General features: G+C 40.3%; 3 protein-coding genes across 6 annotated transcripts in view; all 3 read right to left on the bottom strand.

The window, feature by feature from the left end:
- Positions 1-218: 218 nt before the first annotated feature.
- slc12a2 (solute carrier family 12 member 2) lies at positions 219-65,005 on the bottom strand. 2 transcript variants are annotated; one of them, XM_062483808.1, is made up of 27 exons: positions 63,959-65,005; positions 44,575-44,694; positions 41,888-41,963; positions 41,430-41,525; positions 27,249-27,388; positions 26,550-26,660; positions 26,275-26,383; positions 24,358-24,482; positions 24,185-24,269; positions 23,905-24,071; positions 23,636-23,743; positions 23,376-23,499; positions 21,027-21,128; positions 17,397-17,552; positions 16,232-16,331; positions 14,924-15,035; positions 13,657-13,797; positions 11,937-12,043; positions 11,133-11,212; positions 10,232-10,375; positions 8,498-8,545; positions 7,272-7,394; positions 6,786-6,897; positions 5,575-5,661; positions 4,921-5,056; positions 4,452-4,519; positions 219-3,700 (listed from the first exon to the last, which is right to left on the bottom strand). In XM_062483808.1, exons 1-27 carry the CDS (start codon positions 64,523-64,525, stop codon positions 3,565-3,567), a joined length of 3,480 nt encoding a protein of 1,159 aa, XP_062339792.1. In that variant the 5' UTR covers positions 64,526-65,005; the 3' UTR covers positions 219-3,564. The 2 variants fall into 2 exon arrangements, with proteins under 2 accessions (XP_062339792.1, XP_062339793.1); XM_062483809.1 differs by lacking the exon at positions 8,498-8,545.
- Positions 65,006-93,079: 28,074 nt separating this feature from the next.
- Positions 93,080-117,768, bottom strand: LOC134038455 (cortexin-3). Of its 2 annotated transcripts, XM_062483821.1 has the most exons (3): positions 117,516-117,768; positions 117,104-117,157; positions 93,080-94,570 (listed from the first exon to the last, which is right to left on the bottom strand). In XM_062483821.1, the coding sequence occupies exons 1-3, from the start codon at positions 117,544-117,546 to the stop codon at positions 94,203-94,205; spliced, it is 453 nt and encodes a 150-aa protein (XP_062339805.1). In that variant the 5' UTR covers positions 117,547-117,768; the 3' UTR covers positions 93,080-94,202. The 2 variants fall into 2 exon arrangements, with proteins under 2 accessions (XP_062339805.1, XP_062339806.1); XM_062483822.1 differs by lacking the exon at positions 117,104-117,157.
- A 13,788-nt stretch (positions 117,769-131,556) lies between these two features.
- Positions 131,557-144,179, bottom strand: part of prrc1 (proline-rich coiled-coil 1) — a 13,295-nt gene continuing 672 nt past the window's right edge. The window contains exons 2-9 of one of the 2 annotated variants that reach the window (XM_062483818.1): positions 143,748-143,856; positions 140,243-140,665; positions 139,781-139,926; positions 139,057-139,159; positions 138,462-138,625; positions 137,961-138,064; positions 134,637-134,739; positions 131,557-133,237 (exon numbers count right to left, since the gene is read on the bottom strand). In XM_062483818.1, coding sequence (XP_062339802.1) covers positions 133,028-133,237; positions 134,637-134,739; positions 137,961-138,064; positions 138,462-138,625; positions 139,057-139,159; positions 139,781-139,926; positions 140,243-140,665; positions 143,748-143,844 — 1,350 coding nt within the window. In that variant the 5' untranslated portion in view covers positions 143,845-143,856 and the 3' untranslated portion in view covers positions 131,557-133,027. Of the gene's footprint in view, positions 133,238-134,636; positions 134,740-137,960; positions 138,065-138,461; positions 138,626-139,056; positions 139,160-139,780; positions 139,927-140,242; positions 140,666-143,747; positions 143,916-144,179 lie in introns of both variants that reach the window. The other variant, XM_062483817.1, reaches the window with a different exon arrangement.

Raw genomic sequence — 144,179 nt, forward strand, 5'->3', positions numbered from 1 at the left:
ATTTTAAAACCTAGAATCCCAAAGCTCTTAAGTAAATATAATTTTGATGAGCCACATCAGTAGACTGAGCTTGTTCACAGTGAAAATGATCAGTAGGTGGTGTTAAAAGGTGCATTTCCTGACAGAAGCTATTCATGAAAGCTACTTATGTACCACTGTACAATTTGCTATATTGGCAACAATCGAAGAAAAAAAAATCCCAGGTGCTTCAATCAAAATTGATTTATTTGATTTATTTATTGCAATAAAGATGTACAAAGTATTAATAACCTTAAATGTTAAAATGTTAGAAAAAAGCATATCTGTGACAGTTAACAGTACAGTATATCAAAACATTACTGTTTCAACCAGCTCGGTAAATCCCGTTGAACTGCTTTTGTCAACACAGCTTTTCTTTGAAGGCATATAAAAGATAGAAATGTACAGACTGAAAAAAGAACCCAAAAGACAAAATTTCTAAAGATCAAAACAGAAGAAAAATTACATGCAAATTAACTTGAAACCAAACAAATATATAAAGAAAATTGAAACTTGGAGAAATTGCTAAACTAAAATAAATATATATTTCTCCATATTAATTTGCCATTAATATTCCTCTCCCTTAATTTATCTTGTTAGACGACTACATTTATTTACAGGTTAGCTTTTTCGAACGTTTACAGTGTGAACTAAGGGAATTGTTTAGTCATGAGTTTGACCATTACTTCTCTTCATTTATAGTCATGGCTCACAATTCACAACACATGGAAGTGAGGAGAGGGGCTTTGGCTACAAATACATAGAGGATGAAGACGTATGAACATGGCATTGCGGAAATAAGTACAGACAACATTGTTGGTCTTTTAAACAAAGCACAGTAGTGTCAGGTCAGCTAAATAGATTTTGGTGGGGGGAAGGCTACAGTATTGAGACTTCTTACAACCCCCACATTCTAAATGTGTGACTATACAGTAACAGAAAAACACACACCCACAAACATTATTTGGTTGTGACATATCAACGGAAATATTTGTTTATGTGACATCTTAAAGACAAAGATACCCTAACTTTTTGTATGTATATATATATATAGATATAAAGAGATGCAGAGTAACCCGTTTTTCAATGTAACATTGTTGCTTTGTAACAGAAACTGAGGGAATATTTCACACTGAACAGATCAGTTAGTAAGATTGTACCATCTGGAATCCAAAAAGCTGTTACGATCCCACTCAACCCATAACAAAATGATAACCAATTGCATGCTTTGCACAAACTTAGTCATATTTTGATACACTCGTGTGTACACACACACATTCATTCATAATGGCATATTCATTGTCTACATAATGGATGGGGAGATGCAGTTATGTCTGTGTAAATCACACATTAACCTGAAATACAAAGCATTTTCCATGTGGAATTGAAATGGAAACGGCTGTAGTGTGTGAAGACGAGGTGAGGAAACCCGCACAGCAGAAGTTAAATAAAAATAGAAACTCTGCAGATGTTAAGACCCCAAGTTAATCGCCCACTATGTGTTGATCAGATGTACATTCAACTGACCTAAACCTTGCGCCAAAGTCACATTCTTCTTTAGAAATTGCATAAATGGGGACTAGGTAAGAATTGGATGACAACATATTTGACGTACAGTATTTGACCTATGGACAGCGTGTAAGGCATGTGCATTATGAACAGAAATAACCCTGTTTTGATCCAGTAGTTTGATGGCAGTGGCTATTCTTAAAAATACCTTGAAAAGTACATTACCATAGCCTCCTCCTTTGGACCCTTTGCAGCCCTGTGAGAAAGGCCCTACGTGGTTCTTTAAAAACCAAGATTTCATTGTGCAGACACATTTTATAACTAGCCTAAATGGTCCAACTTGAGTGTGAGGTGAATTTACCTTTAATATAAATGAGAAATTGGTATTTGAAATCAGAAATACTCATATACAACAGTAGCTCAACTGCATAGAGGTATATATCTGTATCCACTTCAAAACATGCTTATCCATAGCTTCCACTTGCACCCCCTCCAATTATTCTAACAACTAGGTACATCTGTCTGGCAGACAAATAGCCCGACAGGCAAATGGTCAAGCGTAGTATATGTCCCGGACCTTTGTTTGTTGTAGAATGAGTTAATGCCACTCTGCCGACAAAAAAGGCATCAACACGAATCAGCACTTTCTGAGCAATGGCCTAACCTGCAGCAAGCACAAATTCCAGTCTGCGCTATTGTAACACACTAATGGGGGTGTTCTTGAAATGAAGACAAAATAATGATGGTTTATACAATACATGCATACACAGTTGATTCAAAATACTGGATAAAGACTGACATTACATTTCTGCTCTACTCCTTCATAGCTAGCTTTAATATACTAATTAGTTCAATCATCCAACCAGTATGGCTTATAATATAAATAAAAAGGACAATCAACACTACAAGCATTAAGGCATGGTCTTAAATAGGCTGGCTGAAGGGCTATACCAGTTTTAGAGTCACTTCAATGAAGGGACATGAAGTTCAATCCAAACTTGTGAATTCAGGTGGCATAAGATAATGGGGCATTCTTTAGTTTGATTAAAAACACTGTAGAAGGCAACTGGCAAGGCCAATCAAAAACTGCTGGCCATTTCTTAATTACATTTTTAAATGTTAAATTAAGAATTATCTTAGGATGGTACTTTAAGTTTGACAAAATATGCAATTCTGGAGACATTACCATTTGAAATTATATTTTCTATTTTCAAGATAGCAGAAACACTGCACATTTTATTTAACAGCTTTAAGGAAGACTTAAAATATCTTTATTAAACTAAATTATAAACCAAGGCCCAGTAAAGAAACCAACTAGAAAGAAAAAAGCTGTTTCCGTCAAGTGAACCATCCGAGTTGCCATCAAGTCAGCAAACCTTGCTAATTCTATACAATTAACTTGAGCAAAATAAAATAAAATGAAAGATAAAGGAAATCCCAATAACAAATAACTATTAATTTATGTGTATTTCATCCTGGCAATATCTGGGGAGAGTGTAATTAAATTTGATTCATTTGGAAGGCACATCCATAAGGCTATAAAAGGTGTTGAAAAGCATTCTGCATGGTTCTCTCCTGACAAACAAGGAAAAAAAGGTGATTATTGCTATTAAAAAAAGCACTTAACTTAGAGTAACAGATCTGAATACATGAATAAATATATTAATAATAATTGGTATGTCAACTCTGTGTATAGGTGCTTTCATGCCAGAGAAATTATTGGAGTATTGGAGATCACATAGCTGAGGGGTGCAAAAACGAACCCCACCTTCTACAACCACCATAAAACAAATATATATATTTTTTTTATATCAGTGAGGGGGTTAACTATCTTCACCCACAGTCCCCTTTTCACACATGGGGAAAGTGGGGCAACATTTCCTTAATCATTATTAATATCATCATCTTCATTACTCACATCAATGGCTACCTGTATTTATCTTCAATGGAGTGTGTTTGTGGTGCATATATAAGTTAAAGCTGGAACTGGGATAGTAGGTGTGGTCAGTCCCAGAGGGAGCACAAGTGTGTGTGTGTTTAAGAGTAAAAGGTGAGGACGCTCTGGTGGTTGCCGCGGACCAGGAGGATAGGGGGGAGGTCCTTGGACAGAGTCTCCAGCCAGGACATGTAAAGAGCACTGGACACGGTTCCCTTCCTGGCCAAGGGCATGCTCCTGTTGGAGGTCCAGAAGAAAAAAGGAGAAGTTATCAGATGGAAAGACAAAAATATTTTACAGAGTTTGTTTATACTGATGGCCCAGGCCATGACCACAACCCACCATTTCTGTCTAAGAATGCCTGCAATCCTGCTATTGAAACAACATTTAGTGTTATGCACAGAAAAATACAATTCAAAAACTAATTCATTTTCACTTAACATTCATTATTACAAAATAACCAGTGCCACACTGCCAGGCCAATCCAGGTTGTTCTACACAAACAGTGTAATCCCTACATCCAGCACAGTATCCTAAAAAACACCCTGTCTACCCATGTGATTGTTTATGTTGTGACGACACTTCTGGAAGTGGAATAAACAAAAGCAGAATCCCACCAACACTGATAAAAGAAAAAAAGGTCCCATTTAAAATCTAAAAGTGTGTGTGTGGAAAGAAGAGGAGGTGGAAGAGGGTAACTTATGGGAATGGTGGAGTGCACAGCTGTAGCTCGACATAGGCGCGCGCGTGTGTGGTGGGCTACGAGCTTCTCCGTTTACACGGAAGCCATATTTTTCAATTGGCGCCTGGTATTGACAGAAATGCGAGACCTTTCTCACATCTGCAGATTGCTGGGGGTCAAAGCCCTAATGGCATCAGATATGGCATGCGATAAGTGGAATGGTATGGCTGTGTCACACACATAAACCAATAATGATACCTCTCACAAACACACATCGCCTGAATAAGGGCCGGTCAATGAACTTACATGACAATAAGGTTGGCTGTGCTCGAGTGCTCCTTCAGTAGTTCGTTAAGTCGGACCTGGCGATTAGTCTGTGAAGCCAAAACAAAAGGTCCAGTTAGATACCAGTGGTGTCAATTTGGCAATGAAACCATCTAAAGCAGTGCTGAGATCAGCTTCATTGTAGACTGGGACTCATTCTCTCCCCCCCCCCCCCCCCCAAATAAATGCCATTCCTTTTTTTTTCGTCCCTTTTCCACAAGTGCATTTTTACAGAACCAACAGGACTAGATGGGTATACACGGCATTGGGGAAGGCTCTCTATGATTAGCTAAACAAGCTTGTCAGATCGGTTGTTACAAAATAGTATTGTTACTGCGTGACCCCCTCTGCACCAAAACTGCCTTAATCACTGAGTAAAAGTAACCCAGACTCCTTATTGAAATATATTTGCGTAATTTGGGATTTTCCAACATCCCCATAGCTGGCTGACCTTGGCCCTGTAGAGCTCCAGCTCATTGTCGGTGATCCTCCAGGGCTCGCTGTTCTTCAGCCTCTCCGCCGCCTCCTGCTCCATGTCATCCTCCTTCAGCCGGAATGGCTCAATCATCTCCTCAAAAGTAGTCACGCTGGACATGCAAGAAGATAGATGCGTTATGACACTCGAAGATGCAGAGTTCATGTTGATCGGTCGATGGTTTGTGGCATTAAGGATGCATTTATACGTTATATTACACATCAATCAGCTACTCCAGGGAAAGGAAAAATGAATATAATCTTCTTTATATATAGCATGTTCCGATCATGTGGTTGAACATTTCAGCCAATTTCCAAGTGGGACGCAATGGCACCCACCTGCTAATAACCTCAATTGTGTGCTAAATGTTGCATTTTATGCTCAATGCTAATATCGGCCAAGATGGTGCCCAAATCCCACCAATTCTCAATTCTCTCAGTAATTAAATACTTTCCTGGAAGCATTTAAATGGGTACACACATGGTGACTAGCAGTGAAACGCATTTACATTTTTGCATTCTGTATTATTAACCCATACAGGTTCAAGATTATTTATTACTGGGGGGAAATAAACACAAGTAATGAAATAAAGACTTTTAAAACTATTTTCGGTCACAAAAACCAACTTACTTCTCCTTGGCGGGTTTGGTGTTGATGTCTCCAAGAACTGTGATATCAGAGAAGTCTATCCTGAACTTGCTAAGTAGGGTTGCCATTCTGGAGGACGAGAAAAAACAAAGCCATAAACACACAAAGTTCCTTCCAAACCACTCTCCATCCAAAGAGCATTTGGGAGATAGCAGCCTCCAGCCACTTCCAGGGGCACAAGATGCCAGCCTGAAAGCGGGTTTGTTTGAAGTAGCAGTGCGTACAGGTGCGTGCAAAATTGAAACTTTTGCAGCTGGGTAAAAACCTAACATCTTTAATTTTAAGCGGATTCTCTTATGTTAGGTATTCTAGCTTTCTTTGAAGATAAAGCCCAGGGAAATTAATAAGAACCTCTTGAATTCCCCCCCCCCCTCCCCCGAGTACAGGAAATAAGGACAAATTTATCAAAGGGATATCTAAATCCTCGACAGCCTGTATTGAAGGAGAAGAAATGACGATACGGCAGCCGTAGAACGTTCCCGAACAATCCAATTTTAAATCAGTGATGAAATGTCTGGTTAGGAGCTGCTAGTCATCAGCTCAGACACACATTATAGACACACAGCACATGGCTTTGTGATTACACACACACACGTTGATAAAAGGTTTGCATTGCTAGTGCTAATTTTAGCTAACAAAGGGAGGCAGTAGGCAGCTGGGAGGGACAATGACAGAGGGGAAGACAGACATTTGTTAGACAATACTACCATGTGGGATAATAATATGGAGAGAGAATGAGAGACAAACACAGAATTATATTTTAAAAGAGACAAACATGCCTCTGATTGCAAATACTGAATCTGCATACGGATCAGGGGTTTATATAAAAACAGCATGCAACTTTAATGTGGTGCTGCACGGGCATAATCATGTGGTGGCCTGAAACTGACTAAGCAGGATTTTTGGAGGGCAATGCGACCAATCTAAGCGTCTAATCAAAGTCTTGGAGGGAGGGTGACAGAATCTCATCACTACCAACAACACAGAATATTACATTAATTAGCCATCAAAGCATTGGGGTAGGGTGGCGAGGGTTAGAAGGTTCAATGAGACTTAACAAGAAATTTGATTAGTTAATTTTCAGGTCAAAATTAAAGTCCAAATTAAAGTCCATATTGTGTTCAATAGTTCTTAAAATTACTCTTCATACATTTTTTTTCCCTCAGAATGTGAAGCCAGTCCTGGCTACTTACGATCTGCGGTCGTGGTCAATCCGGTTGATCTTCCCACCAATGAAGACGCGGATCTTGCAGTCCTTCCACCTCTTCTTATTGGTCAGTAGGTAGGGGATGAGCAGGGTCAGGCCTGGGGGGAGGAATCAGGAAGACATGGTCACAGGTGACCAAGTGGAGGGTTCTGGAAGTTCAGGTTTATATTGTACCGCTGTTCAGACTTCTGCCTAATCTTGACATTTTTCCCAGAGAACTGTAATATATAGAGCCATCAGCTTTTGCCTAAGGTTCTGTGTTGTGGTCTCCTTAGGTGTGTAGCGTGTTTTTTCAAGAGAGACCACAAGGTGAGGGTCATTCCTCTACCTCAATCTAAATCCTTGAGCCAGGACTTTGGAATATCTTCACTCAGTCACTACAATCCACTTCCCATTACAATGACCAAATAGACATGGTTGTCAACCGGTCGTAAGGTCCAATTTAAAATACCCTCCAGAGGGCCTAACTCACCACCGTCGTCAAACAGCCACCATACATCCACAGTGCCCTTAACCTGCTTCTTCTGGAACTGCTGACTGGCCTCCAGCAGCCTTTGATCTGTTGTGTTCAATGGTAAGGTGGGGCTCTTTTTGTCTGAAGGACAAGAAACACACACACGAGAGGAGCACACCCACCAAAAAGTGCAATGTTAGACACAGTAAACTCAGGAGTGACATTCTTACTCTAACGTAACTGAGCATTTCTCATGTCAGGTGGCTGAGCGGTTAGGGAATCGGGCTAGTAATCTGAAGGTTGCCAGTTCGATTCCTGGCCGTGCAAAAATGACGTTGTGTCCTTGGGCAAGACACTTCACCCTACTTGCCTTGGGGGGAATGTCCCTGTACTTACTGTAAGTCGCTCTGGATAAGAGCGTCTGCTAAATGGCGAAATGTAAATGTATGATTCCATTTGTGCCTTTGGAAGTGATGCAAATCTTAAAGATGTGAGGAAGTTGCTGTTTAGCTACACTAGTCATGGAACTGTGGAAAGAATGCCTGACATAGTAGTTTAGGAATGTAAACTGTCCAGTGAATGTGTTAGGAACTCCCTTGGTCTATTGGTGTGTGTACGACATCCAATCAGATCAACAGATAGCAAAGTGTCACTATTCAACAGTTCCTGGAAATTCCACAGGCATTGCTTGAGTCAACAGGAGACAAAAAGAGAGAGTGAAGCCATCCACTCTAGAACGACACGGACAGGCCTAAAAGAGGAGGAGCGGTAGAACAGGATAGTGATAGAGCACTGCACACACTCAACTCCAGAGAGAAAAAGCAGGCACTTAGGACAGGAGAGGAAGTCACAAGAACGAAAGGGTTTAGAGGAAGAGAAAAAAACACATCGGGTGTGCCAACCCACACTTAAGAAGAAGACATTGTTGCAATGATATTGAGCACATAAACACACAGTTTCTCAGACTAGGCTCAGCTACAGGAAGCTGGAACACGCTCGGCATAGAAAGAGGACAGGACGTGGGGGGAAAAACCCAATGATGTTATTCCCAGAGCCAGGCAGGAAAAACTAGTAAATTACAAGAAAAACGGGTATGAGCGAGGACCTTAGTACAAGAAAACTGAAGTGGGAGATTGTGTGACAGAAAGAGAGCAATATGAGAAGATGAAAGGAGAGAACAAGTGAGTGCATGCGTGAAAGCACAAGAGAGGAAAAAAAGCAACTCAATAAAGTGGGCTGCCTGCCTTTTCTCAACAGGGGTTGCGTCGGGGCTTTGCCGTCATCCTCGTCATCTGGATAATTGTAAAAAAATAAAAATGAAGGGAGGGGTTAACATTTTGCTGCTGTCGCAGTGATGAGAAACACGTGTAGACTACGAGCTACAATGAAAGGTCTGTTTTGAAGTACGTCAACTGGCTCAGAGGCCAATTAACTCGGGTAGTACAGGGAGACCATCTATGAGGCCTCACTGGTAGAAGCCACTCATCCTTAGGGTTCTGTGAGATGACAGCAAGGTATAGAAGATAGAGATGTTTATAATTCCCACTGCCTTTAGTGTATATTTGGTAATCACAAGAAAGCCAAAGGTTCTCAGGGCCAATGTTTTTGGTGCTTTAAAATCCATGGGTATCCAGGTTCTTTTATTCTATTGGCCCACCAAATGAATGGGCATTAGCTAGAAACAATGGGTTCAGTCTGAAGTGGAGGCCAAGACTATGGGGGAATATGACAGATCTTGACAGGTTAAGTTGTTGCAATAAAGGATTCAACTGAAGGGTTTGATGAAGCTCTACCTTTTGACAACATTAGAGTTAGAATAGGAAATTATTTTGGAAAATTACTCCATCCATAAGCACTATGTTGGTGAACACATTTCTAAGAAAACAATAAAGGGGTCCGTATTAGCATTGCTTTCCGCTAAGAGGATTGCCGACATGACATTAATCTTCTATTTGCCGGTTTGGGCCAACAAAACTCTACCTATGCCCCCCCCCTCTGGAATAGAGCACATACAATGATGGTTTTCATTATGCATAATGGTAGTGAACTGTGAGAAGTGGGGCTTTGTGGCCTTTGCTGGTCCTACAGCAAGGGTAGGAGAGGGACTGCAGTTCTTATGGGAAGGAACAATGAACTAGGACTGGAGTGTAAGTGTGACGCTGAATGTATATCTAAATACTGTGTCATCATAGAAGTTCCCAGACTGTTTGTCCTGTACTGTGGGAACAGTTTCCTGTTTGTTTGGCCACAGTGTGTAGAAGGCACACACACACACACACACACACACACACACACACACACACACACACACACACACACACACACACACACACACACACACACACACACACACACACACACACACACACACACACACACACACACACACACACACACACACACACTTTCATGAGCAAAAGCGCACACTCTGGGGGAGTCACTTCGGCCTGTTTGTTTGTACTCTCATTACCCATTCTCCCTCTTTTCACACACATACATAGTGTTGGAACCATCTGTGGGCGCTGGACTAACAAACGGGGCCCAGTGGGACTGCCGGGGTCAAGGGATCAGAGGAGACTTCCTCTCCTCACAGCTTATTGGAGGGGGGGGGGGGGGGGTTGCTGCCCAGCCCACTTGCAGAACAACTTAGATTTGCTGCAGATCATTCAAAGATCCCAAGTTATTCTAAGAATGGTGTTAAACTGCTGTCCTACATCCTCCACCACAAAGCCATCCCATTTTCAACAGGTAGAACTTAAAAACTTCAATTCTAAAAAAGTGTTTGTTTCAGCACTTGCTTCATATTGATGTACACTGGTCTATACCCTTCGCTCACAAGACCATCTAGAAGGTTCTACTTTAGACCTACAAATACACATTACTACTGTACTGTATTGTGTACTCGGGTGTTTACGTACAACATAATGTTCATATGGATTTACAATGTGTGTGTGTGTGTTCTGAGAGTGACCCCTGACCTTTCTGGATGGCAGGGCTGTTCTGGACGCTAGTGGCCTTGGAGGAGAGCTTGGAGGAGTCACCATCAGAATCTTTGCTCATGTCGATTGACACCACCACGTCCTTCATACCCGAGGTCTTCTCCTGGGAGGACAGAAGGTCATCTGGGGGAGGAGAAGGAGGGAGGAAATAATGGAGACAAGCAACACGCTTTTAAGCAATACAGTCTAGTGAAATAGACATAATCAAATGACAAAACTGCTCATGCTCTTTAAGTGGGAAACAACAGTTCCTTTGCGTGTTGAATACACATTTGGACAAACAAGGGCTGTTCCACTTTTAACTTATCAAAGTTGAATCTAGGAGAGGGAGGTACTTATTGACTGAAAGGGAGCAATTTTCTGAAATGGCTCAGTTGCTATTTTATAAAACAATTAATGGTGAATTTGAGTCGTCATTTAAAGTCATCCTGTTCTTGACTTATTTTAAGTAAGGGTGATTCAAAACAAAACAGTTGCACAGGGATAGGGTGAAAATTTACTTTCTTTAAACATAATGTCCAACATGTAATTGGTGTGGGCTTGCCTCTGGCAAGCACCTTGATACCCATCTGCAACCGACGCAAGCACACCCCACAATATCCCCAGAAATTGTACCCTCTCTAGTTGTCATTAGAATGCTGATGAATGTTTGAGGTCAGTTGTGATCACTGTGCCAACTCTGTCTTTAATTATCTTTGGAAGCAACTATTCAACAGCAGCTTATATTACCTTTGAATGATCTACTGACACCTAACAAAATGTGTTCCTAATCATGATTAGTTGTTCTTATTATTAATTACCCTTACTTCCTTGTGTAAGGTTTGCAAAAAGCAAATGACACAAATGGGTGACTAAATGGGTGTGTATTTGTGTACTGTACCTTGTCCTTGAATGTGGGACACATCCAGTCCTTCCTTCAGTCGGAGAACAACTGCACCATACTGGAAATCAAAGGCATCGCTGAAAAAAAGAAAAATAATCAAATCTCTGGTATTTCACAGGAAGCAGTTTGAGATTGACCATGGTCTCGCCTGTCTTGACGTGCTACAATAAACTGTACTTTTCCACTTGGAAAACACGTTTACGCATAAATCAAGCATGCACAAACAAACAAGCTCATGACACTCGGCCAATGACAAAGGTCAAGGTAAAAATAGAAAATCTCTATATTTCTTCTAGACTGGAAATACCCAAGAGATTCTAAACATGTAGATTCTGCATGGTGACTAACTAAATTTTTGGATGTGGACTGGAAAACATAGGCGGTAGATTTAAAGTAAAGAGCACATTCCTTAGCATATTAGCACTTTTAATATGCTGGGTCTGAACCATCCCTAACTTTCCAATCTAATACAATAATCCCTACACTTGAGCCAGGAAAAGATTCAGCCTAAATCCATTGACCATAATCTCACGTGACTTGTTAAGGTTGAGGGGATGAAAGGGGTTTTAGATGACCAATCTAGATTGGGGTGTGTGTGTGTGTGTGTGTGTGCACTCATGCTCCTCCAAGTATACTACTCATTATTCCTGTGTCACAGCAAATCAACTCAATGTCTCAATAACATCATGTCAATGTGTTTTAAGAGGATGACCATTTTAAACCAAACTAATCTTTGGACACCCTTTTGAAGAAGGGATTTGATGGTATTACCAGCCCCCCCCTTCCCCCTCTGCTACTCACTGGATCATTTGGATGTAGGTCTCCACGTTGTTCATGTCACCATCCCTCCAGTCATTCTTGAAGCCCACCACCAGAGTATTGGGCCTCAGACGACCCAGTCCAGATGCCTTTGGGAAACATTAGGATCAGAGAGAGAGCACAAGACAAAACCTTTAGAAAAGCCACCACACATCTAATCCACTGGATCCATTTCACATGCTTCTGCACCAGATTACACAATCACTTTTGAAGCGTAAACAAGCTGGCTTGGGGTGTTGGAGTCAATCTGATTTCAGTTCAGTGCACTGGTTATTCTTTGATTTTCACCTGCTTCAGTATCCCACCCTCATGTGAATAATTGTTGGTAATTTAATAGAAGCTCACAGGTACTCAGTGCCTTCCGTGGGATTGTTTCAACGTAATTACGGTGTTCATTTTAGGACATCCTCAGATCTCAGACTCAAGTGTCAGACTCAAACAAAAGGCGTCAAGTCTCAGACCAAAAGTCGTCAGACTAAGGCGAAACGGCTTCAGTCTCAGAAAAACCTCTGTCATTCTCAGACAAAACGCTCTCAAACTAAACGGCGTCATTCTCAGACAAAACGCTCTCAAACTAAACGGCGTCATTCTCAGACAAAACGCTCTCAAACTAAACGGCGTCATTCTCAGACAAAACGCTCTCAAACTAAACGGCATCATTCTCAGACAAACGCTCTCAAACTAAACAGCGTCATTCTCAGACAAAACTCTCTCAAACTAAACGGCGTCATTCTCAGACAAAACGCTCTCAAACCAAACATCATTCTCAGACAAAACGCCCTCAAACTAAACTTTGTCAGAATTCTTTTTGTCAAAGCTAGCTAGATGAGGGAGCTGTTGACTAGCTTTCTGAATTAGCTAAAGTAGCAGCTTTTAAAGTGAATCAAAGAACTTATACCAGAGCCCATAGGTTTGTTTGTAGTATCCATGGCAACCAGAGGACTACACATGGGTTTACTTTACATGAGTGAACTAGCTTGCAGAAAACAACCATTTTGTATTATATCAAAAGTACGTTTTCTTGCTGTACCAGTTAGCAGAAACAACACCATGTTATTCACTTTAAAAGCTGCTACTTTAGCCAATTCAGAAAGCTAGTCAACAGCTCCCTCATCGAGCTAGCTTTGACAAAAAAATTCTGACAACGTTTAGTTTGAGGGCGTTTTGTCTGAGAATGATGTTTGGTTTGAGAGCGTTTTGTCTGAGAATGACGCAGTTTAGTTTGAGAGCGTTTTGTCTGAGAATGACGCCTTTTAGTTTGAGCGCGTTTTGTCTGAGAATGACGTTGTTTGGTTTGAGAGCGTTTTGTCTGAGAATGACGTTGTTTGGTTTGAGAGCGTTTTGTCTGAGAATGACGCTGTTTAGTTTGAGAGTGTTTTGTCTGAGAATGACGCTGTTTAGTTTGAGAGCGTTTTGTCTGAGAATGACAGAGGTTTTTCTGAGACTGAAGCCGTTTCGCCTGAGTCTGACGACTTTTGGTCTGAGACTTGACGCCTTTTCGTTTGAGTCTGACACTTGAGTCTGAGATCTGAGGATGTCCTAAAATGAACACCGTACGTAATGTGGGTTCGTTTCTTGTAGTTGTTTACTTCAACGCAAAGACTTTACTAGCTTGGTATTCCAACATTTCAATTATTGTTTGATGAGTCGAGTTGATAGTGTTGATGAGTTAATAGTGATGATGAGACTGGAGAGATCTCACCTGGAGCAGGTACTGGGTGCCCTGTCTTATGTCCTCAGCATACACAGCCGTGTAGAAGGCCTTAGTCTCATTCCTCAGAAGCCAGCGCTGGTAGCGCACCTGGTCATTGGCCAGCTCTTTGAAGTTAGGCCTTCTTGAACCCTGTGGGAGACACACAAATAACAAAATGTAGAGAAAAGGTAAAAAGTTTCTATGTTTCAAAATTCACAAGTGGATTCATTTCTCACTTTTCATCCAAGTATCTTGCTTTGTTTGCAGGATTGTATCCTGTTAACTGATTCAAATTTCAGAACAGAATTTGGTAAAAGGGCTTTTATGTACTCTGCTGCATCTGCTTGGAAAACCTTCCAAATTAGTTTTTAACTGTAGTAACATGTTAAAATAAGTATATATATATATATATATATATATATATATATATAGTGATGACATAATGGTTTAGTGCTGCCCATGACACTCGAAAAAGAGATTGAGACAATGAGCCTTTTAAGATTTAATAAAATATAGTGTCAAACTGTCTTGAAGTTAAAGGCTTGAATTAAGCAGCATCTTCTGAAACATGGGTCATTTATGATACAAGTACTTAAGTGTACAATGCCAAGAAATTGTTCTGCCATTAGGAGAGTGTTTTTACTCAGTACAAACTCAATTTTTCACTAAGTGCTAATGGAAGAACAGAGGCAGAGGGACAGAGGATGAGGGAGATGGCAGAAGGGGGTATTTACTGAAGGGCACAGTCTTCAGTATGCCCAGTGGATTTGTGGGATGTTTAGAAGCCTTGTCGCAATCAATCCAACCGAATATGCTTTAGGTTAATGCCGGTGACTTGCAGTACTATTGGCAAGGGAAAGTCTGTAAGGTGGTGCTATACAGCAGACACGGAAGAACAACAATTACATCACCACACAGTCTTAATGGAATGGTCATTTTATTTGTCTTCTGGTACTTAAAAGTACAGGATTTGTACTTTACAGGAAAAAAATGGAAGTTAGAAATAATGAAAGGGGAGCATTGGGAAATGTACAACAGTAAACAGGGGTCCTAATGAGGTGGGGGGGGGAACCTAAAAGCCTTTTCTGTTTTGTTGTGGTTGATAATTGTTTCAGTAGGACAGTTTGAAAGGTTCCAATTTCCTCTTCTTTAATCACCGGTCACAAATCCCAATGACATTAGTATCGAGCTTGACAACAATGTTTGAAGAACATCAGGAAGTGGTGTCGAGGCAAATTGGCTAATAGATTGTGTATTGTTTTTGAAGGGAACTTACCGTGCGGACATGGCCACAGATCATGAGGCCCACGTTCTTGGTGAAGGCATGGACCAGGTTGAGAAGAGCTGGGCGGGAGTTTGGGTAGCCAGTCATCACCAGGCACTGGGGTCTGTTGCAATCGCCCAACCGCAAATAAGTTTATCATTTAGCTAATATCTAAGCCCAATACAGCACACGTCCACAACTTTTGCACATCATTCTCCAATCACATGGACACAAAGCTTGGCTTTTATCTTCTCTTGTGCCTTCTCCTGACCTTGAGAAATGTATTCATCCCTTTCAATAAGAACAAAAATGTTTTAGGAGTAGCGCACATCAAAGCAAATATGTTAAGAGCCTGGGATTTGAAAAAGAGTCAGTTGGAGGGGGTGGTGAAAAGGGCTAACAGTGACGTAGGAATTCCAAAGACAATATCAGACACTCCCTAATCCCTGCAAGGTGTATTGTCATGGGAACACTTCCAGGAACATTTGAAAATGTCTATGGCAGGATTGTATGCTGTGGGGCAGAATTTGTGTAATCTGCTATGGTTTTGATATGAAGACAACGACGAGGAGCCTCCTTTTTTATACCATTGTTCCTAAACATTGAACCTGGGGACCACCTGTGTATTCATTGTTTCAATCCAACAGGGCACCAATTACACACCAATTAGTATGTCAGGCAGTTTAATGGGAATCATTAAACTAACTAAAGTTACTGACAATTTCCCATTCAAGAAGTATTTGGAGTTCTCATCCATGTAACTGAGAATTGTTATAATGCTTACAGGATTTACAGTACAGTCAAAAAGACTGCACGTTAAGGAACCAGAAGTACTTATACAACCCCTACATCCATAAAGCACCTAAACAATACACTTGATGGAACAGAGGTTATTCAGAATAGAAACGGGGGAGAGTCGCGGAAGTGTGAAGGATGCAATCTGCCACTGTCTCATGACTTTGGAGCCCAGGGGGTGCCATGCTGCGAGAGAAAAGCCACCTCTGCAGCTTGACTAATAACAGGCTCCTGATCCCCTGCTGCTTTGGCTGCAGGTTACTGCCTTCCGATACCTGCATGGCTCAGTGACTTCATGTTTGGGACGAAATCAAAGAGTAATTAAGCGAAGGAGCCATTATCAAAGTCGCTCACATTCAAAGTAGAACCAAACATTAACCCTTTTGAGATTAAGACTTGGGCAAATTGTTCTACTGTAGTCCTGAGACAAGATTTCTTGATAATGAGTATTGGATCAGCGGGTGACTTCTCTTGCTAGTTGCTAGTTGGACTTGAGGAGATTTAGGTTAGCGTTAATGGTTTTACCTGAAGTTCTTGATATGGTCCTCAACTCCACTGAGTTGCAGACTGTGAGTTAGAGCCTGATGATAGGTCAGAGCCTGGGTGGATGAGCCCCAGTTCACATCTGTAATAGAGAGAAGACACATACACACACTTATTATATGGGTGGTAATCTCATGCTATGATATTGGGCCAAGGGCCATGTTCCATGTAGTGTAAAAGTCAGAAGGGCTGCTGTGAATGTGTGTGTGTAGCTGCATGTCAAACTGTGTATTCATGTGGCTGAGGGAAGTACTGCAAGTCAACTGTGCATGTGTACACAAGTGTTATTGAGCTGCATGCCAGCCTGCATGTGTTGAGCTGCTAATGAGTGCGTGTGAGAAGTTGTGTTTGTAGCTGTTGACCGTGTGTTCATGTAGTATGCATTGTGCTCAAATCTGTGTCTGTGCTCCCCTGGGGTCTTTCTGAGAGGGTCAGGTGTGTTTACACAGAGCGAGCGTTGGGTCCTCGTGTGGGGATGCCTACCATCTGGGGACACAGTTGGGCAGCTGACCCCCATAGGGACATTCACTGTAATCCCCAGCCGTATGCAGAAAAGCTTGATAAGCCCAACTAGCCCGGATAATCATAGCCCTGCAAGTACTAGACTTATCTAAACCAACCCTTAATTATCCTGCTGCCTTGTGTGGGTTACCTTAAGAATGAAGTTTTCCTTCATGCAATCACCATAGAAACACTGCAGGGATCATCTACAGTACTATTTATATTATGCTGTAGGGTGATGACATTCAGAAATATGTATAAATCCATATTATATACCAATTAGTTATCATTTTACAAAATAAAGTATAAAGTTCAATTTGATTTATGGGTTCATTTTCACTCTGTTAGACAACTAGACATCAGTTTCCATAACACTGCATTTTCTATAAATACATTTCAGTAGTGTTGGCCTGCACAACAAAATCTTAATTGTTATGCTAATACCACAACACTTCTAAGGTCTCGTTGCATTCGGTTTTAAAAGTACATATTGCCATCAGGGCATGTTGCTGAGTTTGCAGTTTAAAAGGAAAATGGGCAGAAAAAGCAACACATTAAGTGTTATGGGGTAATGAGTGTTTTAGATTTAAGGATAATGCATGATAATTCGACATCCAAGCTACATTCCATACCAAGCTTAGCTCACCTGGCTTCTTGTAGCTGACATAGATGTAGAGGCCCATGACTATGACATTGGTGAACAGGGCAGCCCACCAATTGATGACGAACATAACCACGCAGCATAGCACAGCCCCAGCCAAGGACACCCACATGTTGTAGTACTTAAAGCTGGGACGCCATCCTAGAGTAGGGTTGGGGAGTGACACAATTGAACATCCACAAGCGTAATTAGAAGCACTTAACACGGACCATATAGCTCAGCCTGGAGCATCCAAGGCCATTTTAGAACCACAAAGGCTAACACTGTACACACTGAGTTTCTATGGACGAGAACTATTTCAACAGTGGCATCACATCAAGGGGCATAGGTTGTAACCAAAAGTCTATAATAATTCAAGTTAACAAAAGACAATACTTGAAAATAACTTACAAACTGAAGTTTTGTATGTATACGTTACATTTTGCATCCTTGCATTGTTTTAAGTTGAATTACTGAGTAATTAAATGAAGGCTTAATACAGCTTAATGACTTATTAGAACAGCATGGATATGTACTTGGATTAAAACAATGAGTTAGAACACATTATATTTTTTTTAGTCATTTAGCAGATATAGTGTTACATCCACTACAGGATAAATTGCTTCATTGGGTTCTAAATAAGACTAGCCAGATTTTAGTAAACAATGGGATACCGTTTGGTTGTGCATTATTACACAATGACAAAAACTACCAAAACCACTGGACATAAAGGGTACAAAGGAGTGACGCCATTTTTGCCCCATGCAAGTTTTTACGTGTGCATGTGGGACAGGAAAACTAGGCTCTAGGTGGCCATAAAACACCAGGATGGAAACAGACAGTTTGATTTTCCAGAGGCAAACAGCCAACAGTGTATTTTGACCTCCTTCCATTGAATCATGTACCCTTTAAGTCCATGTAATTGAATAAGCTGCTGCAGAAAAAGCCAGAATTGGATTGAGAATCTGTACCTGGTGTTCTTCAAGAGCTTTGGTATTAAGGGAAAAAATATATATTTATACAAATTCTGCCATGAGATACCACAGAGGATTTGAAATGCTAAATACAATACATTTTAAATATTTCACTTGTAAAATTAAATTAATAATTGTAATAAAATGTATTACAGTTTTTTTTCAAATGCTTACACACAAATTCCTTTTCACACAATTTCTGAAACCTGACACTCAAACACACCTCAAATCTGCAAAACCATACGCACATTTTGGGCCTTTGACTCAGTTTTCAATTTCATATAACACTTTTTGCAAAACACAACACACAATTCTCCACGTAACACACAAAATTCTAACAGGAAGCATCTTGATTTCCTTTTTTAAACACAACCAATCAAAATGGCACACAAATTCATCAGTGCCTCACACGAACTCCTCACGTGCAAACACTTTTCTCAACACCAACCAATCATGGCTTTAGAATAGTCCTAGAAATAGTCTAATTTGAGTTGATTTACAGTGGTGGGTATAATTTGAACCTTACTGTAGAAATGATAACAGGTGTGTAACAATCTACTGTAATGTACACATGTTCTAATGTACACATAATAGCTGTTTCAGCACAACACATGGTATACTATACACAAACATATATTTTAGCATCCATTGACTGCAATGCACTGCATGATTGGTCACAGTCTGGTGGATTATTGTATCATACTGTGCAACAGTACAGGGACTGTAAGAAGACATTCTGACAATATTGTAGAAAATAGTATATATTACTGTATGCTACAGTTCATGGCACACACACACTTCCGTAATCTCCTATTTAAAAATTAGGTTTGGTTTCTGTCCTACTACACTTTCTTTCGTACTATGTAATACTGTATTCACAAACACATACAGTAAAAAAATATGTTTGGTTTCAATCTTGTTTTCATGTTTACCATGAATTTTTCATCATCTCTGCCTTAAAATTTAGTCTTGTACAGAAATGTACATAGGAGCTCATGAAAGAAAATCTTTAGGTTTTGAATAACTGTGTTTCTTATATACTAGTGTAATAATTGGACCAATACGCTGTTCCTACGTTGCATCTGCTCGGCAACAAAGTATCCTAAAAAGCCCCCAAAAAAACCTAAAACAACCAAATATGGTTTTTGCACAGGTCCGCAAACGCCCCGCAATCGCTTCCCGTTTTAAAGAAGTATCTGAAGCAGACAGAAGACGAATTGATGTTGTTGATATGTTGCGTTGGAGATGTAGTGACGTCACCAGTGCAAGTGCAGCTGATTGCTCTGACAACATTGCGTCTGCTCCAGATTCGACGTGTTTGATTTGGGATCTTCCCACGTATTGTTGTAGTATATAAGAAACTAAATGTTTACAGCAAACGCTTTCTCGCCTCGATTTGTTAAAACGATTTGACCTACGGTCTCGGTTAACAAACGTTTTAACAAATCTTGGTTTACAAAGGCGTTTGCAGACCTGTCGAGGAGTAAACATTTGCAGTGTATATGATATATCCAAAAATAAGTAATATAATGGTAAAAGTGTTTGCAACATGAGACAAATGTTTGCTTTTGAGACATTGAAGATGACCCACCATGAAACAACCCAACTATGTGACAAACAGGACAACATTGTATGAGACCTCCATTTGACTGACAGACCAACTAAGAGACAGCATCTGTCACTGCTAGAAGGAAGTAAACAGCATCAATCTTAGTAATGGTAGCACAATGTGATAATAAACAGCAATGTACTGTCATGACAATGCTGCCCTAGACATTCAGGCTGAGCCTTTGGTAATTTGAACTCCAAAACAATCACATCAGTAAAAGGAGGGATGCTAATGTAGCATATATACTAGTTGAATTGGATCCAACTGTGCATGATTCTTTACTGGTGCAACAACAATTAATTCTCAGAAGAGTTTGTTACACTTAGCCTAACTGTTTAGACCACACTTGTCAATTCTCTTCAGAAGCAAAACAGTCCTAATCTTTATAAGCCTCATTAGTTTTTATAAATAATAAAGTATTTCCGTATATGACATGTTCCCAGAACTCGGCATACCAGTATCTCCTTTATCTGAAATTATATGAAGTATTTAAAGATAAGACCCCATGCAGCACTTACCACTACAGACATGCATAATAAGCCAGTCCAATTCACTAAGAATGACAGTGGAGACTGGGCAACCTTCCACTACAGTGTCAAAATGGTTTGTACGCAAGGTCATTTGCCAACTCCAGCACAGCTCTACAAGACTATACTTGGTTTTAGGGAAAATATGATTGCAGTTAGATCTACATTGCATAGAGTATTTAGGTAGAACTAGAACCATCTTAATCCTTCCCCACCACTCACCCCCCAAACTTTTCCATGTGCTTATCCTCTATAGTGGTCTTGAATTGACTTGTGAACCCTCGCACATAAGCCTGTTGAAGTAGTTTGAAGAGACCTTAGAGGACTCTGGTATGTGCTGGAAATAATTGCTGTGGAGGTTCAATCATCTCCTATCACATCTGCTATTTAAGCGGATAAGTCTTCCAATCTTGTATTTGTGTCATTATATCAGTGGCCTTAACAGGCTTCTTGAGCTTCCACCCTTTCTGCAAGCAAAGAACTTTCATTAGAACACTAAAGTGAAGTTGTTGTGCCGTGGCCTTACCTGGAGAGTTGGCCAGAGATGCGTGGAATACTGAGAAATTGATTAGGGCGTAGGAGGCCAGGAAGAAGTTGGAGATTATGGGAGCAATAACGTTCAACTGAGCTATGGAGGAAAAATAAATAAATTAAGAGCATTTTACAATAAAACATAACACCATACATAGTTTTACGCAAAAGTGTGGGCAAACTTGGTTAAAATGTATGTTACTGTAAAACATGTCTAATATTTTAAGCAAGTTAACTTTGTTTAATCTTTTACAGTATTAAAATAACAGAAAAGGGAAAGGGCCCAAAGCCAAAGTTTGGGCATCCTGCATGGTCAGTACTTAGTAGAACCCCCTTTGGCAAGTAACACAGCTTGTAAACGATTATTATAACCAGCTAAGTCTTTCAATTCTTGTTTGGGGGATTTTCACCCATTCTACCTTGCAAAAGGCTTCAAGTTCTGTGAGATCCTTGGGCCATTTTGCAAGCACTGGTCTTCGAGGTCTACCCACAGATTTTCAATTATGTTTAGGTTGGGGGACTGTGAGGGCTATGGCAAAACCTTCAGCTTGCACCTCTTGAGGTAGTCCATTATGGATTTGTAGGTGTGTTTAGGATCATTATCCTGTTGCAGAAGGTATCCTCTTTTCATATTCAACTTTTTTTACAGACTGTGTGATGTTTGCTTCCAGAATTTGCTGGAATTTCATTGAAGCCATTCTTCCCTCTACCTGTGAAAAGTACCCTGTGCCGCTGGCTGCAACACAAGCCCAAAGTATGATCGATCCGACCTCTGTGCTTAACAGTTGGACATGTGTTCTTTTCATAACATTCAGCACCCTTTTTTCCACTCAAACATACCTTTGCTCATTGCGGCCCAAAAGTTATATTTTAACTTCATCAGTCCACAGGAATGTATCTGGCTTGTTTAGATGCTCCTTTGCAAACTTCTGAAGCTGAGTTTTGTGGTGAGGACACATGAAAGGTTATTTTCTGATAACTCTTCCATGAAGGTCATATTTGTACATGTGTCGCTGCACAGTAGAACAGTGCACCACCACTCCAGTCTGCTGTTTTCCTGACGGTGAAGTGGGGGTTTTGATTTGCCTTTCTAGCAATCTTAAAGCAGTTCTCTCTGAAAGGTGTCTTGGGCCGAATCCCAATACTCTGTCTTACCCCTACCCCTTACCCCTAGCCCTTAGTTTTGCGCGTTCCCTTGAGAGCAAGTAGTGTCCCAATACTCTTTTTGATCGAGGGCTAGGGCTAAGACGAAGGGGTATACACCCCTTAAAACCAAGTGAGCTCGGGAGCTTACTTGAAACCTAGGGGTATGTGAATACTGCACTACCTGCAACAATGGCAGACAGATCATCCAGAGTCCCATAAATGTAATATTTTCGGCTTCAATAATTGCTTAAAAAAATTATGACAGTCTTGTTTTGTGCTCTACACAGTCCTGTACATATGTATTTGCAACCATGTTCTTAATTGAAACGTTTTTAAAAATCGCTAGTTTGCTACGCTAACGTTAAATTGCTGATTTGAACAACAGTCCCGCATTTCTCTGATTAGCCTTGAATGGACTCCATGCATGTCTACAGTTTTAATTAAACTCCATTAGCAGCGAATTTCAAACTAATTTCATTTGATATCAGTGCATAACACTACTTGCTTTGGAGACGTAACCGTAACCAAGTGGTGTCTCATTTCATAGGGCTATGTAGCCCTTACCCCTCAGTTTCGAGACACAAGGGCTAGGGGTAAACTAAGGGTAAGAGGTAGGGGTAAGACAGAGTATTGGGATTTGGCCTTGGTCTTCCAGACCTCAACTGTTCCTGTTAACTGCCATTTCTTAATTACATTATGAAGTGAAGAAATGGCTACCTATAGCCTTCTCCTGCTTTGTGAGCATCAATTATTTTCATTTTTAGAGTGCTAGGCAGCTGCTTAGAGGAGCCCATTGCTACTGATTGTTGGACAAGGTATGAGGAGTCAGAGTATTTATAAAGATTTGAATCACCTGGCCTTTCCTATAGATGATTGTGAACAAGCCATAATACTAACAAGCTAATTAAGGTCTGAGACCTTGGTAAAAGTTATGAGAGCTCAAATATGTTATAGGCCCAAACCTTTGCGTGGTGCTCCTATTTTCTTTCACTCAAATTGTACAAAACAAAAATCTATACTCACTTAACTATTCACAGTAACAGAAATGTTGACCAGGGATGCCCAAAGTTTTGCATAAAACTTTAAAGCTCTCTAGGTTGCAATTCGATTTATGCATCTTCCTGAATAGTATCTAGGGATAACATTTCAGTATGTGCTCCAAGTCAACAACAACTGTGAGTCATCGTAATATACAAACCGATGAGGATGAAGGCCAGAGCAATGCAGAAGGTCAGGATGTAGCCTCGCAGCGGCTCGTTGTTCTTGCCGTAGCCCTTGGCAAACATGCTCAAGCCAGGGTAGATGTTATCTTTGCATAGAGCCTGGAGGGGTGAAGAAATACACTTAAACCAACGTTTTATTGAACTTTAAGATGAAAGATGCTCACCATGAGACAAGGACCAAAAAGTTTTCCCCAACCAGTGTGTTGAAAGGCCAATATCATAAAAGGTAAGTTACCTGGAACACTTTGGGAGCGCTGACCAGAGAAGCCAGGGCAGAGGAGAGAGTGGCAGAGAAGATTCCAGCGGTTATGACTGGGCCAAAACCAGACACAACACTCATGACCTAATAAAAAATTTGAAAGCAACAAATTATTGAGTATTCAGCAATATCAAATTTGCTAACCATCCCACCTTCACAAATCTCTAACGCTCTATCACCATTTGTACCAGATGCTCCATTCACTTCTCCTTGCAGCCCACACACACCCACGGCTCCCGACATACCTGGAAGTCATTCTGAAGTCCATACCGGCACGTGGAGACCTCTTCACCATTCTTGCAGGAGGAAAAGTCAAAGCCAAATTTGCAGGCTGCGTCGGTGCAGTTGGCCATGAACTGTGAACTAACTGTGTTGTTTATACTTCCTGTGGCGTCTCTGACGATGCAGGAACCTGGCAATAGACAACAAAACCTCATCCTAACTGTACTGTTTATTGTTGCTTCTTTTCTCACAATCTGATTTCCTGTCTTAATACAGCACCCTGCAATTATTCTCACCACACACCTGTAGAAACAGCAACACCAAGATAGACGATTCCTGTTATTAGAATGGCCAGGAGTGTTCCTTTAGGAATGGCCAGTTGTGGATCCTAAAACAAAAGTCCCAAGTCCAGAATGACCACAAATGATAACATTCATATTTTGAGCAAATTAATTAGGTGAGTATTTGCATCTTACTGAAAGATCTCCTGATATGTTGGCGCCAGCCAAAATACCAGTGGCTGCTGGGAAGAAGATGGAAAAGACGGAAAAGAATGTCTCGCCTCGGAAGTCCGGACCCATGTTCTCTAACATGATTGAGCCTGGAAAAAAAGGTGAAAATGAAGAGACACGTAAAAAGAGACAGCTAATTCACTTATGCCTCAAGGTGATCATGTGTGCTGTGCACAACAAATCAGTTAATCTCAGTGAGCAATTAAATTGATTAATTCAATTACCGTAATTTTCGGACTACAAGCCGCGCCTTTTTTCCCATTTTTCGACCCTGCGGCTTATATAACGGTGCAGCTAATCTAGGGATTTAAGTTAAATGATTGTGACGCTATTAACTAATTTTGCTGGGGAACCCCTAGCACTCCCTCAAGGACTAAGTTTAAGTTTGAAAGTTGAAAAGTTTGTGCGTCTGAAACGCTATGTGATACAGTACAGTTTACACAGCACAGTATAGGCCCCGTCCACACTAGCCCGGGTAAATACAAATACGCGTATTCGAATTGAAAACGATCTCTGTCCACACTAGCGTTTTCATATCTTTTTCCAAATGTTTGCCGTCCACAGTAACACGGGTATACATGACAATCGTTAGCATGGTTACGCCACTCCTGCCCCTCCCTCCCGCTACGCTGCTCTGTTTACATACTCCTCGGGCAATACTATTTGGTGTTGTAAAATTGTCCCACCAGCTAGCTGTTCAGCCAGGTCTCACCCAGAATCGCCGCTCTATGTTGTGGTTTAAACCGTCTTGTCTGCCTTGTCCCCCTATCGTTCAGGCACACCGAGTACAACGCTCGCCTTCTGCGTAGGAGTAACGCGTATCTATTAAGTGATAATACTTGTACCTGAAGTACACTAACTAAACTGGTAAATAAATTATAGAGATGGAGCAGCATATTTCTTTCACTTTCCATGTTCATCTTGACATTATAGCTATAGAGCGCAAGCTACCCCCAATGCCATGGCAACTGAACGTCATCATATCTTAAAAGCTCCGTGGACCCCGTCCACAGTACTACGCGAAGCCGGCGTTTTCAAATGTCTCCGGCTAGGGGAGCGTATTCGAAAAGCTCAATTTTCAGTGTCCCAATACGCCGTATTAGTGTGGACGGGAGGTGCAAACGCAGACATATGTATGCGTTTCTAAATGTACCTGGGCTAGTGTGGACGGGGCCTAAATGGTAACACTTGAATAAATTATGCAAATATGCAATGTTTGTTGAAATGTTAATAAATGGGAGCTTCCTAAAGCAGCCATCTCTTTCCCGACAATCCCCTCTTTGCACAAACCCTTACACATGGTAAGTAAACATTAAAACACCTGCAGCTTATAGTCCAGTGCAGCTTATATATGTACACATCATTCAATTTAGCTGCTGCGGCTTATATTCAGGTGCGCCTTATAGTCCGAAAATTACGGTACATTTACATTTAGTCATTTAGCAGACGCTCTTATCCAGAGCGACTTACAGTAAGTACAGGGACATTCTCCCCAAGGCATGTAGGGTCCGGGAATCAAACGAACAACCTTCTGATTAATAGCCCGACTATTAATCAGAAGGTTGTTGGTTCGATTCCCAGCCATGCCAAACAACGTTGTGTCCTTGGGCAAGGCACTTCACCGTACTTGCCTTGGGGAGAATGTGCCTGTACTTACTGTAAGTCGCTCTGGATAAGAGCATCTGCTAAATGACTAAATGTAAATGTAAAACATTTCAGAAGAAACGACTGGAAAAGGTGGGCATTGACTTCATATTCTGTAACGTCTATTCACAAAGGAATGTAGAGAATGTTTGCACCGATGCAAAATGTACTATACATTTTTATAAACCGACCTTTGACTATCAGAGTCATGGCATTGTCAATTGTCTGTTGTCTTACCATCATATCCAAAGAATCCCATAGCTTCTTTAGACTTTACGGGGATGAAAGAACCGATGAAGTAGTTGAAGATGGCTGTTATCAGAACTATCAGCAGGAAGATCTGAGCCTATAAAAACATAAAAACTGTTTAGATTGAATTGATCTTTGCCTCCTAAACCCAAGCAAAAAAGATCTATGGGAGGAATTGGACTTCTTTAGGGTCAATTTGACAAGGTCTCAACAGTAAACCCCTTCCTTTAGTACTGAAAGCACAACTTGATGCTTTGACTTACCTTAGCCTCCCACTCCATCCCTGCGACAGAGATACCCAGGAGAAGGATAACTGTGATGGTGCCAATGATTCGGACGTCATTGAGCTCATCTGTCATGATGGCATCAACACCCTTTGATATTTTGTGGGGATACAGTAACGTTAGTGGACAGGCATCTCTAACTCAATTGGTGACATTAATAGTTATAACTACAAATATTTCATTTCAAAAACATAAAAAAAATATGTCATACATCATACTTCAGTTAATAAAGCCATCACCTTAGTTTGGAGGTAAAAAGCGAACTAACGAGTGCAAAACCATTTTCTTTACATGTATAATATGTAAAATATAACAATTTAGATTTTTCTATTAAGTCCAAATTGGTCACAATGAGGTTTGCAGTTGACACCGATGGCATTCTTCCGTTATCTAAGTACAGAGAAACTACATCCAGCTACGACAAGGAAGTAACCAAGGCTAGGTGGGTGTTGGGGGGCTGAACCTTGGTATAAGTAGCCTACTTCACCTTGAAGGAGTAGAATCATGATAAACTTTGCATTAGTAGGCTCTAAAAATGTATTAAGGGTAAAGTAACTAACTGTAAACCACCATACTACTGAAGGAGTAAACATCACCAAGCCAATTAGAGACAGAAAACATCTTAATTTCCTAAATAAGTACATAAAAACTAATTTGCAAAATGTGTTAACAACTTACTGCAAGCAGCTCCACAACAGTTTCGGCAAAGCCAACCACGTACATGGCAACGGCCACTGCATTGGCAAAAGCAAAGATCAGACCGATGGATCCGCCGAACTCTGGGCCCAAACTTCGCGATATTAAATAATATGCCCCTCCTGGAAACAGAAATTTAAAATAGTATTATTAAAGTATTAAAGTACTTTAAAAGGAGTGGGGCTTACTGATTTTCTACAACAGTAAATACACACAAGAGTGCAGTGTAGCACACATATACAGGAGCTCTAAACAAATCAAGTGGATAGAACTCCTCCAGACTTTGAGCAGAATTAATTAACATAGCCTGTAATCGCCCATTTGCCTGAGCAATTCTTCTTTGATCCCACTTTATGAGATCTCTGCTAACAAAACTGGAGATCCAGTTTTCAACATCTCAAGAGCTCGTCAAGAACACAAGTGAGCTCAAGCTTAAATGCTTCAGCAAAAAGTGTAATTGTTTGCGGATAGGTCAAAGAATAGAGAGAAGAGATAGTGCTTGAGGCTTGAGTATTCTTTTCCTGCCTTAATATGTCTGGCAACACTTTACGTTAACTTCTATAGCAATGGTAAAAAAACATTGTAGGTATTGCAATGTAATTCAATTGTATAGGTTATGAAAAAAAATTGTGGGGAGGGATGTAAGAGGAAGTTGAAGGTTACATTACCAAAACAAGATCAATGATAATTCACTTTCCCCTTGGAAGCCCATTCACCCCGATAACAACTTTCACAAGTCTAATAACTTGTTCCACCAAAACGCAAAGTGTAACTACATAAGAGTCCCTATATAACAGCAATGTTGTTACTATAGGTACTGCTATGTAGTTGCATAATACTAAATGTAACCTTAATGTAGTGTCACCTCTACCACTAGCTTAAGTTCCTTACTAATTAAATGATTTCATTACTTTAACAATACATTTTCATATGAGGGATTTGCACTATAAATATCTGAAATTCCTGGTACAAACGGTTTTATTGCATCATACTTCAAACTTTGTTGAAGGTGCATTTACACACTGGATTGAACTTTCACTGTGGAAGAGAGCAATTTAATTCATTTATATTATAGCAAGAGAGAGGTTTTAGTTTGAGTAAATTGATTATAAAGTGAGATTAAAGTCTCTGAACATCAATTATTCTTTCAAATAAAATGATTTGGTAGAGGAGCTGATGTTTAAACAAGACAGTGTGCATTGCTTTGGTTCCTGTGCTGTTCCAGTCAAAACAATAGCCACAATATGGAGCCTCCCTTGCTGTTTGCAACTGAAAACAATCCTGCAGTTGTAGACGTGACACTACAAGAATAGAGTGGTCGACAGGAATATTAGGTAATGGCTGAAAATACAAATACTTCTTACTATAGTGTGATTTCATCCTTTTTTCCTCACCAGGACATTTTAAACAAAATTGAATACTTTGTTTTCTTTCGCCCTCGCCCATGTCCAGGGAGAACGTCCTGATATCCATTTCAGACCTCCCTGCCAGAGCTGACTGCTCTCAGTCACTTGAGGAAGGGCCGCTACAATCTAGAAACACACTATTGAATTTCCCTTCATGCTGCGACAACTGGGGGCAATGTGGGGCCAGTGTTTTTCTACTCCTTTCATTTGAGTCAAAATGAATCAGGTGAGGTCTTGAGGTGTCAAGGGATAATACAACTTCAGTTATTTGGATGGGAGAAGAATATTACATCCAGCTGGTAAAAATCATACCTGTAGAGGCTACAGACTTCCATTTCAAAACAAGCAACTGCAAATGTATGGTGAGAAGATCAATACTCAGCCGGGTGTATACAAAGGCATGCCTGCATCATGCCTCTAAACAATTGTCTGCTCTAACAAAGCTATTCAAGAAGGTATTTCAAGATTGACATGGATTTGGAAGACGTAAAGACATGAATATATTAGGTCTAACTAGGGGTGGACGGGATGAACTTGGCCTGCAATAAGGATTTTGACTATACCGTGCAAACCGCAAGAGCCTTCCAGAAATAAGATTTGTCACAGCCCTATTCACAACAGGGGCCTAATGTACGAAGGCACGTAGGCCTACGCATGAAAATGGGTGTAGTAACATGTGTATCGGTGTTTCTACAGAGTTTCAGATTTATGAAAAAACACGTAGATAATCATTCATTGTTCACAATGGGTTAATTGAGAAGTCTAAATTAAAAAATAAATTAAACAAGACAAAATATGGGCGTTTCAACAACCACGCAAGGTCAAATATGGGAGTTGACGGGGACAACAAGCTCGTTCATGAGCGCACAACCGCAAGTTAAGTGGAATCTAGGAAGACAAATGTAAGATATCGGTCGCGTACGCAGTATTCATAAATCTGAGAAAAACGTTACGTATGGAGTTCTCGTTCTCCATATGCAAAGCCTACTTTCCCGCTATACCTACTGAAATAACCCATCCACTTTAAATATTGTCTTTTTCTTAGTTAGCTAGCCAGCATTTCATCAGTAAAAGTCTTGGATTTTTTGTATCGCACATCAATAATATTGTTCCTTTGCCTGTTTTCGGCTTGCTATATATCCATATCGTTTTGGCTCAAGAGAGCTATCTTAGTGCAGCTCAGTCAACTCAACATGGCCGTGAATTGACAGCTAAGAGAGCAAAACTGGCAGCATTGCACTCCATTGGATTATAAAAAGGACACCTGCAAAATATGAACTTTGCCGAGTGCACAGTTCTCGAGATAATCATGGGAAACTCACTGCCCTAAATATTCATTCCAAAAAAATAGACTGCAAGCAGACACAGATTACTGGCATTATCAGAGAGATTGTTGCCGCTAATGTCAGACCCATGACATAAGAATTGCCCTTAACCTGTCTACACACAAATGACAATGTAGTGAAGCAAATGCACTTCATTAAATTAAATAGTTGTCATAATTTTGCACAGGCTAACCATATATTGTATTTACATTTATTCATTTAGCAGACGCTTTTATCCAAAGCGACTTCTAAGAGAGAGCTTTACAAAGTGCATAGGTCACTGATCATAACAACAAGATAGCCACAAAACATCGCGAGTAGCCAAAACATGAAGCACACATTGTGAACAACCAAAGTAAGTGCCAAAGGGAAGAACCATAAGAGCATGTAGTTAAACAAGTTACAATTAAACAACATGAACCGCTATAAGTGCAAGTGTACCTGTGGAAAAAGCAAGCAACAATAATAAAAACAATATATCACAGCGAGTACAAAAATGTAAATCAGTTACCACTAACCACAAGAGCAACAAGTCTCTAAGCAAGAGTCATATTTAGGTTATTCATGGTTTCAGTCACATGACTTTTTGTTGCGGCCGCCATCTTTACGCCTGGGACACACTGAAGCGCTACGATCGGCTGCGACTGGCTCAAGGCTGTTCACACCAGACGCGCATTTCTCCGCGCCGGTCACCAAGACTTTCAGCTACTATGAGCTTTCCTTTTTCACATTACGCTAACATGGTACATAAACATGAATGCGAAGCGGCTGGGATGGGAATCAGCACCTCCAAATCTGAGGCCATGGTTATCGACCGGAAAAAGGTGGAGTGCAATCTCCGGGTCGGGGAGATCTTGTCCCAAGCGGAGGAGTTCAAGTATCTCGGGGTCTTGTTCACGAGTGAGGGAAGGATGGAGCGCGAGATCGACAGGCGGATCGGTGCGGCGTCCGCAGTGATGCGGGCTCTGCATCGGTCCGTTGTGGTGAAGAAGGAGCTGAGTCGAAAGGCGAAGCTCTCTATTTACCAGTCGATCTACGTTCCTACCCTCACCTATGGTCACGAACTGTGGGTAGTGACCGAAAGAACGAGATCGCGAATACAAGCGGCCGAAATGAGTTTTCTCCGCAGGGTGTCCGGGCTCTCTCTTAGAGATAGGGTGAGAAGCTCGGTCATCCGGGAGGGGCTCAGAGTAGAACCGCTGCTCCTCCGCGTCGGGAGGGGCCAGTTGAGGTGGCTCGGGCATCTGATAAGGATGCCTCCTGGACGCCTCCCTGGTGAGGTGTTCTGGGCACGTCCCACTGGGAAGAGGCCCCGGGGAAGACCCAGGACACGCTGGAGGGACTATGTCTCTCGGCTGGCCTGGGAACACCTCGGGGTCCCCCAGGAAGAGCTGGTGGAAGTGGCCGGGGAGAGGAAAGTCTGGGCCTCCCTGCTTAGGTTGCTGCCCCCGCGACCCGACCCCCGGACAAGCGGAAGATGATGGATGGATGGATGTGTACATAAACATGGCATAGGCTATATTTAGGAAACATGTTATTCCAACAGCATCCCAGTATTGATGCTTCTACATTGTCCTTGTAAAAATCCCTGTGCTTTTCAACTTCGAGAAATAATTTGATGTCGTCCATCTCCTTGAATTTCTCGCTGATTTTCAAAATTGACTTGGGAGTTCTCTCTCGGTAGGCTATGTCTGCACGCGTGTGTGTTGTGTGCAACGCGTGACAACTCGTTTCTCTTGAACAAACAAAACAACTACGGGCATGGTAGCGCAACAGATCAATCCGTTTATTCCATTCGTTTTCATCAGGGTAACCACATGGAAAGGCCGTTCGTTACCAACACTGTGTAGTTAGGTTTAATATAGGGTGAATATTGGTAAAGTAGGCTACGTAGGCCTCCAAAGTAATATAAAAAAATAATTATAAAGTCTACAACTTTACAAATGTTCACCGTAGTCTACAATTAATGTAGTAAAATCTTAACATGGTTTTTTATTCCAATATATCAACTAATATGGTGTATTTTATCATCCTGCAGCCGATTTCGCAAGCGTCTCGCGAAAAAATTCGACCAGCTGCCGAAACGATCGCTGCAGATCGCGGTGCTTCGCAGCCAGTGTGGTTATGGGACCGGCCATAACATGATAACATCGCTGAAAGAAAAAAGGCGGCGCTTCCAGGTGCTTCGCAGCAGATCGCAGCCAGTGTGTCTCAGGCGTTAAGACTAATTCGCAAACTCTACTCGGGTCTCCTCAGTGAGAATAGATGATGTCGCACACGAAAATAGCCCACCTTACCACCGACGAAAAGCAACAATATTTTAATAAGATAAATACTTTTGATCGTTTTGATCCTTATTTACTGACAAGTGAACTGCTTACTCCACTAAAGTATAGTAAAAACCTGCCAAATTTGACGTTTGCTGACATCTATATTTACCTAGTCCACAATCCCTCTCCATACACTGGGGAAGCCCTTAAGGCATTTCAAAGCACCGAAACCTACCGCTACTTCTCATCAGGATCCATTCATGATCCCAAAATGTTTCATTCTGGAGATGAAGAAAATGTTCTTGCTCATAGGAAGGGTCAGTGGCAGCCTGTTCATCAAGCAATATTAACATTACACAAATAGCAAATATCACTGAACTGAATTGCTATCAGATTCTGTTGTAGTATCAGTCACATCAGGACACCAAATGAAAAGTAGTTTAGCATACGAACGCCACTCCAACAAGTAGCAACATAACATAATTCAACCATATAACTGTAGCCGAGGGTTTTATATGCTAAACTTAGGTTTGGGCTTTAAAATAAGGACACAGGCTTCCAATGCCCCGGAACCAAGACGGCACTGCACTTCTCACTTTATTTAACTCACTCCGCAAGACTGTCAGAACAATGGGCCTCATTCACCAATATATTCCTAAGTTATTTCTTACATTTGTTCTTAAGAAAGTTCCTAAGAAAAGTCTACGTGTGATTCATGACGTGTTCCTAAACAGCAGAATTCTTCGCAGCTGTGTTAGAATGATGAATCCCAATATGTCGTAAATTGAAAGCTTGTGCCCCGTTGCTCCTATTTAGCATAGGTAAACGCCCAGTTAATTCCCATAAAAAGGCATGAGATGGCAGGGCCGTGTGCACACAGAGTGATGTCAAAAAGACGTGGTAAAGAAAGTGGAGGAGTTTAAGAAAAACTTTCGTAATTCGGAAGTGGAGGTACTGCTGCAAGCGAAAAACAACATCATATTTAGTAGCGTCAGCGGTGGATACAAAGCAGTAAATACGACAATTGTGTGGTGTAGTCCTAGTGTGCGGAATAGGCCTACTTTAAGCCTATAAATACCGTTATCAGCCACTTATTATTGGATTGCAAGGTTCCCCGTTAACATAATTGATGTGAATTGAAGGCAAAGCCAGGCTAGTTTATTTATATTGGCCTAGTACAATTCCTATACAATGGCAATTCAAAGTGCTTTACAAATGAACAGAAGTTTCATTGTGGTGTGTATTTCTTAAAACAACATGAAAATTGCAAAATTATACAGGAGAAATATTACATTTTTAACTAGAGAGGGTACAATTTCTGGGGAAATTGTAGGGTGTGCTTGCTTGCGTCGGTTGCACAGGGGTCCGTTTTTTTATTACATTTTTACAACTGATATTCCTGTGTATTTTATATAAAAATGCATACTTATTCTAAAGATTACATAGATTTAAAAGCATTTTTTTTGCTGCTCATTTACAACTGAAAATACGAGTTAAGTGTAGAATGAAATAGATGTCTTCTCATTTCCCCTGCAAGAGGCAGCCTCATAGCTGAATCAAAACGAATACATTTGGCAGACCGGTGTAAAAATTGACCTAATCTCTATGATTTAAACTTCCTTTTAAGTTTTTCCCTTCTCGTGATATTTTCAGGCATTTAGCCTACTCATATTGCATTCATTCATTAATAAAGAACCCCCTTTGAAGATTATTCTACGACGTTACCGGCAGTAGAAGATGGAATCGCGATTCAAACAGTACCATCTGCTAACTGAAAATATGCCCCCCAAAACGTAAATAAGCTTGACATTTATTTAGTGGAAAATCGCTCATTCATAAAAAGCTCACTGGTAGCGATCATTGTCAGTAACAACGCAAAATGCAAAATAGCCCTGTGTGGAGAAGCTGCCCCGGCAAATTGTACTACTACGGTACAGTACTAGACTACTGCTGTGTTCGTCTTGGTAGCGATTGCGTTGGTTGAATTGGATTTAACGTTCCGTTGTACGGTTTAAGCTGAAATTAATTATTTTCATGAACAGATTGACAACGTTTAGGCTGTGACAATGAAGTTCAGGTTAGTAGTTAGATAGACTTTTGATTTAAGTAAGGGGAGTGCCCAACATGTTCTGTCGCCGTTTGACTTCCTAAACAGCTGTGTAGTGTAGATGTTTTTGTAGTGTGTCTCGCGTAAGCTACAGCGTTGCAGTGAGCTACACTGGTTTGAAACCACAGGTAATGGTAATTTCACCAACAAATCGTTTACTAATGTCAGAATAAATCCAACGAAAATGTATATGTGAGGAATGTTTATTTTAACGATTGAAAACAGATAACGCTACATCATAGACCACTGTAGTATGTGTTGCCCGGGCAACACAGGCTAATGTCATGATGCTAATACTTCAGTGAAATAGTAGACTACTGTTTCCGAAAGTAGATGTACTTCCTTAATAATATCAGCTTATACTGTACATTACACGTCACAAATGTGTGTCATATCACAAAGTAAAATGAGTAAATAGTTATCACCCTGGCCTCTTTGCTTGTGGCGTTTCTGCAGCTGCCTTGCAGTAAAGCTATAGTTAGCCTAGCTATCGCCCAAGTTAACAGATGCGAAACGAATGTTCTGCCAAAGGTAGTCACGCGTGTTTTCGTGACGTTAGTGACGTAGTGACGTTAGTAACGTCAGTGACTGTGGCTAGCAAATTAGCCACCGTTAGCTTCACTTTTCACCACAAAAACTTAACTTAAGCCCAAACCATGCAACGGAACGTAAATTCCAATAGAAGCAACTCAATCGCTACCAAGACGAAACTTTTGACACCTACGTTGTCTATGTAGGCCAAATATTGACTGAGTTTTAGGGGGGCAAAAAGAATAATAATAATAATAATATATATGTGAGAGAACAAAGGTTGTGCCCTTGCCGAAGGCAAAGCACACCCAACTAGAAAAGGCTGTTCCTGCGAAACAGCAGTGAGAATGCTGAAAACCTGAATGGGGATAGCTGACCATGCTAAAAAAGCTGAAAATAATGAAAATTTAGTAGAAAGTTATAAGCTGAAGCTTCAAAGCAACCGAAAGGTATTTTTGAAAGGGGCTGGAGCAGCATTCCAACAATGATTTGAAAGGATTTACCATTACTTTTAAAGGGAGAATAATTTGCACAAAAACCTTAATATTTTAAAAAGTATAAAAGTGAGAAATGAGAAAATACCTGCAAGCTGAAATGAATTTCAAAAATGTGTGAGTCACACAAAAGAGGCAGTGTGGAAGCTGAACTGCATCATCTTAACAAAGCTAAGAGCTAAAATAGCCTACAATGTGGGAGAAGCTGAAAGCTGAACTGTTAAACAGAAGAAGAAGTAGGCTAGCTAGTCGTAACAAGAATATTATCGTTTTAACAGATTAAATTATAGTTGGGATAGTATTAGCAGTAGCAGATGTAGCCTATGCGTTTACTCGGCTTTCTTAGTTGGATTCAATGTGTTGATGGAATGAAACATACAGCAGTAGGGCCGATACAGGAAGACACGGCGACACTTTGTTGCAGAAGGATGATGGTGCAAGTTTTGTCCGTGGAGCATACAACGATTAATAAAAAAGAATCATGTAGACGTGTTTATTGAGTAATCGCATAACTAATTACACATGTAAACGGAGTAATCGTATTATTGGCATAAACCGACAATTGCTAGTAATCGCCACGGCGATGGAGCAGCTGTGATCGCTAACGAGCTGGGCAGAGAGAATAACTAATGTAGCTAGAATCCACACCTCAAACAAGTTAACCTAGACGCAAAACTATACGTCCAATCCAAAATATAAGGATATTTTCCGAGACCCAAGACTCTGCCGAAACCAGAGATGTCCTTTATATGTCTGTGCGGTCAGAAATACGACTCTACCGGCAGTTTCAAAATCTTGTTTCTTTCGCTTTCTCTGACGAATTTTACCCACCTCTCCATTGAAGTTAGTGAGAGAATTTGAAAGGCTGCTCTCGCTTCAAGGCTCATAGCTGAAAATCTGTAAATGTGAGCTCTTTAGTAGTTACATTGGCTGAAAGAGGACAATTTTCCCTACATTTTAAGGTATAACTTGTTTCTGTAAGTTAAACTACATGAACGTTAGAGGAATTTGTTTGACAATTTAGTTGAATATCAGAAAAAGAGCAGCCTGCAGAGTGAGCCACTCTGCTTGCTGCTCATTCATAAAAATCAAGAAGGAGCAAACATTTTAATGTATTTCAAACTGTCATAATTCAAAATTGGCTGAATATTTGAAAACGCTGAATCATTTGGGAATAGCTGAATGTCTTGTGAACATTTTAAAGGTTGAATGGTGTCTCTAGCTGACAGTATGCTGAAGTAGTTACGTTTGAAAGAGGAAGAAGCTTTTTAATGATTTGAAGGGATTTACCATTACTTTTAATGGGAGAATAATTTGCACAAAAACCTTAATGTCTTAAAAAGTATAAAAGTGAGAAATACCAGAAGTCATAGCCAACATCTCCTGAAGGAGCTGAACGTTTTGATACATAAATTGTAGGAATCGGTGAAAGTATGCAATAGTATAGTTAAAGGCCAAAAAACGGCGTAAGAACTAAGAAGTTGATATAATAATAATAAAGAGAAACAGGAAAACAAGAATAAATTGCTTAACAGCATTCTCACAATAATAATAATAATAATAATAAAGAGAAACAGGAAAACAATAGTGAGAATGCTTAACAGCATTCTCACAATAATATATATGTGAGAGAACAAAGGTTGTGCCCTTGCCGAAGGCAAAGCACACCCAATTAGAATGGACAAAAACGGTATAACTACTTATTTTGCGCAAACATGTCAGCTCTCAATTGTGTGTAAGAGTGCTCGTGTGTGCGTAAATTCTGTTCTTACCTAAGAACGAATCCCAAATAAGAAAACATTGGTGAATGCCAGAATCTTCGTGAAAACTGCGTAAGTGGGGTTTAAGAACGAATTTATTCTTAAGAACATTTGGTGAATGAGGCCCATTGACTCCCCATGTCACAATGAAAGCTTATAATAAAATACCTTACATAACTAACGTTACTAATGTACATTTATATCAACGTTATACATGCTCAAATTTTAAATTCTGTTATGTAGGAGTCCAGTGATCCCTCTTGATAGCAGCAATCCATTTCTCACGATGCTCAGGGTTTTTTTGGGACATTGTAAAAGGTAAATTTATGTATTTGAGATTTGCTGGTATCACAGCCCACAGCACATAGACGGCATCTTGCAATTCAGTCCTTAAGATGGCGCCGCGACCACTGTGTGACGTCACATGAAACCCATGAATAACCGTCTGAATTACATCAGATCCCTTGCGACATCTGCTGATAGCGAATTGCAGCCTTGAAAGGCAGAAAAAAAATGGTGAATGCACAGCCGGCAGCAATTTACTACAAACAGGAGGAAAATAGCTTTAAACTCGCTTTTCCATGTGTAATTTGGAAGAAGAAAAAACTGTGATAAAACACACAAGTAGGATAAGTCAAGAAAGCAGGATCCTAGAATTTGATAGAGTGCGAAGAGACCTATTTTTTCCTCTTTACTGCGGTCAAATGACCTGCACTTGGCACTTTTAATGATTAACACAAAATCACATCCAACAACTGAGAAATTATCTGCCCGATATCGGCACCTTCACCGGATCGTGTCACAATTTGTTTAAGCTAAGCTCAATACAAACTAAGTTGTTTTGTGATCCCATAAACGTATTGTCGAAGCTACATATTAGCTCCTTCCGTGGCAAAGCACTGCAAAAGTTGGAAAAAAATCAACTCATGCTGTACCCCATCCAAATCCAGCTGAGTGCGGTAGATTAGCAGCAGTGCTGCGGATTGCATTCTATTGAAACAAGTGGACTAGAAAAAGAAAATATTTGAAAATGTATTTCATTTGTTTATGCTTCAGTCAATGGTCTAACAGTTCTGTCTTAGACACTCATTGAAAAAACTGCCACATTACTTATTTAAAGATCCTGTAAAGTAAATTCCATGATTTGCTTCTCAGTACATTATTTACGTGTGAAATGAGTTCCTGAAAGCATGTGCAAAGCGCTAAAACTTTGTCACACTGAAATGTGGAGTTAGACCGTAGAACAGTTTCTCTTCCGTTTTCAGATCAGGTTTTAATTGGTGGGGCCAAAAAGTTATCCATTTACGTCATTTCGACCCATCTACGTCAGATCACTGAATGGCTCCTCCTGCTGTACTGTTATTGCAGCTAGCTAGCCAGCTTCAGGATGTTTCCCTCCACCCGCAACTGCATCTTCCCTGGATGCAAAAACTTCAGCTGCACTGCAACGCTATTTAATTTCCCTATTGATGAGGAAAGGAAAAATATGTAGATTGATTTTGTGAAGAGCCACGCTGATGGAAAGCTTCGGATAAACTCCAACAGCCGCCTCTGCAGTGACCATTTCACAGCGGATAGTTTTAACATGGACCAGAGACAGACGGGGTTCGTGGACACACGGCTTCTCTGCAGTGGCGATTTCTTTAAGACTGCAAGGGAAGCTCAGCTTCCCCCAACATTTCAAAAAATTCATGGTCAAATATTTACTATTGTGTTAACATTTTAAATGCGTTAGAATACGTTCATATCGAAGACGAGTTTGTTCAGAATAAGCTACATATATTAGCAGGTTGACTGACTGATTTCCATCTCATACATTCCCGTAGCGCCACAGTGCATTTCCCTGTTGAAGCTCAGCTTCCATGGACTTCAATGGGGCTGCTTTGAACAGTTTTTTTCAGTGCTTCGAAACTATACGGTCATTGGATAAATGCTGCGATTATGTCCCGCCCTGGAGGCTCAGCGTCTCTGGGGGTGGGGGTGAATGGAGGAGTGGGCTGGCCTGGACGCTGGGCTTCCGCGTGATGATTGGAGGGTCTGTCGAAAGACTGCATCTCCTTTTGATTGACAGTGATTTTGTACTATAAAAAGTCACCGAAGCTATTCAAGCTCAGTCCCATCACAGATTTTGCAACTGTAGTTGAAAGACAAACGGCTGCAACCTATTTCCTGGTATTTGCTTGGCGAAATTGCTAGCCAATTTTCATCATACAATTATGCATCACATTCCTTGTTTCAGTTGAACCTAATTCCCATATTTCCTTCGGGTTTAAATATTTTTTGGTTAGATCGTTCGTTCATTCATTCATACAGTAGGCTAGGCTAGTGTCGTAGGGGTGAACTAGCCAGTGAACTGAAAATGTATATGATGAGGCCGAAAATTAGCTTCCCCTGTTTGAAAGACCAGCAGCCGCCACTGCTTCTCTGGCAGCGTGGAGCCGTACCGAGCATCGCCCCCCGGCCGTTCCTCCTTCGGTCGCACCTGGACCATCCACCGCCGCCAGCAGTTCATCACTCAGTTCTGTGTGCTTGTTATAATTATACTTGATAACTTTTCCAGAGGTATCTCTGCTATGAGTTAGTGCAAACCGCTAACTTGATATTAGGCTACTCGGTGTAGAATGATGGTATTTTGGTAAATGGTAGCTAATGTGTAGCCTAGTTGGAGAGCTCACTGTCTGCTATCTCTGGTGTCAATTTTTACTGTTACAGCTCAGGGGAACATTTCATTTATATGCATCTGTATGTTTCACTCATTGAACAAATACATTCTAATTCTATACAGTTTTGTTCGGATTGACGTAGCGTCCATTATGTGGGTCATAGGTAGCCTACTTGAGAGAGGCGGCACCTTCCAGCGAGGGGGCTGAGCTTCAGCTCCTTCAGGCGACACGCCCCCCCAGTCTCGAACAGAGAAGACTGACGATTTTCTCACAATTTCAAAGCCTAATTTAACATACTTGTTTTTTTTCCATTCGAATTTGGATGGGTAGTTAATAACACATTAGTCTGTGGTGTGGTGAACTTAATTTGTTTTCAATTCCACTTTACAGGATCTTTAATGTAAAATGTTGCCAAGACCTGTACACGAAATGTTCAGGATGATGGTCACTAGCAGGCTGGGTAAAATAACATTTCCATGACCTCTGATGAGCGCTTTGCAGACCAGACCGGCCACTCATATTACAGTAATAGTTAAATAACATTATCATTGGGGTACGTGGTTCCTATTTTCCTCAATTCTTAAAGATTTTCTTCACTATTTTGCACGTTTCTTACACTGACTAACATGTAAACCAACAGATACATTTATTGGGCCACTTCCGGCTATGTAATGATTTCTGCTAATTTGCAAGAATACTGATTTTACTAAGTGAGGGGTTGTTTTATGCTATTATACAGGTTTTATGCATCTGAATGCCAATATCCATGAGTGATCATGCATCTCATTATTGGTCTGGCAAAGACTCCTTCCTGTCAGGCTCTTGCTGTGCAATATCTTGACCTTCCTCAAGGTAATGAGATTAATGAGCGGAGGCGATGACATCTAGAGTCCGTAAAAGGGGAGGTCTAAATAAAGGCCTGTGTGCTTTTTAGAGGTCATGCAAAAGGTAGAATGAAGATATCCTTGAATACCTCAACGGGAGGTACTTTGGTGTTGATGAGAGATGAGAAAATGCCAGACTATGAAAAGAAAAAGTACTTCTTGGAACGAAGAATGTTCTCTTTGGGACGCATTTACATAACGTATTGCAGCCTATGGCAAAGCATATAATGCATAATCATCCAAATATGTCTTAGTATTTTCTGGCCTGGAAGTGCCAACTATGTAGCTGATTAACACACATACACAATTATCAGGATTGTGACAGCCTTAGTAAGCTCCATCAGAAACAGCTGTGAGGCTTAGTCAAGGTAAACTGAATACCCGGCTCCATTGACCCCATGGCATCCATGACTATACCTGGATAAAACTCTTACTGACAGAATGCATCCTAAAGGCAGATTGAGTTACTCTCACTTCTTGCAATAAATATACCAAAGACCTGGTTCATTGTGCCATTATAAAAAAGGCTTCTACTAAACAAGATGACTGTACTGTCCAACATTGATCCTTTACAATTACTAGTTTACATTTAATATTATGTTTTAACGAAGAGCAAATGTGCCACAGTTATCTAATGGCAAAAACATTTTAAATTTGATTTGTGACAAGGAGGATTTGGTTTTGGGCAACTTGGGACAGAAATATGTAAATGGTAGTATTTACCTCCTCGTACAAATCCGTTGGTAGCAATTGCAGAAGTGGAGAGTCCAGTGATGGTTGTCACAACTGTTGCCATGAGAACAATCACACAGGAGAGAACTGTGGAAGAACATGGAGGACAGGATTAATTAGGGACACATTACTTTAAAAACAAATTCCTGAGAGGAAAATAACAAAAAATAAAACATCTATTTACAGCTAACCAAGATTCTCTTGTATAACCCCTTACTACCTTGCTTTTACACCTCAAGGGATAAAAATATATTCTGGGAGCCCCTGTGAATAGTAGCGGCAGCACTTAAACTAACTGGTGTGTGATAGTCGACCACGTGTCACCAGATGTCAACATTCCACATCTGAATGGCGATTGGTTGAGGGGTGATGAGAGGTAAGGTGGAGGGATGGATGTGTGTGAATTAAAACAGTAATTCACAAGGACTCCGAAAGTCTACTCTCCTTACCAATTCCTGCCTGGCCCACGATCCAAGACATGCGAATGAAGAGCATCACGCCCCAAATGTTCAACATGCATCGCACCTGCAAAGAGAAGGGTTGTAAGTTAGTATGCATGTAACTGGAACACCGAACTGCAAGACTGGCCTTGAATAATGTCAGCTTGAGTCCACAAACTGTGACAATACCAAGGTTTAAACATAAAGATGGAGAATTTCCCAGGTTTAAAAGGCCAGATTGAGAAAAACCCTTTGGGGGTAAAAGCCCAAATAATTACATGTCAGTTTGATATGTCAAAAAAAAGTTACCAAACATAACTTTGAACCAGAACATATACCAGTCAATGGTACATCTAAAGAGTGATATTTCCCCTTTGTTATTTAATGTTGAGTAAGACTATACAACATCTTCCACTATAACCAATTGAAATGATTTATCTTTGATGGTTAAAACACATGGGTGAAAAATAAGTACAATATTTATACTGGAGAGGAAGGAAAGTCTTTTAAAATGTCAAAATACAAGCTGTGTGACGAGACACAGACATTTGCCTTATACCTGAGACCTTGCTGCAAAACACAAGTTTAAAGCAAGTCTTAATTTAAATGAGCTCAAAGTTTAAACCACTGAGCAACTCTTTATCAGTTGCCCAGCATGTAGTTCATTCAACTCAGATGTTTCAGACCTCTAGTGTTAGTATATCACAGGCCACTGCCAAGCTTGTAGGATTAATCAGAAAAGCAATTCACACTCATGAGCCAAAAGCCTGAGCAGCCTGTGACCAACTCTCATTCATGTCTGACTTTGTTTGCTGATGCTTGTAGTCTACCACTCATTGAGCGTGGTGGTGTCAAACAAGGGCGGCATGTATTCAGAAGATTATTCACTTGCTAGTTGCTATGCCAATTATCTAGTTTCACTCAGACAGTAGTCAAAACCAGGACGAGCAAAAACGGCAGTCTGCATGATCTAACCGGTCTTTCATCCTAGTGGGGTAAACATAAAAGATTTCTAGATATTCGTAAGAGACATCAATAATAAACAGTTTTATTTAACAGGTTTTCAGACTGCACTATGCAGAATATATGGGCTGTGAATGTATGTTTATCTTGATGTTAAATATTATTCCCCATAAGACTGAGTGATATTACGTTATATATTGTGTGATCGTTTCATATTGTTGTGCCGCAAATTTGATCGCACAGGAGTTGCATTATATGTAACTAGACGGCTTAAATATGTGTTATAGTCATCTTCCCTCTCTTAAGCTCTTCACATTTTGCGTTCTAGTTAGCTCCCCATCACGTGACAACGAAGCGCAGTGAAAGGAAGCAAGTGATTGACAGCTAATATTAACCAATCTAAAATCTGCATTAAAGTTAAGAATGTAAAGATGAAGCTTATGTTTTAGTTTAAGTTTATGTAACGTTGGATAGAACGATGGACCAGACACTGTATCCGCTCACAGCAGGCACATACTGTGCAGTAATTAGCGAGCGTTTTTTGTAGAGAAATGAAAACAGCTTGTACCACAATTATTTGCATGCGCACAAATGCTATTTAGTATGGAGGACTAAAAGTGCCACAATGAATTAAATAAATACACCATTAAATAATTACTTAAATGTGTCATTAATTAATTAAAATAGGAATTAAATACATAAATGTGTTTTTAAATGTGTCATGAATTCATTAAAATACCAATTCATTTTATGTAAAATACATATATAATTATTTCACTATTTAAGTATTTCATGGTCCATTTACAAACGCTAAACAGCGCCCCCAGTCGATTGCATTTACATTTCACAACGTGTTGCATTTACATTTCACATTTACATTTCACAACATGTCGTGTTGCAGTGCTTCATTAATTGTGTTATCTGTCAAACTCGCCCATCAAAGTCAGTGGGTGGGGCTAGCGCGAATCTAGTCTGATCCATTGCGTTGGTCTGAAGTAGAGTGCCTGGATAGAGACGATGGAGGATCTTCATGAACTTTCTAGGGAGTTGGTGAGAGACGTTTTAGACTTAGCTTAGGATGTGGAGGACCTGCTGACCCAGAGCATGTAGCGAGTAAAGCAGAGGAACTTATTGAAGTTCTTGGAGTTATTTCCGCACTTTCCGACCAAGATAGTGATCACAGAGTGACTGCAAATTTAGAGTCTGGTACCAGGGTGCATCAGCATCTTCCTCAATCAAATTCGCTGCTTCTCTCAGCAGCTCCAGGCAAGTTTTAGACATTTGGTCCTGCACCTCGCACGCTGTCTCAACATGGGGGCTAGCAGGACCGAGTCTTCCCCTTGATTATTATCCGTTATAATTCTAAATGTCATAAGAAATTTGCCTCCATGTGGTCATTTTAAATAAACAACTTATTCATTGAATTTACATAAAATGTGCTTTGTGATATTGTTATTGGGCTATGAAAGGACCTATATCAAGATATGAGATTTGTCATATTGCACGCACTCATTTCCCATGTCATAGACTACTGTATTCCAGAGGCCAGTGCATACTGGACCTGACAATGTCATGGCTAAAAAGGGAAATATGTTTGACACAACAATAGATGCAACCAAAGGTCAGAGAAAAATGGCAGACAGATAAAATACCCCATCACCCCTCAAAAAAAAGAAACAAAACAAATGACAGATCCAGGAAATCCAAACATTGCTTGACTGTTAGCCACTCACCAGCACCCCTTTGATCCAGCCAAACTTGACCACCCCTTTGGACTCGGCTGCTTCCTTGGCTGCAGCCTCGTCAGCTGGGGTCAGCTCATCCCCATTAGCAAAGCCATCTTCAAACGGCTCCTAGAAAAAGAACAAGACCAAAAAATAGCCAAGGTCAGCATAGAATGATTATCGACATTGGAATCATGAGGAGTTGACGTCAATCCCTTAAAAAAATACAATGAACAAAGTAACTGAAATGTTAAACAATTAACATGCTTGTATAAAAAGACCATGCACTAGACTTCTGTCCACCACTTGTGCATCAACATTTATTTTGGATCTACATAACTGGACTGATTAACCGTTTATCGAGTGTTGTATTGTTACAACACTAAGTGAAGAAGGTCGAACACAGGAAGCTCCCCCTCTGAGGGAAACAATGGTGTGACGTGAGTGGCTGCCATTTACAGGTCTTTTAGGCCCAACTCCTCCGCTTTTTCCGGCTTGTGAGGTCCGATATCCCGACTCCAACCTTGCCTGCGCTTCCCTCCAGTGTGACGAAACAGTAGAAAGAAATACCCTCCTAACTGCCAAATAATTTACTTTACAACATCCCATCCTAAATACCCTCCACCTCCATTAAGGCAGCACATAAAAGGCAGCCAAACATAGGGAAACTCAAAAGCTTGACACAAAAGACAACCCCAAATGACATTTCCACATGTATGGCAAACTGATTAGCCACAGGCGGTGTGGAAACAGTGACCATCCACTCAATGCAAACATCCGCCTGTGCGCTCAGTGAAGTATTGACATTTTGCCGGTGTTCAATACAATGGACTGCACAATAAAAGATAAGACAATGAGCCACAACCCCTGTTCTGGCACAGTAGATTTTAGAGGACTTAAAATAAAATCTGGTATGGAGATAACATGGCTAAACTAGACAATGCAGGGCTTGTTTTCCACCCCTGCACTTAATTGACTTAGGGTTGGTTTTCCAAGAAGCAGCAGCTTAAAATTTGTCCTTAGGTTTATTAGTGGGTGATGACATGTGGAGGTGTTTACTGAATGTACAGATGACCTTGGCCTCATTGACTGTCTGCTGTGAGACTGGGTTGCGTTCCAGTGCAGGGTGGCTGACTGAAATGGATGTCCTCAATTTTCAGTGAAGAGAATAGTGATTCCAGTTCATAAAGTGAACCATGTTGGGGGAGCATTGACTCCTCATGCCATCAGAAAAGACAATTGATTATTGAGTTAACGAACAATGACCCTGGGCCATTCAGTTTTACATTTCCTGAATTGTATGATCTCTACATTGATACATAGGACTGTCAAGCCACAAAGCCAAGTTATAGTATTTGGAAGGTGTGCTGAAGCAGTGTGACTTTGCATTATTAATTTTTTCTTAAATGTTGATGCACTTTAAAACAATAATGTTTCACAACGGATATTGTATTAAGAAATAGGTGAGAACTGCAAAATAGGTGAATCTAGAGAAGAATAGGTCTGTAACGAGTCCCTAGTATGCATCTAGATGAGCTTAGGAACACAGCTCCCTTAAGAGCACACAGTCCCCTAAAGCCTAGTCTTCATACTTCTCATCAGTCAGACACTCCCTCATCCACTTCCCACAGTTGTGCAGAGCTGAGATGCATTCAAACACGTAGGTTGTTGTTCTGTCCCAAGTGTCCGCTTTCAATCTGATGGTAGGAGGATTGTATCTGGAAGCTTTGACGGAATCAAACAAAAACCTAATCCTCCCTTTTTGATTTCCAGTCCACTGAGATTAAGCAGCTACAGAGAGCAATGATAACAGGCAAACTGATGTGAAATAAAGATTCAGCTTAGACCGAGAAGAGACGCAAGTCAGTATTGGTCTTTTTGAGGAATGGCATCATCACAATGGGTAAATAAATTATGCACAAGCTGCCCGCCTCTGGCATGTATGCCAAGAGGGGGGCCTCAGCATCACTTTGCCTGGGCCATCTGTCCACAAGAGCTCCCTGCCTGTGTTCCTACAATGACTCAGCAGCGTTGCTGGGGTCTGGCGGTGGCAGGTAGACAAGACTATTGAAGTAGGGGTGGGAGGAGGAAAAAGGGGGACAGTATTGTCGGTTGACTCTGAGGGCTGTCAACACCCCTCATTTAAGGATTGAGAGGGGCACAGCTAGGAGCCAGGTAAGAGGAGGGGTGTGTTGGGGGAATAGGTGGAGATACGCACTAAGGGGCAGGCTAACAGTGAGATGGTGTCTCAGCAAAGATATTCTACTGAGATAGTACATCAGAAAATTCAGACCAATAAAAATACAAAAACATTTACATACCTGTAGTACGGATGCCACAATTCTCAATATAAGATTGAACCATTCGGTATGATAACCACAGTTCAATACGTGCTTGTGAATAGTATTTTCAGTTTTGTGTTTAAATCATTTCCATGCGTTTAATTTCTCTCAGAATTGGCTCCGTTCGTTTGTGCCCGCATGTCTACCAGTGGAAAAAAAACTAAATCTCACCAGAAGTCGCTATTGGCTCTCTGAAAAGTCTCAGGGATGAGACTTATGACAACAAGGAAATACAATTAGTTATTTTTATGCTGCTCAACAAAAACTGATTTTAAAAGTAGCAGAAAGTTGCCAGTTTTGTCGCTAGTCAGTAAGTGAAAAGGCAAAGTGACCTTCGCTAAATTGGCAAACCTGGAGTCTACGCGCTGAGATGAGGAAACGCCTGGAATATTATTGAATCCATTCTTCCCTCTACCTGTGAAATGTTCCCCATACCTTTGGCTGCAACACAAGCCCAACGCATGATTGATCCACCCTTGTGCTTAACAGTTGGACAGGTGTTCTTTTCATAACATTCTGCACTTGGGAAACAGGGGTTTTCATTTGCCTTTCTAGCAATCCTAAAGCAGTTCTCTCTGAAACGTGTCTTGGTCAAGCCCAATGCAACAATAAGGGCCCTATTTAAACGATCTCAAACGCAAGTATCAAAAGCGAAACGCAAGTAACTTTGTTGGCGGAACTCGCACGCTGTTGCTATTATACCGTCGGGATAAATGACTCTTGTGCCCGAATCAAATCTAAAATGGGTTGGTCTGAAGTAGCTCCATTACTGTGGTTTGGGCGTAACGTGCAATAAACCAATCAGAGCGTCATCTCATTCCCTTTAAAAGCAGGCGCACTTGTTCCATTTTCTCAAAAGGTGGAGAAAAATACCCAGGGCTTGGTTTACACCCACAAAATTCCTAGCCACTGGGGGACCAAAGGCAGGCTAGGGGAACTCATTAATGTTAAATACCCTCAAAGTGACATTTTCATGCCATGGGACCTTTAAAGTGCACATCTGTATGCAATACAGGTTCATCATTATCCAGAGCGGCTCACTATAAATAATTTGTGCGACCATATCATGTTTTGCGCCAGTGACTGAAAAAGTTAGTAAAAGTTTGCTTAATATTGGCTTAGCAACTTTTAAAACTGTTTACTGTTAATTTTAATTATTGTAAGTCATATTTTGTCGCTTTGAACAAAAGTGCTAAATACAATACAGAAACACACACACACAGCCTCCCTCCCTTCCTGAGTCCCTGTTAATTTGCCTACTCCTTACCATGTCGTCAACTACTCTTCCTTCCATCTTTTCCTCACTTGCTCCCATGGCCCTGTCATGGTCACTCTCCTCCTCCTCGGCTTCTTCACTGACCCTGTCAGTATGTTTCTGCCTCTCTGAGCCAGCTACCTCTCTTCCTTCCTCTACAGGTAATGCTGATGTTGAAGCAGCTAAAGCCCCTCCCCAAATTTTCTTTTTCTCCCTTAACGTTTCTGCGCCTCTCTTGCGCTTTGGTGGTTGTTTCTCCATTTTAGCGATGCTAAACTTTAACGATGCTAAACCAGCATACGCATTAGCGAACAGCATGTGTCTCTGGGCCTGCTGGAGGTGATATTATGAATCAGAGGAAGGGGATCCTAGATTTGATTGGGTCAGGCCAGTGCCAATAAAGATGTCAGTTCTTAAATGGGCCGGCCCGACCCAAAAAAAAGAAAGGGGAAAAAAAGAAAAGCCTATAAATTATATTGGCGATTCGGCAAAAAAATGCATCAGCCCACCGGGCAAATGCCCGGTATGCCAGATGGCCAGTCCAGCCCTGGTACAGCCCTGGTTAGCCCATAAGTCTTTTATACACTTTTGTTAGCAGCCACAGGGCTTGGAGCCAATGAGGCCAATGACTCCTGTACTAGTCGAGCAGGTATGACATAATGAAGAGATGAGCTGGCAGTTAAGCCTAAAAATAACTCCAGTAGCTGATCAGTAGAGCATGACCTGGGGGTAATGCAATGTCGTAAAAGACAGCTGTTGAGTCATGCCAGGCTGATGTCGTAAACCACCTATTCATGCGCAAATAAAAAGCAGATAAAATACTTAAAACACATCCTAGCTCAAGAGACTTGGGAACTGTTGATTTTTAAATAGGTCAAGAAAGTTTGCCAACGGCCCAGACACATAAGACTAGTCCGAAACAAAAAGCCCAGTACTTTTTTTTTTAAGGAGATGGTGACTGTATACCTCAGGGTAAACCAGTACAGGATGAACTCCATATTTGTTGTGGCTGACAAGGTCACAACTATATTGAAAACCTTTGGCTTATTATGCCTCACATTGTCAAAACAGAACATGGTTGGACGGTTGATAACTTCAAGGGTTTTGACATTTACCATTCCGCTCCAAACGTCCAGGTTATTCACATTTATGCTGTTTAGTGCCCTTACTTGTTGGCCACATTAAGCAGACTTTTAGATTAGCTTAATCAGATGTCCCTCTCACAGTTAAAAGGCATTGCTAAGGCGATAGGCCTAGGATCGGTCCCCAGGGTCTTGGCTTTCCTGTAGAGACAAGACTGGGTCAAAGGTAGTTATCAGATAGAGGCAACAAACAACAAAAGCTGTATCTAGGCTACTCAATAGTCCTGACTTGACTGAGTAGTATCATACTGTGTAATAATATATATATATGGCATAAACGGTTAGGCTATGCCACCTGTTTATGCCATAAACAATATGCAAAATAATGCATATTGAATCTGTAAATGAAGCTCCTGAATGAAAAACTCTTTTTTTTTTTTTTTTTTTTTATGTATAAAAAAAAGGTTTCTTCAATGCCTACACTGCTTGGAAACCAAAGGTGTACCAGCAGGCATTTGCATGCCACTGGAGCGACGCTGACTCATGAAAGTTCCTAATCTGCTTTCTGGGCATCAGTGACGAACAGCTGGAAGGGACTGTCGTATATTCTCTAAAAATGGTCCAGGTCATGTCACTGCTGCCATTATGAAACAACATTAAGGTCTGATGCCTTTGCATAATCATTTTTTAAAGGATAGTTTTGCCATAAGGAAGTATGGATATGTAGATTCCTGTACTGCCCAGAAAGCCCATCCCCAACCCATCAATGACCACACCAGTAATGGAATGTGACCTTTCAGTCTGATTTAGGGACATCACAGATGTAGATTTACATCACCTATATGAACCCATTGTTCAGTGCATGGCCTTTTTTATCTGATAAATAAAAGCTAACATATAACAAGAAAAGAGGAGATATTCACAGCTGGGACCACTGGAGTGTGGAAATCATCTTAGAAAGATAATTAATGGGTTTTAGAGCTATCTGGACCATGACAAGTTTGAAGTTGTGACAAGGGGATTAAGCTTTTAAAAAAGCATGGCCCCATCAAAGTTGTGTGAGCCATGGCGCCTTGGTCTTGAGAAATGATCCTTCCTGTTCTACTTTTCAGGGCTTATTGTATGTGGCTTACAAGAATGCCACAGTCCAACTTGTTCCTTCCAAAGTACAGCAAGTAGCCTACAACATTTCTGCCTCATCATTCCTCAGTTCAAGAGTTTGCAAAAACAGGCAAATCAATACAAATATTTACATATAGGCTAATGTTATAAGTTTTAGGCTCAAGTGAAAAAGTAAAATGTCAAACAAGACTGCAGACTCAGCACATTTGCATAACATGGCCAGGATCATTGAGTACCATTTCATTAGTTCCTCCCCCAAAAAAATTCTACTTTGAGTATCTAAAAAGACAGTCAAGTTCACTGACCTTAACCTGACTTGAAGAAGATGAGAGTATTAACCAAAGGATCTCACAGTAGAGGTGGTGGTAATTGAGCAACATTCTGACAATTTTCCTTGACTTTTTAGATGCCAATTTTTGCATGTAGACAACAGACAGAATCCTGCTCAATTACCACCACCTCTACTGTGTAGATCCAATCTACTGGATTAGACTAAAGGATATTTATCTGATGTAAACCAACATACAAAGATTTAGGATAAGATAATGCTTCCATAACATTTATTGGTTATCAGACTATTATATTAAAATATATGTTACTTTGACTTGTTAAATGTTTAACTAAAATCAAACACCATAGGCCTACCCTATTTTATATGCTTAAACGCTGTTAATAAGTTTGTGGACCATTATCCCATTTTCTCATAGGTAACAATACAAATCATGGCATTCAATACAGAACATTTTAAACAGGTCACAAGGCCTGGACAAATTAAACTAAATCTGTTGATATGCTACAGGAGCCAACGCTTCCTAATTCACACCATGGAACCCTGGGCGTACAAGTCAGAGGACATTATCCATGTGGGTGAAGTAACACAAAGAACAGCTTTTGACAACAATGCCAAAGCCATCGAGAGCATTGTTCAGTGGAGGAAACTGTAGTGAATTACGCCAAGAAGGACATGGCCTCTAGAAGCTGCTGAGAACAATCCAATTTCACAAAAACACAACGTGTAACATTGTTGAGAAATGGTTGTGTCAAAGTATTGCAATCAGAAGAGGCTGTAATCCTTTGCGTAACCTTTAAAGACAAGGACATTATTGTTTAGAGTCATGTCCATTTTTTGTGAATACCTAATTCTAAAACTACACACATTAACGTTTTCAAAAGATGGTTAACATTTGTAAGAGAGACTCACACTGCATATCAGTGCACTCTTGTGGGGTGTCAGCCTATCCAAGAACAGACTTAACACCTCACCTCTGCATCCAAATATTCCTGGACATACAGCTGCCATTAAACACTACATCACAGAATAAACTACTTCATGCAGCCCTTACCATGTTCCAAGTTGGCTTTTCTAAACAGGCAGCTTTGTTAGGTTGTGTTTTATACATTACCCTTATTGAGGAAGGGAGCCAGCACCATATTTAAACAGGAAATGAGCACTTTCCCTCATTCCTCTCTAATAACCTCCAAAAGGACCATCCAATCCCCTGCAACTGGCACACTCATAATGTTTCACCTTGAGCCGGGGTGATACCATCTTGCAGGGGTCAAGCCATCTTGACTTCACATTCATAATGAGACCTTTGTCTAACAGAGAGCAATTAGAAGTCAACACATCCCAGGTCCACCTTGTTGACAACTGCACTTTCCACAAAATGAAGGTAAAGCTCTAGGAAGGATAACCCGATACATGTTTAGAGGTCAGTCTGATGTTATACTGGTTGCTGCTGCTTCCCCCTTTGCTGGACAGCACAGCATCAAAGCACAATGATTCATAACCAGAAGGAAAGATAATTATCCAAGGAGCGAGTGTGCAAGCATCATGGATCAATTAGTAAAGTAGCTTTGGTAAAGCTACCAACACCAGGCAACCAATGTCTTCTCTCCATGTTGTGACGTAGTGACACACCGCATTGAGGTGGGAAATGGCCAGACTTCCTGTGTCTGTTTATTTACAGCCACCCACATAGCATACACAAAGTCTGAGGGATTATATGTATGCGTGTGCCTTGGTTTTGGCTTATTTGTGTCAAATTGCAGCATCAAGACATGCAAGATGTCATGCCATGGTCAACCATACACCAAATGCAACCCAGATGCACTGCAAAAATGCAGCCTTGTGATGGTTTCGTCAATGGAAACCACATGCCAGTGGCGTGTGCGCTGTCTGGTATTAGAGTGATTGACTGGAGTATCCAGAGGTGTGCAAACAGACTGCAAGGAGCCATTAGGTTCAATTTACAACATAGCATACTTCTTTATGAGCTGGTCTCCCTAAAATGAATGAAGTCACAGTTGTTTTCTTTCGCAAAAGAGTAACTCTTAATGGTCTAGAATGATCAACACTGTGCCGTCACTCAACCAACCCTGGCAAAGTAGACTTAGTGGTTAACCTAAACACAGCTGGGACATGCGGCTCCAAGTGCAACATTGCATAATTTGATCTAAGAGGAGTCACACATGGTAAACTACACACAAAGCTGCTGGTAATCCAGCAGTGGTCTATTGAGTGTGTGGGTGAATAAAACAAGATCACAGAGCCGATATGAAGACAAAGGAAACCATATACACAAGCAGTAGTCAGCTGCTGCAACAGGAAACAGACAGCATCATGACAATTGGCCAAATCAGTCATTTATATGGTAAGACCATTGTTTATGGGCTCACATGACGTTTGTGTGAATGCCTAGGGATCGTTAGGAAAAGGACACACATGGCAAAGAGATTAAGTGGAAAAAAAGGGAAAAAAAGGTCAAGGCCCTACTCAAAATGTAAAGGGGCACCTCACACCGGATTTGCGGTCTTTAAAATTGAACCAACATTTCAGAGTAACACTGCAAGAAATGTACAAAAAGGTGTACAAATGTGTATTGCTAGTTTGCTCAACTGTCGTTTTGCTCTCATTCCGGACTTTTGAAGTTTGTATTTAATGTATTCTGTTGATTTGCTATTCTCTGAATGCTGAATGATGGAAGATAGTCAGAGTGTGTAACTTATCCCGGCAGTTGGACAACCTTGTTTAGAAACAAAGTCCTTCATTGTTGCCGTGTACTCACTCATCATCGGTTTCAGTGTCGTTTCAGTAGCCGAGTAGTAACTGAACACAAATCAAAAGGCAAAAAAACAACACTAGGCCTGGCCATTTCAGTTTTAGAAGTACATTTTGTTAAGCAGCCTCGGTTCAACAATTGGGTACTGGAATCATGGGCGATGAATAATGAATAAAGTTAAGGGAAAATGGGAGTGAGAGACATTGAAAGCACTGTGACATCTGATTGGTCTCACAGACCTAGACTTGGGGGCAAAAAGAAAAGTATATTGAAAAGCCATAAGTGACCGTTAAGGATGTGCGCTACAGCTTAAGGAGTTAAACATTTAGACAAAAGGCAGGTAGGTAAGAGGCATCTTTACGTTTAAGGCTAATCAGTGTTCATTTCACTTGCTACAATTCAGTATCATTTTGATTGATCATTGCTCATTAGCAGTATAAACTAAACCTTAAGTTTACATAATTTCTTAAGTTTGCTTAATGTCCTTCAGAGAGTCTTTCCCAGGGACCTCTGTAAAGAGGGAACCGTGAAGTCACTTCTGACACAGTGGCAATCTCAGATGTGGTGATAAGAAACGGGCGCTATACACACAACCACTTACAAGTCACTGCCAAATGGCTTGTGTATTGCCTGCATTACACCCGCTGCAAACCATTTCTGATATTGAGACAAAGGCCGCCCTTTTCTTTCTCTAGCCTTCCCTCTTTCTGCCCCACTCCAGTCACAGTTTAGGGCAGAATGACTGTGCTTGCCTCAGTTCCTGTTTCCTGTTCACAATCTTTGACACAGCCAAAAAAGAAAAGAAAGGACAGAGTGTGTGTGAGTGAGGAGAATAAACACAAGTCCACGTGGAGTTGGCTAAAACAAGACCTCTGCACAAAGACTTCTTTGTTGCAAACTAACTTCACAACAGCTTCCCTTTTAATAAAATTGTGCAATAGCTTTACCTCATAACCAGTTTACTTCCCTATAAACTATTACAGGTAATCCACATGCCAACATTCAGTGAATAATCTTTCTTTAAGAATGGAGGGATTGATACAGTGGTTCGAGAAGCAAAGCATGCAAAATTCAAAAGTCCCAAGAAATACAAAATACTTCAACTTGTGGAACCTGACTGTGCGTGTAATGAACAAATACCAATGGAATGTAGTCTAAGAGAACAAAAACAATGGGGTCAACGTAGAGAAATATTTGGACAAGAGTGTTGAATCCAAACGTAACATTGGGCTTGTTATGGTTACAGTCATGGTTGTAGACACTAGAATTACGCAGAGTGCGTGCTTCTTAATTATCTGATCATTTTATTCCCTGATGTTGAGCCAACCATTCTGTGCCGCCCCTTCTGTGGAAACAAAATCACCTCAACAGTTGTACTGATGAAAGAAAGTTGTACGCTTCAATGTGAATAGTTTTAGTAGCAAGTGGGAAAGAAAGGAATCTTGAGTTTCAAACAGCTGAACAGGTAAACCATACATTCTGAACCTGATATTAGATCGCCTTTCATACCAGTCTCTAGTCACATACCTGCACAGATGTGGCATAGACCCCAAGATTATAATGTTCCATTTTCTACAAGCAAGGCTACTCAAGCACCATATGATGCAACGCATTATTGGTATCTACGCCACCAACGGATGGTAGCTGATTTCACCAGCTACTGTTAAGAGTAGACTAAAACTGAGGGTATGACCTCAAACTTAATGAGTACCCATCCTTCTAAATAAACTACAGTGGAATAAGTCATCCAAACTTCCTCTGACTCATCTAGTGGACTAGGGCTGTCAACGAATATATATTCGAATAGTTGTTAAAAACAGAATTTCGAATGTGAAAATTAATATTCTAATGTAAAAAAAAAAACGCGGCAGCGGTGTTGGCAGCAGCGCAACTGTCTGCTTTGCGGGTGGGCATTACTAGTGTAGGCTAGTCGCTACTGTACTGACTGTATATTGCATGAATAAAATAGACTAGATGGGCTACAACAGATTCACGCACTGGTTTGATTATTTGCCATTTCATGCCAAGGAAAAGTTCCATGTTTACCACAGCACATCTCGCTCGGAGCGTTCAATGTCAGTTCTATACTGTAAAACTTCAATTAATGTTAATAATATGTTTCAATCACTGAATGAAGCCTGACATATTTGGGACAAGAATCGCGACCTTAAATTGCTTGCAGAAAACTCTTGATCAGCACTCAGCATTTGTTTATTGAAACCCCTGTGCGCAGAGAGCGCGACGTCGCGAGCGAGCGCGTGAGTGCGAGCGGCCAAGGTCTGCGGTCTTGGCCATTATTTTTGTGTAGGTAATATGTTGTTAAATATGTTTAAACTTAAATTACCTATACAAGTAGTTATGTCTCATTGTATTAATTTGTCCTGTTATTGACGTGCCTAATGCGCAACCAGAAATTCGAATATGTGTTTTTTAAAAGGGAATATTCAAACGACATTTTTGAGCAATTTTGACAGCCCTATAGTGGTCTTCCACAGATACTGCATAACCTAACTAGCGCCGCGGGCTTGTGGGACTCCCGAATTACAGAAGTATATATCTAACAGAATCTACAGATTTTTTTTTTTTTTGTGCCATTTCTGTTAGAAGGCTTAGGCAGTGTGAGAAAAGCCTTAGGCGGACCACCTTAGCCTTTTCAATGCATGAAAAACTAGGATGCAAGGATAAACTAGTTAAAATCACAAAATCCAACCTTCATCATGGAAATATCTAGCATTCATATAAGAAGAAAGTCAAGTTAAACTTCCGGACTTTCTCACTCCTTTGCCAACGTCTGCAATTACTGTGTCAACTTCTGCTTCTGAATATGATGGTGAGTTTGTGAAGACAGACAGTGCTTAAAACTATAGCACATTTGCAGAAACGGCTAAGGCAAAGGAATTGCAACATTTTCAAAGTCAGCGCGAAAACTGTGACTATGGAGACAAGTATAATCTAACCGCATTAAAAATTAATCAGGTATCGAACAAGGATAGGTTACAAGTATGGAGCTAAGGAAACAGCTGGCAGGCTTCATTGTCACATCAAGCACCTCCTGTTAATTCATCCTCTGCTATCCTCTCTCACTGAAAGGGCCACAGGAGACAACCTGTTGACAACAGCCCTCTGCACCATGCTGCTGTCGCTACGAACTACGCCCTCCCCATGAGACTGGCATCTCCATGGAGACCAGGAGCACATAGCGTCATGGAGAAGGCTGACCCTGTGTGTGTCATCAGAACACATCTGCCATAGCACACAGCAGCAGTCAGCGTTATAAAGTGGGCCAACTGAACAATTGTTCCCTCTACATGTTTAAATTAAATAAGTAGTAAAGATGATATATATATCTGGAGGGCAAAGAAAACACTGGCAGAATGCGTGACTTTACAAAACTACAAAGGCATTGCAACTTGTAATATTGATGACAATACAGTAACACTTGATCACACGAATTTAAACGAGAGTGGAGCTTTATGGAATCTCCATTGGGGCATGACATTTAGGGTTGTTATGTTGATCTATGGAAACATGGAGGAGTTTGCTTGGCTGAGCAAAACTTTTAATCATAGCCCTTCACTAATGAGGGGCTCTACCTACATAACTCAGAAGAAAAGAGGAAATGAAGGCGAAAAAAAAGACAAAAGAAATATGGGGAACTACCGCCATTATGCATTCCTCCGAACGTATAGGACCTTCTGACATGCATTTTGAATGACTAATGACCTAACTGGTCAGTAAAACCCACGTCAAACATTTTCCCCCAAATTCTGTTTCAGATTTTTGGGTATGAGAGCTCCAACTTTCATTTTTATGTATGGATTCTACAATTCTGTATCGAGGAAATACAGTAAAGGGCCCTATAAATCTTAATGATAGTGGTAATCTAAAGTGGTGGAATTGGGACATACAGTTATGTCCATAAATATTTGGACATTGACACAATTTTCATCATTTTGGCTCTGTATACCACCACAATGGATTTGAAATGAAACAATCAAGATGTGCTTTAAGTGCAGACTTTCAGCTTTAATTTCAGGGTATTTACATCCAAATCAGGTGAACGGTGTAGGAATTACAACACATTTTATATGTGGCCCCCCCCTTTTTAAGGGACCAAAAATAATTGGACAAACTAACATAATCATAAATCTAATTGTCTCTTTTAATACTTGGTTGCAAATCCTTTGCAGTCAATGACAGCCTGAAGTCTGGAACCCATATACATCACCAGACGCTGGGTTTCGTCCCTGGTGATGCTCTGCCAGGCCTCTACTGCAACTGTCTTCAGTTCCTGCTTGTTCTTGGGGCATTTTCCCTTCAGTTTTGTCTTTAGCAAGTGAAATGCATGCTCAATTGGATTTAGGTCAGGTGATTGACTTGGCCATTGCAGAACATTCCACTTCTTTGCCTTAAAAAACTCTTTGGTTGCTTTCGCAGTATGCTTCGGGTCATTGTCCATCTGCACTGTGAAGCGCCGTCCTATGAGTTCTGAAGCATTTGGCTGAATCTGAGCAGATAATATTGCCCGAAACACTTCAGAATTCATCCTACTGCTTTTGTCAGCAGTCACATCATCGATAAATACAAGGGAACCAGTTCCATTGGCAGCCATACATGCCCACGCCATAACACTACCTCCACCATGCTTCACTGATGAGGTGGTATGCTTTGGATCATGAGCAGTTCCTTCCCTTCTCCATACTCTTCTCTTCCCATCATTCTGGTACAAGTTGATCTTGGTCTCATCTGTCCATAGGATGTTGTTCCAGAACTGTACAGGCTCTTTTAGATGTTTTTTGGCAAACTCTAATCTGGTCTTCCTGTTTTTGAAACTCACCAATGGTTTACATCTTGTGGTGAACCCTCTGTATTTACTCTGGTGAAGTCTTCTCTTAATTTTTGACTTTGACACAGATACGCCTACCTCCTGGAGAGTGTTCTTGATCTGGCCAACTGTTGTGAAGGGGTTTTTCTTCACCAGGGAAAGAATTCTTCTGTCATCCACCACAGTTGTTTTCCGTGGTCTTACGGGTCTTTTGGTGTTGCTAAGCTCACCAGTGCGTTCTTTCTTTTTAAGAATGTAACAAACAGTTGATTGAGCCACACCTAATGTTTTTGCTATCTCTCTGATAGGTTTGTTTTGATTTTTCAGCCTAACGATGGCTTGCTTCACTGATGGTGACAGCTCTTTGGACTTCATATTGAGAGTTGACAGCAACAGATTCCAAACACAAATACCATACTTGAAATGAACTCTAGACCTTTTATCTGCTCCTTGTCAATGAAATAACGAACTCCCATGAGGGAATAACATACACCTGGCCATGGAACAGCTGAGCAGCCAATTGTCCAATTACTTTTGGTCCCTTAAAAATGGGGGGGCCACATATAAAATGTATTGTAATTCCTACACCGTTCACCTGATTTGGATGTAAATACCCTGAAATTAAAGCTGAAAGTCTGCACTTAAAGCACATCTTGATTGTTTCATTTCAAATCCATTTTGGTGGTATACAGAGCCAAAATGATGAAAAGTGTGTCAATGTCCAAATATTTATGGACCTAACTGTAGGACTCCCAAGTGCCTTCCCTCAATGAATTACATTTTGGCTGGCTGCATTAGACACCTATTCCTACTTCTGTTACATAAACACAGTTGTGTCCCAAACCAAGCAATGAGGGATGCAAGTTGGGAGTTTGCTATGGCTGGTCTGTTAGGACTCAACTCTCAGCTCCAATGGTGGTAACAGTGGGAGAAGACATCAATATTTCAGCACAATCTGCTTCTGCTTGGCCGCAGAATAAATTTGCCCTGTCAGGGCTTCCTCTCTGGTTGGTCAATACAGGGCAGGGGCACACTGCTGCTGTAGTTGCTGCTGTCGGCTTTAGGACCCAATGGGAGTTGCGCAGCCCTAGGTCAGCATCATCCAAAGTGCCAGCCTTGTCGCATCTCTTCTGGATTACATCACTGCCAGTAGAAATGTATGCTGCCCTTTTTTAGTTTTTCAATTTCATTAGAGACCATCGCTTGCATCACTGAAAGGTTTGTGAAGTGGAACTGTGCCAGAGAAAGTCTGGTCAGTTCTGGTTGAAGTCAGGTAACTTTCCAATCTGTTATAAACTGAATTTTAACAGCCCTAACAATGGCTAATTGGTTCACTCATTGATTGCTTAGTAAAATGTCCACAGGCAAAAGGTTGATAGATACAGTGGAATTTCCATTCCGTGTTCAATCTGTGTGCTACACTGAACGTAATAGAAAAATAGATAACTACACAGGGATGAGAAACCATGACCTTCACACAGCCCACAACCAACTTGGCACAGGCCGATGTGTGGAGGCTTACAATATTGAATAGAAAAGTGGTAGCCTGCGTAAAAACAACAAATAACTTGCAACAAATTGCTTCACGATTATTCGCAGTGTATCACACAACAAACACACATTTAGTGCTGGCCAATAAAACCATCTTGACAAATTTCACAAAATCGTCCATAATAACGATGATACGTTTAGGGAACTTGTTTTCGATACAATTATTTCAGACTGTTTTCCTCTATCTACAAAAAAAAAATCTACGCTTCCATGGCTATTTTATGATTGGCCAGACACACACACGACAACCCTGACATGCATTTTGTGTTTATTCCGACACCTTCAGTTTTGCTAATGCTCAAATCCAAACAGTACAATTTAATTAAATATTTGCCTCGATTGACAGACTGCACTACTATTGTTGAAGAAAGTGTTTGAGTCCGTCTCTTCACTAACGGAGTGACTAAGTTCAGTTGAGAAACTGCGCTCGATGAATTTGAATTGTATTTATTTATTTACAGGTGTCAAATTAACTCATTAAAAAGTACAAGAACATGCTTGATTGATTCCAAGCACACTAAATCATATAAATATATCATATAAAGTAGGACACTTTATTTAAACTCATGACTGACGTAAATGCAAAAAAAAACACAGGAAGCAGAAAATGTCTGACTTGACGGCTGTTTTCAACTCCTCCCCCGACTGCAAGCGGCCCCTCGCCAATCTGTCCATCCAGCAACAGTCAATGTCAAACACACCCATTGTCTGACACGTCGAGTTGTCACCGATTGTCACGGTCACAGAAGCCATGATGTTCTCGTAAGAAAGGCAGCAAAGTCAGGCACTGCATTGACTCGTCAGTGCCAACACAAGCAACGACATGATGGGAAATTACTTGTGATATCTGACTATTCCAACTTCATTGCAGGATTTTTTACTCTTCCCTCGACTGCTACCGCCTACACTCAAGGCTAGTTACGTTGGATCTCGAACATTCCTAATGAGAGGGAACAAAACTAAGAAATTGTCTCCAAAATAGGGCTGGGCGATATGGCCAAAAAAGGCCTATGTGTCACCAATTTTCTTTTTTATATCAACCAAATGATTAACTCAATAATAACAGCCTAATCTCAAAAACATTTTAAGAATATTCTTCTTAGAACAGAACCTTAAAGAAATCAGAAGGGTAGTCATAAGAAATAATTTGAAGTATATTAATAACCTATCAGAACAAACAGGTGACAAACATTCCACATAATCTTAACTTCTGCACTTTGTTCTATGTTGACAAGTTATTTTGATTAAACATACTTATAAGCATGTCAACAAAGCTGTGTTGTAGTTTGTGTTCTTCTCAATTTTTACTGCAAATTAGTTAATGGGCTATCGGTCTCCCTGATACTAATCATCTGTATTAATTTTGACACTGAAAAATATTAGATATAATTATCAACATCAATCAATACAATTTTCCATATCACCCAGCTCTACAATATATTACATACAGCACTTGCTTAAGTCTAGAAGGCTGCTTTTCTACAATACTGAAAAATTGAACTAGATATTACACTTGTCACTAAAGTTGGGTTTGTATATGCTCTGAGACACTACAATTCAATTCAAAAAATGATGTTAGCCGGACTGCTGAATCACAGTGAATGCCACCACTTAAGAGTAGGGTTTGGTACCGAAACCGGGTTCCACTATGGAACCGGGGTTCCTACGCATCCGGTAGGAATCGGACCGGATTAGAACGCACATTTCGGTTCCTCATTTCGGTTCCACTTAATGTGTTGACAAATATTTTCCCTCTGTTGCTCCGAAACGGACGTAAACTATCACACTTTCTCTGTAGTCTACCGATAGATAGCTACCGTAAATGTAAGCTACTTTCAAAATGCCATATTTTCCCTTTGGGCTCACCAAATCAGACGTTAAAGCATATTAACCATTCACTGCACGTGATCGCTAGTAAACATATTACACTTGCTCTGCTAGTCTATCGTTAGCTAGCTTTAAGTGCATTTAAAATGGCTAAAGCGAAGCGGTCGAAAGTGTGTCTGTATTTCACAGCAAAGGATTCCGACATCGCAAAATGCAACAAATGTTTCAAAACGATTTTGTGCAAAGTGGGAAGCACGTCGAATTTATTGAAACATGTGGCGACACACAAAATACTTCTTAAAGTAGAGGGATGTGTTCGACAGCTTGCGGAAATCAGTCCCTGGTACCGGGACAGCCTCCCCAATTTGTCAGCCCTAACATGCCATAAGTCAGGAGAGGTGTTGCATCTTGCCAGAGAAGGCAAATATGGTCATTTTTCTGCAAAAGAACTGCTGAAGTTTGAAGCTGGTTTAGTTAGTATACCAACTCAACATTTATTTTGTTGTTACTTGTTAATAGTGCAACTGTTATTTATTGTTAAATTATTGTAGTTGTGTGTTATGTGACTTGGTTTACTTATTATATATTTAAGTAGGCTACTTCAAAAAGTTAATATATTGTTACATTTAAACAATTTTCCATAAAATAAAATAAACTATAAAAGAGCCTTACTTTCATTTTTCAAGAATCGGTTTAAGAATCGGAATCGTTTCAAAAGTACCGGATCGGCATCGTATGAATCCAAACGATACCCAACCCTACTTAAGAGTACAGCTCAGAGAAGTCCCATACCTTTCAATTCCAATACTTTCCTGCATGAATGCATGACCTTGAATCAATGCCAGGCCACTTAAAAAAAATGTATAGCATGTCAGCCATTAGACTGCCAAGTTGGAAGTTCTAAGCTTAAGCTTCAACTTGTAATGACAAGGTCTTGTTGTAACATCTAACATGTTTAGGAGTAAAAATTTAAATGATTTCTCAAAAGACATTTTCCTAGTGTCCGGTTACTGACAACTGCTTGTGTACAGTGCCACACATGCAGCCAAAAATGGCATGCTCTAATGTGAAGCATGACCGCAGTGCAGGGTGCATGCTTAACTTAACCATGTGCAAAAAAAAACACATCTCCCTTCCTTCCTGAACTCCAAGAGAATTCAACTGAATTGGTGAAAGAAAGAGGGTGGAGGGACGCTTCCTTCTTCTAAAAGTCTTCAGGCAAAAAAACAACTATTAACTGTTATCAATCAAAAGAGAACCATGTTGTACATCAAAAGGCCACCCACAGATCGAACGTTATAGTACAATGCTGTAAACTGAGAAGGGAGGTGACAATATGGGAGGCAACTGAAGATGTGGAGTTTAATCAATTCTGTAGTAATACAGGCAAGATTACATCCAACTGAGTAAGTGATAGCTCTTTGTGAATTGAAAACAGGAATACTAGGACTCAATAGTATATCAAGCTAAGAATGAAGCTATGGCCTGGATGGATACAATGTTGTCTTTCATCTTGCAATAAGTTATAGAGTTATACTGGGGGCTTCAGGTTGGCATTTCAATGCGCATGGTGTCAGTGAAATAAAATACCTTGGACTTGACACTTAATTGTGTCATTCAAGCTTCAAATAAAAAAAGTGTTCCTGCCCAAAGGAAAGCGTGGCATCATTGAAAAAGCAATTAGAGCAAACACTTGTCTGTCATTCAGAATGAAGGAGATAACACCAGTTACCAGACAGCCATGGCAAAAAGACTATACAAAAACACTTCACATTTAGAATCCTTCAGATCTACGTGCACGCGTGGTTTTACACGAGATTTAAATTCTTTCAACGCAATAAAATAGATTTGGAAAGATTTAGGCCAAATCAAATTTCGAACCTCAACAATTCTCTTTAAAATTCACAAGCAGATCATTTCCTAGTCTTTGTGAAAACTGTACTTAATTTGTGTGAGCTGAAGTTTATGTTCAGCACTGCGTAAAATCAGATCTTCAAACCTACCATGAATAGTTTTTGTTGTGCTCTATGCCATTACACCTATCCATGTGATTATCTATCGAAGCACACAGCTCATCCTCCTGACAGACATTCCGACCAACAACGTCGCTACATAATAAGCAGCCCAGCTATCGATACCCAAATCGATACCAAGACAAAAGAAAATACTTGGCAAACAGGAATGGATTGGAAGGATGAATCAGAAAGCTAGCTAGAGACACCTCACGAGCTTGTCAGTGTCGTTTCTGTTGTGGCGGTTTGCACTATAGGCTACTGCACCACGCGTGCCATGTCCCATCCCCTATTCCTAAAGCATTTGTTGCTCACCTTGTCAAGCTCGTCGTGCAGCTCTGAAAGGGTGGGTCTTATCAGCTTTTCCCCCAGTGGCGCCGCTGTCTGCCGGTAGAAATCGATGTTCGGAACTGCATCGATGGTGTTGTGCCCGAAAGTCCTCAGGTAATAGGTGTTCGTATGGGTGTCGTAGTGATAGTGATGCTGGCCTCCTGTCGAAGAATGCAGACTTCCCTCGCTCATCACAGTGTCACCATTCTGAAAGCCTTCGGCGGGCACTGCATCTGGGGGGCTCTCTGCTGCACTCGGATCGGCAAAGTTCACCACCCGAAATCGGCCTTTTGCCTCCTCGCCGCCTGCCGCTGGCTCTGAGCCCTCGGGTACGGGAGTGGCTTTATCGCCAGATGTAAGCGTGGATGCATCAGAGTTGGGTGATTTGTCATCCGCGGCGGCGCCTGCAGCTTCAGCCACAAGATCCACTTGGAAGCGACTCTGGCTAGGTGTCGGACCAGCAGGCTTCAAGCCCGCATCCACTGTCAGACCCTCGTTTTCAGGCGCGAGAGTCTCTCCCAGAGCGGGAGGCTCTGAGGATGGCGCTGACATGGCAAATATTACCGGTGTATGGACAAGCTCTGAGTAGCAAAATGTTCGGCACAGCTCGTGTGCAATACTACACCGTTTCTATAGCCAAGTTCTTCCCTGACATAAGTGGTCAGTTTAAACAGTTCAAAGAAGCGTTCAAAGAGCAAGCCAATCTGGCTCCCTAATAAGCGCAGTATGTGATTCCTATTAAGGAAAAGGCGAACGTTGTGCTGCCTCTCAAAAAGGTGGCAAAATCACTAGACATGCGGAGAGCGACAATGGAGAATGATAGCCTCGCCACAAGCTCAGTGTGGAAAACAAATCAACTTTCTGTCCTTGTTAAAGCTAATAGACAAGCTAAGAACACCACGAGACACCTCCTGGTCCACTTACTGGAAGCACACACTCGAAGGGAAGCGATTAAATTCCGTGTTCTGATGTTTCCGTGCTTTTGAGAGTGGGATGCTGTATCGACCTTGCCGCAACTCCTCCTAGTCTCTCACTGATAATCTCGCTGCTATATACACTGCAGTAGGCATCACTGTAGGGGTGGGTTCCAAACGATTGTAAAACTCGCGAGAGTTCAGGATTTTCTTTACTGAAAAGGGAGGAAGGCGTGTTATTGCTAATACTATGGATACACATTTTACATGTTACATTTACACGTTAGTCATTTATCATACTCTTTTATCCTAAATGACATTGTATAGAGGAATTTTACTGACTGTGTGTCCCAGTCATCGTCAGCAAAGTATTTAATAAGAACGCATGATATCAACAGTAACAGTAACTGTAAGTAGTGTAAGTAAGTGTGCTCGATCACAGATAAATGCATATTACATGAAGGGTAGAACGTCCGCGAGGCGTGGCGGCTTTTTTCCTCAGGCGCACATACTGTACAAAAGTTGAAGTAATATTAGGTTACATGTTCGAAATGTCAGTGGGGGAGGAGCCCTGGATAAACCAGCACAGCTGTCAAGTGTAGGGACTTGACAGAAAAAAGAAGAGGTCAAAAAATACTGACTCAATCTTGTAAACACATACACATTTTGACAACAGCTGAATTGGTATTGCATAGGTTTGCTTTCCTAAACTTTGTTAAACGCATGTTCATACACTGTAGGCAATAATAAATAACCAAGCCTAATCTATCCAAATTAGCACTTGTGAATCTCAATAAATGTCCAAATGTTTATTGATAGTAAAATTTTACTCTGAAATAAGGTTTTAGAAAATAGATAAAATGTCACATGACATTTAGCAGACGCTCTTATCCAGAGCGACTTCCAGTAAGTACAATCTTCTGATTACTATACCGATTCCCTAACCGCTCAGCCGCCTGACTCCAATGTCAAACAAACTTTCTGACAGCACAGATTATTTGCCATATTAAACATTTATGAAAAGAGGGATCTTTGAACAATCATTTATAATGCATTGATTGCAGTTACACGACACTTGGCCAGATACATAAACCGATACACTTCTTTAATAGATTATGAATCCTTTATAACTCCTTCATTAACCATAGATGGATGTTCCTGTGCCTTGCAAAACATTTTCCAAAAGTAAGCATAGTAGACTTTATTTAATGTAAGGAAAATAGTATGTGTCTAAATTAAAACTAATCTTACTAGCTCATTAGAATAATGGGTGAAAATGCATGTTGAGAAGATCTATAGGATTACAAACTGACAGTGGATGTCAGGATATTGGCCAGGTGAAGAGTCAAATGTCCATTTCTGTTTAGAGTAGAACAAGTCCCATGACTCATTAGGACAAACCCACATTTGTTGGAGACGTTCCAAGTCTCTTGCCACTTGTGTCTGTTTTTAAGTTCAGCAAAAACTATCCAGATGTATTATAAATGGCAGATCTAATCTTAGTCGTTGTTTGTGGCTGTGAATTAATTCACGTGACAACAAGATCCAATTGATTCTTACAGTGTTCCTTCTAATGAAGTATACTATGTCTCCAGAGGTCCTTCTTTAAAAAGCATGAAAATGTAAATATAATTACATATATAATGAGCAAGAATCATCTTTAGTTCAGAACATCTTTGCCCCAACAGGAAGGCTACACCAACCCGAAAGTTCCTGCTGCTCACTATGCATCTCCTCTCGGTTTCCTGTAAAATACCAAACTGGATTGACACCAACCACACTTTCACACCTACTCACATACTCACACTCTCCTTTTCTGAGGTATTTTTCTGTAGTCTCTCGCCTCCCCCCTCACTTTCTCACTCTCTCTCTCTCTCTCTCTCTCTCTCTCTCTCTCTCTCTCTCTCTCTCTCTCTCTCTCTCTCTCTCTCTCTCTCTCTCTCTCTCTCTTCTCTGAGGAGTGGTTGATAAGGATTGAATTATCATTGAGTGATACAATTGCTATGACTGCATATAATAGTGTAAAATGACAGAAATGTAAAATAGACCTTTCAAAACAGACCTTGCGGATATGTATTTTTGCAGCATAGTAATAAGCAGATTTGTATTGCCGGTGGTCTGGTGGGTGTGCGTATTATCCCTGCTTCTGGTCAGACTAAATTTCCTAAATTAATCCATTACTAGATGTTAAAAATGTATATTTTATATTTTTTACGCATTGCACTCTGATCCAACCTAAAGTACATTTGACTTTTCTTATTCATGTAGTATGAAGAACTTTGGCATATCTATGTATACCATACCATACCAACAAATACTCTACCAGGTTGGCAACTGCATGCCATAAAATATCTCTATCAAATCAATTGTGATGCTATGACGAAACAAAGAATGAATTGCGGAAAATGTTGCGGTCAATTAGGTTAATCTAGACATATCTTTCTCTTTCACTCTGCTGGTTACAATGACACATCAGTTATCATACCTCTCTTACATTCCCCAAAAATAATTTTCACCTCTTGTTCAGTATTCACAGCTTGTCTCCACCACAGAAGACCAACTCGATCCCACTTGAATGCCTGAAGTACTTTCCATAAACCTATACAGAAAATCTGAAAAAGGCACTTGCAATAGTTAAAACATTAACATGGCTTTAAGTATTACCTCAGAGTACAGAATACATCCGTGATTACAACTGTAGCCTACCTACAAATACTGTAGCACTTTCTGGAAGAATGAAAGCTAACTTGGGACTTGACAATATAATTTAGATCTCCATGATGTTTATGGCAGTTGAAGCTTCTATATTCCAGAACCTAGTTGTTTTAGGAGACTCCATTTAGAGAAAGGCTCCTTTGATGGAGTCACTGAAGAGGGGCACAGCCCCTTCGCGGGGTGATGGATGAGAGGCAGCAGGTACAAAGAACATTGCCACTGGGATTTAACAGGTCATTGCTTGTCTCCTGTCCTTTCCCACAATTAACTGACTTCTTTTGGAGCCAAAAAGAATCATAGAGATGATCCATCCTGGCCGAGAGAAAACAGACCCATCTGGACAAAACTTGTCTTGTGGCTGAAAGAGGTTCGAGTATGTATTAACAGGTGCCAAACATCAATACAGAATTTTTGCAACAATCTATCAGTGAAAAAACATTATGCTCCGATATTGTACTTGTTCTGAGACTATAATGTACTGGCAAAAACCCTAATGTACTGTGCAATGTGCAACTTATGCAAACTGTGAATTATTACTTTAATGACTTAGCTGGATGTACGTTGACATACTGCTTAGCTAATCAATTTAGTTTATGACAAAAGTAGATACATTCTTTATCTGCTTATAAAATCTGATACAAAACTGTACACTTTGAAAAGCTACTATTGAAGTTGGAAAAGTACAAATGGATTTGGGAAAATTGGTCAAAGCAGAGATGCTCTGCTAAAGTTGAAGCAAATTCCATTATTAGTGATAGAGGCTGTACTGCTTAATAAACATCTTTAATCACACTTTCATAATGCATAGAAAAGTCAAATAGTAAGTATGGTAATAGTAAAATGAAGGAAGATATCTTGATAATCAATACAGCCTCAAAACAAAGCTGTTTGGCAAAACAATAAAAAAATATATATTAATGTGCCATGGTCCACCTGGTGAGATGGTCCACCTGGTAAGATTTAACGTAATATCCTCACACTCATTCTATCTGGAACGTGAATGTGTGCCATCATCATCAAGTCTTCAACCCACCACAACCTGAGGGAGTCACCACACACAAACAAGAGACAGCAGCACGTAATAGAGGATGACGCAATGAGACACCACACAAAAACTATTTTGTGCCAAAACTATTGGCTAGTTGCTGCAAGTTAGTGATGCATCATCTTGGCTTTATATTAACAGTACAGATTATTCTTGGAATAAATAAATAGAAGCCAAGGGCAGTCCAAATGTAATTTTGTGATATTATTTGATGATGTGAGAACATTGTATGACATGTCACTTCTGTGTTTTTCCATTCTTGCTTCTAAATGTAAAAACTGAAGCCAATGTAAGAAAATAGGACACCATGTGTAGATTGATTTCAGTCTCTCACTAAAGACAGAAATTGCTCTCATAGCTGTTCATCATTGTCAACTGAGATGAAATAGAAGTTATTTACTAATGATCAATATGGCCACACAGATGTCAGCATAAAGGTCATTTAAAGGTTGTCCAATAGGTCTAGGGTTGGTTGTCTGAAATGTTTTTTACAAGACAGCCAAAAACCTTGTTCATAACATTATTACAGTTTGACATCTAGCGCTTAAACAAGGTAAAAGCACATTACTTTTGTGTGCACATGACAATTGATGTTCAATCCTGAGATTGTAAAAAAATGTATTAACCACCCAGTATTTCCTAATTGTTATTTGGGAAATAATTATACTTACCTATATTGTAAGTACATACAATATAACAATTTTGAAAGACCATGCAGTAGCATTGCATTTACAAAACAAACATGGTTATCATTTGTCTCCAACCATGTACAAAAACTGTTTCTACATTGACAAGAGAGATCAATAGAAACATGTTGTCAATTAATGCAGTCAGAGGTCAAAAATAAGCTTTGCATTTTAATGAATAATATATTTTCTCCATGCAGGATACTGTGGCTGGCCTGGATGGAGGTGTCCTGTTAATTTTCACAGCTTTGTTGTGGCCATATGCCTGGGTTTTTTTATCAACAGAGCTGGATGACTTTCACTTGTCATAATAACCACTTTGAAGTGCTTCCTTCTTTTTCACAGTCTCCAGCATGGGAGGAAAGACAAAAAAAAATACAAAGTTTCCACACCTAATGAGAGATAAATATTTGACTGAAATATGAAATAATACAATTGTGCAGATGTCTATTTCTTTAATAGCTTGTTGAAAGGATGAGATGTTACTGGGTATATAGGTATCTAGGTAAAAATCATGTGTGAAGATGTATTGCCAAACACAACATAACAAGTGGGTTGCCATCACAGACACAATGCTGGTGAAAATATTGACACTCACAAAGAGGTTTTGCAGATATTGCCTTGCAGGAAAATCATTGGTGCAATAATACTGAACTAAGAACAGAAAAAGTACATTCTGGTTTGCAAACCATTTATAACACAGATGAAAAGCACATTCAGATTCATAAAATTATCTTGTCACATTTCTAGTCAAATTGCAGCAACATTCATGAACTGCGTCATCGTCGTCGTCATCTGCCGCTTGTCCGGGGGTCGGGTCGCGGGGGCAGCAACCTAAGCAGGGAGGCCCAGACTTCCTTCTCCCCGGCCACTTCCACCAGCTATTCCTGGGGGAACCCGAGGCTTTCCCAGGCCAGCCGAGAGACATAGTCCCTCCAGCGTGTCCTGGGTCTTCCCCGGGGCCTCTCCCCAGTGGGACGTGCCCAGAACACCTCACCAGGGAGGCATCCAGGAGGCATCCTGATCAGATGCCCGAGCCACCTCAACTGGCTCCTCTCAACGCGGAGGAGCAGCAGTTCTAGACCTGCCTCCTTCATGAACTGCAATTCATGCAATCATAAAACTCTTATTCGTGAAAAGAGTCCTTTAGGATAGAATGTTGTTTCAACAAACTTTTGAATTGCCCATTTCCTTACTTCTGGATGAACTGCAAATCATCCAATAGTTGAATGAGATGTTACAGGGTACATTTAACATACATTAAACAGGGCAATAATTTCTACCAACCTAATATTATGTATCTGTATATCAAAATACATGCAGTCAGGGGTATCCAAGTGGCTCAATGGGTAAAAAAGCATACCATGTAGGCCCAGGTTCAATTCCAGCCCAAGACCTTTGCTGTATTTCATCCCCTCTCTCATTCCTGCCTTTCCTGCCTCTCCTACTGTCACGATCATAATTAAAGCAGAAATGCCAAAAAATATTTCTTGAGAATTTACACTTAGACTGAAAAGTTATGCAAATATTTTTTTTTGTTATGCTTTTTTCCACCAAAAAGTTAGAGGAGGTATACATAAGTCACGAGCTTCAAGGTCATCAGATTCACATAATTGTGAATCCTTCTTTGTCTTTTTATTTTTTACAATTATTATAATAATATCATATAATATATATATATATATATATATATATAAGTAAATCAATGAGGAACAGGAATAAAACATTTTGCACTTGTCTCTTGTGAAACTAGAGCAGTTTTAAAAAGAGTGAAACCACTGCTTCACACCTGCTTTTCCGTATACAACCAGAGGAGAGGGCAGAGAACAGCCAAGTGAGGAGATGCTAACTCGACCCCCTTCAATAGTGTAGGGTGCTACTGGTATAATTGTATTTTTCTTAGGAACTAGTGCCTGAAAAAAGAATGCCTCTTTGCATAAAATATTACAATAAAATTAACAAACTGAATAACACTCTTTTGCTGCCTACACAAACCAATGAAGATACATGTATATTGTATTGAAAGAAAACAAATCTGAAAGTTTTGGAGTGGAAACTTTTTGGGCCATTGCCATTTGTTTGTAGATCGGTCGGGTTTTGGCTCCGCCTATACAAAACCTGAGCTGAAAATGGAGGAGAAACTGTTCAACGGTCTCCACATTTTAGTGCGACAAAGTTTTTGCGCTTTGCACATGCTTTCAGGAACTCATTTCACACGTATATATAATGTACTGAGAAGCAAATCATGGAATTTGCTTCACAGGATCTTTAACTGCAAGGCTGATTTTGAAAGGCTGAACATTGAGATAAGTAATAATAATAATAATAATAAATTTGATATCCAAGGCGCCTTTCTCGGCACTCAAGGACATTAAAAGCAGCAGAAAAAGAAAGAATACAACAACATAAAAAACAACAGAAGGAAGCAGTGCAATTGACAATCGGAATAAGCAGTTTTAAAAAGATGTGTTTTGAATTGTGATTTTAAATGGGGAAATGAATCAATTTTTCTAATTGGGGGTGGTAATGAGTTCCAGAGACGCGGAGCAGAGCGGCTGAATGCTCTACTCCCCATGGTGGTGAGACGGGCAGAGGGGACAGGCAGGTGTATGGAGGAAGAGGATCTGAGGGAGCGGGAGGTAGTGGGACCCTGGAGGAGATCAGACAAATATGGGGGGGTGAGGTTGTGGATGACCTTGAATGTAAACAGGAGGATCTTGAATTGTATACGAAACTGGACCGGGAGCCAGTGGAGCTGTTGAAGGACAGGAGTGATGTGGTGAATAGAGAGGGTTCAACTTATGATGCAATAGAAACATGTTGTCAATTAATGCAGTCAGAGGTCAAAAATAAGCTTTGCATTTTAATGAATAATATATTTTCTCCATGCAGGATACTGTGGCTGGCCTGGATGGAGGTGTCCTGTTAATTTTCACAGCTTTGTTGTGGCCATATGCCTGGGTTTTTTTATCAACAGAGCTGGATGACTTTCACTTGTCATAATAACCACTTTGAAGTGCTTCCTTCTTTTTCACAGTCTCCAGCATGGGAGGAAAGACAAAAAAAAATACAAAGTTTCCACACCTAATGAGAGATAAATATTTGACTGAAATATGAAATAATACAATTGTGCAGATGTCTATTTCTTTAATAGCTTGTTGAAAGGATGAGATGTTACTGGGTATATAGGTATCTAGGTAAAAATCATGTGTGAAGATGTATTGCCAAACACAACATAACAAGTGGGTTGCCATCACAGACACAATGCTGGTGAAAATATTGACACTCACAAAGAGGTTTTGCAGATATTGCCTTGCAGGAAAATCATTGGTGCAATAATACTGAACTAAGAACAGAAAAAGTACATTCTGGTTTGCAAACCATTTATAACACAGATGAAAAGCACATTCAGATTCATAAAATTATCTTGTCACATTTCTAGTCAAATTGCAGCAACATTCATGAACTGCGTCATCGTCGTCGTCATCTGCCGCTTGTCCGGGGGTCGGGTCGCGGGGGCAGCAACCTAAGCAGGGAGGCCCAGACTTCCTTCTCCCCGGCCACTTCCACCAGCTATTCCTGGGGGAACCCGAGGCTTTCCCAGGCCAGCCGAGAGACATAGTCCCTCCAGCGTGTCCTGGGTCTTCCCCGGGGCCTCTCCCCAGTGGGACGTGCCCAGAACACCTCACCAGGGAGGCATCCAGGAGGCATCCTGATCAGATGCCCGAGCCACCTCAACTGGCTCCTCTCAACGCGGAGGAGCAGCAGTTCTAGACCTGCCTCCTTCATGAACTGCAATTCATGCAATCATAAAACTCTTATTCGTGAAAAGAGTCCTTTAGGATAGAATGTTGTTTCAAGTTGAAGTTTATGGAGGGATTTGTGAGGGAGGCCAAAAAGTAGACTAAGAGATAGGTTGAGAAAGTTCAATGTTAATGACACAAAAAAACTGCTATGCTACTAAACTAAATCTGGAGCAGTTGTACTGTTTTGCATTTTGGTGACTGTAGTGAAAATCATCTGTTCATGGGAAAATTTGGTTGTATACTTAGTTACTAACTCCATAAAGACTGACACTCCCTATCATTCTCGGCTTTTTGATCGAGCCACTGTCATGGTAAGTAGGATTGTGTTACAGCGCCATCTAGGTGCCATTGGGCAGTCATGAGTTTCTGTTACTGTGTTACTGTGATATTGTACAGGATTATAATAATGACAACTATTGTTCTGGCCCTGGCAGTAGTGGACAGGACTTATCTTTAAGACGTAGAAGTAATATGAAGCTATTTATTCTATTCTAAGGTAACGTCTAATTATAAAATATTAGGTGTGATGAAGCTGACAGACACTGTGCAAATCTAGAGCTTAAAACTACTTTTAAAATAAAATAAATGAATCAATGTTCATTTAGAAATGTAGAAATTGACAAAAGTGAAAATTGAATGAAAATTGATGAACGTTTCATTACTCAGACCATGCTTAAAGAACGCTGTCCCTACACAAAAAAATGTGTCAGCATGTCTGTCCTGCCTAGTTGTTTTCTTCCAAAATATGTAATGTCTTCATCATCACAGACAAAACAGGTGCTGCATAAGTTGCAGCCTATCCAGCCATTACCAATAAGGGTGTAGAATCACATCATGACTAGTTACAGTTTTCCTCAATAGCTAAAACACTAAAACCCATTGGGTGAACAAAGTTCTCAGTTGCCTGAACTCATTTAGCTAATTGTGCAGTTGTTGTGAATAACTTAAACCATTTCACATGGTAAAACACAATTTGCAGATCTCACTTAGACTTTTCAGAAAAACTCTAAACACATTCTCAAAACATTCTGCACTATAATGCACATGTCATCCATACTGGTAAACACAAGTGGCAACAATCAAATACAAATAGAGAAAACATGTCATTGATTACAGTTTTTCTCAATTGCTAAGACACATTTCTTGAATGTGTACTGTGTTTTCTCCAAACTGTAAACACACATTTTCATACTGTTTTGGCCAAACCCTTGACTTTTGACCCAAAATCAAACACTGTAGTCAAAACCATATTCCAGTTTTTTTCAACTGCTTACACACGTTTTTTACTTTTCCTCTTTAAAAAAAAACTTTACACACAAATCCAAGAATTTCACACACAAAATGCAAAATGCCTTGCATCTCTTGCAAAATAAAGCACTGCATTCAAACTATCACAAGCATTTTTCAAAAGCAAACATTTGTTTTACGTTGCAAACACCTTTGCCATAATATTACATTTTTGGATATATCATATACACACCGTTATTCAAAACCTAAAACTCTTCTTTCATGAGCTCCTATGTACATTTCTGTAATGCAGAGATGTAAAAAAAAAAAAATGGTAAACAAGAAAACAAGATTGACACCAAACTTATTTTTTTTACTGTAAGCATTTGTGGTTGTGAATACAGTATTACACAGTACGAAAGAAAGAGTGTAGAAGGACAGAAACCAGACCTAATTTTGAAAAAGGTGATTACGGAATGGTGTGTGTGTGTGTGCCACGAACTACAGCATACAGTAATATATACTCTTTTCTACAATATTGTCAGAATGTCTTCTTAGAGTCACTGTACTGTTGCACAGTATAATACAGTAATCCACCAGACTGTGACCAATCATGCAGTGCACTGCAGTCAATGGATGCATGGGTGCTAAAATATATGTATGTGTATACCGTGTGTTGTGCTGAAACAGCTATTATGTGTACATTAGAACATGTGTACAGTAGATTGTTACATACCTGTTATCATTTCTACAGTAAAGGTTCAAAATATACCCACCACTAAATCTACTCAAATTAGGCTATTTATAGACCTATTCTAAATCCATGATTGGTTGGTGTTGAGTAAAGCAATGAATGTTTGCACATGTGAGGAGTTAGTGTTAGGCACTGATGAATTAGTGTGGCATTTGGATTGTCAAAGGCCAAAAATGTGCGTATGGTTTTGCAGATTTGATGTGTGGTTCTGATGTTTGAGTGTCAGGTTTCAGAAATTGTGTGACAAGTAAGGATTATGTGTGTAAGCAGTTGAAAAAAACTGTAAAGTGACAAACATGTTAACTCCTCACTAATTACTCAAGCGTTACCTTGTCATCCCGCCAGGGGCGTTTCTACACGGGGGCCTACAGGGGCCAGTGCCCCTGTAAAAATGTCCCTGGCCCCCCCTGTTTGTTTTTTTTTACACATTTTTCTTCTTCTGGTAGTCATCATGAAACGAGGAAGGGACATTGCAGCCTTTTTTGCCCCAGTAAATAAAAAAGTTAGAGAAACATATCAAGGTATTGAGAGAGCTGAGGAGCTGGAAGAGGGAGAGCCAGAGCCGTTTGTATGATTTTAATGTTAAGCTAAATTAAAGTATTAAATGTTTAAATGAGTGCTATCAAACGATTAAAATATTTAATCGCGATTAATCGCAATTAATCGCACATTTTAATCTATTCTAATGTCCCTTGATTTCTTTTTGTCCCATAATTTTTTCTCATTTTAATGCTCTTATCAACATGGAAAAGTGGATTGGATTGCTTGGTGCAAATGTTTTTTTAAATTGAAAACAACATTGCAATCGCCTGGCTTTGACAAGGGGGCGGAGAATTCGCATCAGCTGTGTGCTTGGCCATCAAGTGGTATTATAGACTGGACGTGCTGCGATGATAACTCAAACAAACACAAAGAAAAAGACAAAGACAAAGACAAAACACACAGATCACTTTGGTCTTGTCAATGGAACCATTTGGCAACTTTTTAAAAGTAAACTTTCCATTCAGAATCTTATTGGCATCCATTTCGGCGTCTCGCGCTCGCCATCCACTCAAAACTTAACGTTAGCCTACTACTCTTTAGCAGGCTCGCAAGCCCAAACAAGTGTGTGCGGCGTGCCTGTTGTTTTGTTTCCAGTCTAGCTAGATCCGGTGTGGTGTTGTAGTTTTTCTAATGTCAGTAGTTGTTGCAACCGTTGCAACAGCATGTGAAAACAACTACAAAGTTTGCTAGGCCAAAACGAACGTTAATCTCGCTATAAAAAAATTTACGCCGTTAAAATGGGTTTGCGTTAACGCCGTTAATAACACGTTAAACTGACAGCACTAGTTTAAATATCATTTGTTTCTGTTTTTTAATGTGCCCCTCTGATTAAACACTGCCCCCCCCTTGGCCCCCCCAGTAAAATTTGTCTAGAACTGCCACTGCATCCCGCAGTAACTGTAATCTGGACCATTATTTCAAAGTGAAAAACATGTTAACACCTCACTAACATGTCACCTCGCAAGATCTACAACATAAAACAACTGCAGTGATTGGGTAACATTTTTTGTTAATTATATGCACTGGAAGCTTTCCATGAAATCGTAAAAGAAAATCCTACATAATGCAAAAATGCACATGGGCATGCAAGAATAAAGCATTATGTAAAATATGTCTGAATGAAACATTCTTTGTTTGGCACAATGATGAAACCTAGCATTTAAACAAAAAATTCTGTATTTTGGAATGAAACATTCAACACATTCAAAAAACTGTGATGAGAAACTGAGTCAAACATAATGGTTATGATGTTGCCTACGCCACTCGGCCTTCGGCCTCGTGGCTACGGCCAAACACCACTCGTGGGAACATCCCTTACCAACCCTACTCGCACTCGTACTATATTGCTTAATTCTATAGTTGTGTTCGTTCTGTTTTGAAATGTGTAATGCTATGGTCTTTAGATCATCAGAGTGTTCACCCTGATTGGGAATGTTGTCTAGTTAGATGGCAAGTAATCAATCGTGAGCAATTGTCCGCTCAATGTTAACCGGCGCAACGGTAACGTTGTTTGCTTTCAAAGTGCGTCTTATAATCCAGTGCGGTTTATACTCCGATTTACAAACACAAAGTGCTCATTCTGGGGGGGTGCGCCTTATACACGATGCGGCTTATTTTCCGAAAAACACGGTAATCAGATAGACGAGAGATCGGTTCCCAATTCAGCCTAACATTGTGTTTACATCTGTGTTAGTAGGTAGGTATAATAAATAATACCTGCACTGTGTACTAACTTGTACACTGACATTCTAAAATTATACATCCAAAGGGTTTCTTATCACACAGATTTAATTTGGTCTTGTTTAGGCCAATTCCAAAACTTTTCTTTGCTATTAGTTAACATAATATATATGAACATAAATATTATACTGTAAATTTGTAATGTGGTTGGGCACCAAGTTATTTATATTTTTCAAGTCCATTTCTGCTTGATTTCTGCTACCTGTCAAGTCAAATTGCAATGTTTTTTGGGGTGTGTAAATTCACTTTGTTTTGTAAATAAACTATGCACTGCGTTATTTTTGTAACACAGAAATGCTATTACAAGTCCCTGGTGCTTGAGCTTTTTTTCCAAAAAATATTTTGGATGTTCCAGCACTTATACACCCAGATTATACTGTATATATTAATGAAAACAGTGACCCAAGACTCTGGACTCCCTGAAGTAGCCTTGGCCACCCCTTGGCCACCCCATGTATAAAACTCTAGTTCTGCCACTGGTAACAGGGCTTGAGTACGCTACAGTACTGTTCACTCTTGGTCAGCATCCTGTCTCTGACCAGGGTCAGGCCAGAGATTTTCATCAACATCACAGACAATGTTTTCTCTAGCCAAACAGCAGGGAAAAATGCCCTTGAATGCCTGAGCCATCCCTGACAAGACTCCGCAGCAATGGCCCTACAAGCTTCTTCCATGGCTTGGAGAAGGTTGTTCTGTACATAAGGATTTCTGTCAAAGTGTGGCCAAATCTCATTTGAGATTGTTGTTCTTCTTACTCTTTCTCTGCCTCTTCCTCTCCCTTGTCCACCTCCTCTCATTCTGATTGCTTGTTGAGTATTTTTGCTTGTTAGTGTTTACACATGGATAATTGGTTGTTAAGGGTGTTTGAATTACGCTGGTTTGAGTTTACTTAGTTTTTCACGTTTGCTAAAACACATTTCTTGAAACAGTCACCCATTTTCTCAAAACTGTAAACACAAAACCTCATCTTCAAGCACTATTTACAAAACCTCTGAATCCTCTTGCAAAATGAAACTTTCGCCTCAAAACAGATTTACCTGTGCTCAAAATCAAACACTGGTCTGAAATCATAAACAAAGTGATCAAAATGATATACACTATCAAGCAGTCAGTAAACAATAAACCAAAAAATAGAAAACACATTGTTGAAAACATATAGTTCTCAGGGGGAAGTACATTTTTAATCTCAAAACAAATTTCATATTTATCCGTCATTGTCTTTTGATGAACGAAAACCTGTTCTATCATAGTAGCTCAAAATTGATCAGAAATTACTACTGTGCTTTGCTCTTTGCAATTTATTTTGTTCTTTCTCCTCCTTGTACCCCTATACAGTACTGTACCCTGCATCTCACGACTCACAACTCACTCTTGTTCTTTGTTGATATGAACCTGCAACCAGTCAAAATCTATTGAGCAGTCAGTACTGTTACTGTAACAAATGGAAAGCACAATGATCAGGACCATACCATTTGTTTATTGTACAGTATACAGCCTAAAATGCACTGTACTACAGTATACAATATTATACAGTAAAAGCAGGGCCGGTCCTTCCTACAGGCGACATAGGCAGCCGCCTAGGACGGCATGAAGAGGGGGGCGGCATTTTCCCAAGTGCATCCATTACAGTTTTTCACAATTGTTACGTAACACACAAAAAGCAAAAATTTGGCACAATTTTCACAACCTTAACTTCATGTACCAATTGCTCGACCCAATTTGGCACTACTTCACACTCCCTTATCTGCATTACACTCTGACTTTCCTTGTTTACACACTGATGTCAATTACACATCACCTTGTTGTCAAAACACTACACACAATGTTCAGTTGTTGCACACACTTCTCAAGTAAAATCTCAAAATATCAACCTACAACACACAACTATTCAAATCTCTAAACACTCAGGTCTGGTGAGCAATTTGCAATCAGGACTGCAGCATTAAAAGGGCCTTGGGCCTCGGTTTTGTTTGGTGAACAATGGAGAACTTAGAACATATTGACAACCAGAGAAGGAGAAGAGGAAGAGTGAGAGGAGGAGGAGGAAGAAGAGGACAAGAAGGAGGGGACAAGGGGGAGAAGGAGTAGGAGGATAGAGAGAAGGAAGAAGAGGAGGAAGAGGAGGAGGAGGACAAGGAAGAGGAGGAGAAAGACAAGGAGAAGAAGAAGGAGGAGGAGAAGAAAGAGAAAGAAGGAGAACGGACTTCTCTAATGAGAAGTTTTTTCCAATTGCTTAGACACAAAAATGTCAAATAACACACAGTTAGTGAAATCTGACACTCAAGGAGCACAACAGCAGTCCAGATCTGCACAACTATAAGCACATTCTCATCCTCACACTATTTGCAAAATACTACACAGAGTGTTTTGCAAATCACTAAACACACTTTTCTACATTAGACACAGAATATTTAAGATTATGTCACTTCATTGCCTTTTTTAGACATTGCCTTGTAAAATGCCACACATGTGAACGAATGGATCAAACACGGGCGTCAGGTGTACAAACACTAAAGTGCTAAACTGCAAGCCCTATAAAAAGGCAATAGGTCAGTGTACCTGTCCTCATCAAAAATGGAAGGCAATGTTGCAGGAAGAGGGAGAGTGAGGATGAGAAGGGGAGCCCGTGGAGGAAGAGTGGTAGGGAGAGGGAAAGGTAGACCTGGAGGCCGTGGAAGAATAGGGACAAATTTACAGTATCTAATGAAATTCAAACAACATTGAACATTGGTTGACCATGTTGTGAACCATGGGGCAACATTGAGAGAGGCTGGACAGAGAGTTTAGCCGAACCTCAGCAGATATACTGTTGCAACAGTAATTTGGACATTTCAACAAGAGCACAGGTGAAAACTACTATTCTCTACTGTCTACAGTACAGTAAAATGTAGCTACATGTAGTTACAGCTATATGCACTATGTCAGTACTTTTTTTGTACACATTCACTGCAATCCATGATTGAAATAATGTACTGTATTTCATTTGCTGTATTCTTTCTTTTGTCTCAACAAATGTATTTGTTGTGTTTACAGACTACTATGTAGCCTACTACAGTATTTGATTTGAAATATGTTCTGATTTTCTGCACAAAATGCAACCTTTACGAAGACAATGTGGAAAAATACAGTAAATATGTTTAGCAGTGTGCAGTACTGGTCTTGTGTGTTGTGTTTGGTCAACATATTCATGTACTTGTACGTACTCTACTGGAACAATATCTCTGACAAAATCCAGCAGGTTATATCATTAGAAAAGAATAGTTAGTGTAAAAGTGTTTTAAATTTTGCACTACAGTATGTAATTGGTTCAAACAGAGTCTAATTTTATGAACAATGTGTGTGGCATACGGTGACAGAAATTGTTTTTTATACATGATTGTATAGTTTTGAACGAAGTGTTTCATTCTGCAAAAGATTGGAGGTGTTCTGCTACTTGTGTGTCTAGTTGTGTGAATGGTGTGTTGTGTTTTGACAAAGTGAGCCCTGTTTTCAAAATTGTGCTTAAGCAATTGGAAAAAACTGTAAGCACAACACACGGTATACTATATACATACATATATTTTAGCACCCATGCTTCCATTGACTGCAGTGCACTGGTCACAGTCTGGTGGATTACTGTATCATACTGTGCAACAGTACAGTGACTGTAAGAAGACATTCTGACAATATTGTAGAAAATAGTATATATTACTGTATGCTACAGTTCGTGGCACACACACACACACCATTCCGTAATCACCTTTTTCAAAATTAGGTTTGGTTTCTGTTCTACTACACTCTTTCTTCCGTAATGTTTAATACTGTATTCACAACCACAAATGCTTACAGTATTACAGTTTTTCTCGATTGGATACCTCATACTCTCAGAACTCTACACACAAATCAAAACAACACACACACAATGGGCAAAACCCCTCACTTCTCCTGCAAAATTAAATTTAACATTCAAAACACTGTTATTTAATCTCAAAATGGTATTTTGAGATTAAACCATCATATGAATAGACATTTATAAGAACCATTTGAACACTGATGTGCTCAATGTAAAACACTATGATGAATGGAAAACACTTCTTCTTCATTCATCATAGTGAGTTAGGCCTTTTTTTGTTCAGTGTTACATTTACTACAGACAGTACATACATAAAAGTGTGTTGTAAAATATTTGAGAATATTGTTTTTATACTCAGAACACAGAAATACACGGTAACAAATATATTTTACATATATGTACACAGTGTACATCCCAACCAACACAAAGTTGCACATACAGTGGTTTACATACAAAACAACAGAATAATTTACTGTATAGTGTATACAGTTACATTATTATTATTTTTCTTTGTATTTGCCGTAATGTTATGGCGTTATTTTCTAGGACCATGTTCATGATTTCAGTTTCCTGTTCAGGAGACAGAAGACGTTCCCGACCACCTTGTGTTGGTAATCTTTCAGTTCTGCCAAACAAATAGTAAAATACTGTAAATACTGTGTAGGAATACAAAGTAGGAATACATTTTCCAAATACTTGAAACATACTTTATTTTTACAATCCTACAGAACAGTCCATAGGCAATACTGTACTACTGTACTCATTGAGTACTGTATTGATATGCAGTAGGCCTACTGCAATTTTGTATTGAGAGTAGATTTCTTACCTATTCTCATTTCCGAAAGTCCGGATGATGGATGCTACAGTGTACCTGCTCAAATTTGGCTGTACTCTTTTCCCAGCCTCCCTCATTGTTAGCCCATGGTTGACTACATGGTCAACCAAAGCGGCTCGGATCTCATCAGAGATTATGGTCCTTGGCCATCCTCGTCCTCCATGTCCTCCTCCTCTTACTCTCACTCCTCTGCCTCTGTTTCCAATGTTGGCATCCATTGCTCAAAAACAGAAAAGGTCACCTGTTGCCCTTTTATGCTAAAGCTCTGATTGCTAATTGTAAAACTGTGTGACAGGTGTTTGTCCATGCGATGGGTCAGTGTGCGTATTTGAATGGCAGTGTGTTCTTTGTGAAAACAAAAGATTTTCTTCATGAAAATTGTGCCAAATGCAGAGAATTGTGTGTAGTGTTTTGAAAAAAGTGTGTTTTAGAACTGCAATTTGAGTGTAAAGCAGGACTTGTGCTTGTAGTTTAGCAGAATTGGTTCATGGGGTTTGTGCATGAGTTACATGTTGTGGTCATTGTGTCTCAAGTACCAGTATTTGTGTGTAAACTATTGAAAAACAAAAGAAAAACTGTAAAAAAAAAAGTTTGGTTTCAATCTTTTTTCATGTTTACCATGATTTTTTCAACATCTCTGCCAGTACAGAAATGTACATAGGAGCTCATTAAAGAAGAGTTTTAGGTTTTGAATAACAGTGTGTACATGATATTTCCAAAAATGTAATATTATGGCAAAGGTGTTTGCAACGCAAGACAAATGTTTGTGCTTCATTTTGCAAGAGATGCGAGGCATTTAGCATTTTGTGTGTGCAATTCTTGGCTTTGTGTGTAAAGTTTTTTTTTTTAAGAGGAAAAGTTAAAAAAAATTGTGTAAGCAGTTGAAGAAAAACTGTAAAAATGTACTTCTCCCTGAGAACTATATGTTTTGAACAATGTGTTTTTAATTTTTTGGTGTATTGTTTACTGACTGCTTGATAGTGTATATCATTTTGATCACTTTGTTTATGATTCGAGAGCAGTGTTTGATTTTGAGCACAGGTAAATCTGTTTTGAGGCGAAAGTTTGATTTTGAGCACTGGTAAAACTGTTTTGAGGCGAAAGTTTCATTTTGAAAGAGGAGTCAGAGGTTTTGTAAATAGTGCTTGAAGATGAGGTTTTGTGTTTAATGTTTTCAGAAGATGGAGCAAGGTTTCAGAAATTGTGTTCTAGCAATTGAAAAAAACTGTAATATACTGCATACTTGCACAAATTATGTACAAAATAACTAATCAACAGCTATCGAACTGTATTCAAGAGTTGTTTCAAATGAGAGAGAGAAAACATCACTTAAGAGGGACATTTGTATTTAAAAAGAAACTTATAAGAACAAATTCTAAATATCACTGCATCACAACCAAAGGAGTTAATGTATGGAACAGCTGCAGTGAAGAGATGAAATTATGTACAACAATGAGTAATTTTAAAAGACTATTTAAACTGAATATATTAAATGGATACGAAAAGGACTTGAGGTGATAGTATTGTATACAGGTTCCTTGGTCTACTTATTAAGTCTAGTATGGAGGTGTTATTATTTGATTTCTGTCTATAGATAGACGGAAATGAAGAAGATAGATGGAAAAGAAAGAATAAAAAATGTGAATGTGTAGGCATGTATGTATGCATCTGTATCTATGTGAATGCATGGGTTTATGTGAACAGTAGGTAGGTAGATTTACGGTGTATGTAAAGATGTATGTATAAGAGAAGCATCAAATTGTTTTGTATTTAACTAAAGGATAAAGATAGAGAAAGGGGGTAGGACTTGAAAAATTTGTTATAAACTTCTTCCTACTCCTTTTTGAACATGGGAATTTCTAATTTGAATTACTTACAATCATTTTGAAAGATTATGCTGAGAAGTACATGACCTTATTAAGCTTTCATTTTAATTGTAATTTTATATATGTATGCATGTCTGTATATATATATTTGTATTTTATTTTATTTTTTTACATGTTCAAAATAAACTACTACTACTACTACTACTACTTGTCTATGATAGAACTTAGTAAGTTTATGTTGGAAGATTGGATGCAATTTGTTCATAGATATAAATGGATTTAAATTATAGTAAATTTTAGACTGTATTGGATTTTTTTCAATGAATCGCTCAATAATTTTTAGTTTTGGTCTCTTATTATATGAAGTGATAGCAGAAGGCTGCAAGAGAATTTTACCATTAACACCGGCTGAAAGATACAGTACAAAATAAATAATAGTCATCCTTATCCTCACCAATTATACGGATGTAGATGCTCTTCTGTAAGAGTGAAGCATTTGTGCTGTATTCCTTTTTCAGCAGTAGTGCGGGTGCACAGTGAATGTCAATAAGGGTTTCCAGACTTTAGCTGTGCAGGATTTTTGAAGGATATCATACACTGAGACAGACTGACATTGACACATGCACTCTATATATATACTCTCTACTCTCTCTTGATTTATCTCCCCTACACTACACACAAGCACATGCATGCCTATATGCAGTCTATCTTTTCTTTCCTTTCAAATACACCCTCTGTACACGCATGCAGGCACACACACACAAACGATACTGCCATTGCTGTGAATATAGATTCCATAGTTAGCTGACACAATAGGTGATAAATCTGTGTTCTATGTAATATTCTGCAACAGACATTTCTAAAATTGAAATAACTTGATTTTGTATGAGGCACATAAAATATAGTTTTGGATGCAGGCTTACTGAATATGAGCTCTGCATTGTGCAGTACTATATACAGAAACTAGACAGGGACCATCTGCTGGTGAAGTTGTGGGGTGTGCAGAACTGATATTTTTGTATATTTTAAATAATATAGTATATGCATACTTATTATTTATGAAGGCATAGATTAAAAATCATACATTTGTTGCTGCTCATTTACACTTAAAAAAAGTAAGAGTGAAGTGTAGAATGAAACAAGGTTCTGTTCAGGGGCGTTATAGACATAAAGCTCTACTGGGGCAACGGCCCCACTACCCCTTTTAGGTAGTGTATTGCATGCCGCACCATGACCATCCAGGAGGATAATTATCGTGCATCTGGAAACACTGAGAAGGCGGTCGACCAATGAGAGTCTACAGTCAGAGCTCGTGCAAGGTGGAACAGGGAGATATCCTTTCCAAAACTTGTAAGGGCGTACAGTGGCGGTTCTACATTGAATTACACCCAGGGCGAGACGCCCTTCGCGCAAATGTTCGTCTTTGAAACTACCTACAGATTTGAAAATTCCATTGGCTAATTACAGGGCCTAACCTAAATAATGAAAATAAATAATAACTGAACTTGTAACAGTTTTGTTGCAAAGCACACTATTATGGTGAAATGTTATCTTGTGTTTGTTGAGTTAAAACCGAAATATTGTTGTTGCATAGCAAGCATCATAGCAAAAAGGATAACAAACGTAAGAGTTAGCCTATACCCACCAATTAACATTAGCCCTTCATTCATGACATGGATACCGTAATAATCATACAGAGACATATTTGCATACCTTTATCTTTTTCTCGTTTCTCTTCTTCTTCTTTTCTTTTTTTTCGAAATTGGGCACCTGATGGCTTACTTGACCTTTTCCTGTCCATCTTCTTTGGCACTCAACAGTCAACAGATTTCCCATCCCCCCAACACTGTCACTCACGACCAGAAGTCAAGACTAAACCAATTCACCTTGGTGACCACAATCATTTTGTGTTACATATTTTTATTAGCCATTTCACACAATAAAAAAAAAAAAAATGTGCAGGAACTTTAGGCCTATATTTATAATATTATGAATGAAATATGCGTTATTTGGAAGAAAGTCGAGGTGCAACTGACTTTAGCCCACTAATTTAGAGTATTGCACTATACAGTGGACCCCCCCCCCCTTGTCCATTCCATTTGGGAGACCCAGTCAGGTGAGCTGTCTGTCCCCCTCCCCTTTTTTCACACAGCTTCTGTGCACGGCACCTTCTCAGCAAGCAGGGGTGCCTGCAGCTGCCTGAAGGGGGCGCCAATTTGCCAATTCCCCACACAGTGAAATGATAGAAAAGAGAAAACCGCTTCGCGGCGCAGAGATTTTTATTTATTTATTTTATGCTCGTGCGCCCCCCACGTGACATGAAAAAATGCCGCCCCGGGCGGCTGCCCGGTCCGCCCGTGCCTAAAACCGCCCCTGAGGGCGTAATAACTAGTTTGTGAAAGACCCAGAGAAACACAAATATCCGACGAGGCAAAATCCCGGACGATTTTGGGATCTGTAATTAATATTTATAATAATATATAATAATATAATATTATATAATAATAATAATAATAATAATAACATTTATTTACCTATTTGTTTATTTAATTTTGACTAACTCGGCGTTCCATACTCCTCACCCTATCTCTAAGGGAGACGCCAGCCACCGTCCTGAGGAAACCCTTTTTTTCTGCTTGTACTCGCGACATAGTTCTTTCGGTCATGACCCAACGAGTGTTGCACGGTATACCAGTACTGGTACCGTACCGCGGTACTGGCTTTTTAGAAATGGTGGTAGGCTACTGTATTCTATATATTGCCAAATCTAGAAATTGCCAATATAGAAACTCCCCTTGCTTAACCCACTATACAGTTCAGGGATGCAAGTGATCAGCTTTGGCAGGGACATCAATAGTTAATGCGAGCGCACATTTTTTTCGCATTCATTTGAGCGCAAATACCGTTTTTTTGAGCTTCATGTAATATTGTTTTTATGTTTTAGTCAAAATAAGATGATCGGTAGGCCTATCATTTAGAAACTTTCTTTCGTTTTGTAATGTTTTCCTAGCCTACCTCAATTCTGACTTGTGTGCTGAGTCCAACACCTGGGGGGTGTTCCATCAACATCGATTAAGGAAAAGCAAGACTTATTTCGCCAAGTCTCACTTACTTTAGCGAGAGTTCCGTTCCATTAAGGTGGCTTATACCATGGTCTGGGTGAATACTCGATTCTGATTGGCTGCAGGGGTGTCCATTATCGGGTGATAACGGACACCTACTACGTAATTGCAGCAAAACAGTATTTTCACCGTTCTAAATTATTCCGCTGGGTGTTTAGAGAAAATGTCAACTTTGATGCGGTCATCTCACATCCATTTGCTATTCAACTCGCTCCACAGGCTGTGGCCTTACTGTAGCCTAGTACTAGTATGGCCGATACTTTGTTCGTGAAAATCTTGATATTGATTTTGGGACAGTGACATGGCTGGTTAGCTAGCAAATCTTATTGTCAAACATACTGTAAAATTATATTTACTGTTTGTCAACCGTACACAATGTTATTGCCTCTGAATCTTGCTAGCATAACGTTAGCTTTCGGGATAATAGCTCAGCCAAAGGAAAGCCGGTGTTCGTTCTATGAGCTGAGCGGACTATAACATATCAGAGTTGGCTAACGTTAGATTTCTTTTGCAAAACGCCTGAAAACATGAATTAATGTTTGTAAAAAAAAAAATCGTTGGCAAGTGGACGATTCGCGCCTCCGCATCGTCCATTATGTAAGGGATAATGCCTGACGAGGTAGGTGTCCAATATCACCTGATAATGGACGATGCGGAGGCGTGAACCGTCCGACGCGCAGCGGTTAGATTTCTTTTGCATTTTGCAAAAGAAATCTAACGTTATTTAACGTTAGCCAACTCCAAACAGTAATTCTAATTTGACAGTAGCCTATGTTTAACAGCATGACTAGCCAGCTATCGAGCCATGTCATTGTCCCCAAATAACATCAAGATTTTTAAGAAGAAAATAATCGGCCATGTGTAGAGTTGCTGCTACTGTCGTGTTGGCCGCATCCTGTTGTAGATTGACTAGCGAGGTGAATAGCGAATGGGATGTGAGATGAGCGGTTACGTAACACTGACACACTACATTCAGAAAAGTAACATTTTTCAAATAGGTTAAAATAAATATTGAAGTCACTCATTGTTGTAAATACAAGTTAGCTTGTTAAAGTCTTTCAAAATTGTAAATGGAGGCTTTGACTTCGTCCCTGTTGTTATGGTTACTTATTTCAGACACTATGTACAGGCTTGTGATACTATGTAGCCAGCGCAATCATTTAGAACGGTGAAAAGACACCGTCTTTCTATTTTGCTGCAATTACGTAGTAGGTGTCCGTTATCACCCGATAATGGACACCCCTGCAGCCAATCAGAATCGAGTATTCACCCAGACCACAGTATAACAGGTGATATTGTACACCTCGTCGGGCATTATCCCTTACTTATTTTAGTTCTAGCTACGTAACCAAGGTAACTTATACTTCGGAACTAGCCTGATCCGTGTCAGGCTAAAAGTCAAGCTAAACTAAAATGTGTTGCAAATAATTTCAAACAGGCGGAAACAGAATCTCAAAAGACAGTTACGTCGAGTAAATTCCTGCGCGCAAAGCACTTTAGTCCGTGTTTGGATACGTAAATTTAGACTTTTTGAAGTGCAGACATGAATGATTTACGTGTTTACTTCATCTCCAAAAAATATATTAATTTAAATAAACAAGTTAAGAAATAATGTCACTTTAACTGTTTTCAAAAGCCATTGGTTAATTGACATAAAATAAGGCCTTAGAAACTAAGCAGAGCGTCTAGACAAGTTACAATCAATTATGGCGTATCCGTTCTTTGACAACCCTGTGGTGGATGAAGGTGCTCAGATTATACAAGGAGCGTTTATCCCACCAGCCCCAAGCGTCTTCAGAGACAGAAGTAATGGTTCCCTGACCAGTATCTGTGGAAGAAGTATAGGTTCAGCAGGCCAGCATAGTTTATCTAGATAGATTTAATTGTCATTCTTATAAAAATAAATACATAAATATATATATATGAAATAACACTTTAGCAACTCTTAGGGATGGCAATGAACACATAAGAGCAGCCTACCATCTTTTGTAGAAAGTAATAGAAAGGAGAGTAGTAGACTATAATAGTAGAAAGGAGGGTAGTAGACTGCAGTCTATGTAGGTAGGCCTAGACTATGTAGTCTGCTGGAATCACACACAAGGAAGCAAACTCACTGTAGCCAAGCCTTGACACTGTTCAGTCTGTCTGCATCTCTGTGTGTCTTGGCATGTGGGACATTCTTGAACGGGCAACTATGCCAGGAAATATGAAGGATATACCTTGCTCCAAAGCAGCACCTGAATATTATCATCAGTTTTTCAGGTCATCTTGAAATACAAAGAATCAAGGAGACTTTTTATTCAATTGTATAAAGTATTTTCATTGTTTAAAGTAGCCTATATGTTGACAAGCCTCTATATTACCTCTCCTTATGGCTTCCCCAATATTAGGTGCAATATACTGTCCCCATGGGTGTATCCAGGCCCACTGGAATACTCAGGGGGTGACTGCCTGGTGCCCCCATGGTTGAAATAGTGTTTCTAAAATGCCCTCTAGAGTGGCAAAAATTAGACCAAGTGCCCTACTGTCTGCCATTCACATTGTGAAATATGCTTGAGTGCACAGGATGCCCCATGCAATAAATGACAGTGTGCCCTCTATAAATGTAAAAACATGTCTTCATGAGTTCCTTTATAGTAGAGAAAATGTGATGCAGTACCCTATAAGGTGCCCTTACAATGGTTTAAATTGGACTGTTCCCATGCCCTTACTTCCAATGGAAAAGGGTGCTGTTATGAAGTGCCCTTATGCTGCCCCTACATGACAGTGTCCCAAATGTTGCCCTTTCCAAAGAAGACGATTAGATTCTGTGCCCAACAGTCTCCCCTAATGTTCCCAGTAGGGCATGCTTTCCCAAAGTGAGGCTATGACAACCCTTGGCACAGCCACAGTCTGTCACTGTCCAAGCCCCCTCTGGATCTGTGGAGGCAGACTATGTTAATTGGAAATATGGAAATATGGGGCAGCTGTCCATACACTGTCAGCCAGAATAGTAATAATTGGATTTGGATTAAATATGCACACGTAATATAATAATGATATATTCTTAGTCATGCTGAGCAATTTTAAATGACTGTTCTGCCAAGCAAAGTGTGCTACAGTTTTGGTCACCTTCTGATCTGAAGTCGGTGCTGGATCTGTGCAATACTAGTTATTTCAGTGAATCCCCATTTTAGTCATGGTTATCTTTCCCTTTTATCTTAAAGCTCAGCATTTAGCCTATCAGTTAATAAATGCGTGTGGCAAAGTTATTTTGAAGTAATTTATTAATTTTGTTAAAGATGTGAAGACAAAAACATTATTAGCCCACATCAAGTGCAATTAACCATGGCCTTCTTCAGTGTTTTGAATTTTATCCTTCAATTTTCAATTGCTGCCACGTTCTTTTTTGGGCTATTATTCTCAATCTCCTGTTGAGAATATCGGCCATAGGCTAGCCTACTGTCAGAACGGTTTCAGACAGCTCATCAAATTACGCTAATTATCAGTATGCCTAAATGCATATGTGAAGTAGATTTGGTAGGTCTACAATTTACGCATTTTAACAGTCGTAATGGTTGACAAGTTGTCTCCCTTGCCATGTTAATTGCACCAACATTGCCCTTTTTGGAGACAACTCCAAAAAAACTCAAAAAATCTATTTACGCTGCTGAAACAACACCACTCTGCTGGTTTACACTTTGCTTTTTGCAACATAACTCCTCTTTTCGATGATCGACTGATCTGGGCTGCACTGTCTAAGCTTATTGAGGTCTAGCTTGAATTAGCGTTGCCTGTTAGTGGAACGGAACGTTAGTGGAACGGCTTGAGGCTTAAGTCTAAGTTTACGTTTACCCAAGTGAGACTTATTCGTGTTAGCGCGACTTGCGTTAGCGACGTTGATGGAACACCCCCCTGGACTTCAGTGTGCATGCTGCAGCGGCTATTTGGCAAGCTCAGAAGAGCACGCTGACATGGAATGCTGCGTGCATAGGTTTGTGTTTTCGGTTAAACTGCTTTGATTTTACAAGCTTCGATTATGTTTTTTTCCGGGATTATCAATCTAAATGAATGCACTGACTAATAAAGTAAATTGTTAAAACTCAAACTTTTGATTTTACTGGGGAACAGCAGATTTATACTGGGGCACGTGCCCCAGTAAAAAGGGTCTAAGGACGCCCCTGGGCTAGTGTAAGAAAAGCGGACCTGCGCGTGATGTCACACCCATGCTCTGCTACATGCGGCCGGTGTTCAGAGAATTCAGGTCCCCTGTTCCCCCCCGACAAACATTAAGAATAACATCCTCACAGGCAGTGATTTGGAAACAATTTATTCATAATTCTTATCACATGTGGATTTGTAAAAGTAGTGCTGCTGAAGAGATATAATATAACCGCATGTTGCAATGTTGCACACTTTTACCCTGCATACACACATACATGTCTACCACATGTACTTCACAGTTTGGAAAAGGCCACTTTTCAACAGCAGCTTTCGGAAGGTTTTGGGACTTTATTAACAGTACCCTGGTCGTTGTTACAAACTCTGGAAACACATTTTAACCGATGTAGATAACTATTCTTAGCAACATATATGAGAGGGATTCAGTGAAACAGTAAAACAAATATACTAATTGTTTGTGAAAGAAAGAACATCCCCCACAAAAATCAAGTACATTATTGTTGTGTAAAATTGTATTGCATTGCCCACCCGATTCATTTATTGTCTACAAACAAATACATTTTTCAACATCAGCTTACTAAATATGGTTAGCTCAGCCACCCTAGCCGTAAACAAAGTGTGTACTATTGTTGACTGATTTGTCAATAGGTACAGAAACTAGGAACTAGCCACAGTAAAAACACATAATAATCTGTTGTCTAACATCTGTTTAGTTTGTATGACAACAAATTATGTACAACATTTGCACTTTTTAACCAATTGCCAAAAGTAAATCTCACATTAGCATAGCCAACTGTTTTACAGTGTAGATCAGTCTGGAGTAGAGATAAACAAGGTTACTGAATGAGCACACAGTGGTGACATAGCTTTTGTTGCAAACTACAGATAGATGCTAACAGTCTTTAGCCTGGGTGCCAGCCAAACTTAACCCGCCCACAAAAGAATTTGCTCGGGAAGTTGGGTCTGGGGTCGCTCGGTTGGGGAAAAACTATGTCCGAACAAGAGCTGTTCGGACCAATCAAATTGTCAGGGCGGGCTTTATACGATGATGGACAGATGATCAACAGTAACGTAATCAACCACATCACTAAAGAGCGCTTGGGTTGAATCGTTTTCAACAAACAACATACTACATTGCTCTGATTGGTTGTAGGTCTATCCAATTGAGTGAAGAGGCATTTTTTTCCGGGTTCGGTTGAAACACGCCCCATACTCACAGCCCAACGGAGCAGTATCATACTCATATTCTGACTAGAATTATGAGTATGACAACGTCAGGCTAAACAGTCTTAGCAAAAAGTAGTAAAGCTCTCACAAATTCTAACCAGCTCAATGAAAATCACATTGATGGTTCTCTTCAAAATGTTATTCATTTAATCAGCATTCCCCACTGGTAAGTGCAAAAGACATCATTATAATAATACAAAGAACATTTCTCAGACTCTCTCTGGCAAATTCTACATGACAGCAAATGGTGGAATACTGAATTATTAGATTTGATGACTGATAATTAAATCAAATCACTCTGGAATGTGTACACTTTAAATGTCCACGTTTTAGAGGATTTTACAACTACTAAATAGTATTGAGGGGACTTCTATTTAAATTATATTGTTCTTCATGAGCCATGGTTTGGTTACTAATTGTCATTGACATTAAAGCCTTCAGTATTCTGAAATCATTATAATTACAATATTAAAATCACAAACCCAGTTACCAAATTTGTATTTGCAAGTAATGTTTCTGACCAGTGTACTGTGCATAATACTAACCCAGACCAGGAGATAAACTCTCTATTTTATTTACTGTAAGGGGTTAACCATATAAAAATGACTGAATAAAAAAAGTTGGATAAACCATGAATAATAATCTGAATCTAAACCCTTTTAGATACATTTAATAAACAAATAATTGAATAATTACTAAGCAAAACTCTCAATTCTTCAAAATGCAAGAACCAGAACCATCTCCCGTTTTTACCAAGTTTACTCCTGAAAGACAAACTATGCATTTAAGAAGCTCGTAACCCAGGTTGGATGTGAGCAGCCTACTAATGCACAGGTTCACATAGTGCTGACATGAGTAGTTGATGTCTTGTCTCAGTGAGATACTGTGAAGAGGAGTACCTTGTATGAGTGAGGCACTGAAGGAGCCCCAGAGTAGAATAACAATAGACACTTGACAGAATATGTGTAACTATTGTGTCTGCTACTCATTAAATGTTCATAGTGTAAACAACACCCAGCAAGGAGGGGAGTAGCAAAGATTTCTACAAAGTGTAGGCATCTCAGTTTATGTGTCTGTGGGTATGTGTCTGTCTATTTATTTTGTAATGCCAATATCTTGTGTTTTGTATTCAAGCCAGATAAACAAATGAATCTGACTTGGACTTTGAGGGTGTATTTTAAACTTATGTGTATGACTGGTCATTTTAAAAACTAGAGACTAATCTCTCTTTTGGCAGTTCATGCTATTGGCCCGAAAAGATATGGACATTGTTGAGTGTTCATGTATATATATATATCTATATGGTACATACTAAGTCAGTATAGGCCCTTAACCAGTCCATAATTGAACAGCCAAATAAGGAAGTGTTCATGTAGCTGCATGTTTAATATTGCAGTCTTTTATATGCACAGTGTAATTTCACCCCTGTATGACAGTTTATAGCGAAACTGTCAATATCACATGGCATCCTTTGTGTGTACCAAAGGTACCCTGAATAATAGTAAAACAAGGGACATTTAAAGTTGTGAGGAAATTTTCTTGGTCCTCACAAGTTCAAGTTTTATTTCTAGGGGGTTTTAGGGTATAGGTTAGAATTATATTAAGGGTTAGGGTTAGGAATAGTTTGGGGGTTAAGATTTGACTAATGGTTGTGGTTAAAGTTAGGGTCAAGATTAGAGTTAGGGAAAACAGGAATTTGAATTGTACCGAATTTACAGTCCGCACAAGAAGAGCCACAACTTGTGTGTGTGTGAGAAATACATATACACAAGTGTATACAATGCAAGTGTACCACTCTATGCCAGTGTGTTGTCAAACTGGCCTTTCTCTAGCCCATCTAGGCCATCGGCCCAGGTAGAAGTGGGCATGCTTCTGTAGGGATCTAAAAGGATCCTGAAGCAGCGCACAACGAGGATGAGTAGGAAGACAAAGAGAAATATGACCAGGGCGAAGGTGGTCTTCTGCTCCAGGGTCATACCAGCAGTGGCAATGTTTCTGGACGCGTGTCCCCCACCAGAGTGTAGCAGGGAGAGAGTAGAGGTAATGGGCTCGCCCTCCATCATCCAGGAAGAGAATGGCGCAGGATTGCGGTGCTGCTCCCACAGGGCCCACTCTTGCATCCTCATGCCAGCCCAGCCCATCTCCTCCAAATGGACCTCATTCTCTGGAGGGGGAATGGGAGGGGGATGGAAAGAGGAAGGAGAGGACAGTGTGGAGTAAAGAATGCACATAAGGGACGAAACAGACAGAGGTAAAGAGAGAAGAGGTAGAAATAAGCAAGGTTTAGAAGAGGACACACAGGTTAGAGCACATTTTAGCATCTCACAATATTGCTAAATACTCTCATCTGGAAAGCTTGAGACAAATGCAAGGAACAGTTCACACAAAGACACAACAAACTATCTAGTATTTCTTTTATAAGTAAAAAATGATGACTATTATCATAGATGTTCGACAAATACATGCTTCTGTCAAATTGCCACTGAGGGACTTTTCTTAATATAAAAATGGGCTTAGTGTCCCCTCTTACCTATTTCTCTTTCATTTAAATAACTTGAAAAATGCTCAACTCTTCATAATTCATTCAACAACATCAGATCTCTATCCACAAAGGCCGTTTTGATTAATGATCTAATGTCTGAATACAGCCTGGACTTGATTGGACTCACCGAAACCTGGTTAAAACCTGATGAATATTCCCCCCTGAATGAAGCATCGCCTCCGGATTTTGCGTACTCACACATCCCTCGTGTATCAAAGAAAGGTGGTGGTGTTGCTATGATATATAAAGCTAGCTTCAACCTCAGCCTAAAATCTGTAAATACCTTTAAATCATTTGAAATAATTTGCATGAAACCACCAACTATTTTAAAAAGGAATAATGCTACTACTCCTGGCCCCCCTCCCTCATTTTGTATAGTTACTCTATACCGGCCCCCCGGCCCGTATTCCCTCTTCCTGGAGGAATTTCCAGATTTTAGTGCTGATCTTGTGACATATACTGATAACGTCTTGATTATGGGTGATTTTAACATTCATGTGGATGACCCAAAAGATCCTTTAAGTAAGGCCTTTACTGCTCTAATGTATTCCACAGGTCTCACTCAGGTGGTTTCCAAACCTACCCATCTTCACTCGCATACATTAGATTTAGTTCTCACGCGGGGAATCAAGATTAGTGACGTCATTGTCCACCCCCACAATCCTATATTATCAGACCATTGCCTGGTCACCTCCAAAATGGACCTCTGCCAGAGAATTGGAGGCACTAAGAATATTTCTACTAGCCGCTGCATAACCCCAAACACAGCTCTGGAACTGGCTAATATTCTACCCGCTGCACTAGAAGTCCTTGACGTCCCAAATAAATCATTAAATACTAAAACGAGGGATCTGAATTTGGTTCTTCAGCTATCCCTAGACTCTGTTGCGCCTTTCAAACCAAGGAAAAGAAAGGACAAGAAACTGGCTCCATGGTATTCAGAGGAAACCCGCACTCTTAAGAGGTCCACTAGAAAACTAGAACATAAGTGGCGTACCACTAAATTGGAGGTTTTCCGCCTGGCCTGGAAGGACAGCCTAATGGAGTACAAGCAAGTCCTCATCAGGTCCAGATCAGATTATTTCTCTAGGTTGATTAGTAAGAACAAACACAACACTAAGTTCCTATTTGACACTGTTGCAAATCTCACTAAGAAAAGTACACTCTGTGTTAGTTCAGATTTCTCTCCCAATGATTTCTTAGATTTCTTTGACCAAAAAATGTATGCAATAAGGGACAAACTACAGACTAGTCCTGGAGGAGTGGCCATCAACACTGAACTTTCCCCTGTACCAAGCATGCTGCATGTTGAGGCTCTCACTCACTTTAACCCTATTTCTATGGAAGCGTTCATCGAGCTGATAGACTCCTCGAAACCCACTAGCTGCCTTCTCAATCCCCTCCCTGCCAAACTCTGTAGGGAACTTCTCCCTATTATTGGACCACCCATGCTTAGTATTATTAATGAATCTATTGTAATTGGCCAAGTCCCCAACGATTTCAAACAAGCTATTATTAAGCCCCTTCTTAAAAAAACAAACCTGGATCCATGTTGTCTTAGCAACTACAGGCCAATTTCAAATTTGCCATTTATCTCCAAAATTTTAGAGAAGGCTGTGGCACAACAGCTCACTGAGCACCTCTCCTCAAATCAGCTTTATGAACCTCTCCAGTCTGGATTTCGTCTCCACCACAGCACTGAAACTGCATTAGCCAAGGTGTCAATGATCTACTGTTAGCCTCTGACGTGGGTTCTTTCTCTGTCCTGGTTCTTCTAGACCTAAGTGCAGCTTTTGACACGGTGGATCATGAGATCCTCTTGGAACGTATGGAGAACTATGTTGGGATTTCTGGTACGTCACTTCAGTGGTTTAGATCGTATCTATCCGATAGATCACAATATGTCCACTATGATGGCTGCTCATCCAGGAGCTCCACTGTAAAATACGGAGTACCACAGGGTTCAGTTCTAGGCCCTCTGTTATTTTCTCTCTATATGCTGCCTTTAGGAAACATAATTAGAAGCTCTGGGGTAAATTTTCACTGTTATGCAGATGATACTCAGATATATATGTCTATAAAGTCTGGAGAATTTCCACATGCTATGGAAAAATGTGTTTCTAGGTTGAGAGCTTGGATGACTGCAAATTTCCTTCTTCTAAATTCGGATAAAACCGAGGTTCAAATCTTCGGTCCTAAAAAATATAGATTTTTTTTTTCCAATCTGACCTTAGACCTAGACGGCGTCAAAGTCTCTCAAAGCCAGGTAGTAAAAAAGTTTGGAGTCACAATGGACCCAGACCTTTCGTTTGAGTACCATATTAAGCAAACTACCAGAACTGCATTTTTCCATCTACGTAATATTGCCAAAATACGAAAATTTCTCTCAAAGGATGATGCCGAAAAACTAATACATGCATTTGTTACGTCCCGATTGGACTATTGCAATGTGTTGTTCTCTGGCCTCCCAATTACCCACCTAAAAAATTTACAGCGGGTGCAAAATGCTGCTGCTAGACTATTGACCAGAACAAGAAAGTTTGATCACATAACATCTACTCTTGTCTCTCTACACTGGCTCCCTATCCAAGCCAGAGCTGACTTCAAAGTTCTACTACTAACCTACAAATCTCTGCATGGATTGGCACCACTGTACCTCTCCGGTCTCCTTGCACCCTATTGCCCCGCAAGGACACTTAGATCTCAAGATGCCGGCTATCTGGTGGTTCCCAAAATTAAGAAAAAAAGGTAGGGCCCGAGGTAGGGCGTTCTCATATAGAGCACCTCTTCTCTGGAACAAATTACCCGTCTCAATTAAGGAGTCTGATACAGTTTCGACATTTAAAATTAGGTTAAAAACGTTATTGTTTAGTCAATTCTACGACTGTTAAAGGTAAGTATGTTACTAGTTGGAGGCAACGGGGGACGGGTTGTTTCCATCCTTATTCTTTAAGTATAACTTATTTTAGAGTTCTCTTCCCCTGGAACAGATTTCATGTTCCAAATGAGGGGGGCTGTCGCTGTCTTGGTGTGTGGGGTTGCATCAAATTCCCCTTTTTTGCTCTGTTAAATTGCTGCACCAGTCCACACTTGACCGGTGGGGATCTCATTCTATTATGACTAACTGTTAGCTGCTCCTGGCATTCTCTAATCCCTGCTCTCCTCTCTCTGTCCCCCCCCACACACATCCCTTGTGGTGTGGGGGGTTTGAGTTGTCAGCACCTGCCTGGTCGTCGGTCAGCCAACGCTGGACCTGGTCGCGAGTCTCCCGGTCCTGTCCTACATCTATAAAGTTGAATAATGGATTTTGGTGTTTTAAAAACCCATCAACACTGTATGACTATGTTTAGCCTGTGCTCTGCTCCTCTCTCTCACCAACCGTCTCTGGAGGAGGTTTCTTCCATTTTTTCTCCTGTTGAGAGTTTTTTTGGGGAGTTTTTCCTTGTCTTCCTTGAGGGTTTAGGTTGGTTGAGGGGCAGTTCTATGGGCATATGTGAAGCCCTCTGTGACATTCTTGCGTGTAAAAAGGGCTATACAAATAAATTTGATTTGATTTGAACAACGTGTGTCAAGATAGTGTGCAAAACAAAGCTGTTTATATATAATCTGCCAAGTCTAAAAAAAGATACGACATGAGTAATCCTAATAGATTTATGACGCATCAAGATCGGAAGTGATAAGAAGTAGTGAATCAAAAACTTCCTTGAGAAATAAAAATTGATTAAATGAAGTCTTAGTGGCATGGCAATTACTATAAGAAGCAAAGCTACAAAGATCCTAGAAATAGTTGCTTTACCTAAAGTTATTATACTTTATACCACATATCGTGTTCAATGGTCTTCTAAGCTGTCAGTTTTATTAGAACCAACCAGAAAGTGAGATTGAATTATTGATTTGACGATCAAGATCAAACTAGTGTATAGGAACTTATTTGAAATCTCAGTCTGTCTTTAACTTAAGTCCTTTCAGTGAAATGCCATAATTGAGGGTGCACTGCACTTTGTCATGTACAGTTTCTGTCGGCAATATCCATCCTATCTTTCTCCCTAGATACCCCATGCAGCCACTTTGAATTCATTGATGCGAGTTGAGCTGGCAACTTGAGATCTGCATGACAGTGAGATGTCAAAAATAATTCTAAACTTGGTTTGAGAAGCCAGTATCTCTTAATCACTTTTTGTACAGTATAAGTTAAGGCTTCTGTTGAGATGAAGGTCATTGTCAATGGACACTAACAGACATCCTTCAAATACTTTTATACTATGAAGCTGAGAAAACTGCTAAAGCATTATTTATGGGAAATTCAATTCCTAAAAGATGCATTTAGATCTCTATTGCTTTGACCAAACTTAGATTATGTCCATATATTCTCGGGTGGTAAATGTATTAAGTTAAAACAGATATGTACGTTTTATTCACCAGTCCAGATTGGTTGGTTGACTAACAAAGGACTTACTGACAACTGCATTCGAATGTGCCTTGAAGACAAATTTGTAGAAGTTGCTTTTTGTTAGTGCTACAATGACAATTGTTCACAATTTTCCACGAGCATGAGAGACATTTTGATTCCAAAGTGGGTGTGAGGATACCCTGACAATGAATTTAGAATTAATACAAATGGTCATTGATTATGGCGTCTGAATGCCAGGGAGATATTTAATTACATTACATTTATTCATTTAGCAGACACTTTAGTTAATTAGTGGACTGCAGGCCCCCCAAACATCTGATGTAAAAAAAAAACACTAACAAACAAAACCCAACAAAATCTACAAAGTGGATAGAATAATAGAGTAGAATAATGTCTTATAACTCAGCACAATGTAGTTTTCCGTTTCTGCAAATTTGCTGGTATCGTGTACAAAAGGAACATGACTGTTATGTTCCTGTGTGTTCATGATTCCAGTAGTTAGTTGTGGGTCTGTTGTTTCATACCACACCTCGTCACACTCCAAATTTCCCATATTATTTCCACATCCACACAATGTGTTATGGCTACCCATAGAAGGGGTGGCATGTTCCTAATAATGACATTTCCCAAAGTTCCTTCAAAAATATATCAAATTATTTGGCTTTTGGCAGTCCGTACCATCACAGCAAAATACCATTTGTTCATAAGTGTAATACATTATACAATTGTAACAGTAGCCTAGATATCATGTAAATTTGGGGATTTAACATGGAGTGTCACTGTCATGTTGTACTTTATATATTATATTGGACATTTATATGCCACAGTGCCCCAGTCTTAATATTAGAAAATACAGTCTGGTCAAGTAGCCAATCAAGGAACCAGAAGATCTTTAACTTGCTTCGACCATAAAAATGAATAAGAAGACATGGAAAAAGAGATGTAGCCAGTACCAGTTTCAATATTCCCCCTACATTTCATCTTTCGTACATTTCTTAAACATGTCCTTCTCTGTGGTTGTTTCAGTACTGATGTCAGAGGGTGCTTTGACTGGCATCCCAGTCTGGCAGTTCCTCTGCATGTGCAATCAACCATGTATTTTCCCCCCGGACCAAAAAAGGCATCACTGGCCCAACCCTTTGACATCATTTCAAGATTGCTCCCGAAATGTTTGCTGAAGCCCACAAGATGGTCTCTGAACACTGTTTTGATACTTTCTGCAATCTTTCCTAAATTTTTGGGAACATTTCCAAAATAATTTAATTTAGGATGGTCAAATGCAGTTGATGATGCAGTTTACAGGACAACCAAGCTGAATTTGAATGTAAACACTTTTGTAAGTAAAGATGCTTACCTCAGTGTTTCCTGCAACAAACCATTGAAGGGATCTTTAACTGTGACTTTAGAATCATGCAGCTGCCAGCTGTTGTGGAAGAAATTGCGATTTCCGGTGTGCTTACATTATTCACTAATCAATATAACTAGTCATTGGATACTAGTTAGTATGTTCTCATGTAAGCTTGCTATTAATAAGAGTAGATGGTGTCTATGTGTCAGGGTTAATAGATGTTCGTGATCAGGAGAAAGTACTGGGTAAACGTCCTTGGTCATGACTACAAGGAGAGCGCCAACTATGATCTCTCTAGTCTGAGTGGTCATGTGTTGGGAGCTGTGAATCTCTTCCTCTGAGACTGTTGTAACGTCATTACTGCCTGACTGTCACTATCTATGTTTACATTCCTGTGCCCTATAAAAGATGGTCCTCCGGCTTTCAGAGCTGAGAGAGACATGATTGAGACCTAAGCCTGGTGTTGTGTGGTCATTTATTGTCAGAGGTCTGGTTTTCTCTCCCAATCTGCAGATTGATTAAAAAAAAAAAAAAAAACATTCTGGTTTTACAGCAGCTGCATCCCCATGCCACTTTATCATGTGTTCATATGTGGATTGCTTCCTGAACTCCAGGTAGAAGTTAAGAAACAGGTTCTAAATTGGGAGAACAAAAACTGTTGATATGATTATGGATTATGTCAAACATAATTGTACATTGATGCAGGAGAATGCAGGAAAGAAAGTTGAGAAATTAATGACATTGCAAATGAATGTCTTACGGAGAATAATATATGTACATAAAAAAAAAAAAAAGGTTCAAATCATTGAGGTTAGAGTCCTCTAAAAAATAGGGTTAGAGTCCCTGAGGTTAGAGTCCTCTAAAGTAAAGAAAAAAATAGGTTCAAATCCTTGAGGTTAGAGTCCTCTAAAAATAATAATAATAAATATAGCTGCAAGCAGCAATGAGGTGGCCAAGTAGTCGAATGACCCATAAAACATGTTGTACATCCTCAGAAGAGGGTTACGAGTACACGCAACAAGTTTGGTGTGAATCCATCAAAGATTTGCTGAGATACGACCCAACTTCCTGTTTGCTGGCTTAACGGCACATTTTGATTGGCCGTACCGGGCAAACGGTTTTGAAAATCCCAAAAAAATATGATGGCTTTTGTGAGGCCTGGTCTGAAGATGATCTCTGCCAAATTTGGTGAAGATTGGAAAACATTTGTAGGAGGAGTACAGAAAAAACGTTTTTTCAGTAATTCAAAATGGCGGCCGCATCAATTCGGCTGTTATCACAAGTTATCATGTGTCACACACGGGATGTCCCAAGATATCATGAGACAAAGGAATCACTTAATAAAGGCAAACGAATCAACAGTTATTGGCCAAAACACATTTTTGCATCCTGCGGCCACGCCCAGTGATCACATGACACCAAATTGTTTGGACATCCTCAGATGAGGGTTCCGAGTCATCATACCAAGTTTGGTGTTGATTTCTCAAGGATTGGCTGAGATATGACCCAACTTCCTGTTTGGTGTCTTTGCTGCCGATTTTGATTGGCTGTACCGGACAAACGGTTTTGAAAATCAAAAATCTTTGGATAACTTCTGTGAGGGTTGCTCTGACGATGATGTGTTCCAATTCTGGGGAAGATTGAAGAAAAATTGTAGGAGGAGTAGGCTTTCAAAGGTTTTTGCTAAAACCGGAAATGGCGGAAAATCTATATAACCGGAAATTGACGTTGAACTCGTCTCGATCCAGGGAATCCAACGGTACCTCATTTTTGAAAATCGGTCATACGGTTCAAAAGTTACGTGTGTAAACACAAGTCCAACTTTGACCAGTTGGTGGCGCTAGAGTGCTCCAATGAGAGACATGAAACTTGGTGAATATAAAGAGGGGACTGTGCTTAATGAGTGTGCCAAAATTCACAACTTTTTACAATATGGTTCTAGGGGCTGCCATAGACTCCAATGGCAGAAGAAGTGTAATAATAAATATAGCTGCAAGCAGCAATGGAGGGGCCAAGCAGTCCAGAGCAGGACATGGCCTCCATAGCACTTGTGCAACAATTAAGTCACAACAACCTGTTGCACTCATGCAGCACACCAAGTTTGGTTGAAATATATGTTTGCGTTCAAGAGTACTGATAGTTCAAAGTTATTTTTCTGGTATAACACTGCAGGCCTCCTCTGCTCCTCATGGGAACGATGAAACCCAAGTTTGGTGACAATCGCGCAAATGGTTGCTGAGATATGCTCTTGCGCCTCGTTTGGTGGCTTCGCCACCGCTTTTGATCGTCTCTACCGAACAAACGTTTTTGAAAATTGAAAATTCTTCTGATTGCTTTTGGGAAACTGGGTCTAAAGATCATCTTTGCCAAATTTGGTAAACATTGGACAAAAACTGGGGCGTGCAAAAGGTTTTTACACTTTTCCATGAAATCCAAAATGGCGGCCACGTCCATTCGAATTTTATGAAAAGTTATTAATAGTCAGGCTTTATATCTCACAAGACATCAACAGACAAAGAAATTACTTTATTAAGGTAAACACTTCAACCGTTATTAGCCAAAACGCGTTTATGCTTCCGGCCACGCCCCCTTTTAGTCACATGACACAATCTTTGGAGGACATCCTCAGAATAAGGTTCCGAGGTGGCGTACCAAATTTAGTTTCACTGCCTCAAACAACTGCTGAGATATGACTTCACTTCCTGTTTGGCGGCTTTTCTGCTTATTTTGATTGGCTGTCACGGACAAACGGTTGTGGGTATCAAAATGCTCTACCATAACTTTTGTGCGGCTTGGTCTGAAGAGCATATCTGGTCATTTTGAAGAAGATTTGACAAAGATTGTAGGAGGAGTAGGCTTTCAAAGGTTTTTGATAAAACCGGAAATAGCGGAAAATCTATATAACCGGAAATTTACCCCATAGGGTGTGTTGAACTCGTCTTGGTCCAGGGAATCCAATGGTACCTCATTTTTGAAAATGGGTCATACGGTTCAAAAGTTGCGTGTGTAAACACAAGTCCAACTTTGACCCATTGGTGGCGCTAGAGTGCCCAAGTATGGGACATGAAACTTTGTGAATTGGACCAGGGGACTGTCCCCAATGAGTGTGCCAAATTTCCCAACTTTCGACCAAGCGCTTCTAGGGCCTGCCATAGACACCCAGTCTTAAGAAGTATAATAATAATAATAATAATAATACTAACAATAACAATAGGTGCCTCGCAGCTTCGCTGCTTGGCCCCTAATAAATATAGCTGCAAGCAGCAATGGAGGGGCCAAGCAGTCCAGAGCAGGACATGGCTTCCATAGCACTTGTGCAACAATTAAGTCACAACAACCTGTTGCACTCATGCAACACACCAAGTTTGGTTGAAATATATGTTTGCGTTCAAGAGTACTGATAGTTCAAAGTTATTTTTCTGGTATAACACTGCAGGCCTCCTCTGCTCCTCATGGGAACGATGGAACCCAAGTTTGGTGACAATCGCGCAAATGGTTGCTGAGATATGCTCTTGCGCCTCGTTTGGCGGCTTCGCCACCGCTTTTGATCGTCTCTACCGAACAAACGTTTTTGAAAATTGAAAATTCATGTGATTGCTTTTGTGAAACTGGGTCTAAAGATCATCTTTGCCAAATTTGGTAAACATTGGACAAAAATTGGGGTGTGCAAAAGGTTTTTACACTTTTCCATGAAATCCAAAATGGCGGCCACGTCCATTCGAATTTTATGAAAAGTTATTAATAGTCAGGCTTTATATCTCACAAGACATCAACAGACAAAGAAATTACTTTATTAAGGTAAACACTTCAACCGTTATTAGCCAAAACGCGTTTATGCTTCCGGCCACGCCCCCTTTTAGTCACATGACACAATTTTTGGAGGACATCCTCAGAATAAGGTTCCGAGGCGGCGTACCAAATTTAGTTTCACTGCCTCAAACAACTGCTGAGATATGACTTCACTTCCTGTTTGGCGGCTTTTCTGCTTATTTTGATTGGCTGTCACGGACAAACGGTTGTGGGTATCAAAATGCTCTACCATAACTTTTGTGCGGCTTGGTCTGAAGAGCATATCTGGTAATTTTGAAGAAGATTTGACAAAGATTGTAGGAGGAGTAGGCTTTTAAAGGTTTTTGATAAAACCGGAAATAGCGGAAAATCTATATAACCGGAAATTGACCCCATAGGGTGTGTTGAACTCGTCTTGGTCCAGGGAATCCAATGGTACCTCATTTTTTAAAATTGGTCATACGGTTCAAAAGTTGCGTGTGTAAACACAAGTCCAACTTTGACCCATTGGTGGCGCTAGAGTGCCCGAGTATGGGACATGAAACTTTGTGAATTGGACCAGGGGACTGTCCCCAAAGAGTGTGCCAAATTTCACAACTTTCGACCAAGCGCTTCTAGGGACTGCCATAGACACCCAGTCTTAAGAAGTATAATAATAATAATAATAATAATAATAATAATACTAACAATAACAATAGGTGCCTCGCAGCTTCGCTGCTTGGCCCCTAATAAGAAAAGGTAGAAACACTTAAGTGGCTTCGCCGCTTCGCGGCTTGGCCACCAATAATCAAGAATACGGGAGGCAGAGAGCTTCTCTTTTTCAAGTAAGACCCAGAGCTACTAGGTTAGCCAGTTCAACAATATACAGTACCCAAATCAATGAGATGATAGTGGTAGTTTCTGGGGTTCCTGTGGACACAACTGTCAGTTAGCTCTTATGGGTGGATAGATGGATCTTTGAAAGATGAACATGTATTTCTTTCAACTATGTAAAAGTAAGTAACAAGTAAATCTGTTGGAAAGGAATTTGTTGTGCAAACTGAACCGAAATGAAATGCACTACTGACTTTTTCTTATCTATTCCTTAGGATAACGAACACTTGGCCTAGCAATCCCATACACATCCCCCAGCAGTGGAATGCAGAGATTTTAGCGACCGCAGATGTGGCCTTGCTAGAAGCTGGGCCTGAGCTACTGTGGTCCACACACGCTTATCATATTGGGCGCATTAAGAATGCTACCCCAGTTGTTATCATTGTTTGTAGTTCGACTCTTGAGAACCGTACCTCAGTATGCTAGTAATAGAGAAGTAGGGAAAGGTATTGTCCCAGTTATTAATGCTTTGTTGAAACAAGGAGTCATAGGTAGACTTTAGGTCAATTTGATCCTTTAATGCTAATAAAATACTTGGAAGTTTATTATGGGTTTATAAGCAGGTAATGCCTGTGTTATACATCCTGTTGTGCCTAACCCTGTTACGATACTTAGCAAGTAACCCTGTTACTTTCTAGCTCTGTGAATGACTATTGTTTGCTTTCTTTTCTGTTACCATTGCAGAAGAGAGCCAGTATCTGTTTGCATTCACGTTTCGCCAGGTCCACTATACATTTCAGTTCTACCACAGGGGTACACCGAATCACCTACGTTGTTTAGTCAAGCATTACGAGAGGACCTCCAGGATGTCACCTTAGCAGCCGGCTCTACTCTGGTGCAGTATATTAATGACCTTTTTGATATGTTCTAAGAATCTTGCCTCCTGCCAACAGGACACTATTGCTGTGCTACAGGCACTGGCTGAGAAGGGCCACAAGGCCTCAAAGGCAAAACTGCAGTTATGGTCTTTGGAGGTCAAGTATCTGGGCCATACACTCAAAGGTACAGAGCATCTATTGACGCCTGATAGAGTGGAGGCCATCCGATGGATACCGAAGCCTAGAACACCAAAACAACTCAAGTCTTTTTCTAGGTTCAGCCGGGTATTGTCGTTAGTAGATCCTTGATTATGCTGTGTTGGCTAGACCTATCCTTGATTTAAGGAAGGAGACTGATACTCATTGTGGAAAACTGAAGCTGATAAATCATTTGTATCTCTCAAGCAGGCCTGGGCCCAGGCGCCAGCTCTCGGTCTGCCAGACTACACCAGGGTGTACTGACCCAGCAGTATGGTAATCTTAAGAGGCCTATTGCCTATGTGAGTTCTTCTTTAGATACTGTGGCAGCAGGTTTCCCCCCGTGCTTACGAGCAGTCTGTGCTGCGGCAACATGTGTGTAAGCAACTTCAGATATAGTGCTGGGGTCGCCCTTGGCAGTGATGGTTCCTCATGCAGTAAGTGCTTTTCTGTTACGCACCAAAACTCAACACCTGTCAGCCACTAGAGCTACAAAGTATGAACTGTAATTGTTGACTAAAAGTAACATTACAATCCATAGATGCTCCCCATTGAATCCAGCTTCATTGTTGCCCAACCCTGATGATGGTGAACCACATGACTGTGAGATGGTTGTCGATAAAGTGCTAACACCCAGACCTGATATGTTTGACAAACCTATGGATAATGCTGAACTTGTGTTGTACGTAGATGGATCTTTGTCCCGAGAATGGGATGGCTCTCTAAACTCCGGATATGCGGTCTGCACGGACAGTGAGACATTTAAATCTGGTAAACTGTCTCCACAATGCACTGCACAGCAGGCATTTTTGCTTTGACAAGGGCATGTTGTTTGTCAGAAGGCAAGGTCGTAAATATTCACACTGACTCAAGGTATGGATTTGGAGTTACTTACGATTTTGGTGCCATATGGCGAGAAAGAGGTTTCATTAACTCCTCATCAAGAATGGAAAGATGATTGATAATTTGTTGTCTGCAATACTACTACAGAGAAAGCTAGCTATTGTTACTAAGTGTGAGGCTCATACTAACAATACAGATGATGTTTCAAGAGGAAATGCTAGAGCTGATTTAGCAGCAAAGGCTGCGGCCAACTCCTCTGATGTGTCCCAGGTCTCTATTTGTTTGTGTCTCAGCAACCGGAAACACACACTCCCTCTCTTCATGTTGTGGCGGACCTTTGAGCCGCTGCTGATAACACTGAGAGGGATGATTGGTTATCTGTTGGCTGTGCGAAAGATTCCATGTGCATTGTTCCCTTGGTTGGCTCGCATGGCGCACGGATGTGCCCATACGAGCAAGGGGGGTATGGTCTCAATAGTAAATACAGATTGGTTTGCACCTGTTTTTTTCCACAAAGGCTTAGCAACATTGTGCTCAGTGTCATATTTACCAGCAGCATAATCCCGAAAAGGGACCAAAGAGAAGAGCCCACCCACCACCAAGTGGTCCTTTTATTAATTTACAAAATGTTGTACAACAACAAGTGTTGTAATTTTGAGTATGTACTTGTAATTGTTGACATGATCTCGAAATGGGTAGAAGCCTACCCATGTCGGAAAGTTGATTCTACCACGATAGCCAAGATTCTTATTATTAGAGATGTGATCTGTAGATATGGGATCCTCACAAGACTGTCCAGTGATAGAGGTTCACATTTCACGGGTCAAATTGTTCAGGAACTTTGTAAAGCGCTCCAGATCAACCAGCATTTTCACTGTCCCTACCACCCACAGTCTGCAGGGGCAGTGGAGAGGCAAAATGGAACTTTGAAAAACAAACTAGCCAAGATATGTGAAGAGACTGGCCTAAAATGGCCTGATGCACTCCCACTAGCTCATATGGCCATGTGCCCAGAGGAGGAATGGACTTTCCCCACACAAGATAGTTTTAGGGAGACCAATGAAATTGCCTGTCTCTCCCCCACTATCATTGAAACAGATGGATATCCACCAGATGGATGATACAATGTTAAACTTTTGTTTTGCCCTAACTAGAGCAACCAGGGTTGTGCATTCACAGGTGAAAGCTGCCCGCTGGGGAGCCATGTCATCCCTATCAACCGGGAGACTATGTGAAAGTGCACAAACGGAGGACTGCCCTCTCACCAAGATGGACCGGTCCATACCTGGTTTTCTCTTGGTGACTCACACAGCTGTAAAAGTGGAAGGTCGTCCGACATGGATTCATGCAACGGAGTGCAAAATGGCCCCTCCACCGAACAACACGGTGGAGGGTCCCAACGGAGAGCCAGGGGCCGGTGGAGGAGCAGGTGCACCTCCAAATGGTGCCTGCTCCAACTTGTCATTTGTCTCATCCCCACTGGGTTACTCCTCCAGGAGTACACCAAGGGGGGTGGAGACCCGTTTGCAGCGGCTGATCCGGGAGCAGGCTCCAGTCCAGCTGACCGATTTGAGCCAAAACCAGGATCCCGCCATCCAGCACTCCAATCCAGGGGCGCTGAGAAGGAGGTCCCAAAGAGCACCCACCCGGAGGTGTTGAAGACGTCGAAAGGTGAGTCATATGAGGAGAAAGCCAGAGAGGGGCTGCTGTTGCTACCATGCCTCTCTCCCCCATGTGTGATTCATGAAGCAGATGACAGCACCCAGACGGGAAACCAGAGAGAGGAGCCTGGAGAGGGGAAGACACTTTCAGTCTTCCTCCGGCCTCTACATGAAGCAGATGACAGCACCCAGAATGGGGACGAGAGGATACTGTGGTGGAGGCCTTCGGTTGTTTCAAGGAAACCGAGGCCGCTGCCGGAGCTACGATGAGAGATGAGATCCAGACATACTGACGCACACACCTGACAGACATATACTGATACTGGACGCACGAGTCCACAGACATCGCATACATGAGCCACACCGAGAGTCACTATTGCACGCTCCCAATTATACTGATGTGAACATTGAGATTCATCATAAAGCACACATGAAGAACAATCTGTGCAACAACACCTTTCCGTGGACGGGAAAAAATGACTGGACGCAGCATTAGAGGGGACAGACCTTGCAGGGTTTGTGGTTAGAGTCCCAAGCATTCTGGAGGTTATCCAGGGATATCTGTCCCTCTGTCAATGGCTGATATGTGTAAGGTCAAGAAGTGGCCTTGTGTAGGGTTGGATGTAACAAATGTGACTGTTCTGTCGAACAAGTCAGTCATCTCTTGAATATGCCCCACCTGCATTGTTTTGTGTATGGCATAGTGGTACAGTGAGAGTGAAAAAATACATGCAAGGATACGGTTTCTATGTATGCTCACACTCTACTGGATGATTTGTAAGTTCAATTGTATCTGAGTTCAATGTTACTTGTCCTGTATACCATTTGGGCGGGTGACATAAATTCCTGATGTTGCTGACTATGCTATTCCTACACTTTTAGCATACTACAGAAGATGTAGTATATGGTTGATTAAATGTTTAAATAATTATGGGAAGGTATTTGGTAAAAATACATGTAACCACACTGTGGTATGTATGCTAACAGCCTGTTGCATGATTTGCCTGTTGCAGATGGACCTGTAAGTATAAGGGCATCACCATTTTGGTCTCGTCGTGCAGCTAACAATGGCACCATGTGGGTATGTGTTAAGAGTGCTTATTATTTCCTGCCGGCCGTCTGGTCAGGAACGTGTTACCTTGGGTTTATTGTAGGAGCCCTCAGACCTGTAGATGGGTTGCCCCTGCACCCCTTTCCCAAACATTGGTGGCACCGCCACAAGAGAAGTATTATTAATGCAGATGCTAAGAAGCTGGGATCACATCACGTGGATTCAATAGTACTCAGTCACTTTTCACGTTTTCAGTTGCCATTCTCCCTGTGTATGGTGTTATCACTGCCTTTAGAGATATTAGGAGCTTAGCAGTAGGGTTGGAGTCCATTGGTAATGAGACAGCCGACGCCTTAACTGCAGTTGCGTCTGAGATGAAGGCCATGAGGCAGGTAGTGCTCCAGAACCGTATGGCACTGGATTATCTGTTGTCAGCTCAGGGAGGTACCTGTGCTGTGATAGGTCATGACTGTTGTACTTTTATCCACGATGAATCTGCTAATATCACAAGTATGGCTGCTTACATTAAAACATAATGTCAGCTTTGGGGGAACCTGAAGCTAGGAATTGTGCTGACTGACCTCCTCTGTTCGGGGTTTCTTTTTCGACTATCATTCAAATAGGAATCACTGGATTGGGCATGTTAATCGTTGTTGTGCTGATTGTGGTTTGCGCTTGGAAGATGTGTACTGCCTGCTGTGTACAGTGCTGTGCAGTAGGTTTTCGTAAGGCTGCCAGTAAGATTATGGTAGCCCAAATCAAGCCACAGACAAAAGCAAGCAAGACTGATGATAATTTTATTGCCCTGGGAATGACTGAAATGTCTGATATGTAATCTCAAGTACCAAGGGACTATTTTGCCAATGTAATAAAGATGCCATTTGCCTCCTTCTATTTTCCAACTGATATACAATGCTGTATGCTATGTGAATAGATCTGTCCTTGACCACAGATCAGTTAACAATAATTAAAGATGGTTACTTTATTACTTTTTATACTGTTTGAAATACTCTGAATTTAATGAACAGTGTTTGACCTATACCCTGATGTGTTGAGCTCACGAGAGCATGACCAGTGGGTATGTCCAGCAGAGAAATATGCCTATGTTTCTAGAACTATTGATAAACTAAGCAAAAAGCTATTCACTTCAATGACTTTGTACCTTTTCACCTGTGATTGGGTACTACCTAATATTTCTTCAAATCCTATAATCATGTATGCTGTGCTGAGTAGTTACAGATACTGTATTGTTTGATTGTTAAGGTTTTAAATGGTATGAAACTTGTGAAATGTAAGGCACTACAGCAGGCCCCAGATAAACAGTTGATGAATGGTTGTTGTGTTGACGTTAAACGTCAAAAGGGGGGGACTGTGGAAGAAATTGCGATTTCCGGTGTGCTTACATTATTCACTAATCAATATAACTAGTCATTGGATACTAGTTAGTATGTTCTCATGTAAGCTTGCTATTAATAAGAGTAGATGGTGTCTATGTGTCAGGGTTAATAGATGTTCGTGATCAGGAGAAAGTACTGGGTAAACGTCCTTGGTCATGACTACAAGGAGAGCGCCAACTATGATCTCTCTAGTCTGAGTGGTCATGTGTTGGGAGCTGTGAATCTCTTCCTCTGAGACTGTTGTAACGTCATTACTGCCTGACTGTCACTATCTATGTTTACATTCGTGTGCCCTATAAAAGATGGTCCTCCGGCTTTCAGAGCTGAGAGAGACATGATTGAGACCTAAGCCTGGTGTTGTGTGGTCATTTATTGTCAGAGGTCTGGTTTTCTCTCCCAATCTGCAGATTGATAATACTTATTAAAATCCAGAACTCAACTGAACTTAGTCACTCCGTTTATGAAGAGACGGACAAAACACTTTCTTCATCACTGTGAGCCAGCATAGCCTCAAGGATAGATACTGTAGCAGGGCAGTATTGTAGGTTTGTGAAATATCCCAGTTCACCTTGAGTGACTAAAAGCAAACTGGTGAGAAAAAGCATAGCAATGGAGTTGGGCTTGCATGTGTAATTGTAGTGTGTAACTAGAGAGGGTATAATTTCTGGGGAAATTGTGAGGTATGCTTGTGTCCGTTGCAGATGGGTCAGTTTTATTACTTACATTTTACAACTAATATTTCTGTATATTTTAAATACTTATGAAGATTGCATAGATTAAAAAGATAACTGCTGCTCATTTACACTTGAAAATACTAAGAGTGAAGTGTAGAATGAAACAGGGTTCTCTTTTAATTTCCCTTAGTGCCAGAGGTAATGATGACAGGCTTTCTGGCAGCCTCACATGGTCACAACAGTTGCATCAAAACGAAGAAATTGGGCAATCCTGTGTAAAAATTGTCCTAACCCATATTATGACTTAGTTTTTTCCTTCTAGGGATTATTTTATATCACCTGAAAACTGAAAATATGCCCCCCACAACGTATATAGCCTAAGCTTGAAATGTATTTTTGGAAAACTGGCCAATATAACAAGTTTACTGGAAGCGATCATAGTCAGTAACCATAACAGCAAAATGCGACCGTTTGATAGATAGTCTATAGCTCTGCCAGGAGAAGCCAGTTAACCAGGGGCGTAACCACATATTCTTTGGGGGGGTCGTGTCCCCCCCAATATTGAGAAAATACCAATCTGTCCCCCCCAATATACAGCAGAAAATATGTAAAATATATGTTCTCCTTTTATGAACCCTGTCAATGGATTGGTCTCTTGTTATGTCTTATTTATTTTCAATTTATTTCCGTTTGTTAAGAAACATACGTGTGTGAATCCCCCCTCCTAATTGTACACTTGTGTGATTTCGTTTGAATCCACCTTTTTTTTCAGACAGTAAGTAACTTGATACCGAGCTAAATGTGTAAGCAAATAAAACGAGTAGCCTCATAAAAGCATGAGTCGCTGTTTTTCTGATAAAATGACATGGTCACACACAATGCAGGCAGTCACTGTCTCTGAGAAATTACACTGTTCCTTTAGATGGGAATTCAAATGGTAAATATAGTCCTCGAAACTATGTTCTAAATGTGCAAATTTTCATATATAAATATAGAATTGTAGGTAATGCACTTAACAAAAAAAAATTATGGGGAAGGGTATTCATTTTGACCCCCCCAATGTCTAAACCATGGTTACGCCCTTGCAGTTAACTACTAGACTACCGCTGTGTGGGAATCTCTGGAGCTAACCAGTCGAAGGGCGTACAAAAATATAGCGTGTTGATATTACAGCCTGGAAACATAGCTAGCTCTAGCTACATGTTATCACCCTGGCCTTTGCCTGTGGCGTTTCTGCAGCTGTTTTGATGTTTTAGGTAGCTAGCCCAGCTAAACTAATGTTCTACTATAGGTTATCGCGCGTGGGTTTGTGACGTTGTGACATAATGACTGTGGCTAGCTAGTTAGCCACCGTTAGCTTCACTTTTCTCCACAAAAACTTATATTAAACCTATACTGTGCAACGGAACATAAAATCCAATACAAGCAGCGCAATCGTGACCAAGATGAACATTTTAACAACATTGTCTATGTAGTGCAAAAATTGAAGGACGAATTAGGGTGAGAAAATAAATAAGAATAAATAAGTAAGAGAGTGAATATAGGTTGGCCTTGCCAAAGGCAGTCACACCTAATTAGAGTCTGTTCCACAATGTAATTGCATATTAACTACATGTTGTTCATGTTGTTACATTGTACTTACTATGATGCAGTCAGTGATTATGATGTCAGTGGGAAACACAAACACAGATTCCTGGAACTGTAGATAGTAATGATGGGAAGTTCGGATCATTTTACGGACTCGGTTCTTTGAATCTCGTTCATTAAAAGGAACGAATCTTTTTTCGAGTCATCAAAGTTAAACAAAAGTTGCAAAAATTACCAAAATAACAAATCCTGTAATCAAATCAAAGATTGATGTAACCTGTAATCAAAGAACAAATATCATTCACTTCTAACTGCTAAACCTAGCAGTCACGCAAAAGTGAATGACGAAAACAAATCCTTTCTGTTTTCTTTTCGGAGCGTGTGTATTCAGATCACGTGAAAAATGATCCAAAGACTCCGATCCAAAGACACAGTCGTGGTTTCTTAGGTTTCGGTTTCCTCTACCAGGGGTGAGCCTATGCAGGTCACGTGAAAAATGATCCAAAGACTCGTACTAAAACGAGGGTTAAAGATTCGTTCCTCTGCCTACCGTGAGTCCGGGTTAAAGATTCGTTCATCTGCCGACCGTGAATCCGGGTACGAGTCTTTGGATAGTTTTTCACGTGCACAAAAATAACAGAGTGAAGAAAAATCGATGTTAATTCAGAATCAGACAGACCTACATCTAGTAAGTGATGTTTAATGGATTGTGAACACGGATAGCTGCAGTTTGGGGTGGGGACTAGGAGGACCAGCAATGCAAATCATAATAAGAGTCTGTAAACTATTATTCTTCCCTTTACATACAGCAATATATACAGCAATATATACATATATACAGCAATACTGCTAAAGGGATATTTCAACAGTTCTGCATTTTGTTCTGGGGTTGAGGTCAATGCTTGGAACTTTTAGGAGTTTTTTTCACAAGTAGTGGCAACAGACATAATTTAATAATGCTATAAACCTAAAACCTATATTTATGAATAAGACAGAACCTTTTGCCCATGCAAACATATACACACCCTAAAACTAAGCTAATTTAGAAACAACTTAGAAACAATAAATTAATCTAATTATGAGCCGGAGTCTACAACTATTTTCTCCACTGTAAATAGTATTCTTCATCATTGTCCTGCACCATTCAGGAACTTTCTTTTAAACCACAATGTTGACAGAGGTTAATAACCAATACCATTAAATCAGCCAAATAAAATTACTGTAAGCTGAACTGAGTTAATCACTTTTTTTACTCTTTAAATAATCAAACATTTCACCTTTATGACATCTTCCATAATGATATACAGTAAGAGTGTCTAATAAAGGGTTAAATTAAATGTAAAGATGGGAAAAAATACTTCAACAGCAGTAACCTTTAAGCTAATCCTGTAAACTAAATTCATAACTGGAAATATTTTGGATAATACCTTTGACATTTGCAATTTATATGAATCATATTGCAAATGTATTCCACCTCTATTCTGCTTTAGCTATATTTTTTGTCCCAACATGAAAGCATCCCCAGATAGGCTGTACTGTATGAATCGGATTAATAATGAATACAAAAACATAGTGTGGCAACCAATTTTGTTTTTGACAGAGTGCATAATCACCACAGACATAAAATGTCTTAGTGTTACAATATAATTGGAGTGTTACAATATAATTGACCACTATACAGCTGCATGAAATTATAATGAGTCTGGCAATGGCAGAAATAGGAAAAACATCTATTTTAGCAAGTTGATGTTTGATTATTTTGACTGCCATTTGAGCAACAGTGGCATGCACCACCACATTATAATGAATTAGGATAAACATGGTGCCTACATACTGTATTATGCAAGTTGCTGACTGATAAAATAATGGGAAAAGGAATGATTGTCGGTTATGTCATTGATTAAGAACTACTTTAAATTATTCTAAAGATGTGTGCTCATACAAAATACATATGAAAAATGTTACAAAAGAACATCTCCTGATAAAAAATACTTTCTGTATTTATTCGACTCTTGCAAGCTAAATGATACCCATGTGACATTGAATTGCTGAAAGAAAGCTTTTGACACAAATACTGATAATTACTGAAACAAATCAACTCAAATCAACAATGTACAACTGCCAGAATATGCTGACATGATAATGTGTGTTAAACATGAACATGCATGGAAAGGTTGTGACTAATATAGCATAGAATGCAAGTCTGACCTGGGCTACACACAATGTATAGCTAGAGGTAATGTTAGAGGTTAAAAAAGCGGGTGCTTTTTTACAGCACCCGCTGTAAAAAAAATTACAGCGGGTGCAAAATGCTGCTGCTAGACTATTGACCAGAACAAGAAAGTTTGATCACATACCATCTACTCTTGTCTCTCTACACTGGCTCCCTATCCAAGCCAGAGCTGACTTCAAAGTTCTACTACTAACCTACAAATCTCTGCATGGATTGGCACCACTGTACCTCTCCGGTCTCCTTGCACCCTATTGCCCCGCAAGGACACTTAGATCTCAAGATGCCGGCTATCTGGTGGTTCCCAAAATTAAGAAAAAAACAGCTGGAGGTAGGGCGTTCTCATATAGAGCGCCTCTTCTCTGGAATAAACTACCCGTCTCAATTAGGGAGTCTGATACTGTTTCGACGTTTAAAATTAGGTTAAAAACGTTATTGTTTAGTCAATTCTACGACTGTTAAAGGTAAGTATGTTACTAGTTGGAGGCAACGGGGGACGGGTTGTTTCCATCCTTATTCTTTAAGTATAACTTATTTTAGAGTTCTCTTCCCCTGGAACAGATTTCATGTTCCAAATGAGGGGGGCTGTCGCTGTCTTGGTGTGTGGGGTTGCATCAAATTCCCCTTTTTTGCTCTGTTAAATTGCTGCACCAGTCCACACTTGACCGGTGGGGATCTCATTCTATTATGACTGTAACTGTTAGCTGCTCCTGGCATTCTCTAATCCCTGCTCTCCTCTCTCTGTCCCCCCCCACACACATCCCTTGTGGTGTGGGGGGTTTGAGTTGTCAGCACCTGCCTGGTCGTCGGTCAGCCAACGCTGGAACTGGTCGCGAGTCTCCCGGTCCTGTCCTACATCTATAAAGTTGAATAATGGATTTTGGTGTTTTAAAAACCCATCGACACTGTATGACTATGTTGAGCCTGTGTTCTGCTCCTCTCTCCCACCAACCGTCTCTGGAGGAGGGGATCCCTCTCTGAATTGCTCCTCCCAAGGTTTCTTCCATTTTTTTTTCTCCTGTTGAGAGTTTTTTGGGAGTTTTTCCTTGTCTTCCTTGAGGGTTTAGGTTGGTTGAGGGGCAGTTCTATGGGCATATGTGAAGCCCTCTGTGACATGCTTGCGTGTAAAAAGGGCTATACAAATAAATTTGATTTGATTTGATTTGAGAGGTAAGAGAGAGGTATGTTAACTGTGAGCTCTGTGTATCATTGAAGCATTTAGTGGGGGGCTACATATTCTTTGCAGAAGACAAGATAGCCTATATGTTAGATTACCTGTTTCAATGTTGAGTTCCAATAGTCTACTCTTGTAAATAAATGTAGGCTGGCCTAAAATGTAATGTTAAAAGTTGGTAATAATAAATAGCCCTCAAAATAAATAGCCCGCAAAAGGTGCAAACAACATATTTCATGAGATAATGACTGCGAATTCATAATTCAGGTAGCCTATCTGAAATTAGAATAACTATAATCATAAATTATGCCCCTTAACGATTCTCTTTCAATTACTGCAGTAACCTCACACGGTCATATGTTCACTCAACAAGTGAAAAGCCCATACGATACAGATGAACCTGTCAACTGTAATTTGGTCATTGCAGACAGTATTATTTGAAACCTGGGTTACCTTATTATGAAAGCATTAAAACATGTTCTATTATATGTTGAGGTAAAACATAGTTTATACCTTTGTCTCCCCGTGAGAACGTCGGATCCATTTCCAGAGTTACAGGGGGAACCTGAGGGTTTCGCCCATTCTTCCTTCCCCTCTCCCTTTCAACATCAGCACATACTGAAGAGAAAATATACGGACGAAAGAGAAGAAACCTTGAGAGGAAAAAGTGCAGGGTGTCTTTTAAAAATGGTAAGAATTCAGTCCCTGGTTTGTCGAAAACGACTTGGCGGCTCAGGAGACTCCAACGTCTCTGCGCACGCTGCTGCGCCTCTGGTGTATGGGTGAGCTACTCACTGCATACGCTGCTAGCTGAGAGACGACGGTTCAACCCGTCGACATCATGAGGACTCTGCTTGAATAGGAAATCAACGGGTATCCCCAATTGCACCATAAACAACAAGGGATGAGGCACCCCATTGCATTTTTTCATGCAGCAATCTGTTTAGCGTGTTTTCTTTATAGCAATAATTACAACCATCTATCGAGAACACTCATGTTGAAAATAACGCAGCAACATATTTCTGCAAGGTTGGTTAGAATCCTATAAAATCAAAATTATAATGCATACAGACAGAAATTGATAAATCAATGATATGTATAGAAGACAATTACGTATACCATACCTTTGTCTAAGTGAAATACAAACACCTGGATTACATTTGCATGTGGATTGTTGAAAAGACAAGTTAAATGCAGGTTCAACTAGTGCACATTGCCAGTGATGCACTCCACTAAGATGTTAGTGAAACATACAAATACAGATTCCTGGAACTATTGATAAATAGTGCACAGTGCCTGTGATGAAGTAGGTGACACACTAACACAGATCCCTGGAACTATTTATAGGGTACAGTGCCCGTAAAGCAGTCGGGTGAGTAAGCTGTCGGTGACGCAAACATATTTCTGGAATTATAGATAGTGCATTGCCTAAGATGCAGCTGGTGATGACAGTTATTCTCAGTGGCTTTGGTACCTACATTTCTCATATCACAATTTTAATTCTCAAAAATACATGTTCAATCTCCACATCATATAGTCACTTATGCAAATCATAAAAACAATTTCTCATTGTTTTAAACATATTGCCAATGCTCTGGTACATTCATGCAAATGATGATGTAACCTACAATTGTCTGCTGTTTCCAACGTGATCAATTGCTTATGTTATGTTGATCAAAATGTGTTATATTGGTTCTCTGTTAAATTGTCTTACCCCACAAACATCTAGTTCATTACATAAGTCATTACATGCATAAATCCACTCAATATCCACTTACAGCGCTGACAGCCGGTCACATGACCCCCTAGTCTTCAGACAGGGACATTGTTACTGCCACATAATGATCACTTCTAGTAAACGTGTTATATAAGCCAGTTTTCCAAAAATACATTTCAAGCTCATTTATGTTTTTGGGGGCAATTCCAGCTAAGACACTGCCATTGACAACGTTGATAGATATAGGTTAGAACAATTTTTACATAGGATTGTTCATTTTGATTTTGACCGTGGCTACTCTTCCTAGAAGTGCGCGCCCAGCCAAGATGTCTCACAAGGCACAATGCACAATCCTCAATGAGGTAAAACATTTAAATAAACACGAGTAACAGCTTAAGGCTTGAAGACATCATTGGAACTAGCAAACATCCAAGTTTATGAGTCTACCATACATAAGTCTTTGAACAGGCAGTGTCCATGGCAGTCCATGACACTACTGAGGTGCACTCCCAAGAAACATTGCTGTGCGCTTGAAGTTTGCCAAAGAGCACCATGGCAAACCGCAACACTACTGGGAAAATGTTTGTGACTGATGGGGGGGGGGGGGAGGTTTCATTGTTTGAGAAGAATACTCAGCACTATGTATGGTGCAAAAAGGGCACAGCTTACCAACATCAAAAGATCATCCCAGCGGTGATGTATGGTGAAGGGAACATCATGATTTGGGTCATCATGATTTGGGCATCTTGGTTTGCTGCCTCAGGGCCTGTATCACTTGCCATCATCGAGGGGGAAGTTAATTCCCAATTTACCAAAATATCCTACAGGACAATGTCAGGGTGGCTGTCTGCCAGATGAAGCTTAGAAGTTTGGTGATTCAGCAGGACAATGACCCGAAGCATCAAAGTAAATCCACCACAGACTGGCTTCAGAAAAAGAAAATACGCCATTTGGAGTCGCCCAGTCAGAGCCCAGACCTTAAAGGTCCCATGGAATGAAAATGTCACTTTGAGGTTTTTTAACATTACAGTTTTTTTCAAATGCTTACACACAAATTCCTTACTTTTCACACAATTTCTGAAACCTGACACTCAAACACCAGAACCACACCTCAAATCTGCAAAACCATACGCACATTTTGGGCCTTTGACTACATTTTCAATTTCATAAAACACTTTTTGCAAAACACAACACATAATTCTCCACGTAACACACAAAATTCTAACAGGAAGCATCTTGATTTCCTTTTTCAAACACAACCAATCACAATGGCACACTAATTCATCAGTGCCTCACACTAACTCCTCACATGTGCAAACACTCATTGCTTTACTCAACACCAACCAATCATGGCTTTAGAATAGGCCTATAAATAGCCTAATTTGAGTTGATTTACAGTGGTGGGTATAATTTGAACCTTTACTGTAGAAAATATAACAGGTATATAACAATATACTGTAATATACACATGTTCTAATGTACACATACAGTTTTTTCCAATTGCTTACAGTTTTTTTGGATTGCTTAAGCACGATTTTCAAAACAGGACCCGTGTTTTCAAAACACTCAACCACACACCCAATTAGCAAAACACTACAGATCCTTTGCATAATTAAACACTCTTGTAAAAACTATACACTTTTGTTTAAAAACCACACTTTGTTACCATATGAAACACACACGTTTCACATTACTATACTCTGTTTGCACGAGTTACACTCTTCTGTGATAAACCTAAAACACTTTTAGCACTTCTACTTCCCTATGATTAGAACTCTCTGAAGAACAGTGTCAGGCAAAATTGTGTAGTTCAGTGTAGATGTAGTATACATATTACAGTACAGTAAAAGATTATGAGACAGTATGCAAGATCACACTGCTAAAGTGAATACATACCTCTGCATAATCATGCCGCAGTCGTTTCACCCTTTCAGAATTGCGCTCGAAAGGCACTCGATAAATTAGCTTCATTTGAATATGTTGTTTTTTTTAGGATGCGTGCCAGTGTTGATGTTGAGACCCGATGGATATCGTTGAAACTGGCGTGGTCATTGACAATGTTAGTTCGGAGCTGATTGAGTGTTATAGCATTGTTGGCCAAAACCATGTTTACTATCTCCCTCTCTTGCTGTTCTGTGAACATAGGAGGCCTTCCCCCTTGTCGTTCCTGACCCTCAATCCTATGTAGAAAAAAAAAACAGCATACAATAGTACAGTAATTTCACAGTAAAAGGTAACAGAAGTGCTGATAGTGCATAGAATACAGTACTGTAAGCAGTTACTGAAACCGTGCAGATGTGTTTGATATGATGATATTTTTACAATACCTATTTTCCAGTCGAAATGTTCTTATCACACTTGCCACTGTGTATCGGCTTAGATTTGGCTGTACTCGCAGTCCAGCCTCCCTCAGCGTCAGGCCATGGTTGACAACGTGGTCAACCAGTGTTGCGCGGATCTCATTTGTCAGATTTGGTCCTCTTTGAGCACCTTCTTGTCTTCCTCTTCCTCTACCTCTACCTCCAGCATGGCCTCCATCTCTTCCTCTTCCTCTGTTGATTCCTCTTCCTCCCCTTCTTCCTCCTCCTTGTCCTCCTCCTCGTTCTCCTCCCCGTCTTACTCTTTCTCTGACTCTTTCCATTGTGCTTGAAAACCGATGAACTCACCTGCTGCTTTTTATAGTGCTTACACACCTGATTGGTGTGTCTACAATTAAGCAAACAAGTGTTTGCACACCTGATGACTGTGTTGACCAATTGGTTGGAAGGTGCGGTAATTTGACAGTCAGTGCTTTGGTATTGCAAGGAAGTGACTTCATGATAGATTTTTGTGTGTAATGTATGTTAAGTGTGTTTTGCAAATCACTGTGTGTAGAGTTTTGCAACAAGTGTGAGGTTGACAATGTGCTTATAGTTGTGCAAATATGGGCTGATGTTTTGCTTCTTGAGTGTAAGGTTTTGCTAATAGTGTACTACTTTTAATTTTAGTGTGTAAGCTATCCAAATAAACTGTAAGCACAGTTAGTAAGTAAGTAGTCTATAAACACACCAAATACATTTGTGGAGACAAAAGAAAGAATACAGCAAATGAAATACAGTACATTATTTCAATCATGGACTGCAGTGAATATGTACTAAAAAAGTACTGATGTAGTGCTGTAGCTGTAGCTACATGTAGCTACATTTTACTGTACTGTAGACAGTAGAGAATAGTAGTTTTCACCTATGCTCTTGTCGAAATGTCCAAATTACTGTTGCAACAGTATATCTTCTGAGGTTGGGCTGAACTCTCTGTCCAGCCTCTCTCAATGTTGCCCCATGGTTCACAACATGGTCAACCAATGTTCAATGTTGTTTGAATTTCATTAGATACTGTAAATTTGTCCCTATTCTTCCACGGCCTCCAGGTCTACCTTTCCCTCTCCCTACCACTCTTCCTCCACGGGCTCCCCTTCTCATCCTCCTGAATGTTTAATGAAGCATTGTTCAATAAAGACACAATAAGTTAGAATTGTTTGTATGTTATCAGCTTAAGCACATTGTGTTTGTCTATTGTTGTGACTTAGATGAGGATCAGATCACAGTTTATGGCAAAATACTTCAGAAAAACTGTTAATTCCAAGGGTTTCACATACTTTTTCTTGCCACTGTAGTTATTAATTTGTAGCCCTTATCCAAAGTGAGTTTTTTCCTACTTCCAACTGGTTCTCATTAAGTGTAAGCTTGATCTTATAATACTTAGAGGCAGCGCATGTCTGCAGGGCTAATTTGTGGCGAGCACTAAAACTGTGAGGGATTGCGTTGAGCAGCAGGTGTAAATAATATTGTTGTCAGTGCAGAGCTGGTATTACCCTGGTGTTTATTCTATCGAGTGCTTCAGAGGCAGGTGGTGAGGTTCTGTTGTGCAGGAGCAGGTGGTAGCTAGTCATGCACACACAGTCACTGATTTCATTTTGATGCTGTGTATGGGCCAGGACTTTGAAATAGAAAAGCGGAGGGCTAGTGCCTGGAGCTAAATTGACTTGGTAGGGAAACTGACATATTGTGAGGATACTTACATATACAGAATACTTTTGTGCCCTCTGGATGGCTGTGGGAGGGTGCACATCATGGTGCCTGTCCTTTATTTCCTGATCAGTACTAATTCCAAAAAGTTGAGTACTTTAGTAAAACATCAGATTTTGTCATAGAGGCACATTTTAAGTAGGCTAAATAGAAAAATACACCTGTTTCTAGAATTCTGAAAACGTAAACCATCCTTTCTGGCAATCTTTTTTTTTCTTTTATGACAGACCTATGCAGTGTCCAGGTGTGAAATCTCCTTTGCTTACGTAATCCAATATACCAATATATTGGTATAATAGACCAAGCATCTTGAGGATGACTCAAGCCCTTTTATTATTTTTAGCCAACTTTTCATTGCCAATTTAGACCGAATTTGAATGAAACAAAAGCATACAAGGCACATCAATCAATATGGGCATTGATGTGTCAAGAACATAGGCAGGGTTGGTTCTGTGATGGAAAGAAGAAGACAACAGTACACTTTCTTGCATGTTAGCCAGAGGGAAGGGACAGAGGGAAGTCATGAATTAACGTTTTTTATGTTATTTTTGTGTCAAACTGCATTATGTCTCATCAAGCAGGAGAGATTGTTTACATGTCTGAATCTGTTATAAATATTAATGTCTCAGATTGACGGTAGGGCACTCTTCAGTATTTTAAAGAAAACACAAGTATTTAAGTATGCACCTCATTTCTCACTAGCCTCATTTCAGTTAAAATAACACTAGTTAAAATACCAGACCGGGATTTACATGTCATTTGTTTGTTCATTTACATTTGTGGTGTTGCATCAACACATCATTCTCATTTTGATTGAATTTTACTACTGCCAATTTTGCTTTGTGCCTTGATGAATTAATACTTCATGTAGTGTGCTAAACAGTTTTGATGCGTGACAGGGTTTATAAACCATGGACACATTTTTACTGACACCTATGGATGGCAGCACAGCTAGTCCTTGTCACCTTGTCTATAAAGTATGTAAACAAATCTGCCAGATTTTGCACAAGGCAAATATGCTTATTTCAAAGCATGTTTACATTTACATTTAGTCATTTAGCAGACGCTCTTATCCAGAGCGACTTACAGTAAGTACAGGGACATTCCCCCGAGGTAAGCAGGGTGAAGTGCCTTGCCCAAGGACACAACGTCATATGGCACAGCCGGGAATCGAACTTGCAACCTTCTTATTACTAGCCACCTGAGTTCTCCTACTCCACTACATTATCATGTCAGAGCTAAACACGTTGTGAGTAAATGGTGACAGATGTCAGCCTCTCATGAGTGGAGTATGTTTTTTATGATTTTAGTACAGTTCAAACCATGCCTGCTGCAGAGCTTACGTTACAAAGTTCACGGGATGTTTGCTTGTGAAGTCTCCCAGGTTGCGTTGTCATTCTTAGTCAGAGAAGGAGTCTTGCTATCTCACTCCTTGAACACATGTCACTAGTGTCATTGTGCATACTTATTTTAAATATATACAGAAATAACAGTTGTAAAATGGCAGTAAAAACACATGGCACCTCACAATTTTCACAGAAATTGTACTCTCTGTAGTTATTAATTATTATACATGTACAGAGACAAGAAAAAGTATGTGAACCCCTTGGAACACTTAAACAAACACTGCTCCTAAAATGCTAGCAAGGGGTGGTTTGAGTGGGCTGGTATTTATACCATGGAGTGAATTTTAACCAATAAAATGTAGTTACACTAAGCCCTCTAATCTCACTCCTACACACCACAGCAACCCCATCTGATCAGGCTGAGCCCAACTGTGTATAAGGTCATGGACCAACTGTAACAGGTGTCATTGCTTAACTCAGCAGAATCCCTTTCTGCCTTACTTGCCTTTTCCAGGGTTCAACTTTTCTTAAAAGAGAAAAGTCAGTTTATCCTAACGTACCTGCCTAAAAAAGTGGTCTATATAAATGGCCTGGGAGATTAAAGGAACCCTCAGCTGTCTTCCTACCGGCATAGTCTTTGAACGTGTGAAACCCTGCCGTCTCTTCCACTATCATTCAACAAGAAGAGATAAAAGACTAATCAAAGACTTGAGGCCCTACATACGCACTCTACTGTAGCGGTTGGCCTACTCACTGTAAGACATATTAAATATAAGATATTAATTATTTAACATGATCTATGACAGTCCATTTCTGGGCTATAAGCCAGTGAGTGCTGAATTAATAGAGCTATGTCCTGGGAAAAGTATAAAGCACTTCCTTATGGTTGATATTCAGAACAAGTGTGGTTCAGGAGTCATTTTAGGCACGAGAGTCAGCGCACACATCTCTTTGCATCCTGCTGATCAATATTGCTAAGCAATATATTCATCTCAAGCCAATGTAGAGAAAAGGCTGAAATTAATTTAGGATGAAAGATTATTAATTTACATTGAGAATGTACTCAATGTAGGCAATCTTCAGACAGAAAAATAACCAAAGCTGCCAGTTAATATAGGCAATACAAATGAGCAATTGTGCTTTTAGGCTACTTATTGAAATATGTAATGTTTCAGATTCCTAATCGTTGTTCTAATTTAATTGCTGAGAGGATATATGGTTATAAAGAAGTAGTCTGACAGTGATTGATCATATGGAAAAATTGCGCTGGTTTATAGGTTGATAGGTTGACTTTTGATTATGTTACTTCTTATGTTAAATACATGGACGTGGGGATATACTTCCAACAATGAAGCCTTTCAAGTGACAAAGACTTTTAAATAACTAATACAGCTCTCATATTTCTGATAAATTCAAGTCATGTGTATGTAGATGGTGGAACTATGGATATACAAACCTTTATATCTCTTTACGACCCTGGTTTGCTGCTTCATAAAAAAACAACTTTTTCAGAGGCTGTGGGGTCATGCAATGTCTTAGCACATCAGTCTGACTTGGAGAGCAGCAAGGTCAGATGACAGAGGGATAATGGACTGAAGAGATGTTTGATTCACAGTGTGAGAGTACAGCTGAAAAGAGAGTATCGCTGTGGGTATCTCTTGTGTCAGTAGATTCATTTTTTTTTATCTGAAGGGAGCATTATGCATGTGTGTGTGCGTGCGTGTGCATGCATGCAACCTAGTGTCCTCTTTAAAACGGATGTACAGGAGTTCAAAGACCCTTCGTCTGCCAGCGAGATGAAAATGAACATTAAGCCTGACTATGCTCTTTTTGCACTCAAACAACTTGCCTCCCTATCTCTCTCACCCATCATATAATCTCCCTCTCATACTGACTTACTGACTCTTACACATAAACACACAGATAATGTACACACCAACTGTACAACCTAGTGTATGACACTGCATGTATCCACTCTGGGATTCAATCCACAGGGAGATATTTAAAATGAATAGCCAGGAAATTATATTTTACCCCCGCTGTACGATGTCATCATCATTAAGACTCTTAATGGTGGAGCTTGACACATTGTTTACACACAGGGATCATCGACAGATTACACTGTATAAAATCCTCTACACTGTGAAGAGTTGATAGTTTGACTTGGGTTTTACAAACCAATTGGGGTGCCCCTGGCACCAGTCAGAGCCTGCATCTGAGTCTATAGGTAGGTCGATTCTGCAAGGGGCTGGAGTAACTTATTGAATCAACGTAGCCAACATAGTCCAAGATAATCCATCACTGAGACTCGTAAGTGTAGTGCTGCCAGATCAGAGGAATCAGACACAGGGAGCCAGTTCAGCATGAGTGCATTTAATGAAAAAGGCAGAACAAAAACAAATGACAGGAAAGATTAGCAGGGCAGTCTCTTGTTCTCAGACATTCCCTCTGGGTCGAGTTGATTACTTGTATTCAGATGACCCAAGAAAGAACACTTTAGATTATAAAGCACTTTGTATGCCAGTGTCCAGCTCTAACTTAGCTTTACTGGTCACACCGTCTGCGGCTCTGCTTTTGCAGCCAGGAAGGCTGACGAGGGAAGCTGCGCACTGCTCTTCAATTAGCTTTGGAAGGGGAAGTCTGTAAGTGGTCCCGCTCACAGTGTTTGTGAGCTGGCTGGTGGCGCTGTCCCTGGTGCTGAATGCACGAAGGGGACTCAGAGATGTTGTCACACATACAGTAAACCTGTAAAAAGCTTGGTCAAGGTTTTCAACAGCGGACCAAAAAAGCACTGTGTTTTAAGCCATTTAGGTTTGAAGACAAAAGGCACCTGGCAGTGGTTCCTGCCTGGGCAGCCTCCTGTAGAGAATTGCATAACTTAAGGCATTCATTTTTTATCTGCATGTATTACTTTTGCTAATTACTTTTGGTGGAGAGCATGGGCAATATATCTACACTGTGCCATATATGCAGTGTTGGTATACTGCTATTTACAGTATGTTGCTTTTAGAATGAGACATTACATCGATTCATCAAGTGTCTTGCAAAAAAATCACAACGGTTTGTTCAAATCTGTATTACACCACTCTCTGACTTCAGAAATACAATCAATGTCATTGCTCATAAAAAGCTATGTGTAAAGTCATCCATCTTTCTCTTGACAAAGTTAGGTTTTTCCACCTACAGGCACAATGTTTTTAATTAGGACAATAAATGCTCTGGAAGGTCAACAGAAGCTGTCCTCTGAGCTGACTCTTCTTTTGTGAGTCACCGAAGGATTTAGTGAAAGGGTGGTGGGTGGGTCAAGGGAAGACAAGCTAAAAGTCACACTACTAATCTATATTTTCTTTCGGCTAGCTATCCTAAAGGTGACAGACAAAAAGCATACAGGGCGCAAAGTGCTGGTACTTTTTAAGAGGAGGAATCAAGTATACTGAGTACTAAGTATACCAAGTATTTCTTTCAAAGCTGTATTCTTGTTCTGCCATGCAGACAACTAAGGAACGATCACCATCCCGCAAGAGAGACTTGAATTTCATCTATGGTTTGCTATATACAGTAGCTTTTGAAAAATGAAGTAAAGTGCCTGCATTTTGGTTGTTCAAACATTGTTGTCAACGATATACTAAACGCACTCTACAATGTTACACTGTAAAAGTCAAACATGCACATACTGTAGATAAAGTGACACTGGAAGTCCCTCTCTCCCCTTATGGTATTTCCATTAAGGAATACAAATATAATATATACATATAACCATAGCACAATCTATTTCATTAACTCATTGGATAACAACAGAGGTGGCAATTTAAGTATTTCTGTTTCCACACATTTTGAAATTAACATACTGTAATGGTTAGAAATGCCATCCATCCATCCATCATCTTCCGCTTGTCCGGGGGTCGGGTCGCAGGGGCAGCAACCTAAGCAGGGAGGCCCAGACTTTCCTCTCCCCGGCCACTTCCACCAGCTCTTCCTGGGGGACCCCGAGGCGTTCCCAGGCCAGCCGAGAGACATAGTCCCTCCAGCGTGTCCTGGGTCTTCCCCGGGGCCTCTTCCCAGTGGGACGTGCCCAGAACACCTCACCAGGGAGGCGTCCAGGAGGCATCCTTATCAGATGCCCGAGCCACCTCCACTGGCCCCTCTCGACGCGGAGGAGCAGCGGTTCTACTCTGAGCCCCTCCCGGATTACCGAGCTTCTCACCCTATCTCTAAGGGAGAGCCCGGACACCCTGCGGAGAAAACTGATGTACACATAAGCAATTTAGAAATGAATTCATTTATTTTATTTTGAAGTTTGTGTGTCTTCCAGGAGGGCCCAAAGCTGTTCTTACAGAACTTCTGCAGTTTTCTGTGTTCAGAATATTTCTAAATGTCAGCATGTCTCAGTGGTCAACGATACTTATAGTTGCAGGAGAAATTGGGAAGAGAGAAATTTTAAAATGTTCCAAATAATGATGAGGTAAGGATTGCGTTGCATCAGATAATGATCCTCATCCTTCAGCATTTGATGAACTGTTCAGTATCATGCATATGTATGTACGTCCACAAGGTACACACAACCCTGCATTGCAGTTATTAAAAGTGCATTGTGAAATGATCTGACAGTAGAAGATAAATCCACAGAAATCAAGACAAATAAAAGACAACCTTGGAGGGATAGTGAGGAGCAATAAATTAGTTAATCTTATGCTCCTCACTGCCAGACAAGATGCTAATTGGTTTTCTGGGTTGCAGAAGAGACTGCACTGAAAGTCAGCCAGGCAATTTAGTCTGTTCCGTAATAAGCAAGGACTCCCTTATGCCTTACTGATAATGTACAGTTCTGTGTTCATTTCTTTTATCTAATAGATTAAGGCTTGAGAAAACATGCATTGAGTTGATGATGCGTTTAGAGTGGATTATACTGTGGCAGGTCTCTTACTTAAAAAAAGTGATATCTCTCGTTCTTGAACGTTGTTTAGCATAACTGCAGAGCCAATGACTGTCCATGAATGCAGCTCAGCTCATAGGCTTGTTGCCATGGAGATGTTAAGCGCAGGTCTTCCAATGCCACACCCCACACCGTTTTTCTCTCAGATATGTTTCACACACACATACTGCAAACATACTTTATTTTTACACACTAAGATTGAAACAATTGTAGAATGCAATCACTGATGGACAGACTAAAGGATACAAGTCAGCTCAAAGTTGTTTTTGTGACAAACAACTTGTCTGAATGAATGTGAACAAAAGAGTGGCTTCTGAACTACTAGGTGATTCATCATGTGTTGTTAGCTATTTCTAGGACAGTGTGGCACCAGCAGAGGACATTTATTGCATGCAAACAAGGAACTTGGAATTAAATAAGTTGTGTTTACATCCTCCCAAGTGGTCGACTCCATATGGTCAACCACTTGGTAGGATGTTAGAGTTATTGTTAGTCATACAACACTGCCATGCTGTGCACAAAAACAAGAACAAGCACATGCTGGTTCAATTGAATGATTATGGAAAACATAATTCCTGTGGTGTTTTGGAAAGCAATTTACAGATACCTTCTGTAGGCTGGGAGTCCGGTCCCCATTTCCCATATGCTAAAGACGGTAGTTGCTTTTACATGATGGTTCTTACACTTCATTGTCTAATTTATTGTTCCATTAGCAGTCAGATGTTAATAAGCAAGGGTCAAGATGTGGTCGGATTGGTTGTTCTTACGGATAATAGTTCGGTATCAAAGAAAATGTGTAGCATTGTTCTCAAGATTTTGATGAAGATTTCTGTCCATCTCTTCAGTAACGGCATGACTAAGTTCAGTTGAGTTCTGGGTTTTATACTGGTATTATATTTAGTATTAGCCATCTGCAGATTGGAGATAGAGTTTAACAAACACTGTGACATAAAAATGATCAGTTCAGACACAGCAGTACTAGCAAAGTCTTTATGAGGCATGGAGGTCAGAGGATGGTGTTTACAGTGAATAGAGAAAAACAAAGATAACATTCAGCCAATTGGTGTTTGTTATATTGGCAGGCAGATACTACATCATAGAAATGTGACTGTCATCAGAACAAAGTAGGTTGCAGTAAGAACACATATTAATGGATAATAAAACAGAATATGCGAATAGATAAGGTAATAGCTGATCTGATTGTGATTAACATAAGCCCATAGGAAATCCCATTTATTCTGGAATTCTTCTACTGAGGTTCTGCTACCCCTTCAACTTTTCCTTGCTCTCCTCTTACTCTTTCTGTCTGATGTACAGTAATCATGGTAGAGTAGGTAAGAGTTTGTAACATGTTTGCCATGTAACTGATGATTTAATTAATTTGTAATGTTATGAAATACCAATTTAATTAAACTTTACTTCGACCATTCTTGCTCTAATTTAACCCATAGAGTCAAATAACTGCAATTCCTGCATATTTGGTTAACATCAATACACTGTCCAGTTAGGACACAGTTGTTTGGCCTAAATATAAACTTCTGCACTTCCAAGTAGGCAGTTTGAATGGAGCACACCAAGTGAGTGTTCTCAGAAAAATAGTAGTGTTGAAGAGCACGTTCAGAGACTAAGTTTCTTCCCAAACATTCAGTTTTTTATTTTAAGACAATCTAACCAATAATCAATACTCTAAATATTATTGGTTCCATAGCCAGGATGGGTTTTAGTTTTGGGCCTTTTTTCTATTAGTTTGTGTTAAACTTGAGTTTAAATTGGGTCAATTTACTTTTATGTAGAGATAATAAAATACTATCAAAGGGACCAAAATGACTATACTTGAGTAGGATGATGTATTGAAATACAAATGTAATGTTTAAATAAGGCCATACATTTTTCACAAGTGTAGCTAACTCAATCAAGAGCTAAATAGCTGTGGTAGTCAACAAGGTACAGTAGGAAATCATCCGGCAGCTGATCCTGCTGCCCTTGGCATGAACTGATGATCTACTTGATGGTCTTTTCAGTCCTTTGCCTGTCACTCAAGTCTGTTTCTGGTTTTCCATAATTAGTTTATGGGAAATAATGTTTGTGGCCCATTTCAAGCATTATTAATGAGTCTGCATGTGTGTGTGTGTGTGTGTGTGTGTGTAGAAGCAAGTTGAAACGGTACAACTGCAATGTAACAGGTTTATGTACCTTGTTCAAGCCCCATTAATCATCCATGATTCTGTGAATGTAACGTTGCTTTTCACTGATGTACTTTATGTTAACTAGAGAACTAATTTGTAATGTCTGCTTGTGTACACAAAAACATTTTAAGAGTTTGAAGGTATTACAAGTATATGATCAGGCAATATAGTATTGTAGAGCTGTATTCAACATATTACAATAAAAATATATATAATTATTTTTTTACAAGCAATGTTCAATGTACGAGATAGTTCTTACATTTATGCATTTATGCGTCTTATGACGATTAGAAATACAGAGTAACAAAAATCATTACAAAAAACGTTTTAATCTCCTCTCAAGGAAAAAGGCACATTTAGAAGACAAGTCTGGCACAGAGAAATTGAAGTTAAAAATCAAAGCAACAAAAAAAGAAAAGCATGTCCTAGTGCTGCTCTGGCATAATCATAGTAGAGGGGCTTTTGTTTCGATTAACTTGAGCTTTTACTGCTGACTTTTTTTGTTTCCTTGGGAAAATATTCGGCTACCGGCGGCAGCATGACAATAGCAAATTGTCTGGCTTCCAAACAAACCCAGAGGTCATTCACAGAGTTGTGTTGTTTTTGTTGTCCACTCTTCTGCTTTCACTTTTGAGTTCATTTAACATTTTTTAAAAAAAAAAGAAGAAAGTGTTTTTCCTCAGAGGGTGTTCTTATTTACGGCACACTATGGTTGTGAGGTGAAAGGTGGCTTCATATTTAACAGATACATCCAATTAGACGATTTCTTTCTCTGTAAAAACATTTCAATCTAGTTCATATTTGTCATTGTGTTTGCCTTTTTGGACTGGCAGTGTGTAATGGCCTAAGCAGAATGTACAGGTTGAGAAACATTGTTAGACATGTTAACATGTCAAACATACAAAACAATGTGTTTATGATCCTGGTATTGCACAAGATCCTTAATTTGTAAATCATACTTAATGCTCGTCACAAAAACAATTAGATGGGCATTAGTTGGCCAAACTGAAATTTGACAAACAGGACTGGTTTCCATCTAAACTAAATGAAGTTGAATGTAACCAGTAAATGGGAGAGACACATGGTATGGCAGGTTAAATGTTGACCGAGCACTGGGTATAAGCACTGAGCAAAATATAGTATTCTTTGTCTGTCATGTCAAAATATAGTCTAACTTTAAAATGTTTGAACCGTCTCCAGGGCCATTCAAGTAATACAACACCTAATTCAGTGAAGATTAAGACATTCCTTAAATGTCTTCATCTGATTATATCTAAATGTTTTTTAGAAAGATGAATCATTCACATAATTCAAATGAGATGAAATAAAAAAGGTCTAACAATGTTATAAGCAACACTTTACATTAAGGTTACAATTCACTACCGTGTAATTTCATAGTAATGACAATAACTACATAGTAATATCTATGTAACTACAATGTTGTTGCCATCAAATTCCCCTAGTGTCTCTCTACTAATGTTTGATCTAAACTTGGGTTTTTAATTCCCAATTAATTTTGGTTTCAAATTTCATGTTGACAGTCCTCATACCCTCTGGTAGGTCTGTGATGGAATGCATCAACTCAAACTCCCTGTGCACAAAAGAAATTAGAGACATTTTCCTTTGCCTTTTTGCCCAATGAAGACAGATGGATACAACCACAGGAGGAATCCAATTAGGTCAAATGGCTGATGCTCCATTGCTCGTGTCCCCTGATTTCCTCTCCTACTCCTGCTACTTCTGCTGGTGGCGTGGGTGGCATGGTGGCAGTGCCCATGTTCACACAGTCCTTGGGGGAAGCTGCTTTTGATACATGCCTGCCAGCGCCTTGGCAGCACTCTGGATCATCTGCCGCCGGGACATGCCTGTGAAGGCCTGGTGCCAGTCTGTCCGGCTCACGTTGGGAACGTTTCGCTCCAAGACTTCTCCCACCGTCACCAGCAGGCCCGACCAGCGCAGGCTGTAGTCCGGGGGTGTCAGGGAGTGGGCCTGGGGGGAAAAGGTGAAAAGATTTTACATTTAGTCATTTAGCAGACGCTCTTATCCAGAGCGACTTACAGTAAGTACAAGTACAAGGGGTGAAGTGCCTTGCCCAAGGACACAATGTCATTTGGTTGGCACAGCCGGGAATCGAACCAGCAACCTTCTGGTTACTAGCCCGATTCCCTAACCCCTCAGCCATCTGACTCCATTTTAGAAGTTTCTTCATATATTTCAAGGGGGAATTGGTACACTTAATAACAAAATCAGTCAAGCAGGTTTCAGATTATTTGATGATGCAAAGTTATTAGGTTGTGATACACAATAATTACAGTTTAGTAAACTAACAGTTCACTTTGACTTTATACGCACTGACACAGAATTTAAACACTAATTTAAGCATGAAACAATATCCTTCACGACAAGTCAAGTTCCTTTAATCTGAAACGGTGTTCCAATTTGACCAGTGACAGTCAAATCGTGTTGCTTTTTAATTCTCTGCCACAGTCCAGAAGATTTGGGTGAAAGTTTTCATGATGAAGTGCTGTTTAATTACTCATGATAGGCTCACTTTTTGAAGAGAGCCCATGAAGCAAAACAACCTTTCAAAAACCAAAAGGTGTAACAGACATTATTATAGATGCAGTTACAAGTAGCATGTCAAAGCTGTATTTAAATATCACCTTGTATTAAAATGTTAATTGACGGACATTCAATTGAAGTACATTCTGCATGGTGTATGACTATGCCTTTTACAGAGTCTTGTGTTTTCGAGTGTCCTGTGCTGTGTGGTTTTAAGGTAGTTTGAAATTGATTGTGGCTTCAAATTCTGGCATTTGGAGCACTAGTGCACAGTGCGCATGATAAATTGGTGCGCACACACACAGATTTCTGGAATTATAGATACCACCTTTCAGGCATGAAAGCACCTGACTTCTGTAATGTTGCTGCAGCAGAGGGCAACAGTGGCGCCCCCACACATTTCATAGGGATGGCCAGATGGGGCCACTGATTATCTTGGGGTGGCACACCAAAATCAAAAGCCATTATGCTGTTGTAGTATAGGCTAGTTTAAAACAGCAGCTGGCCGGGGTGACAGGATCGGAGTGTGGAGATCAGGGGAGTAGACAGGGGCATCGCCAAAACCTAATACAGGACCTCAGCTAGGGGCATTCTCTCGGAGTGCGCGCAGACGTTTAACATTTAATCACGAATTTGAGCTTTATGTTATATAAACATTACGTTACTCATTGCTATCATGAGTTCAGGTGCCAAAAAAATACGGATGTCGGACGATATGCAACTCACGAATAGGGGGGCCAGTGGGAGAGCTAGCAATTTTATTAGGGTGGTCGTGGCCACCCCCTGACGGCGCCACTGGAGGGCGGAGAACAGCAGTGATTCTTACCTGCTGAACATGTTCTAAGGCCAGTGGTGTTGCCTGGGTGAAGGTCTCGATGTGGATGCCAGCTCCAGGGTCCTCCAGGATCAAACAACCAATGTCAAACCACCTTGATGGATACATGAAACAGGAGTATTACTAGGCAAAAAAGGGCTGAATTGTCTTAATTGGGATTGAAAGGAACAACAGGGTGGGGGTTAGTCTGTTTAAATAAGGAAAAACAATATTCAGACAGGAAATGATTATGCTATCCATATTTTCAACACACCATGAACTGACTACCTCTTTTTATACACATGGGAATCTCCAACAGACTCCATCCTGCAACATTTCCCCTTTGGTAAGGCCAATGACAAAAGTCAAATAGTGACATGGACCCTGTGTTTGAGACAATTATTTGTGGCTTCACAGGGCACATCCTGGTCCTTTAGCAAGTTCTTCTGGGAGACACTATTTTGAGTGATAAGCTGATTTAAGACCAGGCGACATTATACAGTACTTTTTTGTTGCCTTAGACAAGCTATGAACCAAATTACTAGTGTGGGCATCAGCATTCGATCTAGTTTACTGAAGTGCATTGTGTTGCATTTTGGTATAAATGCGCTATATAAATGAAGTATGATTTGATTTATCTTCGCTTTTCACAGCCTAATGTTTCTGAGACCCGTCTGGGTAAAGAACATTGGTTTTAGAAGTCTGAATAAGCTGGATCGTGAATGGTATGTCTGCATTTTGTGATGGTTCAAAATATGGACACCATGGCTGAAGTCAATGTAATTGTTTTTATAGTATGACGTACCGGTAGGTGCTGCTTTCCTTTCAGCATGACCATCAATAAAAAAAATGCACACCGATTTGTTTTCTCTCTAACTACTTTTATATTGCGCAAAATAAAACATTATCATAAGAAAGGATTAAGTTCCGCGAAATAAATTAAAATGGAGAAACAGATTTAATTTAAAACTTGCACAAGACAGAAAAAAGTATACAGGGTGCAAATAAACAAGTCATTAGTCACCTCTTGCTGAGCATGGGATGCACCACAGTCAACTTCAGAAATGCCTGTCTAATATTCTGAGGTAATTCTCTCTTCTTTTTTAAGGATCATCCATTTTTCACAAAGTGGTTGGCACTTCCACTTTATGGAAATGTCCAACTAAATAGTGCAAGCAGAGATTTAAGAACCGCAGAGGCACAGGGGTACCATCTGACACACTGGGGATAATCCGCGAGTCGGTGAGACCAGCTCCACCATGTGGGTGGGATAATTGCATAATTGAGTGATTAGTAATAGAGATGAGGCCAATCAGATGTTTGAAAAGTAGTGAGTAACTATGCAGAGATTAGGACAACCTAAATTCACGAGGCTGAGATGGAACTTCACCAATGCACTGTAGAAATGTTTCCATTAATTATGGAGACATGCTCTACATCCCCCATGGATTGCTACATCTAGAACCATGTGCATGTGAGGACTGAGACTGAATGTAGAGGGATAGACGAGGAAATTATGAAGGTATGTACTGTACTCACAATATATTTCCTATGTTGTAAAACATCTATCTGGTGGGTTTGCATGGCAATTTTCTTGTGTCTTCCAGCTGATTTTTTATGACTATTGTAGTGCCCCCTCCGTAATCGGATCATTTTCAATGCACCCAAATAATCTGTCTATTACAACTTGGGTTGACAGCACTGATTGAATGCATATTGTCTCAAGAGAGATGGGGACCATGTACAGTATGGTGTGTAGGGCTGTCCCCACTCAGTCGACTAGTCGATTGTTTGGTCGATATGCTCTTGGTAGACTAAGATTTTTTTTTTTAGTCGAGCAGCCGTATGGAAGTGTGGAATCTGATTTCTGCTTGTGTCACCATTGCTGAATTAAAGAAATGTTCTACAGAAATAAAGCAACACTAAAAATATATAATAATAAAAAAAAGGTGTTACTGCTTTCCCTTTTGTTAATCTGCGTTTTGTTTTCACAATCGTAGCTGTTAGCCTAAATTCTACCATACTTTGTCTACAGTTGGTGTTATTAATCCGTTGTATGGAAGCATTTTATCAAAGTACCGGGTGTCTCAAAACATGTTGAATGCACACTCTGCCAACAACGGTTTATATTCCATAGTTCAACGTTGAATATGATGTACCACTTGAAAACCGTAAATTGGCCTACTTCACTAATGCATGCAAACACTCGGGCATTTTTTATTATATCGGCATTCGGTAATGACTGGTGACACAAGGCTTATTATTAGTAATAGCTAATTTTATAGCAGCTGAATCTGGAATGTCCAGCAGCTAACTCTACATTGAGTCAGATCTGGATAATGTTTGTACATTTATGTTTGTCTACCCTTCTTACGCATGTATTTCTTTCAGATTATCTCTTAAAACATCACACAAAATTGTTTGATGAAAAACATTGTGACATTTATGGAAAACGTTTCAAATTTAGATTAGTCGATTTTCAGAAGTGTTCAGTCGAGTCTTGGTCGACCAAAGAAAATCTTAGTCGGGGACAGCCCTAATGGTGTGATGAGCCAGGACTTCAATGGATAATTACTGTTTGCCATCAGCAACCGATCTATACCTTTGCTCTGGAAGACAGGAAATAATAAAAGAATGAGCTAGGGTAACTGCATACAGTAGACATAAGGGACGACCTCTTGCATCGCAAGCAATCTGATGCAAAGGAAACCCTTGCAATTTCCACATGGTGGCATAGCACTCTAACAACACACCTACACGTTACACCTACAGGAGCTTTTATGACATCCCATTCTAAATCCATAGGCAATAATATGGAGTTGGTCCCCCCTTTGCAGCAATGACAGCTTCTACTCTTTTGGGAAGGTTGTCCACAAGATTTTGGAGTGTGTCTGTGGGAATCTGTTCCCATTTAAACACAAGAGCATTAGGGAGTTTGGGCACTGCTGTTGGGTGATTAGACCTGGCTTGCAGATGGCGTTAGAATTTATCCCAAATGTTTTTGTTGAGATTGGTGTGAAAACTTGACTGGCGTGCACAGATCGCCGACCTAAACACCATCAAACACATTTGGAATAAATTCTAACGCCTTCTGCAAGCCATTGTAGATATACAAATACAAGAATTAGTGTGTTTCTGAGCGACTGATTGTATGTGGTATGTTTGTGGTATGTTTGTTTATAGTATGTTTGAGTGAGCAGGTGTAAGTAAGGAGTCTACTTTCAGGCATGTGTATGTGTATACACAGGAACATAAAGAATAGGTAAAGAATCATTGATGGTGTCTGTGTGTGAGGGGGGGATCTGACAAAAGGATGCCCCTCCCTGCTTCGCTTACTTGTCAGGGAAAAGTTCAGCAATGAAGTTCTCTACTGAAACCACTGGCTGCTTCTCATGGATAATGCCAGCCCGCCGCAGGCTGTCTATGCGCTCCTGGGCTCCCTGTTGAAATAAACAGAACACACACCAGTGGAATACAACCTATAGTTAGATAAGGCAAAGGACACAGACCTCACGTCAATATCGATCTCATCATTCCCATTGTTTGACACACACACACAGCTTTGGATCACCTCATTCTTGTTCTACTAAACCCCTAACAACAGATGCGAGGTAATATACAGGGCAAAAAAAACTTGAAGAGATTCTTCAAAATGGGACCCCATTAATAAAGTGCAGCAAGATTGTAGTACAAATTCAAATGCATCATGACAACTGTATATGTAAGCTCCATATGAAATCTGATATTTACAGTATGCAATTCAAATCAACCTGTCTGGTCAAACAAACTGAATCAATCACTTATGTTATTAAACAGGGTGTATGGAAGTGTGTGTACCTTGACTCCGGCGGCATAGCCAACAGGCTGTGGAGCAATGTTGGACTGGCCGGCCTCTCCGGTCACCATTGCCATTCCAAACACCTCCTGGAAGGCATCCCTCACTGCCCCCACCTTAACCTCCTTATCTGACGTCACCACAATGTCTAGATCCCCACCCGACTCTGAAGCACACACACACACACACACACACACACACACACACGGGGAGCACCGAACATATTGATTCCCTCACACACACACACATTAATGGCATACTCCCCCTTGACCAATTATCTGGCTTCTCCTCATATACACACGCATAACTGCTGATGCCATTGACAGTCAAAAGCAGATTTCAGACCACTGAGAACAATTTTCTCATAAAAGTCTGAGCATTTGTGTAGTTTGCTGTTGTGGCTCTCTCAAGGTTGACTGCATAATCCTGCAGTCTCCACATTTACATTACATTTAGTCATTTAGACGCTCTTATCCAGAGTGACACAGTAAGTACAAGGACATTCCCCCCGGGTATCAATAAAGGTGTGTGAGCCGACATTGAAAGAAATGTATTCATTTGAATAGCGAATAAAAGTGAGTGTACATATAGACTTACTGATGTAGGGAGCCATGCCAGGGTCCAGGGTGGTGATCATGGACTCTACAGAGTGCTTGGTCTTGTCCAGGACAGTCTTAACCATGGGGTTTCCTGCTACACCCTGGCAAGAAAAAGAAAATAAACAAAAGGATAGGAGTGTAAACAGCTTGGAAAGACATTGTTTGTCCTTGCTGTGAACCAAAAGTGAACCTGAGGCTGCCAGCATGCATTGTGCCCTGACTCCCAAACAAGAGGTGGAATCAATACTGCCGTGGTGTCAGGCATGCGCACTTCTCCTTTGACTGCCCTGGTCATGCCACAATGCTGTCTGCCAGCCACCCAGAATGGAGGATGAGGCTGAAGGCCTGGCTGAATGACCTGACTTGATTACCAGACATGGTCATTTATTAGCGTGACAGGAACAATGGTATTAGGATCCACTGATTAGTAGAGGGGAAGGGTGTGGTCTAAATAAATAAATAAGTAGGATTGTGTGTGTGTGAGTCTGTAGTGGGTGACAACGGATTAAAGGGTATAAAACAAAGTGAAGTTATTTTACCTATTTTGTTGAGACAAAACCTGCAACATTTTATATTTTTATTTGAAGTGTATTTGTACATTCTAAATTAATTTTATAGTTTTATAGTTTGAGTAGGTTTCCCGTTTTCTACTCGTTTGAATCCTCTGTATACCATTCTGACAGGACTACATTCATGGTGCAGCAGTCCTCTGTCATTAATACCTTGAAGAAGCCCCATATACCACCCCCTGCACTGGTGTCCGGGATGACGCGGGAGTCCTCGTATTCTTCTGGGAAGGTGATTGGTGAGCCAGCATCGATGCCTCCTGACATCAATGGTTGTTGGACCATGGGGTTTGTCACCACCCCTAAGAGTGAATACAGTCAGACCAAAACTACTGGGAAGTACGCAAATAGACTTGGAAATTGACCTAGGCCTAGCCTGGAAACCATCTTCAAGGCCCCAGAATTAAGGACAACATAGCAATAATTGCATAGTGTTAGGGTGCTTCAGCATGTAGCCTACTAGACAATTAAGCAATGTCCTATTTATTGTATAAAAATACTTTATACAATACCATTTGTATTTGTATAAAAATGCTTTTGCATCTCTGGCGCCGACACTTACACTTGTAACACAGAAGCCTGGGCAACTAGTGACATGGGGACAAGTGTGGATCTTACCTGGCATGGGGGTGGGGCTGGAGAAACTGGGCATGAGTGGAGTCTGTGGTGTGCGCCCAGCATGACCCCGCGTGATGTCATATCCTGCACTCATGCTGAAGCCTCCGGTCGGTGGGCCAACAGGTGGGGCTGACATCATTGGAGGACAAGAAGGAGACAGGGCCATGACAGAGGAGGCCGGGGGTGGGGCTGAGGCTGAGGATAAAGCCATCCCCCCCATCAGGCTGCTGTAGGGGCCTTTGGGCATGGCAGGAGGGGGGAGGCTGGATGAGGACATGGGGGGGGGCAGAGGACTGCCAAAGGGCGAAGGGGCGGATGAGCGGATGGGGGGAATGGACAAGGGGACGGCAGGGCTGGAGAAACTCTCTGGTGAAAAAATGGGGATGGCAGTAGTGCTGGGGAGGGTCATGGGACTAGAGAGGCCTGGAAAGAAAAAAGAAGAGAACAGCAAAATGATTGTTGTCAGAGTCCCATTATAATGACACATTTTTAAAGGAATAGTTAAAACAAAAGTATGAATGTACTCTACCGGTGCACTATATTGTCTAAAAGTATACGTTTACATTTATTCCTTTAGCAGACGCTTTTATCCAAAGCGACTTCCAAGAGAGAGCTTTACAAAAGAGCATAGGTCACTGATCATAACAATGAGATAGCCCCAAACATTGCGGGTAGCCAAAACATGAAGCATACATTGTGAAAAAACAAATAAGTGCCAAAGGCAAGAACCATAAGAGCATGTAGTTAAACAACTTACAATTAAACAACCTGAACCTCAAAAGTTCAAGAGTGTACCTGTAGAAAGCAAGCAACAATAATATATTTCGTTTATAGAATTCAGAATGCAAAACAGCAACCCAAATTCAAATTAGCACCCTTATAAAGCATGAAGACTCCATAAGATAATGGGATGCCTTTTTGTGAGAGATAGTACAATGAAAACTATTATGCCCAGAGCCACTCTGGATCTGGCATAACCAGAGCCATAGAATAAGAGAGTTGCGACATGCTTTTATCTGGCCGACACGTGATCACGTGGTTCAAGTAGCTCGCTGTAGTTCCAAAAACCCCACTGCTGTCAACCTGTTTGAATGGTTTTCAATGCAGCTGGCTAACATAAGTCACTTTCTCAGGCAAATGACACATTAGACAAACATTAGCTTTAATGTTAATATTATACATTCGACAATTATTTGTATTTAATTAACATTAACAATGATTTTTATGGACACATCCTCATCCACATTTCTGGGATGACATGGTGCTATGGTAGCCTGGCTCTGACCTCCTACGTACTTCCGCTCAATTTTCATTGTGCTTCTGTACTGCGTCTGGGCTTGAGGTATATTGGTCAGATGTCTCCGGTAAACTTTTTACCGGTCCAATCAGCGAACAGAGGGAGTGGCTGAGAACGATGTTGATGTTGTGCGCTAGTTTGAGTTGTAGTTACGTAATGGCGGCGGAAAAGATGCGAGCGAAGCCTTTCGGTCCGTTGTGGCAACGCTGACGAATATCCAGAAGTTAAAGCCGGAGCAAGAACAATCTTTGATCCCCACGGGGTTCGTTTGATTTTCCAGCTAGTTCCGTTAGTGGTGAAGGAGTTGGCTAAGGCGAACGCTAGCGATTGGTTATGCCCAGAGCCATAGAAAAAGAGAGTTGCGACACTTCCATAGACTCCCATTGTTATCGAGGAATGCGGAAGTAAAGCGTGTCACATGCGACCTATAGTTCCAAACATTGTATTTTCCACCGTTCAACCCCATTCATTTTCAGTGTCTCCGAAGCAAGTTAGCTGATAAATTGATGAAAATCCAGCATTTTTTTTTATATTTCAACCACCACATATCAATTGTTATTAGTAGTATTTTATAGATCCAGCTTTAGTTAAAGATTATCGTAAGATATAGCGTGTTAGATTCTAAATGCAGTTAGAGCTAGACTGTAGGTCTAGTATCTAACGTAAGCAACACTTTTACTGTAGCTAGCTAGAGAGTACGTGCATCATAGCCAGAATATCACCGGATCACTACAAACAAAAGGAGTGGAAGAACACTGGACATATTGTACAATAAAATGTTTTATTGAATGCAATTGGTTGCCTTGTATATTCTGTTCTATTTACCAAACTAATTTCTTGTCTTAAATTGACCAGTTGCTGGTGATAATGGTTAGATTTAACTTGCATCAAGTACTACAAATATAAGTGTTGTTAATGTGGTAAATTGTAAGTGGGCTGATGAATAAAAAAACGTTTAACAAGTCCCATTTACTTCAACAGTCGAAGGTTAAACGTTAAGTGGAACAATATAGTCCTCCTTAGGCTACTGTTTGGTATGTACAGTATGGTACAGTATGGTAGCTAGCATAGCCATTTCTAGCTTTGCTTCACAATATTTCGTCATGTATTATAAGTTAATGTAATATACATAAATGTTAATAAAGTATCAGACATATACATGATACAACACACCAGTAACCAATTGATATTATGTGTTAATATACAGAAAATGTCCGTGAATCGAGATGGTGCTGCTGTCTGTCCCGTCGAAAACCATTCAAACAGGTTGACAGCAGTGGGGTTTTTGGAACTACAGCGAGCTACCGGAACCACGTGAAAAAAAATCTCTAGCTTTTTTCCTCTGTGTTTCACTGGCAGTGAGTGTTCACAATGTTGTAAATCACTCCATTCTACACCAAAAACATCAGGGAGGACTGCTTTTTGTAGATACGAGTCTGCTGAAGATAGCCAGATTTCAGATTTCTTTAACCGAGCCTGTTTCATTCGTCATTTGCCTGAGAAAGTGATTTCTGTTAGCCAGCTGCATTGAAAACCATTCAAACAGGTTGACAGCAGTGGGGTTTTTGGAAGTACAGCGAGCTACTTGAACCACGTGATCACGTGTCGGCCAGATAAAAGCATGTCGCAACTCTCTTATTCTATGGCTCTGGATATGCCAGATCCAGAGTGGCTCTGGGCATAATAGTTTTAAACTTCAACAGAGTACCCGCCTTCAAGGAATTTAACACTTGTCATTGGATCTATGTACAAATGCAATGTACGAGAGTCTGGTTAGGACCAGGCTAGTGCTATGGGTCTAACAGTACTTATCCAGGTAACCCAGCCAATAGTTGATCTGACCTTACCTTGTGTAAATAAGGCTTCTGCTAGTTCCCACTGATATACTAGTGATTACTATCAGAATTGCTGGCACAGTTCAGTTAGCCTTTCAACTCACAACCTGAGAGGATTGTGTTCAAAATGCTAATCATTGTATGATTGACAGAAAATTGCCTAATAATGTCATAAGAAAGACAAGCAGAAACTGAAGTTCCTGTCCATCCAACAAATGTTTCTCCCCATGTAATACATTATTCTGGAGGAACTAACTAATATAGCCATATTTCACAAATGTGCACTTTATACTTTGTTAGAGCCACTATAGCTCAGGTTTATAAAAGATAAATGAAATTTAAAAAAATTGGAGAGAGAGGTCGAAGTACTTACCAATGGTAAGTGGAGGGGGGCTGGTGGTGGCAATCTCATTAGGTGGAGGTGCAGGTGAGGTGGGGGGTGTAGTCTCTATTCCACTCTCTTCCATCATCTTTTCGGCCTCCTGCATTTATATAAAGAACTACTGCTGGTGATTGTATTCGCAAATCCGCAGGATTATGTCTGTAAAGTGACCGAGTACGCTTATTAGTCCGTTTAGTTTGTATATAGCGGGACAAGTCATCCCTTCTCAGCGTGAGAAATACAAGGTGTTGCGTGAGAGCGTGAGAAATGGTTGAAATGCTTGAGTCTCACGGCGAATGCGTGAGCGGCCTGAAAAGGTGTTTCAAATCCAAGTAGTAGTAGCCTATCTGGGACATACTTCTTAAGCTGTAGTATACATATTTCTTAAGGGTCGACACCTCTACCGTCTTGTCTTTGCATTGA

Source organism: Osmerus eperlanus, chromosome 18, assembly GCF_963692335.1.
Source record: "Osmerus eperlanus chromosome 18, fOsmEpe2.1, whole genome shotgun sequence".
Taxonomy (NCBI): Eukaryota; Metazoa; Chordata; class Actinopteri; order Osmeriformes; family Osmeridae; genus Osmerus; species Osmerus eperlanus.

What these genes read in the sequence shown, in the direction of transcription:
- LOC134038455 (XM_062483821.1), bottom strand. Translation starts at nt 117,546, where the DNA reads ATGGATCCGACGTTCTCACGGGGAGACAAAG. An exon ending in GTTCTCACGGGGAGACAAAG is followed by an intron (nt 117,158 to 117,515) that starts GTATAAACTATG and finishes ATTACATTTTAG; the next exon opens with GCCAGCCTACATTTATTTAC. An exon ending in GGAACTCAACATTGAAACAG is followed by an intron (nt 94,571 to 117,103) that starts GTAATCTAACAT and finishes TTCCCCCTCCAG; the next exon opens with AGAATGAGGTCCATTTGGAG.
- slc12a2 (XM_062483808.1), bottom strand. Translation starts at nt 64,525, where the DNA reads ATGTCAGCGCCATCCTCAGAGCCTCCCGCTCTGGGAGAGACTCTCGCG. An exon ending in CTGTTGTGGAGCTGCTTGCA is followed by an intron (nt 26,661 to 27,248) that starts GTAAGTTGTTAA and finishes AAAATATCAAAG; the next exon opens with GGTGTTGATGCCATCATGAC. An exon ending in GTCCCACATTCAAGGACAAG is followed by an intron (nt 10,376 to 11,132) that starts GTACAGTACACA and finishes CTCCTCCCCCAG; the next exon opens with ATGACCTTCTGTCCTCCCAG.